This window comes from Balaenoptera musculus, chromosome 19 (assembly GCF_009873245.2).
Source record: "Balaenoptera musculus isolate JJ_BM4_2016_0621 chromosome 19, mBalMus1.pri.v3, whole genome shotgun sequence".
Lineage (NCBI taxonomy): Eukaryota > Metazoa > Chordata > Mammalia > Artiodactyla > Balaenopteridae > Balaenoptera > Balaenoptera musculus.
In genome coordinates, this window is record NC_045803.1 from 26596931 (window position 1) to 26709500 (window position 112570).

At 41.0% G+C, this 112570-nt stretch overlaps 1 protein-coding gene, 1 long non-coding RNA gene and 2 pseudogenes across 2 annotated transcripts; 1 reads left to right on the forward strand and 3 right to left on the reverse strand.

Annotated features, from left to right (window-relative positions):
- Positions 1–2082: 2082 nt before the first annotated feature.
- Positions 2083–4697, reverse strand: LOC118884610 (annotated as a pseudogene).
- Positions 4698–19782: 15085 nt separating this feature from the next.
- LOC118885595 lies at positions 19783–30728 on the reverse strand. The gene is made up of 3 exons (XR_005017517.1): positions 30638–30728; positions 23920–24106; positions 19783–20113 (listed from the first exon to the last, which is right to left on the reverse strand). It is a non-coding gene; the product is annotated as an uncharacterized LOC118885595 (long non-coding RNA).
- Positions 30729–31025: 297 nt separating this feature from the next.
- On the forward strand, positions 31026–94596 carry TENT4B (terminal nucleotidyltransferase 4B). The gene is given in 13 exon segments (XM_036833824.1): positions 31026–31833; positions 79762–79885; positions 81594–81640; positions 83068–83188; positions 84596–84703; positions 87325–87394; positions 87397–87452; positions 88204–88417; positions 89945–90071; positions 90173–90276; positions 90513–90559; positions 92260–92424; positions 93586–94596. Coding segments are annotated over 13 exon segments (1986 nt in total). The 5' UTR covers positions 31026–31207; the 3' UTR covers positions 93763–94596.
- Positions 62445–63162, reverse strand: LOC118885276 (annotated as a pseudogene).
- Positions 94597–112570: the final 17974 nt, after the last annotated feature.

Consider the following 112570-nt stretch of genomic DNA (forward strand, 5'->3'; position numbering starts at 1 on the left):
CCAGGTCTGTTGTCTGTCCATTTGCCTGATCAGAGGAGTTGTTGGAGATTTGAGAATTTACCCACTGTAGATCTCAGTTGACCTGTTAAAAGGCCCAATACCCAGCATAGGACTTAACTTTAGTTAACGTTCATCACCTCACATAGTTACATTTTTCTTCCTTGTGATAAGAAGCTTTTGCATCGACTCTCTCAGCAACTTTCAAATGTGCAATACGGTATTGTTAACTGTAGTCCCCGTGCTGTACATGACATGCCCAGTCACTTATAATTGGAAGTCTGTACCTTTTGACCACCTTCACCCATTTTGCTTACCCCCCACCACCCACCTCGGGCGACTAACAATCTATTCTATGAGTTCAGTTGTTTGGTTTTGGGGTGTTTTTTTAGATTCCACATATAAGTGAGATCATACAGTATTTGTTTTTCTCTGGTATATTTCACTTAGCATAATGTCCTCAAGGTCTACCCACGTTGTCACAAATGGCAGGATTTCCTTCGTATTTATAGCTGAATACTATCCCATTGTGTATATACACTACATTTTCTTTATCCATACATCCACTGATGGGCGTTTAGGTTGTTTCCATGTCTTGGCTACTGTGAATGATGCTGCAATGAACAAATGGTGCAGATATCTTTTTTTAAATAAATTTGTTTATTTATTTATTTATTTTTGGCTGCGTTGGGTCTTCGTTGATGCCTGGGGGCTTTCTCCAGTTGCGGCGAGCGGGGGCTACTCTTGGTTGCGGTGTGCAGGCTTCTCATTGTGGTGGCTTCTCTTGTTGTGGAGCACGGGCTGTAGGTGTGCGGGCTTCAGTAGTTGTGGCTCGCGGGCTCTAGAGCGCAGGCTCAGTAGTTGTGGTACAAGGGCTTAGTTGCTCCGCGGCATGTGGGATCTTCCTGGACCAGGGCTCGAACCTGTGTCCCCTGCATTGGCAGGCGGATTCTTAACCACTGCGCCACCACGGAAGTCCCGCAGATATCTTTTTGAGACAGTGATTTCATTTCCTTCAGATCTATACCCAGAGGTGGAATTGCTGTATCATATGGTGGTTCTGTTTTGAATTTTCTGAGGAATCTCCTTACTGTGTTCATAGTGGCTACACCAATTTACTTTCCCACCAATATTGCACAAGTGTTCCCTTTTCTCCACATCCTCACCAACACATATCTCTTGTCTTTTTGAAAATAGCCATTGTAGGAGGTGTGAAGTGATAGCTCATTGTGGTTTTGAGAGACAAATTCTTCCAATGAAGAAAAGTTTTAGAGTTCTCCCTGCTTCAAATGTTTATAGCATATATTCATTTTCAAGGAGGATAAAATTTCCAATTTTGTCATCTTTCCCACACTTTCCAACCTATAAACATTATGCAAAATATCTAGCACAGGGCCTAGTACATAGTAGGCTCTCGATAAATATTTGTCGAACAAATAAATGTTAGTGATTTTCTGTCTTATTAAGCAAGGTTGTTGCAGTTGTTGAATGCAGAATCACCCTATGGAACAGTAGAACATGAGTTATTACATTGGAAATGTGCCATCCCCCCAGTTTTTTAGGCTCTGAGGCATTAAGAGTCTGCACTGCTACCATTTAATTTTGCTACTCAGAACAACAATAAAGATAGGAAAAGATTAAATATACTCTACGGCTGTTTACCTAATAGCTCAGCAAGCATATGAATATTATTCATGGCACAATAAAATAGAAACTAGTTTTTTATGTAGGAAAAAAAAGTCTGCTTTAAAATAGTTATTTGCAAATTATCCAGAATAGTCCATTAAGAATATACACTGTTTTAAGAGTTGAAGTATAAGCTCATGTGAGAGCCTTTGTTCTAGAAAATGTTTTTAAGTGTCCAACCAGCCATGGCATGTTTATCCAAGGAAATAAAAATCACTGCTTTACTTCTCTCTTTTTCTTTTTGCCTTTAAGATGGAAACATTTTAAAATAGAATTGATTTTGAAATATTAGTCATTTAATTACATTTCTTTATCTGTAGTTTTATCTTTTGCCTTTATCTATCTAGTCTTTCAAAGAAATACCTTTGAGTAATCAAGATAGGGAAAGTTCTTATCTCTTCAGCGGTCCTGTTCAGCCAGTTCTGTTGTAGGCTTGCTTCCTGCCTTTTTGAAATTGCATGGACCAATACTTGATTGTACAGGCAGACCTCGGAGATATTGCCGATATGGGTCCAGACAACCGCGTCAAAGCAAATATTGTAATAAATTGAGTCACCAATTTTTTGATTTCCCAGTGCATAAGTGTGCAATAGCATTATGTTTAAAAAATAATGGGAGGCTTCCTTGGTGGCGCAGTGGTTGAGAATCTGCCTGCCAATGCAGGGGACACGGGTTCGAGCCCTGGTCTGTGAAGATCCCACATGCCGCGGAGCAACTAGGCCCGTGAGCCACAACTACTGAGCCTGCGCGTCTGGAGCCTGTGCTCCGCAACAAGAGAGGCCGCGATAGTGAGAGGCCCACACACTGCGAGGAAGAGTGGCCCCCACTTGCCGTAGCTAGAGAAAGCCCACACACAGAAACGAAGACCCAACGCAGCCAAAAATAAATAATTAATTTAAAACTTTTTAAAAAAATAAAAAATAAAAATAATAATGTACATACTTTTTCTTTTTCCTTTTTGGCTGCGTTGGGACTTCGTTGCTGCGCGCGGGCTTTCTCTAGTTGTGGCGAGCGGGGGCTACTCTCCGTTGGGGTGCGTGGGCTTCTCACTGCAGTGGCTTCTCTTGTTGTGGAGCACAGGCTCTCGGCGCACGGGCTTCAGTAGTTGCAGCACGCGGGCTCAGTAGGTGCGGCACGCGGGCCCTAGAGCACGCGGGCTTCAGTAGTTGTGGCGCGTGGGCTCAGTAGTTGTGGCTCGTGGGCTCTAGAGCACAGGCTCAGTAGTTGTGGCGCATGGGCTTAGTTGCTCCACGGCATGTGGGATCTTCCTGGACCAGGGATTGAACCCATTTCCCCTGCATTGGCAGGCGGATTCTTAACCACTGCGCCACTACATACCTTAATTTTAAAATACTTTGTTAAAAAATGCTACCCATCATCTGAGCCTTCAGTGAGCCTGCTGGTGGAGGCTCTTGCCTGGATGTTGATGCTGCTGACTGACCCGGGTGGTGGTTGCTGAAGGCTGGGGGCGCTGTGGCAATTTTTTAAGTCACCAATGAAGCATCTCTTGACGCCTCCTTTTGCAAACAAGTTCTTTGTAGCGTGCAAAACTTTTGATAGCATTTTATCCACTTCTTTCAAAATTAGAGTCAATCCTCTCAAACCCTACTGCTTCCTTATCAACTAAGTTTTTGCTCATCCATAAGAAGTAACTCCTCATCCATTAAAGTTTTATAATGAGATTGCAGCAATTCAGTCACATCTTCGGACTTCACTTCTGATTCTAGTTCTCATGCTGTTTCCACCACATCGGCACTAACTTCGTTCACTGAAATCCTGAACTCCTCAAAGTCATCCATTAGAGTTGGAGTCAACTTCTTCCAAACTCCTGTTAATATTGATATTTTTACCTCTTCCCATGAATCATGAACATTTTTAATGGCGTCTAGAATGGTGAGTCCTTTCCACAAGGTTTTCAGTTTATTTTGCCCAGGTCCATCAGAGGAATTGCTGACTATGGCAGCTATAGCCTTACAAAATGTATTTCTTAAATAAGACTTGAAAGTGGAAATTACTCCTTTATCCATGGGCTGCAGAATGGATGCTGAGTTAGCAGGCATGAAAACAACATTAATCTCATTGTACATCTCCATCAGAGCTCTTGGGTGACCAGGTACATTGTCAATGAGCATTAATATTCTGAAAGGCATCTTTTTTTTTTCCTGAGCAGTAGGTCCCAACAGTGAGTTTAAACTATTCAGTAAACCACGTTGTAAACAGATGTGCTGTCATCCAGACTTTACTGTTTCATTTATAGAGCACAGGTAGAGTATATTTAGCATAATTTTTAAGGGTCCTAGGATTTTTGGAATGGTAAAGGAGTATTGTGTTCAACTTAAAAAGTCACCAGCTGCATTAGCCCCTGACAAGAGAGTCAGCCTGTCCTTTGAAGCTTTGAAGCCAGGCACTGACATAACCTCTCTAGCTATAAGTCCTAGACGGCATCTCCTTCCAGTATAAGGCTGTTTCATCTACAATGAAAATCTGCTGTTTAGTGTAGCCACCTCGTTAACTATCTTAGCTAGATCTTCTGGATAACTTGCTGCAGATTCTACATCAGCACATGCTGCTTCACCTTGTCCTTTTATGTTATGGAGATGGCTTCTTTCCTTAAACCTCATGAACCAACCTCTGCTACCTTCAAACTTTCTTCTGCAGCTTCTCACCTCTCTCAGCCTTCATAGAATTAAAGAGAGTCAGGGCCTTGCTCTGGATTAGGTTTTGGTTTAAGGGAATGTTGTGGGTGGTTTGATCTTCTATCCAGACCACTAAAACCGTTTCAGCTAAAAGGCTGTTTCACTTTCTTATCATTCCTGTGTTCACTGGAGTAGAACTTTTAATTTCCTTCAAGCACTTTTCCTTGGCATTCACAACTTGGCTAACCGTTTGGTGCAAGAGACCGAGCTTTTGGCTGATCTAGGCTTTCACAAGCCTTCCTCACTGAGCTTAATTGTTTCTAGCTTTTGATTTAAAGTGAGAGACATGCGACTCTTCCTTTCGCTTGAACACTTACAGACCAGTTAGGCCTATTAATTGGCCTAATTTCAATATCTTTTTGTCTCAGGGAATAGGGAGGCCCAGTAGAGGGAGAGTAATGGAACAGCCCGTTGGTAGAGCAGTCAGAACACACACAAAATTTATTAAGTTCCTCATCTTATCTAGGTGCAGTTTGTGGTGCCCCAAAACAATTACAATAGTAAACATCAAAGATCTTTGATCACAGATCACTGTAACAAATATAACAATAATAAAAATTTTGAAATATTGTGAGAATTACCAAAATGTGACACAAACACAGAGCAAGCAAATTTGTAAAAAACACCGTTATCTGTGAATTGTAAGGTATGCCTAATTTAACTGATATATAGGACATGAGCAATTTTAGCACTCTCTTCTCCATATCCAAAAACACTTTGTTTTCAGCAACGGTAAACTTGTATTATACTAGTTTAAAACATCCGCTTTTAGGAGCAGAACACTTCCTTCCTTTCCTTGCCATTTTATTTTTATAAAATATGGATTTATAGTATATGGTTAGTCCATATATTCTGTCCCCTTCAAAATAAAATCTGTCATCGTCTCTGTCTTGTTACTGCTTAGATTTATTTCTTTTTTAAAACTTTATTTTATTGACGTGTAGTTGATTTACAATGTTGTGTTAATTTCTGCTATACAACAAAGTAATTTGGTTATACATAGATACATTCTTTTTCATATTCTTTTCCATTAGGGTTTATCACAGGATATTACAGTTCCCTGTGCTGTACAGTAGAACCTTGTTGTTTACTCATTCTATATATAATAGTTTGCGTCTGCTAATCCCAAACTCCCAGTCCTTCCCTCCCCTACCACTCCTCCCCCTTGGCAACCACAAATCTGTTCTCTATGTCTGTGAGTCTGTTTCTGTTTCATAGATAACTCCATTTGTGTCATATTTTAGAATTCCACATATAAGTGATATCATATGGTATTTGTCTTTCTCTTTCTGACATACCTCACTTAGTATGATAATCTCTAGGTCCATCCATGTTGCTGCAAATGGCATTATTTCAGTCCTTTTTATGGCTGAGTAATATTCCATTGTATATATGTACCACATTTTCTTTATCCATTCATCTTTCGATGGGCACTTAGGTTGTTTCATGTCTTGGCTATTGTGCTGCTATGAACATAGGGGTGTATGTATCTTTTTGAATTATAGTTTTTGAATTCTAGTTTTGTCTGGATATATATACCCAGGAGTGAGATTGCTGGATCATACGGCAACTCTATTTTTAGTTTTTGGAGGAACCTCCATACTGTTTTCCATGGTGGCTGCACCAATTTACATTCCCATCAACAGTGAGAAAAGGAGGGTTCCCTTTTCTCCACACCCTCGCCAGCATTTGTTATTTGTAGATTTTTTTAATGATGGCCATTCTGACCAGTGTGAGGTGGTACCTCATGGTATGCTTAGATTTATTTCTAAGTATTTATTTCTATTATAAGTGGACTGTGAAACTGATAGATTGTCTGCTGCCAAAGTAATTCTTGGTCCTTGGGATGATTCTGCCCCAGGACTTGGACTGCTGTGGAGCCAACACCAAGTCAAGTGTTTGTGAGATATTTGCGGCAGGAGCAAGAGGCCTGTGGTCACAGTGGTGTCCTCTTTTGGGCAGCAGTTTCTTACTAGGCTGTTCCTATGGCTGCACGAGGTCCCTCGTGCCCTGTGCCTGCATTTCCTGCCCATTTACAGAAACTGATTCTCCCTCCCTCTCATCAGTTTTGTGAGCTACCCTAGAACTTTATAATAAACTTTATTTTTTGATAGCCATGCTCAGTTTCTGCTGCGTGCAGCCTAAAAGCCCTGGTTGATAGGTATCCTTCTAGAACTTTCTGGGCACATCCATCTAGACATACATGAATATATTTTTTCTACAATAGGCACATAATGTTCTGCAGCTTGGCTTTTTTCTTTACCAGTAATTCAGGGATGTATTGTCATGTCAGAATCGTGATTAGGTCTTAGGGTAAACCTTTCTTCTTGAACGTGAAAAATCACTTCATTTCCACTGGAGAGTCTGTTAGATCTTAGCTTGATAGGTTGGGGTGAATTTGCTTTTCTAGGCCTGTTCTTTTTTTTTTTAATTGAAGTATAGTTGATTTACAATGTTGTGTTAATTGCTGCTGTACAGCAAAGTGATTCAGTTATACATATATATACATTCTTTTTCATATTCTTTTCCATTATGGTTTATCACAGGATACTGAATATAGTTCCCTGTGCTATACAGTAGGACCTTGTTGTTTATCCATTCAATATATAATGGTTTGCATCTCTAGGCCTGTTCTTGAGATAGCACTTTTAAACATTCTTTTGAACCTTCCAGTGGTTTGGAAAATTGAATCTCCTCATTTGTTGGACCTAATCCCAAACTTTTATTAAAAATAAACCCATAGAAACTATAAGATGGGGACCAAAGATTTTTAGAAATCTAGTACGTATTTTACAGTAGTAATTCCTAACCTTTTCTGGGTCATTAATTATGCTGAGAATCTAATGAAAATCATAGACCCTTCAAATAAATGCACTGCATTAGTTATCTCCTGTGTAACAAATTACCCCAAATTTAATAGCTTAAAATAAGAAACTTTATTATCTCACAATATCTGTGGATCAGGAATTCAGGAGCAGCTTAGCTGGGTGGTTCTGCCTCAGGGTCTCGCAAGGTTGCAGTAACGATGTTGTCCAGGGCTGCAGTCAGCTGAAGGCTTGACTGGGCTGGAGGGTTTCTTCCAAGGTGGCCCATTCATTTGGCTATTGGCAGGAAGCCTCAGTCCTCATGACTCAGCAACTGGCTTTCCCCAGAGTCAATATTCCAAGAGAGAGAGGAGAAAGCTGAGATGCCTTTTATAACCTATTTTCTTTTCTTTTTTTTTTTTTTAAACATCTTTATTGGAGTATAATTGCTTTACAGTGGTGTGTTAGTTTCTGCTTTATAACAAAGTGAATCAGCTATACATATACATATATCCCCAAATCTCTTCCCTCTTGCATCTCCCTCCCTCCCACCCTCCCTATCCCACCCCTCTAGGTGGTCACAAAGCACCGAGCTGATTATAACCTATTTTCAAGAATGTGAAAAAGAATATGTATATGTATAACTGAATTGCTTTGCTGTACAGCAGAAATTAACACATTGTCAATCAACTATACTTCAGTACAATTTAAAAATTAAATAAATATAACCTATTTTCAGAAGTAACACACCATCACTCCAGCCATGTTCTATTTGTTGTAAGTGAGCCAATAAGTCCAACCCATGCTCAGGAATAGGAGAATTAAGTTCCACATCTTGAAGAAAGGAATAGCAAAGAATTGGTGGACATATTTTTAAACATACATACCTTTATTCTGCATCAGAGTTCAGATTGTTTATGGATTTTTCAGTTCACACATGGACATCAGGTTGAGATTTGTGATTTTATACTGAGTTGGTTACTCTTCTAACTTTAAGTCAAAAAGTATTCTGTGCACTTCTAGATGCAATTGTCTATTGAATTAATTTTTAAAAATTTTATTGAAGTATAGTTGATCTACAATGTTGTGTTCATTTCCACTGTACAGCAAAGTGATTCAGTTATACATATACACATATTCTTTTTCATATTCTTTTCCATTATGGTTTATCACAGGATATTGAATATCGTTCCCTGTGCTATACAACAGGACCTTGTTGTTTATCCATCTTATACATAATAGTTTGCATCTGCTAATCCCAAACTCCCAATCCTTCCTTCCCCCATCCCTCCTCCCCCCCACAACCATAAGTCTGTTCTCTATGTCTGTGCGTCTATTTCTGTTTCATAGATAAGTTCACTTGTGTCATATTTCAGATTCCACATATAAGTGCTATCATATGGTATTTGTCTTTCTCTTTCTGACTTCACTTAGTATGATAATCTCTAGGTCCATCCATTTTGCTGCAAATAGCATTATTACATTCTTTTTTATGCTGAGTAGTATTCTGTTGTATATGTATACCACATCTTCTTTATCCATTCATCTGTCGATGGACATATAGGTTGTTTCCATGTCTTGACTGTTGTAAATAGTGCTGTTATGAACATAGGGGTGCATGCATCTTTTTGAATTATAGTTTTGTCTGGATATATGCCCAGGAGTGGGATTGCTGAATCATATGGTAACTCTATTTTTAGTTTTTTAAGGAACCTTCATACTGTTTTCTGTAGTGGCTACACCAGTTTACATTCCAACCAACAGCATAGGAGGGTTCCCTTTTCTCCACGTCCTCTCCAGCATTTGTTATTTGTAGACATTTTTAAATTTTTTATTTTATTGTATTTTTTTGGCTGTGCCTTGCGACATGTGGGATCTTAGTTCCCTGACCAGGGATCGAACCCGTGTCCCCTGCATTGGAAGGCGAATTCTTAACCACTGGACCACCAGGAAGGTGCCCCATGTAGACTTTTTAATGATGGCCATTCTGACTAGTGTGAGGTGGTACCTTATTGTGATTTGCATTTCTCTAATGATGAGCTAGATGTAATTGTCTATTAACAGATTTCTTTATTCGTTCAACATGTAGTGTTTTATTAAACAAATACTGCCCCCATTGTTATCTTTTCTCCACATTAGAGTGAGAGTAGTCTTTTTGAAACATGAAATAACTTACGTTGCTTCCTTGCTTTTTGCTCTAATACTTCAATGTTTCCCATCACCCATAAGATAAAGTTTAAAATCCTTGCCATCCCCTGCAAGTAGCATGATTACATGTCCAGGTTTGCCTGAGAGTCCAGCATAATTATTAACACCACTCTATTTGACTATCAGAAGTGCTCTGGATTAGGATTAAAGGAAACTAATGAGACAGTGTAACATCCAGGATTGGGTCGGGGACCAGGAGAGAAGCAGCTCTAATGGACATAACTGAGACAACTGACCAAGTTGAATTCGTAATGTGGACTAGATAGTAGTATTTTATCACTGTTAAATGTCCTGATTTGTGTTTATGAAAGGGAATGTCCTCATTCTTAGGAAATACACATTGACACATTTAGGAGTAAAGGAGCAGGATGTCTCTGACTTACTCTCAAATGATTCAGAAAAAAAAAATTCATCTATATATAAATGTAGAAAGAAAGAAAGCAAATGGGGCAAAATGTAAAGAACTAGGGAATTGGGTAAAGGGTACACAGGACTTCTCTGAACTATTCTTGTACTTTTCATTAAGTTTGAAATTATATCAAAATGAAAACTTAGAAAAGTAATGTTTTTAAATTAGGGGAAAAAAAGTTCTCCAGTTTAGACATTAAATTAAATGGTCATCCTAACTATAACCCCCTGCTTGACCCCTGGTTCCTCCTGCTCTGCTATCTGCCTCGCTAAGTTTCAGCCATTCTGTCCTTTATTCAGTTGTTTGAATGCACCATGCTCCTCCGTGTCACATGTGTATGCACCATCTGGCTTCTTTTCCCACTTAATTTAGTGAACTCCTATTCATCCCTCAAAACTCAGCTCAAATAGCAATTTCGCAGGGAAACTTTCTCTAATCCTCCAGACAAGGTCAGGAGTTAGTGTTCTAGCCACTCATAGCATCTTGTACTGTATACCCTTCCTTTGTAGCATTTCACTCTTCATCAGAATGTTAGCACTTGCCTGTGTGCCAAGCATGCAGCTTCTGAAGACACCAAGGTAAGGAAAATGTCTTTATAGAGCTTATGGACTCACAGGAGACACACATAGTCAACGTAAAATTACAAACATGAAAAGTGCTACAAACAGAGAGTACAGGCTGTTATGAGGCCATAAGAGAGACTTGCTCTAGTCAGCGAGGTCAGTGGAGGCTTACCTGGATACACAGGAGCAACCTGAGAGGTAGGAGAAAAACCAGAAGAGTGCAAAGACAGGGGCACTAGGGAGTGCTTTCAGGAGGAAGGGGCCAAGATTGTGGAATGTGATTCAGGTCGAGGAAGAGGAGAGCTGAAAAACGGCCACCAGTTTAGTGACTCGGATGTCACCAGTGTCAGTAGCAAGGACTCTTTCCATGGAGTGATCAGGTCAGACGTCAGCCTGGAGGGAGTTGGGGGAATGTGAGAGGGGAGGAAATGAAGCTGGTGCGGAGACCAGTCTTCAGAGAGGTTTGTGAAGGGAAAAAGGAGATAAGGCAGTAGCTGAAGAGAGGAGTCACATGTGTTCATTTACTATAAATGAATGAATTGGTGATGTATTGGATATGGACAATAGAGCAAAAGAAAATCCCAGGATGATCCTGGCTTCCAGCTTATGGAACTAATTGAATAGTGTTCTATTTGTCTATTTGAGATGGGAAGCAAGACCCAAGTTAGGAGGAATGTACCTGTAGTTTGAGTTGAGGAAGCATTTACCTAGGAAATTTTTTTTTTTAATTTATTTATTTTTCGCTGCGTTGGGTCTTCGTTGCTGCGTGCGAGCTTTCTCTAGTTGTGGCAAGCGGGGGCTACTCTTCGTTGTGGCGCATGTGCTTCTCATTGTGGTGGCTTCTCGTTGCAGAGCACGGGCTCTAGGCACATGGGATTCAGTAGTTGTGGCACAAGGGCTCAGTAGTTGTGGCTCGCGGGCTCCAGAACGCAGGCTCAGTAGTTGTGGCACACAGGCTTAGTTGCGCCACGGCATGTGGGATCTTCCTGGACCAGGGCTTGAACCCGTGTCCCCTGCATTGGCAGGCGGATTCTTAACCACTGCGCCACCAGGGAAGTCCCTACCTAGGAAATCTTAATTTACCTTTTAAAGAAGTTGTTTTTTTCCTCCCCAAACCTCAAAACCTGTTTACTGCTTCTGTTGGTAACAAACATTGAGAGTTTCAAAGTCTTAGTGCACACTCTTTTCATCTTATCCTGTCTTTGAGTTAAAAGTTCACCTTAGTCTTACTGTCTAACCAAAAAAATGTTATTTCTTCATATAGTGGAAGATTCCCAAACTTTGCCTTATTAGAGAAATTTATATCTTTAATTGAAACTATTTTGGTCCCCTTATTTTAATGAACAGAATTAACTTGAGTCATTTTTTTCTAGGCAGAGTGAGAAATTACAAGCAAGTGATTTCCAGTTTTGCTTAAATATATTTTTATCCTCCCTAATCTCATATAGGAATCCTAATTATGAGAACACAGTTACCCTAAACTTTTAACATTTTCAGCAATGTATGCCTGTCCATGAAAAGAACAAATTCTTTTTGAATAAAGAAGTTCTAGTCTTCAATTACTTCCATTTAGTATGAATGAAACCAGGAAAAATACTTTCCTACTCTCATTTGTAGGAACCAATTTCCTGAGTTTATTTAACATAAAGATAATTAAAGTTATTCAAGTAAAATAGGAAGAAATGAAGTTTTTTTTTTAGACTGAATGCTATTGAATTAAAGGAATAATGGATTTGTTTTTAGGGCCATGAGATTTTAAATTACAGATAGTGGAATAGGTACAGAACATGGAGGGGAAATGATTTCACAAAGGTGTTAGAAATAGTCGCCTCCTTTTCCTTTTTTATTTCAAAGATTAGTGTACAGAGTCAGAAAAGAAGTTTAAAATCATGGCCATTTTTTTTTTTTTTAATTTTTGGCTGTGTTGGGTCTTCGTTGCTGCGTGCGGGCTTTCTCTAGTTGTGGTGGGCACGGGCTACTCTTCGTTGCAGTGCGCGGGCTTCTCATTGCGGTGGCTTCTTTTTGTTGCAGAGCACGGGCTCTAGAGCGCAGGCTCAGTAGTTGTGGCGCACGGGCTTAGTTGCTCCACGACATGTGGGATTCTCCCGGACCAGGGCTCGAACCCGTGTCCCCTGCATTGGCAGGTGGATTCTTAACCACTGCACCACCAGGGAAGTCCCATGGCCATTTTTAAAACATTACACACTCAAAGGAAATAACTCTGTATCGTGCAATTATTTTCATTAAAATTTACACATGAATTTAATGTGTTTCACAATTTGATAAAAGTAAAACTGATAAGCTACCAAAAAATTTTTAAGCCATATGAAAGATAAGGAAGTTTTCACCTTTGGTCTTTCACTTTGACCTTAAAGTATAAAGTAAAATAAGTTCTGAAAAATTCAGAAGATGACATTTCCCATTGCTCTATTGAAAGAAGTTACATTTCTTTTCAATTATTTATTTACTTTAATTAAAAAAATTTTTTTATTTTTATTTTTTGGCCGTGCCACGTGGCTTGCAGGATCTTAGTTCTCTGACCAGGGATTGAACCTGGGCCACAGCAGTGAGAGCGCCGAGTCCTAACCACTAGACCGCCAGGGAATTTCCTCAATTTTTAAAAATTATATTCAAGAGGTATTACATGTGTATGATAAGCAATTAAACGATGCCAGAAAAGTCCTTGAAAAGTTTTTCTATTTCCCAGTTCCTCTCCCCAAAAAAACATACCCCTTCCGGTTTTACATGCATCCTTCTAGAAATGCTCTTTGCATGGTAAAGCTCATACATGTGTTCTGCCTCTGTTTTGTATAAAAATCGTAGTATACTCTTCATACTATTCAGTATCTTCATGTTGTTAGTTAATATCTTCAAGATATTTCCATATCAACTTTTATAGAACTGCCCCCCCCCCTTTTTTTTAGCAGCTCCATAGTATTCCATTAAAGGGCTGGAAGCATGATTTAATTAATCTCCCCTTAGAGAAGGTGGCAGCATTGCATCCAGGTCAAGAGATTAGACTCCGAAGCCAGATAGCCTGGGTTTGAATCCCGATTCTACCACTTCCTCATTTTGTTAAGTTGGACAAATGACTTAATTTGCATGCCTCAGTTTTCTCATCTGAAAAAGGGAATAATGACATTAGACCCTTAATAGGTTTGTTGTTGAGGGTTAAGTGAGTTAACATTTGTAAAACACAGAACAGTCCCTAACACGTATTAAAAGCTATACAAATGTTTCTTACCTAGATAGATACCTAGACTGTTTCCAGTCTTTTGCTGCTACAGACGATGCTGAAGTGAATATTCTAGTACTTATGTGAATATCTATGCACAAGATCCTAGGACTTGAATTACTAAAGGAAAAGAAGCATATATATATATATATACACACACACTTATATGTGTATATAATGTATTATATATATTATATATAACATATATTATGATGTCCCTTCCCACACCCCTCAACTAAAATAACACACCCTTCGGAATTCCCTGGCGGTCCAGTGGTTACGACTCGGCGCTTTCACTGCTGGGGCCCTGGTTCAATCCCTAGTTGGGGAACTAAGATCCTGCAAGCCACACAGCACAGCCAAAAAAATAAATAAAATAAAATAGGGGCTTCCCTGGTGATGCAGTGGTTAAGAATCTGCCTGCCAATGCAGGGGACATGGGTTCGAGCCCTGGTCTGGGAAGATCCCACATGCCGCGGAGCAACTAAGCCCGTGAGGCACAACTACTGAGCCTGCGCGTCTGGAGCCTGTGCTCTGCAACAAGAGAAGCCACGACAATGAGAAGCCCGCGCACCACGATGAAGAGTAGCCCCCGCTCGCTGCAACTAGAGAAAGCCCACGCACAGAAACGAAAACCCAACACAGCCAAAAATAAATAAATTTATAAAAAAATAAATAAATAAAATAGCACACCCTATGCACACTATACGCCCTTACTCTGCTGTATATTTCTTCTTTAGTACTCATCACCATTTGATATATACTTTTATTTAGAACATTATATATATATATATTTTTTTTAATTTATTTATTTATTTATTTTTGGCTGTGTTGGGTCTTTGTTTCTGTGCGAGGGCTTTCTCTCGTTGCGGCAAGCGGGGGCCACTCTTCATCGCGGTGCGCGGGCCTCTCACTCTCGCGGCCTCTCTTGTTGCCGAGCACAGGCTCCAGACGCGCAGCCTCAGTAATTGTGGCTCACGGGCCCAGTTGCTCCGCGGCATGTGGGATCTTCCCAGACCAGGGCTCGAACCCGTGTCCCCTGCATTAGCAGGCAGACTCTCAACCACTGCGCCACCAGGGAAGCCCTAGAACATTATATTTTTAATTCCATAAATCGGCCCAGATTTCTTCTCTTTACATTTGGAAAGAATAGCAACCAGAAACTGGAGAAACCTCCTGTGTTCTAGGTTTTTGCATTGCTTTAAAGAGGGCTTTAGAAAGAACAGGGATCTGGAAGCCGTGTGTTACCGAGCGCTCACCTTGCCCTTTCCTGCTAGTGCTGGAAGGCGAGGAAGTCGCTGTACCTGCCTTCCCGGGGCTTGCAGCGTCCCTGCAGAGAATGAGAGGCCTGTGAATCTCTGCGATTTGTAATGACATGGGCAGCCGAATAGATTCTGGAAGAAACAGGGGAAAAGAGGCAACTAATCTTGCTTAGAAGTTTTAGGAAGACAGATGTGTCAGATGCTATCCTACAGATCTGCCCTCATCCTTGCCCCCTTGGCACACACCTGCCTAATTTCCTGCTGCCAGCCCCTACACCTTGTCTGAGCACTTTCTTTGGCCCCCAGGTCTTTCTTTGCCCCAGCATGACAAGGAATGGATGAAACCTCCCCCTTCCCATTCCTTCCATCAACGACTGGCAGGAGGAGGTGTAATAACTACCCAGCACACTTGTCCCCTCGATGGGGTGGCTCTGAGGTTCCTGCATGCTCCAGCAGGATTAAGTCTGAGTTACTCACACTGGTAACTAAGACTAAAACAAACCCTTCATCGCTGCCTCCCTTCCCCATCTGGCTTTCCTTCTTCCCACTGGGGTCTTCTGGGATCACCTCCCACATAAACTGTTTGCACTTGAAACCTTGGCTCAGTGCCTGCTTCTCGGAGAACCCAAAGCAACACAAGACATATTTAAGTTGTGTTTTCGGGGGAAAAACTATGTGTGTGTAAAATTCGTAAGTTCATAAATTTACATTCTGGGTGTGCAAGAGTTTTGTGCGTTAGCCACACCCATGGAGTGGTTCTAGTCAATGTGCAGCGTGATTATCTTAGATTTCCTGCCTTAGGATAGAAGATAATTCTCATTTCCATTTATCAAACTAATTTCCTTCTGCAGATATCAAAAATTGCTTACGCCAGCCCACATCTCTATTTAACAGAAATGGATTTGATGATCGATTAAATTATATTTCGATCTACTGGGGATCAGAATAATATAGCTATTTGAAAAAAATGTGTTAAAAAATACTAGTGGGAAAATATGATGGCACTCCCCATATTTGTCACGTCATTGCCAATTACATGGGAAACAATTTCAAGAGGGAAATCTTTCATCCTAAAACTCAAAATTGCTGGTGGATTCTGAGATCCAAACAACTAACTTCAAAGCTGATTTTTGAGATCTAACCTATGAGTGTGTGGATGGAAATACTTGCTGAACTACACATGAAATTGCACTTGAAAAGCCAGTTGATAAGTTCTTGTCTAACAGGAGTGAGATGAAATGAGATACTGGAAAATCAGAGCAATACACCTAGTTTGAAAAACAATGTTTTAATCCAGGAGAGATGACAGGTATAAAAAATATAAGAACTTGCTTATCTAAACTGTGCCTCATTTCTGCATCTGTGAAGGGGGATCACCTTGATGATTACTTGGATAGGTCTGGGGATTAATTTAGAAAAATTAAAATAAAATCATTATTAAAAGACATGCATTTTAAGATGTAGAACTGCGTAGACTCCTATGAAGATCTTCCTTACAGCAGTGTTTATGATAGCAAAAGATTGCAGACTACCTAATGCCCATCTGTAGAGGTGGGCTAAATTCCGTATGGAGTTAAAAAAGGAGGAAAGTAGATCTACATGTATTAACACCGAGAGGTCTCTAAGATTGCTGAGTGAAAAGAAAGTTGCATTACAAAATGCACATCTATATTTTTAAGACAAATTATATGTTTTTATAAAGATACATATGTATGTGTCTAAGAGTATGAGTGTGTGTGTATTGAATTTTAAAATTTTTTATTGTTTGTCTCCCCTACTAGACAGTATGTTCTATCAAATCAAGGGCTATGTTTTATACGTTATGTTCACTGCTATATGTACCTTCAGTGTCCTTAGCAGGAGCTCAGTAGTTATTTTTATTTATGTGTATATGTGTGTGTATGTTCCTCTTCTTTTTTTGTGGCAAAATATACATAAATGTATTTTTTAAATATACTTAAATATGACGTAAATTTACCATTTTCACCCTTGTTAAGTGTACAGTTCAGTGGCATTAAGGACACTCACACTGTTGTGCAACCATCACCACCATCCATCTCCAGAAGTTTTTCATTTTCCTCAACCAAAACTCTGTACCATTAAACATTAACTCCCCTCACCCCACAGCCCCTGACAACCATCATTCTACTTTCTGTCTCTATGACTTTGACTACTCTAGGTACCTCCATATAAGTGGAACCATATGATATTTGTTGTTTTGTGACTGACTTATTTCACTTAACATTATGTATTGAAGGATCATCCATGTCTGAGCACGCATCACATTTTTTTAAATCCATTTATCTATTGATGGACACTTGGGTTGCTTCCACCTCTTGGCTATTGTGAATAATGCTACTATAAACATGACTGTATATATATCTGCTCAAGTCTCTGATTTCAATTCTTTTTTTCTTTTTTTAAAAAATATTTATTTATTTATTCAGCTGCACCGGGTCTTAGTTGCAGCACACAGAATCTTCGTTGCTGCGTGTGGGCTCTTTTGGTTGCTACATGCAGGCTCTTTTGGGTATATACCCAGAAGTGGAATTGCTGTGTGGTGTGGTAGTTCTGTTTTTAATTTTTTGAGGAACCACCATGATGTTTTCCCCGGCAGCTGCACCGTTTTACCTCCCCCCCAATAGCGTGAGGTTGCAATTTATCCACATCTTTGACAACACTTTATGTTTTGATAATAGCCCTCCAAATGGGAGTGAAGTAGGCAATAGTTATTTTTTTGAATAAACAAATAAACAAAAAATATTTCTAAAATTAGAATAATGACTGTTTATTGCATGGCATCTTGTCTAAAGATATTAATATTACAAAAGAGTACTTGTATCCTTTTGAGATGCACTGTTTCAGTTCAACTCAACAGCAAGAGCATTAGACTTTCCATTTTATACAGGATATCTAATAGACCCTAAGACAAAATATAATGCTAAACCCAAATTACTTCTTTAACTACAATAAATAATATCCGTTGTCAAAGAGAGACCAGACTAAAAGATCTTTCAAGATCCTGTCATATACATTCTCATTTATGGCATGTAACTAAATATTTAAATACAATGAAAAGTAATATTCATCCTCAGAAAGTTAAAACATAGAATTACCATATGACCCAGCAATTCCACTCCCAGGTATGTACCCAAAAGAACTGAAAAGAGGTATTCAAATAAAAACATGTAAACAAATGTTCATAGCAGCACTGTTCACAATAGCTAAAAGTTGGAAACAATACAAATGCCCACTGTGAATGAACAGAAAAACTACCTGTAGGATATTCATACAATGAAATATTGTTCAGCCATAAAAAGGAATGATACATGCTACGGTATGGATGCACCTTGAAAACACTATCCTAAGTGAAAGAAGCCAGGCAGAAAGGCCACACTATTATGATTCTGTTTATAAGAAATATACAAAGAAGGTAAATCCACAGAGATGCAAAGCAGATTAGTGGTTGCTGGGGGCTGGGTGGAGAAGGGAGAGTGATTGCTCATTTGGGGTGATGAAGATGTTTGGAACCAGAGAGAAGTGATGGTTGCATAACATCGTGAATGCACTAAGTGCAGTTGAATTGTACGCTTTTAGATGGTTAAAATGGTGAATGTTTTTCTACGTGAATTTTTTACCTTAAAAAAAAAGTAACATGCCTTCACCTAGCAGTGAGGGTGGGCAAAGCACAAACAGTATGGAAGGGCATAAGGAACAAATTCTTCCTCCTCATGCGCCAAGTCCACTCTTTAGTGGTAATGACTGCCAATAGTTTCTTGTAAATCCTTCCAGAAAATATTGGTGCTTAATTTTTTTTTCTTTTTACAGAAATTGGATCATATTCTATACACTGCTCTGCACCGTGCCTTTTCCACTTAATGATATAGTTTAGTGAGTTCTCCATGTCACCGTGTTTAGTGCTGGCTCATTCATTTTAACAGTTGCATAGCAGTATTTTATTGACTGAATGTACCTTAATTCGTTTGACTAGCCCTCTCCTGATGGATGCTTAGGTTATTTACAGTTTTTGGCTACAGCAGACAGTACAGTTTTTTAAAAAAATTTATTTAATTAATTTATTTTTGGCTGCATTGGGTCTTCGTTGCTGTGCTTGGGCTTTCTCCTCTTTCGGCGAGCGGGGGCTACTCTTCGTTGCGGTGCATGGGCTTCTGATTGCGGTGGCTTCTCGTGTTGCAGATCATGGGCTCTGGGCGTGCGGGCTTCAGTAGTTGTGGCACGCGGGCTCAGTAGTTGTGGCGCACGGGCTTAGTTGCTCCATGGCATGTGGGATCTTCCCAGACCAGGGCTCGAACCCATGTCCCCTGCAATGGCAGGCGGATTCTTAGCCACTGCGCCACCAGGGAAGTCCAACAATACAGTTTTAAATGTTGTTATTTAAAGATCTTTGTGCACAATGCAAACACATATGTAGGATAAATCTCCAAAACTGGATTTGCTGGGTGTTATGGACTATACTGTGCCCCTAACTCCTGCCCCCTGCCAAATTCACATCTTGAAATCCTAACCCTCAATGTGTATTTGGAGAGAGGGTCTTTAGGGAGGTAATTAAGGTTAAATGAAGTCATCAGTGTGGGGCCCTGATCCAACAGAACTTGTGTTCTTTTAAGGAGAGGAAGAGAGTCCAGAGATCGCTCTCTTCCTCTGTGTGCACATTTAGACACAGGGAAAAAATGTCACCTACGAGCTAAAAAGACAGTTCTCACCAGAATCCAACCCCATCAGCACCTTGATCTTGGACTTCCAGCCTCCAGAACTGAGAGGAAATAAATTTCTTTTGTTTCAGCCAGCCACCCAGTCTGTGATATTCTGTTATGGCAGCCCGAGTAGACTAAAACACTGGGACAAAGGACATACACATTTTTAATTTGATAGATGGACCAAAATAATCCTCTGAAGTTTTGCTCCCCTTTACCCTTCCACACACAGTAAACAAGGCTTGTTTCTCCTGTATCCTCACCGGCACTGGGTATAATCACACTATTTAATCTTTGTCAATCGGAGAGACACAAAAAATGTATGTATGTAACTTACTGTATGCTTGAAATTGAGATTTTTTTTCCAAATGAGTGTGTGACTTTTCGAGTGAATCCTTTATCCTCCCTCTCCATCCCTGGAAGCCCATTATGTGGTATTACGTGAAAGCTCGTCCAACTCCACAGGGACGTTTCAAGTAATTTTCTTATTCACTTTCCATTTCCTCTTGCTTCTTTAATAATTCATGAGTTGAAATGGCTATAAAAGAAATAAAGGTAAGAGAACATTATTGGGAGGGTCTCTCATATTTGGTAGTAAGATATTTAATTCACTGTGATTTGGAAAAATGAGCTATAGGTCATATAATATTATAGATGAACATAAGTTTCCACTAGAGTCAGATTTTCTCAACTGCCTGATTGCCATGTGAAATGTATTTGAACAGTTTTAGAACAGAAGTTGTTATTACATGTGTCCACAGACTGATAGAAGTAGGAACGAGGGAGACGTGCAATTTTTGTTCTTTGAGATATGTTGAGCTAGCTTCTTCCTGATCATTCTTCTTTCTTCTTGGGAGCACAAGGATGTGTCACCAGGACAGTCTGCTCCAGGGGCTCCCCGGTGCCCCATTTGAATTATACATCCCCTATGCCTGTCCTCCAGGTGCTTGCATTCCAGCCAAATGAAAAAGGTTGGGCTACAATGACATATATTGATTAGAAAACACACCCACACACCCATGGACCACTGGATTATGAGTGATGCCCCTGACTTATGCCTCTTTGTACCCCAGTGTTAAATGTTGGTGGAACGAGTAAATGTATGTATGTATGAATGAATGGCAAAAATACCAATTAGTTAAGTATCCAAATGTTTCTTGGGAAGGATGTTACTTTGGCCAAGAGGCTGAGCACAGCTTTTGATCTTCATAGCATTCAAAGTCATGACCTTGTAGCCACGTTGGCAAATTTCGTGGCTTGAACAGATGGAACAATCAAGCCAACCTATGAAAAACTGAAATATTTTACACATATATACCCTCACACGAAATGAATTACGATTTGAGAAGCTGGATAGCGATGATATCTTATTACTCACTGTTTTTTAGCCGTTAATTCACAGATGTTGATTAATCATTGACCACTCATGATTGTGTGTTTTCAGATTCAGTTTTAGAACTTTGAACAAGGTCAGTAACCTTGTGTTGCTGTGGTCATAGTACCTTGCTAATTACTGAGAGTGAATAATTATGTCAAATATTTTCTAGAGCACTAAGAGAAATGGCTTTCAGTATATCTTAAATTTGTTATATAGGCTAGTTTCAAAACAGATCGGGGCTACAAATTTGAAACTATTCCACTGGCATGATGTCTACGGGGGGGTGGGGGTGTGTGTGTGTGGTGTGTGTGTTTGTTTTTTGTTTGTTTGTTTTGGTAAGTGGTAACCTTGGCAACTTCTATTTGTGGCACAGGGTGTGTGGCCTCAGAGCTCTATGCTATACTCTCTGACTCAGTTTTCCTTGCTATGCAATGAGTCCATTTGTCCTCAGCCTGCAAATTTCAGTTGGCTTTTTTTCCCTTCTGCCAAACCAATATGGAAATTGCCCCCCCCTATTATTTTGGCCACATTTTTCAAAGCTTATCAGACCAGCCCCAAACTCCAGCGTAACTCTATAACTTAAATTATTCAAAATTTTCTTGAATGAGATGCCTTTTAGACTGGATACATGATAACAATAAGGGAAAAACTTGGCACATTTTGTCTCACATTTTACTGTAGAAAAGGCCCTGGTGGCTTGGCTTACACATGTCTGGAAACAAAATTTGCCTTTCTGCTTCTTTGTAAGGCAGTCAAAGCATGATGTGCAAGTCCAAAATATATTTAGTTCTGTCTGTAGCAATTCTTTTTTAAAAATACTTATTTATTTATTTGGCTGCGACGGGTCTTAGTTGCGGCATGTTGCCACGTGCGGGATCTTCATTGCAGCATGCAGGATCTTTGGTTGCGGCATGTGGGATCTTTGATTGCAGCATGCGGGATCTTTAATTGCAGCATGCGATCTCTTAGTTGTGGCATGTGGGATCTTAGTTCCCTGACAAGGGATCGAACCCCGGCCCCCTGCATTGGGAGCATGGAGTTTTAGCCACTGGACCACCAGGGAAGTCCCCGTAGCAATTCTTTTGTTGAAGATGCTTGCCACGAAACATCCTGGAGGGGGACTGGGTGGAAGAATAATAGACTAGGGTGTTGCTTGGATGGGGCAGGCAGAGCACTGCCTAAAGGAGTAAGTGCTGAAGAAGTGATTTTACTTTAGAAAACATTCAAATCTGAAGTCACGGGGGCTATTTTGCTCTGTTGTGTATGTGTTTAAGGAATACATTTATAGCATGAAACTATTTTTCAAACAGTTCAAAAGGGTATAAAATGAAATGAAAGTCTCCCTCCTTCATGGATTTCTAATACTTTTGTTTTCCTCCCCAGACTTTTGTCAGTTTCTTGTAGACCCCTCTAGAGAAATTCTACATTTATGCAGGTACACACATACACACACAAGTGGTAGCATATTATAACACTATTGTCCACTTTGTTTTCTCTGTTTTGCTTTTTCATAATAATATAGTAATTCAACAGACATTTATTGGGCACCTAATATATGCTGGATCCTTTTCTAAGTACTCAGGATAGAACAATGAAGAAAAAAAACTATGTTGGTTTTCTATTGCTGAATAACAAATTACCACAAATTTAGTAGCTAAGAACAACAGACATTTATTACCTCTCAGTTTCAATGCGTCAGGAGTCTGGGCACTACTTAGTTTTCTGCTTCAGGCTCTGGCCAGGCTGCAATCAACATGTCTGCAGGGCTGTGTTCTCATCTGAAGGCTCAGTTGGATTCTTCATCTGCTTCCAAGCTCGCTCCAGTTGTTGGTAGAATCATTTCCTTGTGGTGCCTGGACTGAGAGCTTCAGGTTTTCAACTGGCTATTGATCAGAGGTGCTAAGTTCCCAGTTGCCACCCTCAAACAGTTCACAAATGGCAGCTTGCTTCTTCAAGGCCAGCAGGAGAGTGAGAGTGGATCCACTAGCTAGACAAAGTCTTATATTATGTAACATAATCATGGGAATGACAGCCCATCAGTTTTTCACATTCTGTTGGTTAGAAATAAGTCACATGGGACTTTCCTGGTTGTCCAGTGGGTAAGAAGCCGTGCTCCCAATGCAGGGGGCCCAGGTTCGAGCCCTGGTTGGGGAACTAGATCCCACACGCATGCTGCAACAACGAGTTCACATGCGGCAACTAACACTCCACGTGCCGCAACTAAGAAGCCTGCATACCGCAACTAAGAGTCAGCATGCTGCAACTAAAAATCCCACATGCCTCAACTGAAAAACATGCCACAACAAAGATCCTGCGTGTTGCAACTAAGACCCGGCGCAGCCTAAATAAATAAATAAATAAATAAATAAATAAATAAATAAATGTATACACACATATATATATAAAAGAAATAAGTCACAGGTCCCACCCGCATGGAAGAGGAAGGAATTAAACACCAGTAAGTGGGGATCGTGGGTGGGGGCATGCGTCTTAGAGTCCGTCACCTCACAAATCAAGCCCCTGCGGTCATGGAGCTTACATTATAGTGGGGGGAGACAGACAACAAAGGAATAGACAGATAAAGGTTGCAAATAAATGCTAAATCAGAACAATAAATCTGGCTAAATGGAACAGAAGTGAAGGGTGCAGTCAGGGCAGGCCACTCAGGGGGGCAGCAACGTGGGAGCAGAGACCTGAAGGAAGTGAGAAAGCTGCACAGAGAGCTAAGAGAAGTGGGCTCCAGCCTAAGACAGCAAGTGCACAGGCCCTACCTTGTGGGCTTGCTGGAGAGTTCTGTAACAGTCGGCAGACTGGTGTTGCTGCAAGCCATCGCTCAGGTGGTAGGACACAAGGTCAGAGAGGAGATGGGGTCAGATGGGATAGGACCTTGTGGGTGTAAGGATCTCTGAGCAAGATGCAGAGCTATTGGAAAATTGGGGGCAGAGGAGAAACATTGTTTGGCTTACCTTTGCAAAAGATCACATGGTTCCTGGGGTGAGAACAGACTGAAGGGAGGCGTCGGTGGAAGCAGGGAGACCAGTTTGTAAGCTGTTTTAACCATCTCGGCAGGAAACAATGATGGTTTGGATCGAAGTGTCACTGGTGTGTTTCCTGGAAAGTAGGCGGATCTAGTCTGAGGTGGAGCCTGCAGCACTGAGGGTGGAATTGATGGGCGGTGGGAAGGAAAGAGAAAGGTTAAGGGTGATGGCAAGGATTTGGGCCTGAGCTACTTGAAGAATGGTGTCACCATTTACTGAGATGCAGAAGACAGTGGGAGGAATGGGTTTGGGCAGAAAAAATCTAGAGTTTGATTTTATTATACACTTGAAGGCGAAGGATATAGTCAACTTCATATTTTTAAAAGTTCACTCTGGTTGCTGTGACATGTTGGATTGAGAAGTTAAAGTGTGGATGCTCTGAGACAACAATTGGAATGGTATTGTGGCAGCCCAGGCATGGAGTGTTGGTGGCCCGGGCTCAGCAGAATACGGTGGGAGGAGACGGAAGTGAATGGACTTTCAATGTGTCCTGGAGGTAAAATAGGGCAGGTCTGGAGGTTGTCTGAAGTTTGTAGGAGTGGTTTTGTTGCAGGGAAGACCACACTTGTTTGATGGGCATAAAGCAGAAGGTGACTATCAAAACAGAACAAGAGCAATAGTAAAACTGGATTCTCCACAGGGGCTTTGGAAACTTCTTTCATGAACAAGTGTCTTAGTCCAGGCTGCTATAACAGAATGGCACAGAAAACCACAAGGTGGCTTATAAGCAACAGAAATTTATTTCCTGCAGTTCTGGAGACTGAAAGCCTAAGGTTGGGTTCCAGCATGGTCAGATTCTGGTGAGAACCCTCTTCCAGGTTGCAGACTGCCAATTTCTCGATGTGTCTTCATATGGTGGAGAACAGAGAGAGGAAGCTAGTTCTCTCATGACTCTTTAAGGGCACCAATCCCATTCGTGAGGGTTCCACCCTCATGACCTCATCTATTCCTAATCCTATACCCAGCTCCCCCCCACCCCCCAACCCAAGACTCCTATGCCATCACATCAGGGAGTAGGGTTTGGGAGAACATAAACATTCAATCCATAATATTCTGCCCCTGGATCCCCCACATTCATGTCCTTCTCACACACAAAATACATTTGCTCAAAAGTCTTAAACTCATTCCAGCATCAACTCTAAAGTCCAAAGTCTCATGTAAATATTATCCAAATCAGGTATGGATGGGACTTGAGGTATGATTCATCCTGAGGCTGATTCCTTTCTAGCTGTGAACTTGTGAAACCAAACCAATTATGTGTTTCTAAAATACAATGATGGGACAAGCATAGGACAGACATTCCCATTCTAAAAGGGAGAAACAGGGAAGAAGGCAGGGGTGATGGGTTCCAAGCAAGTCCAGAACCCAGCAAGCCAAACTCCATGAGATCTTAAAGCTCCAGAATAACCCTCTTTGGTTCCATGCTCTCCCCTCCAGGCCCACTGGGGCAGAAATCCCACCTTTCTGACCCACTGGGGCAGTGGTCCCACCTCCAATGGGGTGGAGGTGCTGCCTCCAGAGCCCTACTAGGCAAGAGTCGGCCCCCAGGACTCTGCCAGGAAGCCCCATCCCCACAGCTCTGGGCAGCCCTGCCCCTCCGGCTCTGGGCAGAGGCTGTCTGGCCTGGTAGAAGCAAGGCAATGGTCTTCTTTTCTGAAACCAAGGAGGCAGCCCTGATGATCTCTGAATCGCCTTTGGGGTCACTCTTCTCTCGTCTTGAAGAACAGCACATGATCTCACCAAATAGCTCGACGGTCTCATCCTGTAAAATCCACGAAGTTTGACAGCCTTCCTTCATTCCTTCCTATTTCCTTCTCCTTCAGTTCAAATTGGCAGTTTTCCTCCTGGGGTGTCAGCCATATCCTTACTCATTTCCTGATGCCCCAAATGGTCACTTGGCCATATCCTTAGTGTTCTCATTTTCTGCAATATGGATAGGCTGAGAATTTTCCAAATCATTAAGTTCTACTTCCTTTTTGCTTAACAGTCTGTCTTTAAGTCATTTCTCTCTTCTTGAATTTTACTATAAGCAGCCAGGAAGAGCCAAGCCACACCTTCGACACTTTTTTTTAGCAATCGCTTCAGTTAAATACCCAGTTTCATTGCTTGCAAGTTCTACCTTCCACAAAACACGGGAACACAAACACAATTCAGCCAAGTTCTTTACCACTTTATAACAAGGATCGCCTTCCCACCAGTTTCCAACAACGTGTTCCTCATTTCCCTCTGAGACCTCACCAGAACGGCCTTTACCATTCATATTTCTACCAACATACTGTTCATGACTACTTAGGTATCCCCAAAGAAAACTGAGACTTTCTCTACAGGTCTCTTTTCTTTGACCTCTCATCAGAATGACCTTTAAAGGGGGAATTCCCTGGAAGTCCAGTGGTTAGGACACTGCGCTCTCATTGCCAAGGGCCTGGGTTCAATCCCTGGTCAGGGAACTAAGATCCTGCAAGTCATGCGGCCAAAAAAAAAAAAAAAAAAAAAAAAAAATTACCTTTAAAGGGCCGTTCATGGCAGTATAAGCTTTTCTACAATGCGCCTCCAAACTTCCCCAGTCTCTACCCATTTCCCAGATCCAAAGCTGCTTCCACATTTTTAGGTATTTGTTAGAGCAGCACCTCCACTTCCTAGCACCAATGACCTATATTAGTCAGGGTTCTCCAGGGAAACAACCGGGAGGATATATATTTTATCTATTATTTGGATTTGTTATATATGTAATATATATCCATATATAGAGATTTATATGGAGATTTATTATGAGGAATTGGCTTATGCAGTTGTGAAGGCTGAGAAGTCTCATGATCTCCTGTCTGCAAGCTGGAGACCCAGGAAAACCAGTGGTGTAATTCAGTCCAAGTCTGAATGCCTGAGAACCAGGGACGCTAATGATATAAATCCCAGTCCAGGCTGGAAAAGATGAGATGAGATGAGATGTCTCAGCTGAATCAGCAAGGCGTGAAAAACGGGGTGAATTCCTACTTCCTCTGCCTTTTGTCCTATTCAGGCCCTGAACCCATAGGACTCCAAACCTGGATTGTGGTGATGGCTGCACAACTCTGTAAATTTAGTAAAAGTTATTAAATTGTACACTTAAAATGAGTGAATTTTATGGTATAGAAATTATAGTATAAAGACTTTAAACACACACGTGTGTAGACACAGACACACATGCATACACACACAGATACTCTCATTCCAAAGATCCCAGAATGCACACAATTTGAGCAATATTTTTTCTAAAAGTTAGGAATGGGAGAAATTTTCATTGTACAGAACAAGATACAGGCTTCCACACTGCATGTTATTCTGAAGTCTCATTGAAATGTAATTCCCTACTTGGAATCCTCTTTGTACTCACAAAGGAGGAAACAAACGTGGTACAATGGTGTATATTCTGTGTAAAAAAGGGAAAGTTGTAAATGGTACCTAAGCCCAAGATTATTAATAATACCTGGGCAAATACTTCACTTGCTAAACACAGAAGATACTAATAACTATAACTATGTGACCATTATTCATGGTTTTGTGAACTCTGGAGTGGAGTAATATAATCACACACTGTCTAAGATTTAATTATAATGACAATTATTAATAACACCATGTAGTAGTATGTATGTGCAATTCCCCTTCTGTTTTATTCAAGTTAATAAATCAACAAAATTGTACCTAAATTTGCCTGATTCTTGGGCAACTTGCTTCTCATTTATCTACTCAATTTTTACTCTGCAGAATCTTGGTGTTTCTGTAAATCTTGCAAGTTGAGACCATCAACTCAATATTTTCCCCCCTAAGAACAAGAACGCTGAGAATGAACAGGACGTTATATTATGCAGGATAATGTCTGGTGTTTTTTTTTTTTAATTAATTAATTTATTTGGTTGCACAGGGTCTTAGTTGCAGCAGGTGGGCTCCTTAGTTGTGGCTCGCCTGCTCCTTAGTTGCACACGGGCTCCTTAGTTGTGGCATGTGAACTCTTAGTTGTGGCATGCATGTGGGATCTAGTTCCCTGGCTGGGGATCAAACCCGGGGCCCCTGCATTGGGAGCGTGGAGTCCCAACCACTGCGCCACTGGGGAAGTCCCCAATGTCTGGGTTTGTTTTTTTTTTTTTAATGTCTGGGTTTTTGATAGCTGTGTTTTCTGGCTCATCAGTTTAATGAAGGTGGTTTTAAAGAATGTAGTGTTCTAAATAGCAAAATGAAAAGGTTGAGTAATCAAAATTTATTATTGAAATTAATGTAGTCTTTCTCTTTGGTCGCAGTAGTAGATTACTTTGAGACAAAACATTGAGATTTGTTGTGGAAAGTGAATATATTTTTGTGTATTTAAAATTCCCTATTGTTTTAGACTGGATGGTTTTTGAGGAAACTTCCAGAAGAGATACTTTATGATTCTATACACATTCAATACTCATTTACATTGCCTTATCATCCTGCACACAAAGTAAATTCCTGCCTCAGGGCCTTTGCGCTTGCTAGTTTGCACTTGCTATTCCCTCTGTCTGATGTGTCATTCCCTAGATGGTCATGGTCCACTCCCTCACTTAAGTCCCTGATCAAATATCACTTCCTCAGAGCAGCCTTCCCTGATTAGCCCATCTAAAAATAGCACACTGTCACTATCCTTTTAGCTTGCTTTCTTTCTCTTCACAGCGCTTAGCCACTGTCTGACCTTATATGCTTGGCAGGGACATCGTCAGTATTGTTCATTGCTATATCCCCAGACTTTGGCACATAATAATTGCTCAAGACATGTTTGTTGAATTAACTGAATGAATTTTAATTTGACTTTAAATATTTACCTTTTTTTGCCTCCCTAACCAGACAGTAAATTCATGGAAGGCAGCCAAAGGCCCTGGTTGCTTATTTATCTTCTCTAAAACAATTAGCTCAGCTCTGCAAGGATGCTAAACATTCAACCAAGATTTACTGAATGAATGCCTTGAAACATGGACATGTGACACGGCTAACCAGTCAGCGTTACCCGCAGGTGAACAAGAACAGTAATGTCTTGCCTTACAGCCCACATTTTACGAACTACTTTTATGTATATTAACTCATATGATCATTTTGGTAATACTTTAGTAGTTCTGAAGGTTTGCCTGAAGAAACAAGCATTCAAAAATAACAAATGTTAATTTCCGGCGTGTACTATTGCTAATTCTGAATACTTTATTTTTTTGGTTTAAATATCATTTAATGTGTTCTTGGACATCTGAAAAACTATTTTAAAAGACTGAATAAGATTTAAAGTAAATAAGGAAATAAGTAAAAATAAGAAAGACTGTCTTGAAACATATATGCATGGAGAGATTTTTCGAAGAGTGTTTATCAAAGTCTTCATGCTAGTTATTTCTACACGGTGGGATCTTGGTAATGTTTACTTTTTTTTGGCTTTGCATTTTTCTCACTTGAATGTTTAAAACAAATTTGAAGTCATGAAAAGAAACTTTTTTCTATACAATGCTTTATTTTTAATTTGCCAGTGTGAATAGCATAAAAATATCACTACTCATTTTCCTGGCTATGTAATTCTCAGGACATAGCAAATTTCATTCTGAGAAAACTTTTAATACTGATTTATAGTAAAGCAACAACAAACAAATAGAACGAACCAAAATTCTTTAGGGTTTTCGGTGTGTTTTCCATATTTATGCCCATGTTATTCTCTGAGCAAGAAAAAACGTAGAGCAATGCTTCGTAATTTGTTAATTTTTCACCTTTGCCAAAAAAACCTTTCCAGGAAATTGAGCTCCCAAAATAGGCCAAAATCGGGCGTTAGGGGCTCATTCTGGACTTTGGACCAAGCTTAGAGGGCACACATGAAACGTACTAACTTATTTTCCGTTTTTCTCTTGATGATTTAAAACACTTAAAATCCCTGTCTTTTCCCCACAGGAATTGGGAAGACATGCAAATAACCACTTTGTGGAAAATCTCTGCTGATGCCAACAATATGGTCCTCAAATTAGGCTTAAAAGGTTTTGGGTTTTCTTTCATTCTGAACTAAGAAGGGTTCTTCATGGTTGCTGGTGCACTTTAGGGCAACTGAAGTTTCTTCACACGCTGAACACCTTGTGTCTGTCTCCCTGCCGGTGCGCCTGTGCGTGTTTCTGTGTGCAAGTCTGCATAAAGTCGGTTTGGGGTGTGTGACGGTGGTTTTGAGCCCATGGCTTACGCACTCTACGAAGAAGCGCGTCCAGCCCTGTAGGTGGGCACAGGTTTCTCCAGTCTCGGGGTCGTGTGGGGGGACCCTCCGCCAAGGCCTGCGGCTCCCAACCCCAGCCAGGGCGCGGCAGAGCGGGCGCAGGGAGTAGTGGGATGGCCCGGCAGCCTGCGTCCAGGCAGGGTCCGGGACACACGCTCGGGTGGAGAGGGGGCGCATTTTCTCCCCTCTGGAACAGTGCTTAGAGCGGAGATCTCGGGAGGGGTCGGAGAAGCCCAGGGGGGTCCCGGCGCTGCAGACTGGGGGAGGGGACAGTGGGCGGGGCGGCACCTCCCACAATCCATTCCCTGCGGAGGGGGCGGCGACCTCCGTCCGGCCCCACCCAGCCTCAGGGACCGGGAAACTGAGACCGGAGGCGGCACGCGCGTCAGGGGCGCCTGGACGCCCAGGTACGTGCTACCCTCTACCAACCCGGCGCCGGGACGGTTGAGCCGGGCGGTTTCGGCCCCAGACGCACCTTCCCGCGGCCTCTGTGACGCACCGCGCGGCCTCTGGGGCTGGACCGGCGGCGCGGCGCGCGCTGTGGGGGCGGGGCGGGGGCGGGGCGTGAGGGGCGGAGCCGGCAGAGGCCCCGCCCCGGGGCCGGAGGAGCAAGGACGCTACGGAGCAGGCGCGTCCCGCCGCCGCCGCTGTCGCTGCCGCCGCCGACGATCGCCCTTCTCCAGAGCCGCCGCTGCAGCCGCCATTTGCACGGGGACCCCGGTGACAGGGGCTCGGCAGAGGGGCGGAGGGAGGGGGGGAGGGCCCGCGGAGCCCCCGAGGGCGGGAGCGACGCCGCCGGCGCCGGCCGGGCTCACAGCGCGACCGCGCCGCCCGCGGCGGGCCGGGAGCAGCAGCAGCAGCAGCAGCAACAGCAGCAGCAGCAGCAGCAGCAGCAACAGCAGCAGCCGCCGAGGCCGGGCGTGCGCCTGAGGCGCGGCGGCGGCGGCGGCGGCCCTGCGGGCAGCCAGGAGGGGCGGGGGCAGCGGCCGCCGCCGTTTGATGGATCCGAGGATCGCCTGGTTCCAGCCAGAGCAGCTCGGACCGTCCAACAGTCTGTGGATGCAGATCTGGGAGACGACCCAGGGACTGAGGAACCTCTACTTCAACCACCACTGTCACAGCAGCGGCGGCGCGAGCGGCGGCGGCGGCAGCAGCACGGCCACCGGCGGGAGCGGCAGTAGCACCGGCAGCCCGGGCGGCGCGGCCCCGGCCCCGGCCCCGGCCGGCATGTACCGTTCCGGGGAGCGCCTGCTGGGCGGCCACGCGCTGCCGGCAGAGCAGCGGGACTTCCTGCCCCTGGAGACGACCAACAACAACAACCACCACCACCAGCCCGCGGCCTGGGCCCGCCGGGCTGCCGCGGGCCCCTCGGCGTCCCCGGCCCCCTCGGCGTCCTCGTCCCCGCACTCCTCGGCCGCCGTCCCCGCCGCGGAACCCGCCGACCCAGCTTCGGGCAGCAGCAACAAGAGGAAGCGCGACAATAAGGCCAGCACCTACGGACTCAACTACAGCCTGCTGCAGCCCAGCGGAGGGCGGGCCGCGGGGGGCGGCCGGGCCGACGGCAGCGGGGGCTTGTACAGCGGGACCCCGTGGAAGCGGAGGAACTACAACCAGGGAGTCGTGGGGTGAGTGGTGGCCCTGCGGCCTGGCGGCCTGGCCCTTGCACACGCGCAGCCGGGCACACGCCCACAGAAGGGGGATTGGGGGGGGAGCCTGGGTGAGGCCACCCCCCTCTGCTTGCCTTCGTTACTGGTCCTCAGGGGGCTGATGGCTATCCCTCCATCCCTCCGCCATCCATACCTTCTCCCAACCTTCGTTAGCGGTCCACAGCCTTCCCCCCTCCCCCTCAGCTCCACGCCTTTTCTGGACATCCCCTCAGCCATCCACACCCTCTCCTCACCTCCCTTAGTCATCCACATCCTCCTTACCTTCCCTGGACCACCCGTTATCCATCCACTCTTTCCTCCCATCCTCCCTAGTCAAACACACCTTCCCTCTATTCCCTCTCCAGCCCTCTAGCCCTCCCCACCTTGCTCCCCATCATCACACCCCAAAATGAAGTCGCTTACCACAGGCAAATCATTCATTCCCTGAGAACGTTCCTGTGTTAGTGCCTTTTGATGGTACAGGACTTGGAGGTGCTTTCCTTGCCAAGAATAGAAACATCCAGAAAGCTCCTCCCCCTCCCCCAATCCCAAACAGGAATCGTGTCAGCCCTGAAAGGCTTTGCCTGCTATTGACCCTTTGGCCCATCTCTTTATTTTTTATTTTTAAAACTTTCCTATATTAGCGATGCTTTGCTCTGTGGGGAGTGAGGAATGGGGTGACAGTTAAGTTTAGGCTGATGGAGATGGTGAGCTCTTCTTCTCAGTCGGATAGAACTTTCTAGGAGTTCATGGTCCTTGGCCCCAGTTTCTCCCTGTAAAGTTGTCATCCTGGCAGAGACAGCCAGTGCTTTTCATTCTAGGGGGTAACTTTATGCTAATGAATGAATGTTGCACCACTAATGATTTTCTGTTTAAAGTTCAGCTGTTACAAAATGGAATCTTACCTGACCCCTAGTGAATTATGTACATAAACAGGGACTGTTTCCAGCTAGATTTCCCTTCTGGAAGAGCCCCTGAGCTGGAATAGATTATAGAGTCTTTTTAAAAAATTTTTGTAAAATAAAGCTTTTGGGCCGTGTGTGTGTGTGTGTGTGTGTGTGTGTGTGTGTGTGTGTGTGTGTGTTTAGCTTGAGTATGGAGAATGAGCTTTAAAATTGCTTTTCATTTTTCAGATCCTATTTTACATTGTGGGCTACAGTAGGCAAATGAAATTACCACTAGTAGTCCCTTGTGAAACCTTTTCTTAGATTCATCCATTCAGATCTGCCCTGCTTTGGCAAGCAGAGAGAGTTCTGTGTACCTTTTTGAAGGTCTGGGTAAAATGAGTTGGTGGGTTCCATCTGCTTCTAGTGGGCTGGTGTCTGCTGTATGCTACTATTACAACTCCCACCTTTTATGGAAAATGCAGTCAAGCATTTTAGGACTGGCATTGGGGTACATATAAGCCTGTCCTCACTTTCCAGAGGGGACCCTTTTTGGGTTTAGTCCTCTGTTGCTAAGCTTCAAGGGCGCTCTCCATGGTCATCTCGTTTTAATAAAAGGCTCATGGTTCCATCCTGTTAGCATTTCCAAGATGAAGCATAAACCTGTGGTTTAGTGACAAGCAAATTGATATTGAGGGATTCTGGTAGTTTCATTTCACAGGAATAAGCTCCAGTTAAGTAATCACTGTCAGCTAAAATCTTGAAGTTCCCTAATTTCATTTTACTGAAGCTTCTGCATATGTATGTAGCAATGATACATTATAAATCCAAAATGCTGGCTGCCTCTCTTTTTGATAGATTAGAAATTCTCCTCTCTTTTACTTGCTATTTAATGTTGAGGATACTGTAAAAGGCTCACATTTGAACTTAGGTAGAAGCAAGATGTTCTTGTTCCTGATTCAAATATTATATTGTCCTCAAAGGGATTAAGGAGAGGAATTTCCATTTCCCAGAGGGATTACTGTTTAAAAACTGATTATAAACCTGTCTTAAAACTGCTTATCACTTCATCAGACTTTCCATTCTTTTGCCTCCTTCTTTAGAGGATGTCAGCAGTTAAATTTTTAAAATTTTATTAAGCGGTTCCTAAGAGTGTTTTTGTAAAAGTGTCTGGGTGCTTAAAAATTCTTGTTGTGATTTATGGATCCCTATTTCTTGATTTTTACAAAAGTTTTGCTTTTTTTAATACAGGTATTTTAAAAAATCTGAATTCAGAGTGCACCTCAATGTTAACGCTATTCTGAGATTAAATACAGTAAAACTATTCCGAGTTCTTGGGATGACTGACATTTAGCTAACAGATTAACAAATCGTGGTGGTCCCTGGCCTCTGAACTGACATGACTGTCCAGATAGGGAGAGGAAGAAAAAGCACATGAACAGTGGTCTGGAACTGTGGGACAGCTGTATACACACTCTGTCTCACATGTTTGATCTCTCTGTGTTCTTTGTTTTGGCCAGACTGGTTGACTTTTTCCCTGAACACTCCAAGATCCAGTTCAAAATCCTGACTTTGTTGCCCAGGTTCATGATTTTTTTGGTTCTTCCTCTGAAATCTTGTAGTACTTGTTTCATGCTCTTGGTATAGCTTGCTTATGTTTAATTTTCCTTTTATGTATATGTTTTCTCTTACCCACTAGATCACTAGTTAAGATGAAATTTCTTTCTTTCTTTCTTTTTTAAATTGAGGTAAGATGGAAATTTCTTAAATGTAGAGTAAGATGTTTGGATTTCATCCTGAAGTCTCCATAGTCCTCTTTCAAAATTAAAACTCACCTGGGCTTACCATCTCAGCCTTCTCTGTGTACCCCAGATCCAGGGAGTATGTTTGCTTTTCTTTTTTTCTTTATAAAGTTGCTTTCACTTATTCTGTTTCTTGGAATTCATTCCCTTTCAGTGCTGGCTATGGTGCTCCTCCTGGTTGTCCATGAAAATGAGCTTTAAGCCCTTTTCTTTTCAGAGATTTAATTGTTGATCAAAATGGAGAAAGAGGAGATGCCAAAAGGTAGCAAACATGGGAAACTTTTGGAGATTCAGAGTCCTTGGTCCTGAGCCCAGGTGTCCAGAAACTTCTTGTGGAAGGTGCTTGGTGCTTGTCCAAGCTCATGAGGATAGGCTTGTGTTGACGGCACTGCCAAATCTGTAGATATTTTTTCAAGGCTTGGATGACTTGTTCAAAACAACGTTTTAGAGTATGAATTTGACGGTGGGACATCAAGAAGTCCCTGGTGGGAAACTTGGGTTTAAGGAATAATTTCTTGAACTGGGATGATGGGTATGGGAATGGGAAGGAGTGAATGTGAGAGGTACCACAGGGTAAGAATGGAAAAGATTCTGACTCCCTTCATGGATTTAATAACAGCTTTGAATTTGAGTGACTAGGGTAATGTTAGTGTTATTGTTGAAAATAAGGGTTATGACTGTTGGTTTGGAGCAAAAGGTATGGTGATGTTTAGATAGAACTGTCTAGCAGGGAGATGAAATTTTGGGGCTGAGATACAGTCATCTTTACTGCAGTGGGGCAGTGTCCTTTCTTATGTGTGTTGTACACTGTATCACAGTAAGTCCGAGATGTTGACGCTATTCTTCGGCACTGGTCTTATGGCCTCTTTCTGACTGTTTCTACACAATATGATCAGTGGGATTGGTGTTAGTGCTGGGCTCCAAAGCGATCAGGCAGATTAACATGAAAGAATTTAGAGGCCTTATTCCAAGGGTTTGCTCTAAGTATAATTTCTGTGCATTTGCAAATGTAGCCCACAGTAATTCTTCAGTGAACTAGGACCTTCAGGTTATTGAATTTTACTGCATTTGGGTGCTTAAATGTGCTTTCAAGAAGACATTAGGTTTTCTGCAATGTAGATTCTACACTAACAACGTAATTCATATTTGAGAATTTCAAATCTAGTATACTGTGTTCAACTAAGCTGCTTCCATGCCACAACTCATCTTCTGTCTAAAATCTGTGACAATGAACACTGTCACACCGTCAGAAGCATTGGCATTTTAGCGTGTGGAATTTTCTTCGACACCCATTAAGTTTTAAAAATATATATATATATATTTATTTATTTATTTATTTTTGGCTGTGTTGGGTCTTCGTTTCTGTGCGAGGGCTTTCTCTAGTTGTGGCAAGCGGGGGCCACTCTTCATCGCGGTGCGCGGGCCTCTCACTATCGCGGCCTCTCTTATTGTGGAGCACAGGCTCCAGATGCACAGGCTCAGTAGTTGTGGCTCACGGGCCTAGTTGCTCCGCGGCATGTGGGATCTTCCCAGACCAGGGCTCAAACCCGTGTCCCCTGCATTGGCAGGCAGAGAATCATTGGCATTTTAGCATGTGGAATTTTCTTCGACACCCATTAAGTTTTTAGGTGCCGAAAGGCAGAAAGAAACAATGACTAGAGCTTTTTGGAATCTACCGTGGGGTCACACAGAAGGTTTAGTTTTTTTCTGGAAAGGAACCATGGGAAAGGGATACTAGGAAAGTCTAAGGTAGGGAGGAGGAGAGAGTGTGGGGTACAGCAGTTCTGGTCCTGGTGTAGTAGATGGCCTTACATCCCAACTTCTTCCATGAAACCGCTACCAGTAAATCCTAGTGTTAGGAGTCCAGAAGGGTCCATGGGGAGAAAATTTCAAGGGCTCCCTTGCTGGTATTGGACTGGTCAGACAGTTGCAATTAGGTATTCTTATACCTGAGAAAAATTTAAGCCACTTTTCTATGGAAAGTAGAAAAGCAAGATGTTGTATGATTTTACTCAGCTTTCTTTTTGTCCTTTAGAGTAAAATTTAGTGGAGGAAACTATTTCAGGATCACACCCACTTGCACTGGAGACTGTATGTATTAATCATTTATACACACATAGGTATGGAGTAGTCTTGAAGGGGCTGGAGGCCAAAGAGGATGCTCATTTGAAGAATTAGGGTCCAGTTCCCAGCAGCTGGTCTGAGACTCCTATTTTGACTCTTTCCTACAGAGCTGGCTGGACAGCTCAGCCTACTTCAGGGATTCAGAGGATGGCCAGTAGAGTGTTCTTCCTAACCCTCTGAATATTTGTTAGGGACTCAGCTGCTACAGAACACCAAAAAGACTTTAAATTCATTTTTACCATTTTAACATGACAGGAAATTATTTTTTTCTAAGAGAATATTTATCGAAGTTGAGGATGCCCTTGAACTAGGCTTTTCATTAATTTGAACCCAAACAGCAGGTGTTAATTTATTTCCATCTTATAAGTTACTTGATGATATTAGAGACTTTTTTTATACTAAGGGCTTTGGGTTATGTGGAAATTTGAGTTAAAGATTTTGGGAAAAAGCTGAATGTGGAGCTGGTTTTGTTGTGCACTGGCTCCTTAATCACTTGAACGGTTTCAGAGTATGGAAAAAAATCTTGCCGTGTACATAAGAGATTTCATGTAGTATCTGGTAACTGAACTCTGGAATTCTAGCTCAAGTCATGCTTTCTGCTGAAATAGTTTGAATAGTATACAGAAACCTGTGTTTTCAACTTAGTTGCTTTATTAAAAGTGCTCTATAAAATAAAAGTGCTCATGGAGCCTTTTACCATGTTCCATATGCTCTGTTAAACCTTTTGTATTTCTTGTATTAACCTTCTCATGCATAGCCCATCTGATTTTTTAAAACTTTTTATTTTGAAATATAGATTCACAGAAAGTTGCAAAAAATAGTACAGAAAGATCCCATGTTCCCTTCACCTAGTTTCGTGCCGTGGTAACATCTTACATAACTATAGTTTAATATCAAAACCAGGCAATCAACATTGTTATAATCCATAGCCTTATTCAGATTTCACCAGTCTTATGTGCACTCATTTGAGGTGATGGTATAGTTTAGTTCTGTGCAATTTTACATGTGTAGGTTTGTGTAACCACCACCCCAACCGTCTTTAAGATGCAGAACTATACCATCACCTCAAAGATCCCTCATGCCGTCCCTTTATTTTCATGCCACACACCCCCTCATCTCTAACCTCGAACAACCACTGATCTGCTCTCCATGTTTATAATTTTTTCATTTCGAAAATGTTATATAAATGGAATCATATAGTACTTTACTTTGACTTTTTTCCATTTACCATAATTCCTTTGAGTTCTTTCCAAATTGTTGCATGTTTAATAGTTCCTTCCATTTTAATGCTGAGTAGTGTTCCAAAATTTGGGTGTACCACAGTTTGTTTAACAGTTTACCTGGTGAAGGACATTCCGGAAGAGTTTATATGGTTTTTGGCTATTGCAAATAAGGCTGCTGTAAGCATTCATGTAGTACACATTTTTATGTGAATGTAAGTTTTCACTTTGGGGGGAATAAATGCCCAAAAATGCTGAGTCATTTGGTAAGCACATGAAACTGCTAAACTCTCTTCTAGAGTCGCTGTATCACATTACAATTCCTACCAGCAACGTATGTGAGATCTGGTTTCTCTCTGCATCCTCGCCAGCATTTGGTATTATTACTGTTTTTTATTTTAGCTGTTCTCATATGAATAGCAATAGTTTATTATGCTTTTATCATATTAACCTTCTCATAAATAACTCCACCTAATTTTAACTTTAATTTTTATTTAAAACTTCTTGACAGTATTGAGAACGTCTGCAATTAAAAATCTCTAATAAAATTGACTTAAAAGGGCCTACTTTTCGATTTGCTTTGAGTTTATGCTTAGCAATATCACTTTAACTCTTTTATCGTTGAATTACTTTACAGTGTTTCCTTACGTGTTGCTTTTTCTTAGAAACTAGTATGAAGTAGAGCTTAATTTTCATTTTCTAAAAACATATAAAAGGATAACTGCAGAGTTGATTTCAAAATTTAGAGTCCTTCCTTTCATATGTTATGAATAAACTTTATTTTCTGTTGGCTTGGCTATATTTTGGGGAGTAACCCTGTGGTTAGGGGTGATTTTTTTTTTTTAATTAATTTATTTTTTGGCTGTGTTGGTCTTTGTTGCTGCACGCGGGCTTTCTCTAGCGGCGAGAGGGGCTACTCTGTTGCAGTGCGCAGTCTTCTCACTGCAGTGGCTTCTCTTTGTTGCATGACATGGGCTCTAGGCGCGAGGGCTTCAGTAGTTGTGGTGCGCGAGCTCAGTAGTTGTGGCGCACGGGCTTAGCTGCTCTGTGGCGTGTGGGATCTTCCTGGATCAGGGCTCGAACCCATGTCCCCTGCATTGGCAGGTGGATTCTTAACTACTGCGCCACCAGGGAAGTCCCTAGTGGTGATTTTTTTTGTTGGTGGTGGTAGTAAGGTTTTTTTTTTTTTTACGGTATTTTTACATCTGAACAGTGCCTTCAGACTGTGTAGAATAAATATATTATCTTCATATCTATGCTAGAATAAACCATGTTTCATTGGAACCATTTTCTGGGCTGAGAATTAGGACCTGGTCTCTTATATTTCCCTTACCAGCCCCTTGAAGTCACTGTTTTGATTTTGTCCAAATAGCATAACTTTTAGCACTGTCAAGTTTGTATTATAAATTGTAAATTTATTGTATTGTAAATTTCTGCCAAAGCAAGAGTAAGGATGCATTAGGATTGTGGTTGTGGAGTTTTAAAAGTTGTCTTCTAGTAATTTGGATTTAATAAAGTGTTAGGTCTGTGATGAGGTTTTAAATTTGATGTCTTTATTCTTTTTTTTTTTAATAACAAGATGCTTATTTATTTATTTATTTATTTTAAATATTTATTTATTTATTTTTGGCTGTGTTGGGTCCTCGTTTCTATGCGAGGGCTTTCTCTAGTTGTGGCAAGCGGGGGCCACTCTTCATCGCAGTGCGCGGGCCTCTCAGTATCGCGGCCTCTCTTGTTGCGGAGCACAGGCTCCAGACGCGCAGGCTCAGTAGTTGTGGCTCACGGGCCTAGTTGCTCCGCGGCATGTGGGATCTTCCCAGACCAGGGCTCGAACCCGTGTCCCCTGCATTGGCAGGCAGATTCTCAACCACTGCGCCGCCAGGGAAGCCTGATGTCTTTATTCTTAAATTTAGTTATTCACCCTTGGTTTTCTTTGTTTGAGGTGTTAATACCACTGTTCCTTAGAATACTTGTTTTTGGCCCGTGTTGGGTCTTTGTTGCTGCGCGCGGGCTTTCTCTAGTTGCAGGGAGCGGGGGCTACTCTTCGTTGCGGTGCGAGGGCTTCTCATTGCGGTGGCTTCTCTTGTTGCGGAGCTTGGGCTCTAGGTGCACGGGCTTCACTAGTTGCAGCACGTGGGCTCAGTAGTTGTGGTACGTGGGCTCAGTTGCTCTGCGGCATGTGGGATCTTCCCCGACCAGGGATTGAACCCGTGTCCCCTGCATTGGCAGGAGGATTCTTAACCACTGCGCCACCAGGGAAGTCCCAGAATACTTGTTTTTAAAATCAACATATGTTTTATATACTACTAATAAGTGCTAATTGTCAAAAAATTAGAAAATACAGCTAAACCAAAGGAAGAAAAAATAGCCCCTATAATACTACTACCAGGACATAACTATTGTTAGCATATTTGGTATAGATATTTTTATAATTTTATAATTATTAAATATATATATATATATATATATATTTTAAATTATTATTTATTTATTTATTTATTTATTTGGCTGTGTTGGGTCTTCGTTTCTGTGCGAGGGCTTTCTCTAGCTGCGGCAAGCGGGGGCCACTCTTCATCGCGGTGCGCGGGCCTCTCACTATCGTGGCCTCTCTTGTTGCGGAGCACAGGCTCCAGACGCGCAGGCTCAGTAGTTGTGGCTCACGGGCCTAGTTGCTCCGCGGCATGTGGGATCTTCCCAGACCAGGGCTCGAACCCGTGTCCCCTGCATTAGCAGGCAGATTCTCAACCACTGCGCCACCAGGGAAGCCCTAAATATATTTAATATACTTACTATGTTTCCTTTTTTCTGTCTATCAATATGGACTCCACTATGGGTATACTTAAAATTTTTTTCCAATTTAAAGAAAAAATTTTTGGAATAATAGATATTTATTCTCTCACAATCTGGAGGCCAGAACTTAGAACTGGTTTTTTTCTTAAGATTATTTTCTACTTTGGGAGAAGGGTATCAGACTATTGTGGGCATACTTTTTTGACTTAAAAAAATGTATTAATATGACAAATATCTTGCATATGAAATACATTTCTACAGCATTTAAAAATACCCCATTACGTTTAGTATGACTCTGTGTACCTACTCTGTGTGGACTTGGTATTCCAGTGATTGAATGCACCTTAATTTATTTCACTAATCCCTAGTTGAACATTTAGTTTGTTTCCAATCTTTGTTTTTAAAAGACATGTTTTTAGCTGAGCCTGTGCCACAGTGAGGATTATTTCTTCTGTTTTTCTACTTATTTTTACTGAGATAAAATTCATATGCTATCAGATTCACCCTTTTAAAGTGTACAATTCAATGGTTTTAGAACATTACAAGATTGTGCAACCATCACAGCTATCTAATTCCAGAACGTTTTCATCACCACAGAAAGAAACCCTGTACCCATTATCACTCCACTATCCCCTTACCCTTCAGATCCTGGAAGCCTCATACAGACTTTCTGTCTCTGTGGATTTATGATTCTGGACATTTCATAAGAATGGAATCATATAATATGTGGCCTTTTGTGTCGGGCTTCTTTCACTTAGCATGTTTTCAGAGTTCATTCGTGTTGTAGCATGTATCAGTACTTCATTCCTTTTTATGCCTAAATATTCCAGTGTATGAATATACCACATTTTGTTTATCCATTTATTAGTTGATGGACATTTGGGTTGTTTCCACTTTTTGGCTATTATAAATAATGAACATTCATGTACAGATTTTTTTTGTGGACATGTGTTTTCACTTTTCTTGGGTAAATAACTTGGAGTAGAATTGCTGGGTCATATAAAGTGGCTATAATATTTTTCATTCCCACCAGCAATGTCTGAGGTTTCCAGTTTATCCATGTTCTTGTCAATACTTTTCATTATCTGTCTTTTTGATTATAGCCATCCTAGGGAGTGTGAAGTAGTATCTCATTGTGGTTTTGATTGCATTTCCCTAACGACTAAGGATGTTGAGCATCTTTTCATGTGCTTGTAGGCTGCGTGTATATCTTCTTTGGAGAAATGTCTATTCAAGTTGCTTGCCCATTTTTTTCTAGTGGACTTTTTATTGTTAATGGTAAGAGTTCTTTATATATTCTGGATTGTAGACCCTTATCAGATAGATGATTTGCAGATATTTTCTCCCATTTTGTGGATTGTCTTTATATTATCTTGATATTGTCCTTTGAGGCACAAAGTTTTGTTTGTTTGTTCTATTTTATAAATTCCAATTTGTCTATTATTTTTTTTTCTGTTTCTTGTGCTTTAGGTGTCATATCTAAGAAACCATTGCCAAGATCACAAAAATTGACCCCTATTTTGCCTTTTAAGAGTCTTACAGTTTTAGCTCTTAAATTTAGGTCTTTGACCCATTTTGAATTCACTTTTGCATATGGTGTGAGGTAGAGGTCCAAGTTCATTCTTTTGCCTGTGGATATGAGGTTGTCCCAGCACCATTTGTTAAAGACCATTCTTTCTCCATAAATTGTCTTGCCACATGGTTATTTCTTTTCTTTTTTTTTTAAAGGTTTGCTTTTTTTTAAAAAATTTATTTATTTATGGCTGTGTTGGGCCTTCGTTTCTGTGCGAGGGCTTTCTCTAGTTGTGGCAAGCGGGGGCCACTCTTCATCGCGGTGCACGGGCCTCTCACTATCGCGGCCTCTCTTGTTGAGGAGCACAGGCTCCAGACACGCAGGCTCAGTAATTATGGCTCACGGGCCCAGTTGCTCCGCGGCATGTGGGATCTTCCCAGACTAGGGCTCGAACCCGTGTCCCCTGCATTGGCAGGCAGACTCTCAACCACTGCGCCACCAGGGAAACCCCCACATGGTTATTTCTTGAGGATAAAGTTTTAGATTGGAGAATGTTTATATCTTTTAAGGCTTTTGCCAAATTTTCCTGTGGAAAGATTGGATCAGTTTACCCTTATGTTAGCAGTGTGCAGGAGTCCGAATTTTCCCTAAACCATCACCAATGCTACATGTTACAAATAAAAGCAAATACCAATACAAAAGAAAACATTTTTTTGCCAATTTTATAGTTAAAAAATAGTATTTTACTGATTTCATTTGCACATGCCTTCACATTAATTGGCTATTTATTTTTCTTTTCAATTTCTTATTTCCCTTGCCTATCTTTTTTTTATTGGAGTATAATTGCTTTACAATGTTGTGTTAGTTTCTGCTGTACAATGAAGTGAATCAGCTATATGTATACCTATATCCTCTCCCTCTTGGACCTCCCCCCCCCCCCCCCCCCCCCCCCCCACATCCCACCCATCTAGGTTGTCACGGAGCACCGAGCTGAGCTCCCTGTGGTATACAGCAGGTTCCCACTAGCTATCTGTTTTACATGTGGTAGTGTTTTTATGTCAAACCTAATCTCCCAATTCATTCCATCCACCCCTTTTCCCCTCTGTCCACATGTCCATTCTCTATGTCTATGTCTCTATTCCTGCCCTACAAATTGGGCGTTTGTACCATTTTTCTAGATTCCACATATATGTGTTAATATACGATATTTGTTTTTCTCTTTCTGGCTTACTTCACTCTGTATGACAGACTCTAGGTCCATCCACATCTCTACAAATGACCCAGTTTCGTTCCTTTTTCTTGGAGATGTTTGTCTTATTTATAAGAGCCCTTGTTCTGTCCTATTACAAATACATGTAATTTTTAATTCTAATTTTATGATTTATAAATAGTTTTTATTAGGATATAATTTATATATAATAAATTCACCCATTTAAATTGTACAGATAGGTGACTTTTGGAAATATATACAGTTGTGTGACCACAACAACCAAAATGTAGGAAGAAGATATAGAGCATTTCCATCACTCAGAAAGTACCCTCATGCCCGTTACAGTCAGCTGCTTCACCCCATCGCTTCCCCTGAGCAACCACTTTTGCCTTTTCTAGGATTTTGATTAAATGGAATTATATATGCTGGGTAGTCTTTTGTGCCTGACTTCTTTCTCTTAGCATGATGTTTTGGAGATTCATCCATATTGTGTGTAATATAGTTGTTTGTTACTTTTTAATGCCGAGTAGCATTTTTATTGTATGGATCTATCACAATATGTTCATCCATTCTTTATGACATATAGATTTTGTAAACATGTCCTCTGCTTTTGGTTCTTTATTACTTGTTGATTTTGTGACTCATCTCCAAACAGGCCAGAATGATCCACACGGTTTTTTGGTTGGATAATCTGCTGTATGCAAGCCACTGCGCTAGGCTTTTTGTGGGAAGTAAAGACAGTAAAACATTCTCTGCCTTCGAAGAAATTATGGTCTGGTTGGATAAACTGGATAAGGTGGAGAGGTTGCTTCTGACTAGTGAGGTAAGGGCAAACTTTAAGAAGAGTAGAGATGTTTTGCTAATGTTTTGAAAGATTGGTTAGGTTGTGGAGGGTTGGAAAGGAAAAATTGGTTGTATTGGTTTCATATGATAAGCCCTAAAGGGATAGGTTGGATATACAGTGGTCCCTGGGTATCCATAGGGGATTGGTTCCAGGATGGATACCAAAACACGGGTATGCTCAAATCCCTTACATAAAATGATGTAGTGCAATGAATACAGTTGGCCCTCTGTATCTGTGGGGTTTGCATCTGCGGAATCAACCAACCTCGGATTGAGATTTTGATCTGTGGTTGGTTGATTGGATGTGAAACCCATGGATACGGAGGGCTGACTGTGTAGTATGTAGCATAATTGAGATAGATGGGGAGCAGGATCTACTATGGTGGACTATAATGGTTGACCTTTCTTAGAGGAATTTGAGATCTGAAACTACTCTACTTCATTTTTTAAAACATTTTTATTATGGAGAATCACAAACAGTATGAAAGTAGACAGAATAGATAATGAACTTCCATGTACTCATCACACAACTTCAACAGTCATCAACCCATGGCCAAGCTCATTTCACTTGCATGCAGTCCATTTCCACCCCACATTATTTTGAAGCAAATTCCAGATGTCGCATCATTTTATATAAATGTTTCTGTATGCATGCGTCTCTAGATAAGGACTTAAAAAGAAACCATAATCATGATACTATTATTACACCTGAATAAATGAACATAATTCCTTAGTTACCTCAAATACCCAATGTTTATATTTCCCCAATTGTGCCATAATTATTTTTTTAACAGTTTGTTCAAACCAGAATCCAAATGAGTTTCTTGCATTGCTGTTGGTTGAAATGCCTTTTTAATCTTTTAATCAACAGCTTTCTCTGCTGTCTGTTTTCCCCCCATTAATATATTTGTTGAAGAAGCTGGGTTGTTTTTCCTATAGACTTTTCTACTTTCTGAGTTTTGCTAATTGCATTCCTGTGGTGTCAATTTAATACGTTCTGTGTCCCCCTGTATTTTCTATAAATTTGTAATTAGATCTAGAGGCTTGTTTAGATTTGTTGTTGTTTTTTGCAAGAATACTTCATAGATGGTGGTGTGTACTTTTCCCAGGAGACATATAGTATCTGAATGTCTTTATTTTTGTGATATTAGTAGCCATTAATGATCATTGCCTATAAATATTAGTTCATTATTAGAGTTTGTAAACTTGGGATCTTCTTATTCTCTTGATCCTTTATCATTTATTAGTTGAAACACTCCTAAAAGGAGAAACTTTTCCTCCTCAACCATTTGGTTGTCCTGAGGGTACAGTTCTCGTAGGGAAAACAGGATAAGAGTGAGAAAGGGGATGTAACTTTTAACTAGCTCTGTTAATGAGCTGTCATCCCTCAGGAAAGAGAAGCAAGGTGGGCTGCAGGAAGCTGAAGTGGGCTTTGGGCCGACTAGTGCCTGGTTTGTGGAAGAGGCAGTAGTGAACTGTACGTGGCCTTTGGCCGGTAGCTGGGACTGTCAGGGGAGCCCTTGGCCCACAGGCACACCTGACCTTTGCTTTCAGCTTGTGGTAGCTGAAGAAAACCATGATGGATGTAGTGGCCTGTGAGCCTCTGCTCAGGAGACAGAATTCTCACAGCCTTAAATTGACAACCAGAGTAATACATTTATTTTTCCTTTAAATTAAACTTGGATTATGTTTCTTCATTTTGTGCTAGTATTCTTTAACCTTAGGCTAAAGAATGCTGTAACCCTTACAGCATTATAGGAAGGATTCCTACCAGGTGTAAATGTTTAGCACTTTACCTCCAATCAAATACTTATTTTAAAGGTTACTATTTACGTATAAAAACCATGTAGCAAGGTGTGTAAAGGAAGGGCAGTATGACCTCTGTAAAGGAAGGCTCCAAGAAGATGACCTGAATCGAGCCTCTAGATCATGGTTTGGCTTCAGCTTCCTTAGGAGTTTGTGGTTGCCCCTTCTGGGGAGTCAGTAGGCAGGGAAAACTGTGAGACCTGGGCAAAGTGGAGATATTCATGGACATTTCTGTTCTGAAGTAGCTGGTTCCTCTTTCCTTCCCCAAGAGCCGTGTGTGTGTGTGTGTGTGTGTGTGTGTGTGTGTGTTATGTATATATGTGTGTGTATATGATTTTTTCTTGAGCAGTTTTACATTTACAGAAAAATTGGACAGAAAGTACAGAGTTCTCATATACTCCCTCACTTCCCCACTCCCACCCCAGTTCCTCTATAATTAATATATTGTACTTGTTGTATTTGTTACAATTGATGGGCCATATATTGATACATTACGACTAATTAAAGTTCGTAGTTTACATTAGGTTTCACTCTTTGTGTTGTACATTCTGTGGATTTGGCAAATGTATATAATGACTTGTATCCATCATTATACAGAATGATATCACACAGAATAGTTTCACTGCCCTAAAAATCCCGTGTTCTACCTGTTCATCTCTCTCTCCCCCTGAGCCCCTGGCAACCACTGATCTTTTTATTGTCTCTGTTGTTTGTGTTTTCCAGAATGTAATATAGTTGGAATCATACAGTATGTGACCATTTCAGATTGTCTACTTTCACTTAGCAGTATGCATTTAAGGTTCCTCTGTATCTTTTCCTGGCTTGATAGCTCATTTTATTGCTGAATAGTACTCCATTGTATGGATGTACCACAGCTTATTTATCCAGTTACCTGTTGAAGGACATCTTGGTTATTCCAAGTTTGGGCAGTTATGAATAAAGCTGTTATAAACATCTGTATGCAGGTTTTTGTGTGAACAGAAGTTTTCAGCTCTTTGGGTTAATACCAAGGAGTGTGAGATTCCTGGATGGATGGTAAGAGTATATTTAGTTCTGTAAGAAACTGCCAAACTGTCTTCCAAAGTGGCTGTACTATTTTGCAATTCCTACCAGCAATGAATGAGAATTCTTGTTGCTCCACATCCTCTCCAGCATTTGGTGTGTCAGTGTTTTGGATTTTGGCTATTCTAATAGGTGTATAGTGGTATCTCATTGTTTTAATTTGCAGTTCCCTAATGACATATGATGTCAGGTATCTTTTCTTATACTTGTCATCTGTATTTTCTTTGGTGAGGTGTCTCCTCAGATATTTTGCCTTTTTTTTTGTTTTTTTAAATTGAAGTATAGTTGACTTACAGTATTGTATTAATTTCAGGTGTACCACATAGAATTTGATATTTTTATAGATGATACTCCATGTTTTGCTCATTTTTAAGTTGGGTTATTTTCTTATTGTTGAGTTTTAAATATTTTGGATACCAGTCCTTTATTAAATATGTATTTAAAAATTTTATTTATTTATTTAATTTATTTTTGGCTGCGTCGGGTCTTATTGCAGCATGCGGAATCTTCATTGAAGCATACGGGATCTTTCGTTGTGGTGCGTGGGCTATTCGTTGCGGCACTCGGGCTTCTCTCTAGTTGTGGTGTATGGGTTTCCTCTTCTCTAGTTGTGGTGTGCAGGCAGGCTCCAGGACACGTGGGCTCTGTAGTTGCAGCCCACAGGCTCTCTAGTTGTGGCGCGTGGTCTTAGTTGCCCTGCAGCATGTGGGATCTTAGCTCCCTGACCAGGGATTGAACCCGCATCCCCTGCATTGCAAGATAGATTCTTTAACACTGGACCACCAGGGAAGTCCCTTAAATATGTGTTTTGTAAAAATTTTTTTCCCACTCTACGGCTTGCCTTTTCCTTCTCTTGACAGTGTCTTTGCAGAGCAGAAGTTTTTTACTTTTAGTGAAGTCCAATTTAGCAATTTTCTTTTATGGATTGTGCTTTTGGTATTGTGTCTGAAAAAGTCGTGGCCAAACTCAAGGTCACCTAAATTTTTTCTTAGGTTATCTTCTAGGAATTTTATAGTTTTGTGTTTTACATTTAGGTATATGATCCATGTTTTAGTTAATATTTATGAAAGATGGACGATCTGTGTCTAGATTCATTTTTTTGCATGTGAGTGTCCAGTGTTCTAGCACCGTTTTCTAAAAGACTGTCCTTGCTCCATTGAATTGCCTTTGTTTCTTTTTCAGAGATCAGTGGACCATATTTTGTGTAGGTATATTTCTGGGCTTTCTATTCTGTTCCATGTCTAGTCTTTCGCCAGTACCACACTGTCTTGATTACTGTAGCATCATAGTAAGTCTTGAAGTCAGGTATTGTCATTCCTCTGACTTTATCTTCTTCTGTATTATTTTGGCTATTCTGGATCTTTTGCCCTTTCCATATAAATTTTAGAATCAGTTTGTTGATATGTACAAAATGTCTTGCTGAATTTTGATTGGGATTTCATCGAATCTGAGATCAAGTTGCAAGAAATGGAATAGATCTTTGATTTCTTCACCAGAGTTTTGTAGTTTTCTTCATATAGATCTTGATCATATGTTGTTACATTTATACCTAAGTATTTCTGTTTGGGTTTTTTTAAATGGTATACATTTAAATTTCATATTTCATTTGTTTATTGCTGGTATATAAGGAAGCAATTGACTTTTTTTTTTAACATCTTTATTGGAGTATAATTGCTTTACAATGGTGTGTTAGTTTCTGCTTTATAACAAAGTAAATCAGTTATACATATACATATGTCCCATATCTCTCTCCCTTTTGCATCTCCCTCCCTCCCACCCTCCCTATCCCACCCCTCTAGGTGTCACAAGCACAGAGCTGATCTCCCTGTGCTATGCGGTTGCTTCCCACTAGCTATCTATTTTACAATTGGTAGTGTATATATGTCCATGCCACTCTCTCACTTTGTCACAGCTTACCCTTCCCCCTCCCCATATCCTCATGTCCATTCTCTAGTAGGTCTGTGTCTTTATTCCTGTCTTACCACTAGGTTCTTCATGACCTTTTTTTTTTTTTTCCTTAGATTCCATATATATGTGTTAGCATACTGTATTTGTTTTTCTCTTTCTGACTTACTTCACTCTGTATGACAGACTCTAACTCCATCCACCTCACTACAAATAATTCATTCATTTTTTAACAGCTGAGTAATAGTCCATTGTATATATGTGCCACATCTTCTTTATCCATTCATCCGATGATGGACACTTAGGTTGCTTCCATGTCCTGGCTATTGTAAATAGAGCTGCAATGAACATTTTGGTACATGACTCTTTTTGAATTATGGTTTTCTCAGGGTATATGCCCAGTAGTGGGATTGCTGGGTCGTATGGTAGTTCTATTTTTAGTTTTTTAAGGACTCCATACTGTTCTCCATAGTGGCTGTATCAATTTACATTCCCACCAACAGTGCAAGAGTGTTCCCTTTTCTCCACACCTCTCTAGCATTTATTGTTCTAGATTTTTTGATGATGGCCATTCTGACCGGTGTGAGATGATATCTCATTGTAGTTTTGATTTGCATTTCTCTAATGATTAATGATGTTGAGCATTCTTTCATGTGTTTGTTGCAATCTGTGTATCTTCTTTGGAGAAATGTCTATTGAGGTCTTCTGCCCATTTTGGATTGGATTGTTTGTTTTTTGTTATTGAGCTGCATGAGCTGCTTGTAAATTTTGGAGATTATCCTTTGTCAGTTGCTTCATTTGCAAATATTTTCTCCATTCTGAGGGTGTCTTTTGGTCTGTTATGGTTTCCTTTGCTGTGCAAAAGCTTTCAGTTCATTAGGTCCCATTTGTTTATTTGTGTTTATTTCCATTTCTCTAGGAGGTGGGTCAAAAAGGATCTTGCTGTGATGTATGTCCATAGAGTGTTCTGCCTATGTTTTCCTCTAAGAGTTTGATAGTGTGACCTTACATTAGGTCTTTAATCCATTTTGAGTTTATTTTTTGCATATGGTGTTAGGGAGTGTTCTAATTCTCATACTTTTACATGTACCTGTCCAGTTTTCCCAGCACCACTTATTGAAGAGGCTGTCTTTTCTCCACTGTATATGCTTGCCTCCTTTATCACAAGATAAGGGTAACCATATGTGCGTGGGTTTATCTCTGGGTGTTCTATCCTGTTCCATTGATCTATATTTCTGTTTTTGTGCCGTACCATACTGTCTTGATTACTGTAGCTTGTAGTATAGTCTGAAGTCAGGGAGCCTGATTCCTCCAGCTCCATTTTTCGTTTTCAAGATTGCTTGGCTGTTCGGGGTCTTTGTGTTTCCGTACACATTGTGAAATTTTTGTTCTAGTTCTGTGAAAAATGCCAGTGGTAGTTTGATAGGGATTGCATTGAATCTATAGATTGCTTTGGGTAGTAGAGTCATTTTCACAGTGTTCATTCTTCCAATCAAGAACATGGTATATCTCTCCATCTATTTGTATCATCTTTATTTCTTTCATCAGTGTCTTATAATTTTCTGCATACAGGTCTTTTGTCTCCTTAGGTAGGTTTATTCCTAGATATTTTATTCTTTGTTGCAATGGTAAATGGGAGTGTTTTCTTAATTTCACTTTCAGATTTTTCATCATAGTGTATAGGAATGCAAGAGATTTCTGTGCATTAATTTTGTATCCTGCTACTTTACCAAATTCATTGATTAGCTCTAGGAGTTTTCTGGTAGGATCTTTAGGATTTCTTATGTATAGTATCACGTCATCTGCAACAGTGACAGCTTTACTTCTGCTTTTCCGATTTGGATTCCTTTTATTTCTTTTTCTTCTCTGATTGCTGTGGCTAAAACTTCCAAAACTATGTTAATAATAGTGGTGAGGGTGGGCACCTTGTCTTGTTCCTGATCTTAGTGGAAGTGGTTTCAGTTTTTCACCATTGAGGACTATGTTGGCTGTGGTGTTTGTCATATATGGCATTTATTATGTTTGAGGGAAAGTTCCCTCTATGCCTACTTTCTGCAGGGCTTTATCATAAATGGGGTGTTGAAATTTTGTCGAAAGCTTTCTCTGCATCTGTTGAGATGATCATATGTTTTTTCTCCTTCAATTTGTTAATATGGTGTATCATGTTGATTGATTTGCGTATATTGAAGAATCCTGCATTCCTGGAATAAACCCCACTTGATCATGGTGTTATACTCTTTTAATGTGCTGTTGGATTCTGTTTGCTAGTACTTTGTTGAGGATTTTTGCATCTATGTTCATCAGTGATATTGGCCTGTAGTTTTCTTTCTTTGTGACATCTTTGTCTGGTTTGGTATCAGGGTGATGGTGGCCTTGTAGAATGAGTTGGGGAGTGTTCCTCCCTCTGCAATATTTGGAAGAGTTTGAGAAGGATAGGTGTTAGCTTTCTCTAAATGTTTGATTAGAATTCGCCCGTGAAGCCATCTGTTCCTGGGCTTTTGTTTTGGAAGATTTTTAATCACAGTGTCAGTTTCAGTGCTTGTGATTTGTCTGTTCATATTTTCTATTTCTTCCTGGTTCAGTCTCGGCAGGTGTGCATTTCTAAGAATTTGTCCATTTCTTCCAGGTTGTCTATTTATTGGCATAGGAGTTGCTTGTAGTAATCTCTCATGATCGTTTGTATTTCTGCAGTGTCAGTGGTTACTTTTCCTTTTTCATTTCTCATTCTATTGATTTGAGTCTTCTCCCTTTTTTTCTTGATGAGTCTGGCTAATGGTTGATCAATTTTGTTTATCTTCTCAAAGAACCAGCTCTTAGTTTTATTGATCTTTGCTATTGTTTCCTTCATTTCTTTTTCATTTATTTCTGATCTGATCTTTATGATTTCTTTCCTTCTGCTAACTTTGGGGTGTTTTTGTTCTTCTTTTTCTAATTGCTTTAGGTGCAAGGTTAGGTTGTTTATTTGAGATGTTTCCTGTTTCTTGAGGTAGGCTTGTATTGCTATAAACTTCCCTCTTAGAACTGCTTTTACTGCATCCCATAGGTTTTGGGTTGTCGTGTCTCCATTGTCATTTGTTTCTAGGTATTTTTTGATTTCCCCTTTGATTTCTTCAGTGATCACTTCGTGTGTATGTTTAGCCTCCATGTGTTTGTATTTTTTACAGATCTTTTCCTGTAATTGATATCTAGTCTCATAGCGTTGTGGTCAGAAAAGATACTTGATACGATTTCAATATTCTTAAATTTACCAAGGCTTGATTTGTGACCAAGATATGATCTATCCTGGAGAATGTTCCATGAGCACTTGAGAAAAATGTGTATTCTGTTGTTTTTGGGTGGAATGTCCTATAAATATCAATTAAGTCCATCTTGTTTAATGTATCATTTAAAGCTTGTGTTTCCTTATTTATTTTCATTTTGGATGATCTGTCCATTGGTGAAAGTGGGGTGTTAAAGTCCCCTACTATGATTGTGTTACTGTCGGTTTCCCCTTTTATGGCTGTTAGCGTTTGCCTTATGCATGAGGTGCTCCTATGTTGGGTGCATAAATATTTACAATTGTTATATCTTCTTCTTGGATCGATCCCTTGATCATTATGTAGTGTCCTCCTTGTCTCTTGTAATAGTCTTTATTTTAAGTCTATTTGTCTGATATGAGAATTGCTACTCCAGCTTTCTTTTGATTTCCATTTGCATGGAATATCTTTTTCCATCCCCTCATTTTCAGTCTGTATGTGTCCCTAGGTCTGAAGTGGGTCTCTTGTAGACAGCATATATACGGGTCTTGTTTTTGTATCCATTCAGCCAGTCTGTGTCTTTTGGTGAGAGCATTTAATCCATTTATATTTAAGGTAATTATTGATATGTATGTTCCTATTCCCATTTTCTTAAATGTTTTGGGTTTGTTATTGTAGGTGTTTCCCTTCTCTTGTGTTTCTTGCTTGCCTAGAGAAGTTCCTTTAGCATTTGTTGTAAAGCTGGTTTGGTGGTGCTGAACTCTCTCAGCTTTTGCTTGTCTGTAAAGGTTTTAATTTCTCCATCAAATCTGAATGAGATCCTTGCTGGGTTAGAGTAATCTTGGTTGTAGGTTTTTCTCCTTTCAGATCAGCTGTTAACCTTATGGGGATTCCCTTGTGTGTTATTGTTGTTTTTCCCTTGCTGCTTTTAATATGTTTTCTTTATATTTAATTTTTGATAGTTTGATTAATATGTGTCTTGGCGTGTTTCTCCTGGATTATCCTGTATGGGACTCTCTGTGCTTCCAGGACTTGATTAACTATTTCCTTTCCCGTATTAGGGAAGTTTTCAACTATAATCTCTTCAAATATTTTCTCAGTCCCTTTCTTTTTCTCTTCTTCTCTGGGACCCCTATAATTCGAATGTTGGTGCATTTAATGTTGTCCCAGAGGTCTCTGAGACTGTCCTCAGTTGTTTTCATTCTTTTTTCTTTCTTCTGCTCTTCAGTAGTTATTTCCACTATTTCATTTTCCAGGTCAGTTATCCGTTCTTCTGCCTCAGTTATTCTGCTATTGATCCCTTCTAGAGTATTTTTAATTTCATTTATTGTGTTTTTCATCATTGCTTGGTTCCTCTTTAGTTCTTCTACATCCTTGTTAAATGTTTCTTGCATTTTGTCTATTCTTTTCCAAGATTTGGTTCATCTTTACTATCATTACTCCGAATTCTTTTCAGTCAGGTAGACTGCCTATTTCCTCTTCATTTGTTAGGTCTGGTGTGTTTTTACCTTGCTCCTTCATCTGCTGTATGTTTTTCTGTCTTCTCATTTTGCTTATCTTACTGTGTTTGGGGTCTCCTTTTTGCAGGCTGCAGGTTCGTAGTTCCTTGTTTTTGGTGTCTGTTCCCAGTGGCTAAGGTTGGTTCAGTGGGTTGTATAGGCTTCCTGGTGGAGGGGACTGGTGCCTGTGTTCTGGTGGATGAGGCTTGATCTTCTCTTTCTGGTGGGCAGGACCATGTCCGGTGGTGTGTTTGGGGTGTCTGTGAACTTATTATGATTTTAGGCAGCCTCTCAGCTAATGGATGGGTCTGTGTTCCTGTCTTGCTAGTTGTTTGGCGTAGGGTGTCCAGCACTGTAGTTTGCTTGTTGTTGAGTGGGGCTTGGTCTTAGCCTTGAGATGGAGATCTCTGGGAGATTTTTGCCGTTTGATATTTCATGGAGCTGGGAGGTCTCTTGTGGACCAGTGTCCTGAAGTTGGCTCTCCCACCTCAGAGGCACAGCCCTGATGCCTGGCTGGAGCACCAAGAGCCTTTCATCCACACGGCTGTTCGGCAGCTCCAGACCTTTTCCCGGACTCCCTCCCGGCTAGCTGTGGTGCACTAACCCCTTCAGGCTGTGTTCACGCCGCAACCTCAGTCCTCTCCCTTTTGGGAGGTCTGACGTCTTCTGTCAGATTCAGTGGGTGTTTTTATAGGAGCAGTTCCACGTTTGTGATGTATTTCTGATGTATCTGTGGGGAGGAAGGTGATCTCTGCATCTTACTTTTCCGCCATCATTCTCCTCTCCTCAGCAATTGACTTTTGTTTATTAACTTTGTATCCTGTAACCTTGCTATAATGGCTTATTAGTTCCAGGAATTTTTTTGTTACTTCTTTGGGATTTTCTATGTAGATAATCATGTCAGTAGCAAAACAAAGGCAATTTTATTCTTCCTTTCCATATGTACACTTTTATTACCTTGTTTTGTTTTATTGCATTAGGACTTCCAATATGATGTTGATTAGGAGTGGTGAGAGTGGACATCTTGCCTTGTCCCTAATCTTAGTGGGAAAGCATCTAATTTCTCACCATTAAGTAGCTGTAAGAGATTTGTAATATGTTCTTTCAAGTTGAGTACTTCCCCTCTATTTCTGGTTTGCTGAGTTGTTTTTCTTTTTTTTTGGCGGGGGGAGCCGCACGTGAGGCATGGGGAATATTAGTTCTCCAACTAGGATTGAAACCCGTGCCCCCTGCAGTCATAACCATTGGACCATCATGGAATTCCCTTGCTGAGTGTTTTTGATTGGTGTTAGATTTTTTCAAATGCTTTTTCTGTCTACTGATGATTATAGGATTTTTTCTTCTTTAGCCTGTTGATGTGATGGATTACATAAATTTATTTTTGAATGTTGACTCAGTCTTGCATACCTGGAAAAATCCACTTGGTCATGGTGCATAATTCTTTTTGTACATTGTTGTATTTGGTTTGCTAATATTTTGTTCAAGATTTTACTCTGTGTTCAGAGATACATCAGAGATACTGGTCTGTAGTTTTTCTTTCTTATAATGTCTTTGGTTGGGGATTAGGGTAATCGTCTCAGAGAATGCATTAGAAACGATTTCCTCTGCTTCATTTTCTGGAAGAGATTGTAGAAATTAAGATAATGTTTTCTTAGGCTTGGTAAATTTCCCTAGTGAACCATCTGGGGTTGTTGCTTTTATTTTAAGAGGGTTATTAGTTATTGATTCAGTTTCTTTAATAGACATAGGCCTATTCAGATTGTTCTTTTTTTCTTGTATAAATTCTGTAGATTGTCTCTTTCAAGGAATGGTCTATTTTATCTAGGTTATCAGTTTGTGGGTTCATAATATTCCTTATCGTTCCTGTTAATATCCATAGGTCAGTAGTGATGGCCCTTCTTTCATTTCTGAGTTAGTAATTAGTGTCTCCTCTCTTTTTTCTCAATTGGCTAGAGGTTATCCATTTCATTGATCTTTCCAAGAGGCAGCTTTTGTTTCACTGATTTTTCTCTATAGATTTCTTTTTTTCACTGATTTGCTCAAATTTTAATTATTTTTCTTGTCCTTACTTTGAACATAATTTGTTCATCTTTTTCTGGTTTCCTAAGGTAGAAACTTAGATAATTGATTTTTATTTATTTTTTTTTTTATTTTTTTTTAACTCGAGATGTCTGGTTTTCTTTAATTAACAGGAATCTTCGATGTTCCGATTACCTGGTCTTTGTTTCAAAAACTCCTATAGTTGTTGGTTCCTCCCTCTCCTTTTTGGATCAGTCCCTCAGAGAGAGCTGAGAGGCTGTGTCCCAGGCTTAAGTCCTCAGTTTTGCCCACCCAATAAAAACATATTTCTCAACTTTGAGGTTGTGCATTTTTTTCAGTCAACATCATAGATATGTTAAAATACATATATATAGAATATATATACACAAATATATATTTGTGTAGGGGGTAAAAACATGGACTTTTCCTTGTTATTTAACCACTCTGAACCTCAGTTTCCATTTCAGCAAAATAGACGTATTAACAGGTCCTAAATCACAGTGTTGTCAGAAGGGCTAAACACACATAAAGCATGTACCCGCTGTCTGGCAAACAGTAGGAGCTCAACAAATGTTGTCCAATGGCAAGGCAGCCCTCAAGAGACCAGCGGTCAGTACGTGGTGGGTATTATGATTATTGTTCATTTCTTTCAGGGGCAATCTGGAAGCGCAGAGGCAGAGGTTTGGAGGAATTTTAGGGGTCCACACAATACACCCAGGTGGGAACAACACAGATCCCCTGAGTGGGTTTCAGGGAGCACCTCAGCAGCCCTGGCCCTTCCTGCTCTCTCAGTTGGGAGGGTCTCAATGCTGGACTTTGTATTTTCAAAAGATGGCCCGGGCCTTCTTCAGAGAAGAGGAGGTGACAGACAGCATGATGATGGCTGATGAAGGTGTGGGATGACGAGCGGAGAGTCAGCTTGTACCAGAAACATCAACACTCAACCAATGCCTGGCTCTACTTGCTCACCTGTTGATTGATGACTAGGCTTTATCTAGTTTCAGGCGAGAGTAAAACCAAGGATTCGAAATAGAGTCACAGGTGTAGAAAACAAACTTATGGTTACCAGGGGGGAAAGTGGGGAGGGGAGAGCGATAAATTGGGAGATTGGGATTGACATATACACAACACTACCTATAAACTAGATTACTAATCAGGACCTACTGTATAGCACAGGGAACTCTACTCAGTACTCTGTAATGACCTGTATGGGAAAAGAGTCTAAAAAAGTGGATTATATGTATATGTATAACTGCTTCACTTTGCTGTACACCCGGAACTAACACAACATTGTAAATCAACTACACTCCAACAAAAATTCAAAAACACACGCAAGGATTCTCCAAAGATCTTATGTTTGGACCTGATTCCTAGATCTTCTTCTGGGAATTGGGGGTGGGAGGAGAGAGAGTAAAGGAAACAGTGGGGTGGGGCGGGGGGACGTGCATAGGGAAATGAGCGCTTCATGGTGGAAGCACTGAAGCACCACAAAAGGAGTTCCATCGATCCTGGAGAAATCCCCTCACGTCCCCTCCAGGAAAACTTGAAAACTCAGGACTGTCGATTCAGCGCACCTGGCCTCCTGTCTGTATGTTCCCTGTTGCAGCTCACGGTGCTTGACTAACTGAGCCCGAAGCATTCAGAGCCTCTTCTGCTGGGTGCTCAGAGCACTGATCCCAAGAGCTGCACCACCAAAACAGGATTCTTCCGCGTTGCCCCAGACCACCATGCCCGGGCACAGCCGCCTCCTCCGGCCTCGCTGGCCCGCCGCCGCCACACGGTGCCCTCGCCTGGGGCGGGGAGAAGGGCCGGGAAAGGAGTCGCACCGCCGCGCCGCGGTCCACGCTCGCCCCACGCTCGCAGCGGCCACCCTCGATAATTGATTTTTAGATCTCTCTTCTTTTCTTTCTTTTTTTTAAAAATAAATTTATTTATTTTATTTATTTATTTTTGGCTGCACTGGGTCTTCATTGGTGCTCGCGGGCTTTCTCTAGTTGCAGCAAGCAGGGGCTACTCTTCGTTGTGGTGCACAGGCTTCTCATTGCAGTGGCTTCTCTTGTTGCGGAGCACAGGCTCTAGGCACGCAGGCTTCCGCAGCTGTGGCACGTGGGCTCAGTAGTTGTGGCTTGCAGGCTCCAGAGCGCAGGCTCAGCAGCTGTGGCGCACGGGCCCAGCTGCTCCGCGGCATGTAGGATCTTTGCTCGAACCCACATCCCCTGCATTGGCAGGCGGGCTCTCACACTGTGCCACCAGGGAATCCCTCTATTTTTTTTTAATATTTGCATTCAGTGATATAAATTTTACTCTATGTACTGCTTTCCCTGCATGTCACAAGTTTTGATAAGTTATATTTTCACTTTCATTTAGTTAGGACTATCTCTTGAGACAACTTCTTGACCCAAGTTTTATTTAATTTCCCAATTATTTAGTCTCCAAGTATTGCATATTTAATCTTCAAATATTATATTGGGATTTTCCAGCTATTTTTAAATTACTGATTTCTAGTTTAATTCCATTGAGGTCTGAGAGTATACTTTGTATGATTTAAAATTTTTTAAGGTGTGTTTTATGGCCCAGAATGTGATCTGCTTACAGGTCTTTTTTTATCCCCCCAAGAAATGTGCTGATGTAAAGTTCTCTCATTTTTATGTATGTGACTTCAAAGTAACATACAGTTAAAAAAATCAGAATGAAACAACCCAAGTGTTCACTGATGGATGGATGGGTAAACAAAATGTTGTAATATACACACAATGCAATATCATTCAGCTTTATAAAGGAAGGAAATTGACCCATGCTATGACATGGATGAAACTTAAGGATGTGCTAAGTGAAAAAAAAGCCAGTCACAAAGGACAGAATTGAATGAGATTCTACTTCTATGAGATATCTAGGGAGTAGTTAAATTCATAGAGACAGAAAGTAGAACAGTGATACAGTGATTGCTGGGCGTTTGGGGGCGGGGGAGAAGAGAATGGGGAGTTAGTGTTTAATGGGTACAGAGTTTCATTTGGGGAAGATTAAAATGTTCTGGAGCACACACTGCAACTACGGAAGCCCGTGCGCTTTAGGGCCTGCATGCTGCAACTACTGAGCCCGCGAACCACAGCTACTGAAACCCGTGTGCCTAGAGTCTGTGCTCTGCAACAAGAGAAGCCACTGCAATGAGAAGCCTGCGCACCGCAACAAAGAGTAGCCCCCTCACCGCAACTAGAGAAAGCCCGCACACAGCAACGAAGACCGAACGCAGCCAAAAAAAGAAAAAAAACAAGTTCTGGAGCAAAGTTTCAGTTATGCAGTATAAACAAGTTTTGAAGATCTATACAGCATGGTGCCTATAACTAATAGTACTGTATTGTATACTATAATATGCTAAGAGGGTATGTCTTTTGTTACGTATTCTTACCACACACATTAAAAAATTAAATAAAGGGGGCAGGAGGAAACTTTGGGAGGTGCTGGATATGTTTTTGGCCTTGATGGTTGGTGATAGTTTTACAAGTATGGTTATATACATTAAATATTTATGTGTCAGTCATACTTCAGTAAAGTGGTTTAAAAAAAAAAAGTTCTATCGATGGATAGTAGTGATAGTTTCACAAGATGTGTATGTCTTTTTTGTTTTTTTAGCGTCTTTATTGGAGTATAATTGCTTTACAGTGGTGTGTTAGTTTCTGCTTTATAACAAAGTGAATCAGCTATACACATACATATATCCCCATAACTCTTCCCTCTTGCATCTCCCCCCTCCCACCCTCCCTATCCCACCCCTCTAGGTGGTCACAAAGCACCGAGCTGATCTCCCTGTGCTATGCCGATGCTTCCCACTAGCTATTGGTTTTACATTTGGTAGTGTATATATGTCCATGCCACTCTCTCACTTTGTCACAGCTTACCCTTCCCCCTCCCCGTGTCCTCAAATCCATCCTCTAGTAGGTCTGCGTCTTTATTCCCGTCCTGCCTCTAGGTTCTTCATGACCTTTTTTTTTTTTTTAGATTCCATATGTATGTGTTAGCGTAACAGTATTTGTTTTTCTCTTTCTGACTTACTTCACTCTTTATAACAGTCTCTCAGTCCATCCACCTCACTACAAATAACTCAATTTCGTTTCTTTTTATGGCTGAGTAGATGTGTATGTCTTAATACCATAGAACTGCACACTTAAAAATGGTTAAAATGGTAAATTTTATGTATATTTTACCACAGTTTTTAAAAATGGGAAAAAAATTCTTTAAATCAGAACATTGACAAAGAAAAGGTTGAATTATTTTTAAAATTTCTTTATTCCAAATGTTTGTATTTATTTTTATAGTTTTACTTATTTATTTATATCTTTTTATTATTTTTTAAAATAGATCTTTATTGGATTATAATTGCTTCACAATACTGTATCAGTTTCTGTTGTACAACAAAATGAATCAGCCATATGCATACATAAATCCCCACATCCCCTCCCTCTTGAGGCTCCTCCCCACCCTCCCTATCCCACCCCTCTAGGTTGTTGCAAAGCACCGAGCTGATCTCCCTGTGCTATGCGGCTGCTTCCCACTAGCTAACTATTTTACATTCGGTAGTGTATATATGTCATGCTACTCTCACTTCACCCCAGCTTCCCCCCACACCCCGCCCCGTGTGCTCAAGTCCATTCTCTATGTCTGTGTCTTTATTCCTGCCCTGCCACTAGGTTCATCAGTACCATTTTTTTTTCTTTAGATTCCATATATATGCATTAGCATATGGTATTTGTTTTTTGTTTTCTGACTTACTTCACTCTCTATGACAGATATTGAGCTCCATGAGCTGTTTGTATATTTTGGAGATTAATCCTTTGTCTGTTTCCTTTGCAAAATTTTCTCCCATTTGGTGTGTTGTCTTTTTATGTTGTTTATGGTTTCTTTTGCTCTTCAAAAGCTTTTGAGCTTAATTAGGTCCCATTTGTTTTATTTCCATTACTTTAGGAGGTGGGTCAAAAAAGATATTGCTGTGATTTATGTCAAACAGTGTTCTGCCTGTGTTTTCCTCGAAGAGTTTTATAGTGTCTGGTCTTACATTTATGTCTTTAATCCATTTGGAGTTTATTTTTGTGTATGGTGTTAGGTAGTGTTCTAATTTCATTCTTTTACAAGTAGCTGTCCAGTTTTCCCAGCACCACATATTGAAGAGGCTGTCTTTTCTCCATTGTGTGTTCTTGCCTTCTTTGTCATAAAGTAGGTGACCATATGTGCGTGGGTTTATCTCTGGGCTTTCTATCCTATTCCATTGAGCTATATTTCTGTTTTTGTGCCAGTACCATACTGTCTTGATTACTATAGCTTTGTAGTATAGTTTGAAGTCGGGGAGCCTGATTCCTCCAGCTTCGTTTTTCTTTCTCAAGATTGCTTTGGATATTCGGGGTCTTTTGTGTTTCCATACGAATTGTAAAATTTTTTGTTCTAATTCTGTGAAGAATGTGATTGGTAGTTTGGTAGGGATTGCATTGACTCTGTAAATTTCTTTGGGTAGTATAGTCATTTTCACAATACTGATTCTTCCAATCCAAGAACATGGATATTTCTCCATCTGTTTATGTCATTTGATTTCTTTTATCAGTGTTTTAGTTTTCTGAGTACAAGTCTTTTGCCTCCTTAGATAGGTTTATTCCTAGGTATTTTATTCTTTTTGTTGCGATGGTAAATGGGATTGTTTCCTTAATTTCACTTTCTGATTTTGTGTTGTTAGTATATAGGAATGCCAGAGATTTCTGTGCATTAATTTTGTATCCTGCAACTTTACCAAATTCACTGATTAGCTCTAGTAGTTTTCTGGTGACATCTTTAGGATTCTCTATGTATAGTATCATGTCATCTGCAAACAGTGACAGTTTTACTTCTTCTTTTCCAATTTGTATTCCTTTTATTTCTTTTTCTTCTCTGATTGCCGTGGCTAGCACTTCCAAAACTATGTTGAATAATAGTGGTGAGAGTGGACATCCTTGTCTTGTTCCTGATCTTAGAGGAAATGCTTTCAGTTTTTCACCATTGAGAATGATGTTTGCTGTGGGTTTGTTGTATATGGCCTTTATTATGTTGAGGTAGGTTCCCTCTATGCCCATTTTCTGGAGAGTTTTTAATCATAAATGGGTGTTGAATTTTGTCGAAAGCTTTTTCTGTGTCTATTGAGATGATCATATGGTTTTTATTCCTTAATTTGTTAATACGGTGTATCACATTGATTGATTTGTGTATATTGAAGAATCTTTGCATCCCTGGGGTAAATCCCACTTGATCATGGTATATGATCCTTTTAATGCTGTTGGATTCTGTTTGCTAGTATTTTGTTGAGGATTTTTGCATCTATGTTCATCAGTGATATTGGCCTGTAGTTTTCTTTTTTTGTGATATCTTTTTCTGGTTTCGGTATCAGGGTGATGGTGTTTTCGTAGAATGAATTTGGGAGTGTTCCCCCTCTGCAATCTTTTGGAAGAGTTTGAGAAGGAGTGGTGTTAGCTGTTCTCTAAATGTTTGATAAAATTCACCTGTGAAGCCATCTGGTCCTGGACTTTTGTTTGTTGGAAGGTTTTTTTTTTTTTAACCTTTCATTCATTTATTTTAAATCCTTTGTTCATAGGAATTTAGAGACTATTTTCAAACTAGTACAAATATTTTATAAGTAATATCTAGCAGTTTATTAACCAGTGGAGTATACTGCACAACAAACTACCTTACATCTTTCAGGAAGAAAAATCACTAAATTTGAAAAGTAAAAAGATGTCACCCACTGAATTCGGATACAATTAAAATGTGCTTTAAATATTTGTTTGGGGGAGGGGGGTCACACACTTCTACTCAATTAAGAGAAACATTTATATAGTCCAGGTATTCTATTTTCTTTACACCCATCATGCCATGAATTCATAGGGAATGGGCTCCAACAGTTCAGGATCCTTTCCACTGGTTCTCACAAAGTGTGCTTCTCTGGTTGGAGCAGGCTGGCGCTTCAGTTGAACCCAAGTACCTTTCTCTTTGTCTTTCTTCTTTTTCTGATCATTTTCCTTCACCCGTTTCAGGAAGCTGTCTCAGCTGTTAGAGTGCTTAATGTGCTCGATACGCACATTAATTCTCTTGGCAAGAATCTTGCCCTTAACTTGTTTGTTTACAGTGATGCCAAGAGCATGCTGGGTAACATTGTAGACTCTCCCAGTTTTGCCATGGTAACATTTCTGGGGTATTCCTTTTTGAACAGTGTCCAGATATCTACAGTATCACCTTTCTTGTAGATTCGCATGTATGTGGCCAAAGGAACAACTCCATGTTTTCAAAAAGGCCTAGAGAACATGTAGCGGGTGCCCCTCCTCTTTCCCTTTGTGTTGGTCATTTTGGCGAATTACTGGAAGATGGTGGTTCCGGCGGAAAAGCTGTTGGAAGATTTTTAATTACGGTTTCAATTTCATTGTTTGTGATAGGTCTGTTTATATTTTCTAATTCTTCCTGGTTCAGTCTTGGAAATTTGTACCTCTCCAAGAATTTGTCCATTTCTTCATGGTTGTCCATTTTATTGGCATATAGTTGTTTGTAGTAGTCTCTTATAATTCTTTGTAATTCTGCTCTGTCAGTTGTGATTTCTCCTTTTTCATTTCTAATTTTACTGATTTGCGTCCTCTCCCTTTTTTCTTGATGAGTCTGTCTAAGGGTTTATCAATTTTGTTTATCTTCTCAAAGAACCAGCTTTTAGTTTTATTGATCTTTGCTATTGTTTTCTTCACTTCTATTTCATATATTTCTGCTCTGATCTTTATGATTTCTTTCCTTCTACTGACTTTGGGGTTTTTTTGTTCTTCTTTCTCTAGTTGCTTTAGGTGTATGATTAGATTGTTTATTTTGATAGTCTATTTATTTATTTATTTATTTAATTTTAAAGAAATATTTATTTGGTTGCGTTGGGTCTTAGTTGCGGCTCGCGGGCTCCTTAGTTGCAGCTCCAGGGCTCCTTAGTTGCGGCTCACGGGCTCCTTAGTTGTGGCATGCAAACTCTTAGTTGCAGCATGCATGTGGGATCTAGTTCCCCAACCAGGGATTGAACCTGGGCCCCCTGCATTGGGAGCATGGAGTCTTATCCACTGTGCCACCAGGGAAGTCGCTATATTTATTTTGAGACTTACGTGACTAGTTTAATTTTCATTTGTGATTGATCTGATAGACTCTAATTGTGTTCAGTTAGAATTTTTTTGGTGTGATGATGAATAGAATTTTTATGTAGATTAGCACAAAATTATGTATGATGAATCTGATACTCGCAGAAGATATTCATGCATTTATTTAAGGACACTCTGCTTATGGACTTGATTGATTTGTGGCCACGTGGTAGAATCATCATGGGGTTTGAGATCAGAGGATCTTCGGAGGTCATTTATTCCAGTCCTTTAAAAAATTGATAATTTGAACCTCAGAGAGGTTAAATGACTTTACCAAGTTTCAAGTTAGTGGAGTGACTTTATCTTTAGTTGAAACCAGGGCTTCTTACTAGCCCTAGTCTATAATTGATCTTAGTTATAGAGAATCTGGTCCTGTTAGCCTAACTCTGTGATTTCAAATAAAACTGGGGGTTGTTGTTCCACTTCCTCTGCTGGCTGCCACTGTGTTTCCTATGGCCCATGCAGATAATGGTGTTCTGCTTAATGAGCTTGATAAGAGCAATGCCTAAACCAGTTACTTCAACACAGGGTTCTCAATCTGAGGAAGTTAAAAAAGAGAATTCTGATGACTGGAACCCACTCCGCAGAGATTCTGATTTAATAGGTCTGCAGTGGGTGGTGGCTCTCATGTCATATTTAAAAAATAATAATCATATGCAGCATGGATTGAGAAGTACTGCTTAAAACCCACTTTTAGAGCGTGGGTTCCCAAATCCGGTTAATTATCAGAATCCCTTGGACCCCCTTGCTATAAGAGGGATTCCTTGTTGAGGTGGGAGATGAGATGCTGGAAGTCCTCCGAAGTTATGCTCAAAATGGAATAGCTTTGCCTTCCCACTAACTTTTCTGTATTGACTAAAACCAGACCAAGTGAATGAAACAACTTCAAAATAGTTATGTGGGCAACAGACATCATCTTAATGAGGTGAAGTTTGGCTAAGGCTTTGTAACACTATCGTTTTGGGGATGAAAAGTAAAAATGCTTATTAAGGAGTTTGAGATTATGTGTAAGATTTTTTAAAAATGTGGTCTTGTACTAAAAGTGCTTTTTTCCTTTTTTTTTTGGCGAGGAGGGCGTCTGGGGTTGTTTTTAAGGAAAGAGACATGTTTACATTGTTGGAGAGGTGCAGAGGGAAGTGTGTTTTTGTATTTAAATGTGAAGACAGGGCACCTTCAATGCCCTTTATCAGTTAGATTCAAACCACCTGTGTTCATATAGATTTGAATTCCCTTAATGGAATATTAGATAAATCACATGCAATTTATGATCCAGAGATTTTTCTTAAATTATAATTATGGAAATAAGGCATGAATTTATTCTCTTTGTAAAAACTCAGAACATTACAGAAAAGTCAAGAGTCTCCTTTGACCACCATTCTTATTCTTAGCCCCAGCCTCTTCTTCAGAGGTAGTGATTGTTTCCAGTGTCCTGTGGCTCCTCCCAGAACTTTTCCTACTGGGTGGACTTTATTTTGTAAATTTTGTTTTTTCCAAATAATGTATCTTGGAAATTTTTTCGTGTTGGTTCACGTGCTGTGTAGAATTCAACTGTATAGCTGTACCATAATTTTTAAAGCCATTTTCCTACTGGTGAACACAAATGTTGTTTCCACTGTTTCCTATTCCAGTGCTGCAGTGAACATTCTTGTGGATGCCCCTGTGTGCACATGTGCTGTGATTGCTGGGGCAAAATGCTAAATTGTCCTCCAGCCAGGTCATGCTGCAGAAGTGTTGAGGAGGGGAACTCAGGAGAATTTTCTGGACTTCATTGAATTTGCAAATATTTCAGTGAAGACACAAGAGTAGCAGAGCAATTTTTTTGTTTATAGTTGTCAAAAATTTGAGGAGTGTTTTGGGTTTGCTATGCAGACCCTGAATGTCTTCATGCCCAGTGCCATTGTGCTGGCTGCTGACTTGGAAATAGTTTATAAAAAAACGCTGAATTAGGTTAGTGATGTGAAGATGATTAACAGATAATGGTAGCCAGAATAATTGTGTCAAAACAGCAAGAAATATCAAGAGAATTTGATGAGTTCTGCATTTTCTTTGGTGCTTGCCTTTCATAATAGTGTTAGAAACTTTACGTTGTATATTCAATAATTTTTATTGTATATTTGATCAACTTGACTGTAAAATAACAACAAATATACCATTTCAAAGAAGCTCTTCATTAAAAATTATCGACTAATATTAGTCTCCATAAACTCTTATTTGTGTCATTGTAAAAGATCCATTTAAAAAAATACAATTTTCTTCTACTTGAAAGATCTTACTGCTTCTCCTAGTTTACATTTTGCATGGTCTTTTCCATGTATTTACATAGTCTACGATGCAGTGTTTTTTGGAGAGGGTAGAACATATTTTCCTACATGACTCTACCAGGGTTTACTAAAGCACGCCCCTGTTGTTGGACATCTAAGTTGCTTTTTATTTTCTGTGGTGAATAAAGCATGAGAAACATACTTATAAGTGTTGTTTACTTTTGAGCCAGTTTCTCCATCTGTGTTCCTCAAAGTAAAATTGCTGGTCTCATGTGTTAGAAAGACTGTGAAGGTTAACGGTGAATGAGGGAAACTGTTACCACTTTTCTGAAAGCTCCCAGGCTCCTACCCCCAAGTAGATTAGGGCTTTATCCGTTCACTTATTTTTGTCATGGAATAGTGGTTGTGAGATTTTTGCCCCATGGGTTTGTTGGTGTGTGTGTTTGTTTGTTGAGGTATGTGTAAATGTGTTGGCTGTATTATTATTCTACTTTGAAGTTTCTAGTGTGTTAATGTTCTGATTTTTCTCACGCGTATCACTTTCTTATCTGAAAGTGAGGTAATAGTGAACTTGGCACCACTGAATTAGAACATTGGCAGTTTGTCCTTGACCAGAAGATCATATGCCCAGGAAAGAGGTAATTACATGAGGGATTCAGCAGTTCCAGAAATGGGTGGTTGTGTCTTCCAATGGAGAATGTCAAAGAGTTATTCAGATTTATATAACTTTCCATAAAATGAGACAAGACTCCCTAAGTAATGGTAAATTTAAGGACATATAATATATGCTCATTGTTAGGGAAGTTAATGGTGAAAAGAGTTTTTGTTTTTTGTTTTTTTGTTTTTGACTTTCTGTGGATGCTTGAGGATTATCCTGTGAAACCAGCTGTGCCCAGGAGGGAGCTGAGGTGGGCAGGCGCAGATTCATGGACCCTCTAATGACATGTGGAGGAGCTGTTGGGACTCTCGGATTAGACTGATGTTGCGTTAAAAGTTCTGAATGCCTTAGATACATGTTGACCCTGGGATCCCTAGGTCCTTTTTGGGTCTTTCAGTATTTCAAAAAGCATAACAATTTGCCTGTTACCGTGGTCCATGTGCTAAGTAAAATGTCAAGTTGTTTTGTTTTGGGTTTGTGTTAAGTCATTTACTACCCGGATATACAAGTCTTCTTTCTATTGACTTATAGACTCTCCTATTCCTCTTATTTTGCTTTGTGGTAACATACAAGTTAAGGCAGAATCTTTTGGGGTCTGTAATAGCAGCTTGTCCTTTCTTTTTCTTTTTTCCCAATAATAGCCTCATTGAGATATGTACAGTTCAGATGTTTTTTAGTATATTCACAGAGTTGTACAGCTATCATCAGAATAAGTTTTAGAATATTTTCATCACCCCCAAAACAAACCTCATATCCACTAGCAGTTACTTTCTGTCTCTACGGATTTGCTTATTTTGGACATTTCATATAAATGGAATTATATAGCATAGGTGTCCTTTTGTGTGTGCCTTCTTTCACTTAGCATGTTTTTAAGGTTCATCCATGTTGTAGTATGTATCATTCCTTTATGTGGCTGAATAACATTTCAATGTGTCCACATTCTGTTTATCCATTCATCAATTGATGGACACTTGGATTGTTTCCACTTTTTTTTGCTATTGTGAATAATGCTGTTACGAACAGCTTTTGCGTGGGTATACGTTTTCATTTCCCTTGGATAGATACCTAGGAGTGTTCCCTCTTTTGGTTCTTAGTGTCATTTTGAGCCTGGTGTACTTTTACATATCCCATACTTACACGGAAATAGTGTTTTGGCTAAAAGAAAAAAAAAGATCTAATTGTGTTGTGTGTGTGTGTGGTGTGTGTGAGAGAGAGAGAGAGAGGGAGAGGGAGAGGGAGAGAGAAAAAGAATGACTATGAATGGCTCTAGGGTTATTTCTACCCTGATCTTATTTGTACAGTTTTGATATAACTGGCAAAGTAGCAAAGCTCCAAGTTGCAGTTGCTTCCAAGTTCTGGCTTATTTGGGAATTTTTGCCTTTTATTGACAATTTTCAGTTACCTGCAGTAAGTAATTATGAACCAATCGTAACTGTATTACTAGCCTGGTATGAATTTAATTGTATGTAGAAATGCTGCAGTTTTTACATTAATTCTAATGGGAATTAGTGTTTTTTTAACTTGCAATTTTGGAGGCAAGCAAAAACTGTAAGACCAATTATGGTCTCAGAGTGAGAGGTAGAAAAGTCTGGCTAGTGAATGTGATTGACAACCCTGACTGCTTGTTGATGGCAGCTTAGATCTATGCGGAGAGGGGAAGATGGGAAGTAGAAGGTGCTCTTGATGGTAAACTGGGAACATGGCCTGTGTCTGGGCTGTCTGCTGTCATTCATGTGTAGAATGGCTAAAGGAAGTTTTAATTCCTTATTATGTAAACTTTTGATTCTTAGTCATTTCAGATTTTTTTATTAACTATTTCAAACATGTGGAGAGGATACAGAATAACAACGAACCCCTGAGTACCCACCATCTGGATTTAACAAATTTGACTTTTTCCCTTTTTTTCCCTCCCTCCCTCCCTTCTTTCTTCCATTTTTTTTTCTTTTTTTCCTTTACATAAGGAATATCACTTTTCAGATACACTTGAACACTGTTTGGCATACCTCCCATTTACCTCCCTCCTTTCCCAGAGGTAACCAGCCTTGCAAGGCTGATGTTTTTATGCTTCTATGTTTACACCCATAGCAATATATACCATTGGTGTCTATATTTTTAAACATTACATAAATGGTTTAATTTTTAATTCTAACTCTGTAGCAGTGTTTCTCAAATTAAGATCTTTTTTTTTTTTTTTTTTTAAATAAATTTATTTATTTATTTATTTATTTATTTTTAGCTGTGTTGGGTCTTCGTTTCTGTGTGAGGGCTTTCTCTAGTTGTGGCGAGTGGGGGCCACTCTTCATCGCGGTGCGCGGGCCTCTCACTATCGCGGCCCCTCTTGTTGCGGAGCACAGGCTCCAGACGTGCAGGCTCAGTAATTGTGGCTCACGGGCCCAGTTGCTCCGTGGCATGTGGGATCTTCCCAGACCAGGGCTCGAACCTGTGTCCCCTGCATTGGCAGACAGATTCTCAACCACTGCGCCACCAGGGAAGCCCTCAAATTAAGATCTTCATAAAATATTTTTGGCAGATATCCAGTGTTAGCTTAAGTTTTTCTTATTGTGACAAAATATACATAACATAAAATTTACCATTGTTAAGTATACAATTCAGTGGCATTAAGTACATTCACATCGTTGTCCAACCGTCACCACTATCAGTTTCCAGAACTTTTCGTCATTCCAAGAAGAAACTATCTACCCATTAAACTGTCACTCCCCATTCCCCCCTCCCCTCCAGCCCCTGGTAACTAACCTCTGTTCTGCTTCCCCTCTGAATTTGCCTATTCTAGGTACTTCATATAAATGGAATCATGCAATATTTGTCCTTTTGTGTCTGGCTTATTGTTTCACTTAGCATAATGTTCTTAACATGCATGTTATAACATATATCAAAATATCCTTCGTTTTTAATGCCAACTAATATTCCACATTTTGTTTATCCATTCATCTGTTGATGGACATTTGGTTTGTTTCCACCTTTTGGCTATTGTGAATAATGCTATGAACATTGGTGTATAAGTATCTTGAGTTTCTGCTTTCAATTCTTCTGGGTTTATACCTAGGAGTGGAATTGCTGGATCATATGGTAATTCTACTTTTTAAGGAACTGCCACAGTTTTTCCACCTGAGCTAGTCATTTATATTCCCACCAGCAATGCAGGAGGGTTCTGATTTTTCCACATCTCACCAACACTTGTTAATTTCTTTTATTTGCTAATAGCCATCCTAATGGTTGAAATAATCTGATGGTACTGATTTGCATTTCTCTAATGACTATTGATGTTGAGTATCTTTTCATGTGCTTATTGGTCATCCGTAGATCTTCTTTGGAGAAATGTCCATTCAAGTCCTTTGTCCATTTTTGAATTGGGATTTGATTTTGTTGTTGAATTGTAGGAGTTCTTTGTATATTTTGGATATTAATCCCTTATCAGATATGTGATTTGAAAATATTTTCTCCCATTCTGTTGGTTGTCTTTTCACTCTCTTAATAGTGTCCTTGATGTACATAAGTTTTCAATTTGATGAAGTCTGATTTATCTATTTTTTCTTTTGTTGCCTGTGCTTTTGGTTTTATAGCCAAGAAGTCATTGCCAAATTTCACTGTCATGACTCTCCAGCGTTTCTTCTAAGAATTTTTATAGTTTTAGCTCTGAAGTTTAGGTCTTTGATCCATTCTGAGTTAATTTTTGTATATGGTGTAAGGAAAGAGTACAATTTCATTCTTTTGTGTGTGGATATCCAATTTCCCCAGCACCATTTGTTGAAAGACTGTCCTTTCCCCATCGACTGCTCTTGGCACCCTAGCTGAGTTATTTTTATTATATGTAAGAATGCACACAAGGATAAATTTCTTATGCTTAAAAAAGGTTACAAAAACAAAACAACAGTTAAATACAGATAAAATGACAGAATCAATAAAATTAAAATTAATTTATGGACAGATGATGTTTTACGCAAATCAAATTGCTACTCTCAATGTAAATATGATATTGCCTGCTGTGGTGTTGGGAATGCACTGAAATGCCTTTAGTACCTTGCCATGTGACAGCTCGGTTCTCTCATCATTTTTCTCTATTCTGAAAACTGTAGAAATGTTCAGGGGTGCCATTTGACCTTTACTTGGCATATATGTGTGATACATGTATCAGGTCTTACCCTGTTCTTGACTGTTAGTACAGACCAATTAAAATCCTATTGTTTGGCCTTAGCTTGATGGTAAACACAACAGCACATGTGGGCTGGGGGAATCCCTGGGCGGCTCTCTGTTTCCAGAGAAGCTTCTGGATGATCCAGAACAAGCTCATGCTAATGTTATTAGAGTAATATTGAAGTGAAAACACACAATTTAAAAATTCTCATAGAGAACGTATGGACTTGGAAGAAGTATCTACAGGGCCAGTTTGAGACACATTTCTTTCTTCCTTTCTTCCTTTCTTTCTCTCTTTCTCTCTCTCTCCCTCTCTCCCTCCCTCCCTCCCTTTCTTTCCTTTCTTTCCTTTCTTTCCTTTCCACGCCACACGCATGGCATGTGGCATCTTAGTTCCCCGACCAGGGATCAAACCTGCGCCCCCTGCATTGGAAGCAGGGGAGTCTTAACCACTGGACCACCAGGGAAGCCCCAGGTTCAGTTATTTTTATTATAACTTAAGGGTTTTTTAAATTGCTTATCTTTAGTGCTTTTATATATTATTGTTTTTCTCTTGATTACAAACCAAAATAGAAGCCTGGTATTCTTAATCTCAGATCCTGATGTATGTGTTTTAATATATAATTTTACTCCAAAAATCTGTCAAATTTGGCTTTTATTGCGTTAGTTTTGTTTTTTGTGGATAACATGACCCTCGAATACCATGTCTTCTCACTGTTAAATTCTCAACTGAGTTGTCCCTATTTGAAGTGTAAGACTGCCAATTTGATTTTAAAATATTGGAAGTGAATTATGGGTGAGATAGAGCTGTGAAGAAAGAAGCTTCATGTTCCTCTGGTTATAAATGCCTTTGGCAATTTGTTTCTACTTGAAGGCAACTTTTTCCCTAATGCTTTTTTGAGGGAAGAACGTCTCACCTCTTCAGATAGGTCTGGGGGCAAATGGCTAAGAGACATGAACCAAAGCCCTGCGCTGTCTCCTGACAGGAAATCCCTTTCACACTCTCTCTCAAGTGTTTTAGTATGTAAGTGTGTTTCCTGTTTGTGTGAACTCCTATATTTAGCGCCCAAAATCAAACTCTTATCTTCTATGCCTGACATGAAGTTTTATGACATGTGGACATGGGTGTGGGTAGATGTACATATGTCAGCTGAGGGTCCCTTCCTCAAGAAGTGCTTTTCTGTACTGTGTCCTGGGTCTGGGGACACAGAGCTGAATCGGAGAGTCGAGTCGGAGCAGGAGGCCTGCGAGCAGGGCATTTGCTCTGAACTCGCTTGGATTGACTGCTGGGCAGGAGCACTGAGGAGGAGCTAAAGTAATACTGCGTCTGGGGACTTGACTGAGGAGGTGCTAGCTGAGCTCTCAAAGGCTGCGTAAGAAGGTGTTCCAGGCACAGGGCCTGCCTGTGCAAGGGCCGGGCTCTTGAAGAGGCCTGGCGTGTTCCAGCACAGTTCTTTGTGGCTGTACTGGGGGGAAGAGGCATCAGGAAATGACACAGATAGCTTGAGGAAGGGTGATCACGTGGAAGATGGCCCAGAGAAGGGAAAAGCTAGGGGCAGGGAGACCAGTTTGGTTTCCATTTTGGGGAAACAATAACTCAGGGAAGAAAATGCAAGCAGGAAGGCTAGGTTTTGGAAAAAGACAAGGAATTTCATTTTGAACTGAATTTGAGGTGACATCTAGGTAGAGAAGTCTAGCCGGCAGCTGGAAATATAGGACGTGTGTGTGTGTGTGTGTGTGTGTGTGTGTGTGTGACAATTTCTTTGTAAAAATCAAATTCTAGAGCCTCCTGAAAATGTCACTCAGACTGCGCTAGGGACTGCCCCAGGGCTTGCTGTTATTCACTTCTCTTGGTGCCTACTTGCATTTGAAAAAAATCAAACCGTACAAAAGGCTATATAAATCCCTATACCTCAGACCTCAGTCCCACCCCCTCCCCCCAGAGAAAACCACTTCGAGCAGCTTTTATGTATTCTTCCAGAAATTTGTCTTGCATATACCCACACATTTAAGTCCCTAGAAGGGGTGAGTCAGACAGCAGCAGAAACTTACTACTACACTCACTGCATCATGCATGCAGTAACTTCCCAACTGTGTCATGTGTCAGTTGCTGCGTGCCCGGGTTTGGGGGTCCCTCTCTGTTCAAGTCTTCAGCTGCCTGGTGCGTAGCCTTTTGGTCTGCAAAGCTCGATTATTAGAGTAAGTTGAATCTTTTTCCTTTAAGTGTTAATTTTCTTTAATATTTTCCTTGTTATAAAGATCTTGTTATAAAAATATACAATGGTAATTAACATGTATGCATTTTAAATGATATGGCGATATATATCAGTGTATACTTTAAAAAAAGTGAGTCTCTTCCCACCCCCAAAAATCACTCACCAGGTTAATTACCATAAACAGTATGGTATATAGACCATGTTCTGTGGATGAAGCTTTGGGGAAATACACACACACGTGTATTTTTCACATGGAAAAATATAAAGAAGATGACAAGTGACCTGTAATCTCTCCAAACAGATAATGATGATTCCTGTTAGAAAGCAGACAAACAATAAACACTAGTGGTTTAAAAAAAATTATAGATTATACAGAGTGATATGAAATAAAAAACTAAAGTGTCCCCACCTCTCCTGCCATGCCCTGTCCCTACAGTCATCACTGTTAACTGTTCTCCTTCCAGAAAACTTGTAATACAAATAGAAACATATTGTGACTCTCTCTCTTTGTGTGTGTGTTTTAGTTTTTTATTTTATTTTTTAAAATTATTTATTTATTTATTTGGTTGTGCCGGGTCTTAGCTGCGGCGCGCGGGATCTTCGTTGCGGCATGAGGGATCTCGTTCCCTGACCAGGATCAAACCTGGGCCCCCTGCATTGGGAGCGTGGAGTCTTACCCACTGGACCACCGGGGAAGTCCCTGTGTGTGTCTTTTTTTTTTTTTTATATAAATTATTTATTTATTTTTGGCTGGTGTGGGTCTTTGTTGCTGCTTGCGGGCTTTCTCTAGTTGCGGTGAGCGGGGGCTACTCTTGGTTGTGGTGTGCGGGCTTCTCATTGCAGTGGCTTCTCTTGCAGAGCACGAGCTCTAGGCATGCGGGCTTCAGTAGTTGTGGCACACGGGCTCAGTAGTTGTGGCTCACAAGCTCTAGAGTGCAGGCTCAGTAGTTGTGGCGCACGGGCTTAGTTGCTCCGCGGCATGTGGGATCTTCCCGGACCAGGGCTCGAACCTGTGTCCCCTGCATTGGCAGGCGGATTCTTAACCACTGCGCCACCAGGGAAGCCCCCTGTGTGTGTCTTTTTAACGTACATGAAAGGGATCCTTTCTTTTAAACATAACAAATCTTAGATCTTTCTCTCTCAGCTCATATAGCTCTTCATCATTCTTTTTAATGGGTTATTGGCTATAGTTCAAGGGAAGGTCAATGAGTACTCCTATGATTATTTAATTGGATCCCATTGATGGACATTGAGGCTGTTTCTCAATTATTTAGTATCCTAAATCATGCTGTGGTGAATATCCTTGTTCCCTCATCGAAATATTTCTGAAGGGTGAAAAGAAGGGGATTTGTTTTTAAACAGCTTTACAAAAAACTGCACATATTTCATGCAGATATTCAACTTGATGAGTTTGGACATATGCATACTCCCATGAAACCATCACTACAATCAAGGTAATAGATATATCCAGCACCTGCAAAAGTTTCCTTGTGTCCCCTCCCTTGTTTTGTAGTAAGAATACAACATGAAATCTACCCTCTTAACAAATTTTAAGTGCATAACACAGTATGTTAACTGTAGACGCTGTGTTGTACAGCATATCTATAGAACTTATTCATCTTGTTTAACTGAAACTTTATACCCATTGAACAACTCCCCACCCACACCCCCATGCCAGCCCCTGGCATCCACCCCATTCTGTTCTCTGCTTCTATGAGTTTGTTTTAAATATTGCATAAAAGTGGAATCATGCAGTATGTGTCTTTCTCCGATTGGCTTATTTTTCTTAGCATAATGTCCTTCAGGTTTGTCTATGTTGCAAATGGCAAGATTTCCTTTTTTAAACCTGAATATGAATAATATGTCATTATAGGTGTAGACCATGTTTTCTTTATCTGTTCATCTGTCAATGTACATTTGGGTTGTTTCCATATCTTGGCTATTGTGAATAATGCTGCAGTAAACATGGGATTGCAGATAAGACACTCTTCCAGATCCTGATTTTAATGAAATAATGGGATTTTAAAAATTATTTATATAAACATTATTTATCACTAATTAATACTACAACCTCTCCAGAGGTTGTAGTAATTTATATTTTTACACACAGCATGTGAGTGCCTTTTCCATATGTCCTTGTCAAAACTGGTTATTATTAATCTTAAAATTTGGGGGGGAGAAGTAATTGACAGTAATTGAATAGAACTTTGTCAATGCCTTCACGTAAGTCTGAAGTTATAATTAATGAGGACTTCAGTTATGGAAACTGGAAAGCTTGACCTTGATGTGGCAGTATTCTCAGGCACATTGCAAGCTGGGCAGGTGTCCCTCAGGAAGCAGGGTTACCCCTGAACAGATTTTGGCTGAACTGCAGGGGGCAGTGTTGAGCAGAGGGGCCAGCAGTGGGTGATCTGCCTGCCTTGGCCTGGAGGCATCAGGGAGACTGCCATGTTGCCTCTGGTTTTGAGGGTACAGAAGTTCCTAAGAGACTCACACCGCCACCCTGGGCAACTGGGCAGCCGAAAGGGTGTGAAGCAGTTCTTCCCTTTGATAGCCAGAGAAACTGAGCCTTTGAGGGCCATTTTGAAAGGCTAACATTTCTCCCTGGTGGAACTTTTCTCAGAGCAGAAGCAATTTTTTTTTTCCATGTCTCTGTTTTGACCTAAATTATCTGTGGGGTTGTACTTTTTAAAATACAGAAGCTATTTTTTGTTGATATTTCTTCCTTGTCACTTTAAATTTTTGTATTATCGTTAATTTTGAGATTAACGTAAATTTTACCCCAGCAAATTAATTTTGATTCTGTTTTTTTGTGTTTTTGGGGGGGGTGGTATCCTCTCCAGTAGTATAGTAGCACCTACTTTATCATATTGCTTTTATATTATGTACTTTTCCTTTAAAAACAGGGAGTGGGTGTGCTTTCTTGCTCACTTTATCTTTTAAAAAGAAAACATTGATATCCTGATAGAGGGCACTGTATTTTGATCACTCAGGAATTTTGATCACAAGAGAGTTGTATTTTATAATTTAAGATGAGAAACCGTAAGGCTGCATATGTAGCATACAGCAATATTTACTAATTAATCATATTGAGTTTTGACCCAAATGTGGGAGAAACTAAAGTTTTCTCTGAGTCGTTGATTTCAGAGGCATAAAGTTGCATTAATATGTGAAAGCAAACTTGCAAAGTTTCTCTAGTTTCCAGCCTCTATTAGGTCATCATGTTACTCAGAAGTGTGCCAGGCATGTAGTAGTTACTCCAAAAATGGGATTCAGTTCCTTCAGGATTTTTGAAGCCCCTAGATATACATGGCACCATGCCAGTAAAATTATGCAGTCCACAGGGATAGAGCCCCTCAGAATTATTTAAAAATCTTTACTGGAAATTTATTTCCTAAATATACCAACATTTCTCACTTAGTTCTTTAAGCATTTTACAAGTAGCTAGTTAAATATAGACGAGATATAGGTAGTGATGCTTGTGTTTGGGGTGGGTAAGGAGATGACCCTGGCAGGCTTGAGATGGGTTCCCTTGTTCTTACTGTTCCAGTACGTTTTTGTTTTAATAGCCCTCCCTTTTTCTTTTATTCCTCTTTCCCCCTTCCAATATGGCAAATGCAAATCTACAGATAAGCTGTAGAACCATATTTTCCTAAATGGGAAGATGGTTCCATGGATTTTTAAAGTTTAGGGTAGTCTTGATTTAAGGATTTGTCATGTAAAACTGTAATGCCTTGTCTCCAAATTAATGTGCTAATTAGAAACCTAAAAGCCTAGTGATAAACAGGAATTTTAGAATCTTCTCCACTTTTTACCAAGTTCAGAAATCTCTTATAAGACCTTTGTTTGCTTCATGGTCATCTAGTTTTTTAATTTATACTTGTAGTGACGGGGACCTTACTACCTTGCAAGGCAACCCCTTTCCATTTCCCGAAGCTATCATCATTGGAAGGCACTCCTGTTTATCTGCAACCTGCCTGTGGTGGAACAGTGCAGAATATATATATATATATTACACATCACAAAACTACTTCAAATGAGTATTTCTTTTCATCATTAGATGGAAACTACCCAGGGCAAGGATCATGGGTGACTAGCCTTTTTCCTTGTAATGCCCTGAACATAGGCACTCGGTAGTGTTTAGAGGATGAATTCTTACTTAGTTTCATATGACTTGAAGATTAACTGGAAGACAGGCTAAATATTTTTTGCCTGTATTTGAATTAGAAAATGTGTAAGTGGGCCTTTGTAGAATAGATAACAATCAAATTTAGGAGGTTTTTTCCATTGGTTAAAATGGAAGTATTCTACAGTGATGTGCTTTCGAACCACAAATAAACTCTGATACATAGCGAATGATCCAGTTAGATAAGAAGTCCATTTATTTTGTTGTTTGTGGTCCTCATCCCTGCCAAAAGTGCAGAAGAGTAAAGCAAGCTGTAAACTCTGTAATGACTAGTCATTTTAGCTGTTGTCTTTAAGAAGCCAAAGGGGATGACCTTAGAGAATATATTAAAACCTGGGAAGCTTAAAAAAAAAATCAGAAGATCCTAGGGTACCTAGAAGCATACCAAGGAAGACTTGATTCCACCTGCAGAACTCCCTGGAGTTTTAAAATTCAGTTTTTCTGTGGTATTGCACAGTGACCAGGCAGAACGCTGCTATAAATCATTCCTTCCCAAATGGCCCAGGGTTTGAAACTAAGGGGCTGAAAAGGCTCCCTGTTGCCAACCCCTTGGTTGTGCCTGAGGACACCGAGGCCAGAAAGTGCCAGTCGCTTTTCAGAAAGAACATAGCTGCCCTCAGGCAGAGCCCGAGTCTGGAACTCAGGTTTTTTTGACTCTGTCTAAAAATAAAACATCAGAAGAGGCAGAAACTGTTGATTGCTTACTCAGCCACATTTTAAATGTTATAGCCAGTGGAGGTTGGGACTTAGACATTTTTCTTTCCTTTCTTTATAAACCATTTTGGATCTCCTGGTGTTTCTAGCTTCCTGTGACTCCTGTACCCCGCTCTGGACCTGAATGGGCTTACCGCTGCGGGCACACCCCGCCTTCCAGATTCTGTTACTTCGAGGCTGCACTGCCTACCACTGCCCCCCAGCATGCCTCCCCTCTGGCACTTGGCACCCATTGCTATTTAACGAGTGCCCTTCTCCTGGCTTCCTGGTCCATCACAGCTGTGCTAGACTGAGACACCACGAATACAACCTCACGCCGGCTTACCTCCAGCTACCTGGAGCCGGGCCTCCCACCTTGTCTGCGTCCAACACAAGTTTAGCAGATTTCCTCCCATTTTATATTCAGTTTTCCCTCCTAAAGGTAGCTCTTCACAGTTGCACCAGCTTGTTAAGGAATGCTATTTTCGTTTTCTTCTATTCTGCAGTAGTAATTGACTACACCCAGCCCCTTAGCCCGCCTAGTTTTTCCTTTCATCTTGTTCATTGATGCCCCCAGCCCCTCAGGCCTCAGCCCTTGCAGGTGTCCTCACTCCTGTCTTTCCATTGCTGGTCGTGCCCTGCGGCCCAGCCGTTGTGTCTGTGTGTGTGGCATTCCTGGAGCCCATTTCTTTCCTTCCACCATCCTCCTAGGCCTTCAGCTAGTTCTTCTACAGTTGCAGTAATTTATGAGCCATTCCTCCGCCTCCAGTCTCGTCTCTTTCCCAATCCATTGTTTGCACCACTGCCAGCTGAATCTTCTTAAAATGCTCCATTTTTTAAGTCAGTCTTTCCCTGGTCCCTCTCAGGAACATTGAAATAGTTCCGTTACCACCGGGGAAGGTCTGAACTTCTTAGCTTTTTGTTCAAAGCCTGCTGTCATCAGGTGCTGCTCCTCCCTTTACTCCCCCCTCTGCCACAGGCTGTGCCCTTTGCTCGGGGCTCCCTGAGCGTGCCTCGTGCCTCTCGGTCTCGGGAAGTCTTCTTAGCTCCTTCGTGGAGCCTTGCCTGCCAGCCATTCTTTTCAGGTCTTTGCTGATATTCACTGGCTGACGTATTCATTTGACACGTAATTCACTAAGCAAACGTTATGGAAGACACGCTGTTTTGCTCCTGTGAGGAATGGATTACAGAGGGGTTAGAGGGTCATCCCCACTGCCAGGAAGCTTGTCTTCATCACCTAGATTCTGTATCTTCTTGTGTTTATATCTACTGGATCAGAAGAGTAAAGGCAGAGGCCAGGCCTTACACTTGAAATTTAAGAAATTTAAAAATCACCAGCATCCAGCAAATATTCTGCCCAGGCAGGTAATACGTGCTGTGAGAGCTGCTAGTACACTTCTATTAAGGCTTCTTGGCATTTGGAATTTCTTGTTTTATTTATTTTGGCATTTTGATTAAATTTTGTACGTTCCCATTTTAGCATGAATTGTAACTTTAAAATTAAGGGGAGAAATCTATGAATGTAAAATCATCAGCTGAGTTATCTTATAGACTTAATTAGGTAAGATTATTTAAGCTAGTGATTTCTCATTAGTTTGGCCCTGCTCATATTAACTTTTCTGCTTTTTTTCTTCAGTCTGCATGAAGAAATAAGTGATTTTTATGAATACATGTCTCCAAGACCAGAGGAGGAGAAGATGCGGATGGAGGTGGTGAACAGGATCGAGAGTGTGATTAAGGAGCTCTGGCCCAGTGCTGACGTGAGTACCTGTCTGGGTAGAAGGGTGCTTAGGTGGTAATATCCCTGTGTATGTGCATGTGTAGAGTTGTGATCTAGTGAAATTTTAAAAGCAAAGAATTTTCTTCAGCCTTTAGAATTTTGGGCTTCCTAATTATTTGCATTGAATTGGATGACTTACTTAAAACTATTTCTTTGCAGTACTGAATAGCAGCTACTAACTGCAAACTATTTTTAGGAATCATTACTATAAAGAGAAGAAAGACAAATAAAGCCTCCTTGTAGTAGTGGGTTATTTGGATGTGCTGTATCAAAACGCTGTTACTATTTTGTTCCAGCTTGTCAGTATGAACATTACATAATTGTGTATAGCTGAATGAAGATGTCAAGTAGGAATTTCTTATGTCATTTGAAATTCGTTTTCATAGGCTAATGCAGGCGTGTGTTCTACTTTCCTGGAACTGTTGTTTTCTTCTCTTTTTCTAATCACTCCTTGTCTCCCAGTATAGCTCCCACCCAGTGAACAAAACTTTTGCCCAAGATTTCCTCTGCTTATTTGTGGTTCTTATTGTTGACGCTCACTTTTTAGGGCTCCTTTGAGAGTCTGTTGTACAATTTTGTGCATTCGAAGAAGTAACTTATTAGAATCCATTACATTGTACATCGTGTTATATAGCTTTTCTTTAGACTCCGTCATGGGCTGGTAAAGGTGAAGCCAGGGAAGTTTTTCTGGTCCAGTTGGCAAAACAAAGAAGCTTCAGATAAGATACTGTAGGTACAGGGAAGAGGGGAGGCCACTAATAATATTTTATTGAGCAGCCACTGTATGCCACGTTGTTTCTCCTATGTGATCTAGATTGGCAGCTTTCAACTGGGAACACGTTTCTCCCCCAGGAGGCATCTGGCAATGCCAGAGACATTTTTTATTATCGTGACTGGTGAGGTGCTCCTGGCTGGCATATAATGAGTAGAGGCCAGGGAGGTTGCTAAACATCACACGATGCACAGGGCAACTCCTCAACACGAAGAATTATCTGCCCCGGATGCCAGTAGTGCTGAAGTTGAGAAACCCTGATCTAAATCAGTCCTCCTCCTTCTGAGGTGGGGGATTTTATCCACAATTTTTTTTGCAGATGAAGGAGCACGAGGCTGTGATGAGGTTCCTGGGTCCATCTCGCCTCAAAAGTTGAACTTTTTTCATTGTTCATCCTTTATTGCAATTACTTGCAGACACGTATTTGCCTGAGTCTTCCACTGTTCTCTGTGGTTTGAGATAGGATGTGTCCTGATTTTATGCCACGGCATGGTGTTATAATGACAGTGCCTGGCGTTCTCTGTGGAGATGGCCTGCTGGCTGGCACTTGTCCTGGAACTGAAGTAGTCTGACCCTAATTCAGTAATCTATGAGAAGATTCCTTTCCAGAGAACAAAAGTTAAGGATTTGTGATTCTATCTCTAGATTATCAGGGAACATTAGTGACCTGAACATTACTTTCGAAAGGTTTCTATTTAAGTCTACGTATTTGATATTTGAACCTAATAAGTTTAAGCTGTATTCCGAATGTCTGTCTATAAGCCACGGGATCCCGCTTCATGAAAGCATGGTGTTAGAAAAAAATGCTCTTGTAGTACTAAAAATTACCAGTAGAGGGTGGCAAAACCCTGCATTTCTCCATAGCTTGGTGGCTTTTCATCTGATATTTTAATATAACAATTTTTTTCTATTTTAGGTCCAGATATTTGGAAGTTTTAAAACGGGCTTGTATTTACCTACGAGGTTAGTACATTTATGGCACTTTTAAGGGATTGTACATTTTTTTAGAGTGTATGCGCTTTGACTGTTGAATGTGTAAGAGTTGAAACAAAAACAGATTTATGAAACAAAAATTCACTTACCTGTATTTTATTTGAATTATCTTGAGGTAGAATATCACTACAGAGAACTGTTCAACCCCATAACTTAACCCACTATCACAGATGTTAATGTAATATTACGGTAAAACACCTGATTATGCTCTAGAACTTTGTATTCTCTGGAATGCCAGGTCTCTCATTTTTTATTAAGAACTCATACTATTAGCTCCTGTTCCAGTGTTCTGATTCAGAAAATCAGGGTACAAACTCTTCTCTGAGGGAAGTCTTGGTCTTTTCAGGCCTCTTGTTTGTTTCGGTCTTCTCAAATGAGGGCTGTCTTGGCCCATAGCTGGGGGTGGGGGCGTGTGTGTTGGGGGTGATTTTGGGGGTTAGTAAGACTTCCTTGAGGAGTGAGTACCTGCTCTCTAAGAATTGAAATGTTGTGGTCTTTACGAAGCAAAAACATTTCATGATGTTTTTGTCATTATTGTGGTAAGAGCGCTCAACCTGAGACTTACCCTTCTAACACATGTTCAAGTGCACTATAGGTGTCCATCGTGTTTTTCATTTGAGTTTGATTCAGTCTACTTTACCCAAACTTAAAATGTGTTAAAGTGGATGGATCCTAGCAATTTCCATTCTTCCCATTGCTGTCTTAGGCCTACAAAAGCCATAAAATATTCAACTTTGAGTCCGTTAATATTTTTCCTTATTTAGGTTCTGAGCCTCAGCAAAACCTGAGTCACTCTTTCTAATAATTTAATTAAATTTTATGAACAGTACTACATTCACCTAGCTCAGATTAGAAAAGAGCACACACATAATTACAATGAAAAGTCTGGATCCCACCTCTCTCCCCCAGTTTCTCTCCTTGGAGGAAGTGCTATTACCAGTTCTTTGCATATCTTTCCAGAGATATTCTATGCATATAAAAGGAAATGTGTGTTTCTTCCTTTTGTACACAAATGGTAGCATACTAGATACACTGCCTGCATCTTGCTTTTTATACTTAATAATGTAAGTCACAATCAGTTAACCTCATTCACTTGGAAGGTCTTAAGTTTTTTAGTAGCAGAAGCCTTTATGAACAGGAAACGTTAACTGGTGTTTTTGAGGTGTTACTTCTTTTAAAATCACCCCGGGAAATGACCAGGAGAAGGAGAAGGTTGTTAAAATCACCAGTTTCCACTTCCTCTCTAAGAACAGTCCTCACCAACACATTTAGTCTTCACTGGGCAGGGTGAGAAATAGAGTTCCATTGTACTGACCTGCTGTTTGTAGCTTGAATGAGTTAAAGTAAGTACAGTTTCTCACTTCTTGAAACAACTCTTGTGTGTGCTCTGTGTTCAGTGACATCGATCTTGTGGTGTTTGGGAAGTGGGAGAACCTACCCCTCTGGACCCTGGAAGAAGCTCTTCGGAAGCATAAGGTTGCAGATGAGGATTCAGTGAAAGTTCTAGACAAAGCAACTGTAAGTTCTTCAGCATTTCATCTTAAACTCTCTAGTTACTTATGCATGAAACTTGTAAAATTAAGACTTAATTTTGGTGAGCACCGTCGGACTGTGAGTGAATTATTCCTTCCTTTTGTTAATGATCACGGTGCTTGTACATAAAAAGTTGTGTTTGTGAGACAAATGAATTATTCTGGTTGTACATTTCTTTAAAAAATATTATTCAATTTATCATACATAATACTGTAGAGATTTTTTAATATAAAAAACGTAAGTACAAATGTGAATAGCTGATAAAGTTTATAGTTGCATAGCTGTTGCTTTTCTATCATATTTTGTATCCTTGAAGAATTGTATTAAGTGAAATTTTGTAAATCAAGTCATGTTTTAACTAATGGAATGGACATTAAAGAATTTTCACAGAAGCTCATTAGAAATAAATATGTCTATTTTAGAAGTTTGGATTTTTGCATATTAGGTTTTATTAGAGCAAAACAACATGTATTGTTTTTTAGTAAAAGCTGTTAATTTGGAAATCCAATTCTGTACACAAAGTTTGCTGGCCTGAGTTTCCTAATGCATGGTAGAAATAGAGCTTTTTTTTTTAAAGAATTCCTGATATCGCATATAAATCATCCTATCATTTTTCATTTGAGAATAATTCTTACATTTTAAGTTCTCTTGTTAGGTTGTTTTTTGGGCTGTTTGCAAAACTGACCAAAAAGGCCAGCGACTAACTGTGTGTGACTTAAGAATCTAGCAGTTTTCGGGCTTCCCTGGTGGCGCAGTGGTTGAGAATCTGCCTGCCAATGCAGGGGACACGGGTTCGAGCCCTGGTCTGGGAAGATCCCACATGCCGCGGAGCAACTAGGCCCGTGAGCCACAATTACTGAGCCTGCGCGTCTGGAGCCTGTGCTCCGCAACAAGAGAGGCTGCGATAATGAGAGGCCCGCGCACCGCGATGAAGAGTGGCCCCCACTTGCCACAACTAGAGAAAGCCCTCACACAGAAATGAAGACCCAACACAGCCAAAAATAAATAAATTAAAAAAAAAAAAAAAAAGAATCTAGCAGTTTTCTTATTGGAAATAGTTTGGTGCTGTGGGCTGACATTCATAATTCTTGATTTTCTTGAGTTGGAAACTGTTCTCCAAAGTATATTAATGTTGAGAAAGTTTTTGTTACCTGATTTCAAAACTCTCAGTTAGTAGAAATTACAAAATATATTGCATGAGGTTAAATGCTAAATATGTAATGTAAAATATCTAGAAGGCCAAGTCAACTATGGTACGGAGTGTTCAGAATACTCAGTGTTTTTATGTCCTCATGAGGAGGTCAAGACCTCAGGTCTGATAACCTTCCATCCCCTGATTTTGTCATTTAATTTGGTTAAAGTATTTAAATTTTACCTGTCTTCTCTTTCTAGGTACCTATTATTAAATTAACAGATTCTTTTACCGAAGTGAAAGTTGATATCAGCTTTAATGTACAGAATGGTGTGAGAGCAGCTGACCTCATCAAAGATTTTACCAAGGTCAGAGAAGTTATAGTGTTTATTCAGTGAAAATACTAGAAATGGAGTTGTGTTTTGAGATTCTGTTGTGGTGGTGTTCTGATATACTTGGCTAAACTATTTTTATATGTGTATCGCTGACAAATGCTTCTTTTCTGTGCAGTGGTTTTACTTTCCTTGAACCTGCTTGTAATAATCAGTAATTTATAATGTGACCTCAAGTAAGAATTAAGGGTTGAGGAAGCTTTTGAAGAACTTCTCTCCAAGAGTTCAGATTAAGACCCTCTCTAGGGAGCCTTTTCTAGATTTTAATTCCCAAGTCACCTGTAAGATAGGTCCTGCAGGTGTCCTTAGCTTATCTTGAAGTGGTTTAAGTCTGTTTCTGCTTATTCTGTTTTCTTCCCAGATAGGGCAGAATTTGTCTACATCATCTTCAGAACATTTCACATGCTTAAACCCATCAGCTTTTTTCTCCCCAGACTAAAAACTGTGAACTGCTTTGGCTTATGTAGAATATCATTTCTCTCCATTCACAACGTTGTTTTTTTTTTTAAATAAATGTATTTATTTTATTCATTTATTTAATTTTTGGCTGCATTGGGTCTTTGCTGCTGCACGCGGTTTTCTCTAGCTGCTGAGAGCGGAGCCTACTCTTCGTTGCAGTACGCGGGCTTCTCACTGCTGTGGCTTCTCTTGTTGCGGAGCATGGGCCCTAGAGCACGCGGGCTTCAGTAGTTGTGTTGCATGGGCTCAGTAGTTGCAGCACGTGGGCTCTAGAGCGCAGGCTCAGTAGTTGTGGCACACGGGCTTAGTTGCTCTGTGGCATGTGGGATCTTCCCGGACCAGGGCTCGAACCCATGTCCCCCGCATTGGCAGGCGGATTCTTAACCGCTGCGCCACCAGGGAAGCCCCCACGATGTTTTGTTTTTTTAGCAGCTCTTCAGGTTCACCTTTTTCTTTTTATGTCAGAAAAAATTTTAACTCTCCTGTGGTAAACATTATATTCTTGTATAAGTGAGCAGAGTATAGAAAAGCAGAAAAAGAAAAGAAATATTATCTGTAATCCCACTCTTTCGGAGGTATTGGGTGTGTATAAAGTTTCTTTTTACCAGAAAGAAACTTTTTTAAAAATTGAGAATAACACGTATGATAAAAAATCTTACCAGTATAAAAGGGTAGTAAAAAGTGAGTCACCCTTATACCTTATATGCTTAGATCAGCTTCATAGGATGTGCCTTCATCAGCTTTTTTTCTTTGCTTGTTTATCCTCTTCTTGAAATTTTTAACAAAAGGAATATAGCACACTATGTACAAGATGTCTAATACTTTTTTTTTAACTTAATATTTTGGTGGGTTTTTCTGTATCAGCACAGTCAGGGTTCCTTCATTCTTTTCACTGACTACATGGTTGTCCCATGTCAGGATTATTGTGCTTTGTGTAGCACTTCCCTGGTGTTGCTTCCAGTGGTTTTTTCTGTTACAAAAAGTGCTTGGTGAACATCCTTCCATGCCTACATCTTTCTTTACACTAATAAATTGTAGGAAGATTCCCAGAAGTGGAATTTCTGGGTCAGAGGATATATGCAGAAAAAATTCTGTTGGAAATTTGCCTAGTTGTTCTTTAAAGAGACTATATTTCTGAGTTCAACTGTAGTGTTTAAAAATGATTATTTCTCCATATTTTTGTTGTTTCTCATGCTTGCTTACTTTGCCATGATTTGCAAACGTATCAACTTTTTTCTTATGGAAGCAGTTTGTTTTCACTGTAAGCATCAAGAAAAGAGTGGAAATCACTAGTAATTCTACCACCCCTAGGTAATGGCTGTTGACTTCTTTCTCGACATTTGTGCCTGCTTTGTTCCCCTCAGCGTCCCTAGCCTAGGGCCTGGCTTGTGGAGAGTGCTTAACGAGTGTGTGCCTGAGTGAAAGACAGACTCACACTGTCCGTATTTGCCAGCATGGATGCTCTCGCCCTTCTTTGTAAAGCATGGAAGGTGGGTCTGTGTGTTCACCTGCCCACATGGAGAGCAGCAGGCAGGATGGCTCCTGCTCCCGGGCCCTGCAGAATCATCTGAAGGACCCTGGTCTGCCTGTGGAGTGCCACCTGCAAGAAGCGATCCTTTAAAATCCCACTGACTTAGTGCTTTAAGAGATGGGAATTCCCTGGTGGTCCAGTGGTTAGGACTCTGCGCTTTCACTACATGGGGCCTGGATTCGATCCCTGGTCGGGGAACTAAGATCCTGCAAGCTGGGAGGTGTGGCCAAAAAAAAAAAAAAAAGAATTGAGACGTTGTCCTGTACTGTTTCTGTTACCTATTTACCGAATTGAATATTATTCGGTAATGGTCATAAATGAGTGTCACAAAATAGGTATTGCTAGCGTTTCTGTCCTGTAGTGAGTGCTTGGGTGCTGTCATTTACGTCTACATGTTTTAGATCTTAGATGTGAGGAGACAATCCTTAATTACTTATAGCTTACTTTTTTATAGCTTGTTTTTAAAATAGAAAATTAAGTATATTACATATGTCCACCAAAGTTTGTAATGTAAGGACAAGTTTATACTTAGAGACCATATATGCTGTTAATGCTTAGAGCTATTATTGATGTAGGAATTCATTGAAAATACAATTTTCTTTTCCAGAAATATCCTGTATTACCATACTTGGTATTAGTATTGAAACAGTTCTTATTACAGAGGGACCTTAATGAAGTATTACAGGTGGAATTGGTTCTTATAGTCTCTTTTTAATGGCAGTAAGTTTCCTTCAGGTAAGTTGTACCATACTAGTATACACTAAACATTTTTTAAATAAATCAGTTGGGAATCATTTTGGAAAAAATTTAAATCAAGCTCTAATTAGAGTGTTTCCCTTGATTACTTATGACTTTTCCCTTTGAACTAGGTACCTTTTTATAATTTAGCAAATAAGTACTTTAAAATCCCTAGGGAAGAATATTTTTTTTTAATTTTTAATCCCATGTGCTCTAGTATTTTTGAGACTTTTCACTGCAAATTTTAGCATGCAGAAGTATGGTGTGGTTTCCATAGGTGTAAACAGTAATACAAATGCCAAAATTAAGAATGTCTTCTAAGCAACTACTCTTGTAAGTTTAGCTGGAATTGAGATTTGCTGTCTGGTTAAGATGAGTTAGAAGTCTTAATCTCGTCAGTGAGCGTATTTATGTGGCGCAGTGTTGCCAACTGCGTGACTCTGCTGGTGAGTCAGAATGACTTCCCTGATGTTGGGCCAAGCCCGCGCTCTCAGCATCCTGGGGCAGCTGTAAAATTCAGCCTTATAAATTGTCCCCCACCAGGTCCCCCCACACCCATGGGGCTTTAATTTAGGTTGTCTATAGCAGAAGTACTATTACGATTAGCCTGCTGTAACTCCATGACCTATTGGCTGCTATGCTAAACCAAAATTATAATAATACTGTTTATAGAAGTTAGGATGTCATTTATTATCCTCACCTTGAATTTAGAGAAAGTCCAATATAATTTTTTTTCTTCTCATTTTAGTTACATCCCAGGGAAGATGCTTGCATCCCCAATACAAACTACGGTGTTCTCTTAATAGAATTTTTTGAATTATATGGACGACACTTCAATTATTTAAAGACTGGCATCCGGATAAAGGATGGTGGTTCCTATGTGGCCAAAGATGAAGTACAGAAAAATATGCTAGATGGCTACAGGCCATCCATGCTTTACATTGAAGATCCTTTACAACCAGGTATTGAATTTAGGTAAATCTATGGACATGCAAAGAAAAAGGCCTTGGGAATTCCCTGGCAGTCCAGTGGTTAGGACTCCGCGCTTTCACTGCTGAGGGCCTGGGTTCAATCCCTGGTCGGGGGAACTGAGATCCCGCAAGCCTCGCGGTGCGGCCAAAAAAAGAAAAAGAAAGAAAAGGGCGTTGTCAGTCATCATATTGTACTTTAAACTCTCTTCAGATGAAAAATTAAGGATTAACTTGTAATTGTAGTCATTTTTTTTCCTCAAAATATTTTATAAGCAAACACATGAACATAAACACACACACACAGCAGAAAAACACATTGCAGACTTCCAAATGAGTTGAGTTGGGAGTAGAATCCATTCGACTCTTAAAGGCAAAGGAGAATGGGTATTAACTATTTGGGTGGGTTTGCGCATCTCCAGTTTGGTGCCATTTTTCTTCTTTCTCGAGTCCTCACTGCTCCTGATTCTAACCAGTTGTCAGCTGGCGCTTTAAGTGAGGATTTTGAGGTCCTTAGAGGGAGTGAGCACACTCATATGTCTCAGAATTCCTGAGAAAAAGGGTACCAAGAGATAGTTTAGTTTCCCTTTGGACCCCTTCTTACCTCTTTAATTTTGCATAGTCTCCCTGTGCTTTTTCCAGCTTTATGTTGGCTTAAAAGTGAGCAGAAAATGAATTCCTCCTGTGCTTTCATGATGCTGTGTTTGCTTGCTTGTATCCTAGTTTTTCTGGGCAATGTTTTTTCCTGATATAATTGTAAAATATTTAGAGTCCGTGTTATCGGACTTCAATGGAAATGCTTTTAGTCATTTGCTTTAATGTATTGGCCTTGAAAATGAGTAAGGAAAGAGAGTTGAGAGAGTAGTTGCCTAGGAGCCCTTTTCTGGCTTGATGAGCCATCTTATAAACATTAATAGTTCTGTGTGGTGACTTCCCTGGCGGTCCAGTGGTTAAGACTCCACGCTTCCAATGTAGGGGGCTCAGGTTCGATCCCTGGTTGGGGAACTAGGATTCCATATGCCGCACAGTGCGGCAAAAAAAAAAAAAAAAAAGTTCTGTGTTTATTCATTGAGGAAATAAATGTTCACTGGGAGCCTACCCTACATAAAGGACACAAAGGTTTTTTCAGCAAGATGGTCCTTGCTTTTTAGGAGCTTATAATTTAGTGCAGGAGATGTCTGTATACCTACCAAGCAAAAAATAAGTATTTATAATTTAGCTTGGTTTCCCTCTTAGGGAAAAACAGGCAGTTACTTCTTTTATTTGCATGACTGTGTATGGGATAGTCCTGTTGGGCCAGAAGACATTTAGGCAATTTATATGCCATAAGAACATATTTATGCGTGATGCACACGTTTATAGAGTCTGGGGAGCTGTGGGACCGACTGACAGCTCAGATTCTGAGTGCAGCTCTAGCAGGATAGTGAGTGCCCTTGCTCTCCCAGAAGAGGGCTCACAAACATTTAGTTCATATTAAGCCACGGTAGGTTTTAATATCTTATGTATATATTTCTTTTAAAGGTAATGATGTTGGAAGGAGTTCATATGGGGCCATGCAAGTGAAACAGGCCTTTGATTATGCCTACGTTGTTCTGAGTCACGCTGTATCGCCAATAGCAAAGTACTATCCCAACAACGAAACGGAGAGGTAAAAGTTTAACTAAAATCAGCCCATTGGGTCAAAATTGGTTGTGGCTTCTTATCTTCAAATTAATGTACCTCCCCTCTTTTTTTTTTAAACACTTGCAGCATATTAGGTAGAATAATTAGAGTAACAGATGAAGTTGCCACATATAGAGATTGGATATCAAAGCTGTGGGGCTTGCAGAATAGGCCTGAGCCTTCATGCAACGGTAAGAGTTTTTCATCGATTGAGTATTAGAGGCTTTTCTGTGTTGTGTGTGCTTAATGGGAAGAAACGTTTTCCAATCTTTTGCCACTCTTTCAGGAAATGGTGTTACCTTGATAGTAGATACTCAGCAGTTAGATAAATGTAATAATAATCTATCTGAAGAAAATGAAGCCCTTGGAAAATGTAGAAGTAAAACTTCGGAATCTGTTAGTAAACACTCTTCAAACTCTTCATCAGGTCCAGTGTCTTCCTCTTCTGCTACACAGTCCAGCTCTAGTGACGTCGTAAGTATGAAGACCTCGTTTTCTAAACCTAGACCCTTAGGAGTTCTGCTGGGGGTAACTCTATCTAGAGAGCCAAGGCTAGCTCATTTTCTTATTTGTCCCTGGGAAATTTTAATAACTTTATGATTGTACTTTTTCTCAACATGGTGTTCAAATTTTCAAGCATACAGCCAAAAGTGAAAGGATTTTAGTGAACATCTATATACACCACCACTAGATTCTACCATTAACATTTTACTGGCTTATCACAGAGCTGTCCCTTCATTCACCAGTTCGTCTTATTCTTTGATACATTTCAAAGTATTGCAGACATTAGCACACTTCCCACCAAGTACTGTTGTGTGCTCATCATTAACCACAGTTCAGTGTTTGTCTGGTTTTTTCTTTTGATATAAAATTAACGTATAAGGAAATCTTAATTATACATTTACTAAATTTTAACAAATGCATACACATGTGTAACCCCAAATCCTAACAAGATATAGACTATTACCATCATCCCAAAGAGTTCCCTCATGATGTTTTCAAGTAAATTCCCAATCTTACCCTCAGAGGTAACCACCGTTACGATTTTCTAATACCATAGATTAGTTTTGTCTGTTTCAAAATTTTATATAAATGGGATATATACTCTCTTGTTCACCATTAAGAAATGTACAACTTCAGCGTTTTTTTTTTAGCATATTTATAATATTGTGCAGCTATACCACTATCTAATTCCAGGACATTTCCATCACCCCAAAAACAAACCTATTAGCAGTCCCTAATTTCTTCTCTCCCCCTGTGCCCTGGAAATCCCTAATCTACTTTCTGTCTTATCCTGAGTTTACTTAAAATCAAGATCTATTAATAAAATGGGCTTTATTGGCTTCATTAAGTGTATAACATAAAATAATCTAAATATGGAAGAGGGGTAGTTTTTTGTTGTCGACGATGACCATTTATCGTAATGGAGTCATAAATGCTCACATGCAGGATCTACCGGTGTGCAGTTCTGGTTCCTAGAGCAGAGCTGTGGAGGACAGAATGCTGAGCTAGATGTCACAGACACAGAGGGGCGAAAGCAGACACGGCCTCGAGAAGGGAGCCTTAGGGACTGAGAGTATGTGTCTCTGAAATGCTGGGCAGAGTGTGAGGGCCAAGGGTAGAGCTGAGGAAAGAGGAGCAGTCATGGCCCGAGCAGCCCAGAAACAGGTGGGCTCAGACCAGTGTGTCTGGGAAGTCTGATCCACTCGCTGTGTTTGGTTGGAGGGAGCACTGATCTGTCATCGCAGACTCTGAGAGATTGAGCTTTGTAAAGTGACTGTTTTGTATTTGGTTGAAGACATTGAATCAGGGACTGGGACCTAGGTCCTCACTCTTTACCGTGCTCGTTCCACTATACCATGGTTCATTTTCTGTAAATAAAAATGCAAATAAACTTGGACCTCTATGAGCTCCGTCAAGGCCGATTAACAAGGTCAGGCGTGGGCAGTGGATTTAACAATGAACAGAAACCCTCTGATAGAATAAGCCACTTTAAATGTTTGGAAGAAAACTTAAGCAGTTAATTTTATAAATTCCTCAGTGTGCTTCCTTTAACTCCCAAATATTTATTAGACTTAGTCCAGAGAGTGCTTAGCTGAAGTTGTTTTCCTTTCTTAATATTGAATGTCTAAATTATTACTGTGTCACATTATAATTCATGTGACTTGTGTTAGGATTCCGATGCGACACCGTGCAAAACCCCGAAACAGCTGCTCTGCCGCCCGTCCACTGGGAACCGGGTAGGGTCGCAGGATGTGTCCTTGGAGTCCTCTCAGGCAGGCGGGAAAATGCAGAGCACCCAGACCACTAACATATCCAACAGCACCAACAAATCCCAGGTGTGTGGAATTTGTGTTTTTGATTGTTTAGTGTTCAGTATAGAATATTTAGAGTTTTGTACATGCATATACATACATACATATGTATTCATACACATTATGCGTTTAAAGAAAGCTTCTAGGTTAAAAAACAAACATATTTTGTTCTAAGAGGTGCCAAAGCATGACAGTGCTTCTAGTAACAGGATGTCCTGAGGATCTTTGTGAGACACCATTGTAACATAAACCTTTGTGGGAATCTAGCACCTGGTCCTTATAAGATGTCCCGGCCAACCCACCTTATTACAGATTCAGCATAAAAAAATATTGCTTCAAGTTGTAAAAAGTTTCAGCTCTACTTGAAGTAAACTCACGTGAAGTTTTTTGCATGACCTCATTGCAGTGTTGTGCACATCTGGGAATAACATATCCTTTTTTATTTTAAAATTCAATACCTAGTTGCCTGTGTTGAACTGATCAGACAGCAGTCAGCCATGGTCCGCTGATTAGCTTTAGCTTTGACTTAAAAAGGCCACAGAGACACTCTATTGTAAGTTTTTCAGTTGCCTGAAATTTTATTCATCATGAGTAATGAATCAAAATGAGGAGAAGAAGTCATTTCGTACTAGACTCTGGCCTAAGGCCATCACACCCTCTCCCAGTACATCAGGGACCCTGGGGAAGGCCCCTTGGCAGTACAGATTGACTGTTATGTCAGTCACCTCATGTGTGACTTGACTCGCAGAATCCACTTTACCTATAGTCATGTGCACCAGACACAGACTCGTTTAGAAATGGCAGTTAAAGTGACACGTGATAGCAGGAAAGGAGTGGCCAGCTGTGGTGACCCCTGACCTGGCAACACACCTGCGTGTCTGACAGCTTCTTCCAGTAATGCCATTTGTTATGTGGTGTACTGGTTGATAGGTTCCTTAAGAAAAGCCTTACATTCCATATACTCTGTTAAGAAGACAGGGCTTCTTCTTAACAGAAGAAGTGGTCTATGTTTTTTGATATTTAAAAGTTTTAGAGCCCGAGAGAGTTAACCCCTGTAGCATCGTTTTCTGCCTGCTAGATAAGTCAGCATATTCCTAGTTATGAAAGCTCCCCGAGGCAGGTCTTAGCAAGTGCTCTGTTGAATCTGCAATACTGATGTCTTTTTGACCGTTTCCTTCTCTGCAGCCTGGATCAACAAGGCTCTTTCGTTCTTCCAGCAAAGGCTTCCAAGGTACAACCCAAACAAGCCATGGTTCCTTGATGACAAACAAACAACATCAAGGCAAATCAAATAATCAGTATTACCATGGCAAAAAGAGGAAACACAAGAGGGACGCCCCCCTCTCAGACCTTTGTAGATAGTCGGCGTTGTACGATGGACTGTCTTCTGTGTGCAATGATCTCATGCTCAGGACAGTTGGATAGGGACTCCTGGGAAACGTTCGGGAGCCTTACACTGTTCAGACGTTGATTTAGCAACTGCGTTTTTTCCCAGCTCGCCACGGAATGGATCATGAAGACTGACAACTGCAAAAACAAAAAGCAAGCAAAAAAGGGGAAAAAAAAGGCTGCTCATTTGATAAGTCATATGCTATAACAGGGTCATTTTAAGATTTAAAGCTTGAATGTAAAATAAGTCTATTTCTCATTGGCTTTATGCAGAGTTATAGGGAATAGTATTCAGTGGGTAGGGTGATAGAAACAAGAAACAATTTCAGAGGATGGGGTGGGGAAGGAAAACACAGGTATCTTATAGGAAGTCCAGATTTCAAAGGGGAAAGTGATCTGTGCATGTTTTTTTTTTTTTTTAATATTTTTGCATATATTTACCATTTTATTGTGTGTATATATAGATGACCATATAGGAAATTGATATTTGTAATAGTGGATTTGTTAATACTTTTTACATAACATTACTGTTTAAATTGTAAACAGATTTTTCTCAGGATTAGTTTGAAAAATAATCTGAATTGTCATCTTAACATCCATCTATAGGGAAGTGATTAGTTCTATTACTCAATTTGTTTCCTCAACATTGAAATGACTTAATAGAACCCTTGTGACCTGCTGCAAAAATTTTCCTCTCTAAAGAAAAGGTTATGGTGGCAAATGACGTTTACTTTATTTTGTAAAAAAAAAAAAAAAAAAAAAATGTACTATGTACTTTTGTGTAAACACTGAAAAATCTCTAGTCATCTCTAAGAATTAACTTGCAACTGTTTTCTATAGTGCTGTCGTCTTGGGCAATGGGCAATTACATGACTTTGTGTTTGTTTCCTTTGCAGTCTTTTTTTTTTTTTTTTTTTTTTTCTTCCTAATAGGAAAAAAAAAAAAAAGGCCACCCACGTCTGGTCCCATTCCTGTTGCAGTGAAACCTCGAGTTCCACAGATGTTGCATGCTGGCTCCTCTAACCCTGTGTGCTGCGTGTGCTTGTTTTTCTCATCTCTTATTCTTTTTTAAATTCATGCTAAACTACTGTGGGAGAGAATAACTGTAAACAGCTTTAATTAAATCATACTTATAAAAAACTATTTTCTTATACTCCACTTTATGCTTTTGGTATTGTTGATCTTTAAAAATTAAATGGTCTTTGATAATGGATCTATTTTGTATTGCCTTATTAAGACCAAATAACTTCTTGTCATCCCATTCTTTATCCTCTCCTTTCATGGAATTGTTATCTTTAATTAAAACTTTTTTAAACATTGGCTTGTTTCAATCATACTGTAAATTTTGGTTGTGGTCAGTTTTGAGTGCAAATGAGATGTATAATTCTGTTATTCATCACATGTTGAGTATGAAACTCGGTTGGGAATATTTAATAGAATGTAAGTGATGTTTCTGAAAATGCTTCCTTTCAAGGTGAACACTCATGTTTAGCATCAGTATGTCTGGCTCTGTTAATTACAGCCATTTCTGAGATGAGATTCTTTTATAAATATATACATATAAAGTACTATTGGCTTTTAGGAATTTCTTTTATATACATTTATGAAATACTGAAGACCAATCAGACCATTAATGGACACTTAGTGCAACTTTTTATAAAGAAAATAATGCTAAAATAAGACCAAAACTGATGTCATCACTGAAATTAACAGTTTTCAATAAGTTCGTATTTTAATTCACAGCAAAAAAAATGTGTTCCAGAACTGGAAGTTCATAATACTTGTGTAAACCGTGGAAGATTTTAAATGTGATGTTATTTTGACAATGTTTTAAATTTTAGAGTCACATTTTATTCTGATCAGAATTTTTATCAAGATGTTGAGCTTCTGTTTTTTTGAAACTAGTTTGTCATAACATATTGTGCATAATCACAGTATTTATTTTCTAGGACTATTGTGAATGTGTAGACCTATGTTTACTGCTAAGGGAACAATTATTTATAAAATAATATTAAATCCAGTATTAGCTGCCTATTTCAGACACTTAATACTTGCAGAGATCCATGTTACATTTACCACACTGAAGTTTTTTTTTAAAGAATCACCCTCATTGTTGAAAGTAAATGTACTCTTAGGGTGCAGATATTAGTGTTTCAATAAGCATGTGATTATATTAAGGTGGTGGTAGCGGGAAGATAATCTTGATTCCATTGGGAATCTTAGGTTTTCGTAAATTTATTGGGAAAATAGTTTTTCCTGTACTGCTGACGTTTCTTTTTGGTAAACAGTATCTTTCTAAAAGAAAAGCATGAAGGAGAAATTGAGGTGTGTACATTTCCTCAAATGACCAGCATTGTATTCGTGAATACTGTGTATCTTGCAATGAACGGTGTGGAAGCTGTTCATTTTTCAACCTGAAGTAAAATACTTTCAAGAACTTTTAGTTTGCCTGCTCATTTGTTTTGTACATTTCATCTCTGTATTTGACTCCCGTCTTTTTTCTTTTCTGAGTTTAAATACTTTCTATAAAGATTTTGTGAATATGTCAGAAACGTGCCATTTAAATATTATAGTCCATCCATATCCATGAGTCATAACCTTCCTTTGCTAGTACTTGTAGAATGGGGTTTTACAAATCCTGCCTCACTGTGGTGACATTTCTCTGGCAGTGGCGTGCGTGTACCTGGTTGGTGTGGAAGCTCCTTAAAAAGTCATAATAAACTTTTCAAAATACTGGTTTTTAGAGGTGCTGATGGGTCAAAGAGGTGTCAGCACAAAACCTGAGTGGTTATGCTTTGATGATAAAGGTAAATGCATTTTTTCTTCCATTTTTAAGGTGTCCGTGAAGGTGCCCAGTTTTTAGTGTCTTTGATTTGTAAGGAGATGTTGCACGTGGCTTGCAAATCGAGCTTTGATCTGTGGGATCCACTGGTTTTACGTGTGGTCGCCCTCCAGTCTTCACCAGTTGACCATATTATATTTTTGTCCTGTTTTGAGTGTTTCATCTTTCCTTGCATTTTGAGCCTCTCATTAATATTTAGGTTTAATATTTAGGTCATTTGCTTTGGCTCCAGATATTCCTGGATAAAGTCTTCACAGAGCAAAACACGTGAGGTAGGGAGAGCATTTTTTTTTTTTTTTTTTTTTTGTTTTTGTTTTTGTTTTTGTTTTTTTTTTTTTTGAGAGCATTTTTTATAGCCTTTTTTCCTCTGGAGTCTTAAATCTCCTTGTGTTTTCTTTTCATTGCCTTAACCTGTGGCCTGGTGTTTGGGGGTTCTGAACTGTAGGTGGGTCACAAGAGAGTATGGCTGCTCTGAGCCGCAGGACCCTATCGCTGTGACGTGTATTCATTGCGAAGACCTCCCCGATGACTAGGACGTAGTTTTTTAAGTTGCTCTGTAGAAATCCCTAGGAATCACCATGGGTATTATTGATAAGTTTTGCTGATATTTTTATTGTTCATGACACATCTTCTCAACTTTAATATCGACCTAAAGTTAGAAACCACATCAGTTCCCTCAATTATCACACGCTGTTGATTTCTTAGTGTTTCAGTCACTAACTTGGAATGTTGATAGGAAATTGGTTGCTTCTCAATTAACTTTTCAAGCATTAAATGGTAAAGTATAAAAAATATTCCCAATTTTGCTGAGATAAATATTAAAATGTCAAAATTAATAATCAGAAGAGTTTATGCTTATCCATCGGTTCTTACTCTCATTAAAGTGTTTGAATTAGTGGAAAGCAACATTCTCGTAAAGTATTTTGTGAGCAGAGTATTCAATAAATGACTCTATTAAACCTGAGTAGGAAAGTTATAGTTAATAGTTACTCTTTATCCTAATTTGCATCAGTGACATCTAGTGAAATGTGTAGAGAGAGGATGATGTAGCATTGAAGTGGGATCAAAGATACGTGTAAGTAATTCTTTGCAAGTGGTGTCTTTACCTTGTCTCAGTTTCTAAACCTCAAGACTCTTAACTGCCTGCAATTTTGTCAGAACATTTATGGGTGGGATAATGTTAAAGAACGAATTTTAATATGCTACTTGATAGTTACCATAACTAAGAAACAAGCCAGATTTTACTCCAGAGAGTATTTGCATGACTTGAAAACCCTACATCACCCAGACGCCTTTTTCTCGACCATCTTCTTGTGAGCTGTCTTGACTTTACACCTTAAGCAACACTTTTTCTTCAAAGAGAATGAACTAAATGTCTGTATACGTTGAATGCTGACAAAATTATTAACCAAAGGAATTGCTTATAAAGTCTGCTGATCTGTTTTATATCCAGAGTTAAATATTTACTTAAGGACAGCTTTTAGCTCATAAACTGCTAATGTGCTAATGTTTGTTCTACTCATGTCAGGTTGGGTTTTTGTTTTTGTTTTTTTCTGAGTATTTGGCCTTTATATTTTCTGCTTGAGTATGTGCTTTATTAAGTTTAAGTTTAACCTAGTCCATAGTCTACTAGCCTGAAGGAGGTAACACTTTAGAAAGAGGCTGAACCAGAGAGATGGAGATAGTGCATCCCCTTTGATGACTAAACCACTTGAGGTATCTCCTGGATTTACTGAGAGACATGTTAGCCATGTCAATAAGAACAGATGCTAACAGAGAAGTCAGGTGTTCTCTTATTTTGTGTATTTCAGCGAACGTGTTGATTGGTATTTGCGCATCATCTTAATTTTGCATTTTAATTTAAGTTCTTTTGGTTCCACACAGCCATGGCTTCTTTTCATTGCAGCAGCTTCTACGTGTCCTGATTACAGGGAAGGTCTCCCCTAAGGAAACAGTCTGGATGAATTTGTTAGGAGTGTTGTTTTATCTTAAAGATGCTGCGGTAACGAAAGATTATGAAGTAAAACAAGCTGGTCGTTACCCACTGGTGGGGTGGGTGGGGAGGGGAGAAGAAAGAGGCCCGGGAGAGGCATACTATAAAGCCAGTAACTTGGTGAAATTTAGTCCTTGTCTCTTACGGATTAGTCAGCCGTACTTTTTGAAGAGAATGAGATTTTTGGTTATCAGCCACTTTCTTTGAGTTTAAATTTATCTTCAGCTTTCCGCTTGGGTTCTGTGCAATTCATAGCTGTTCCCTAAATCATTTCATATTACCTTTTATATTTGGTTGCGGCTTATCACAGCATGTCTCTTTGTCCCTAAACATAATCTCTGAAATTTAAGATCCCCTCCCTCTGATTTTTACATAACTGAAACTTCCAGTCACTTTTTTTTTAAAAACTCTTTTGAAAGTCCTGTAATCCTAAAATAATTCAAAGACTTGTTACAAGTATCAGGGTCTTCACACTGTACTCACTACTAAAAAGCACCGTCTTATCGCATGGTGTTAAAGATGAGAAGATAGGTGGCAGCCAGTGTAGCTTCTGGATATGAAATGTGAAGGACTATTGAGATAAACATTTTTTTTTTTAGTGGAATATACGTAGATACATGTATTTAGCAGTTTGACGAACCTGTGTTTGTTTTTAATAACCTTTTATTTATTTCCTTCTTTGATTAGCATTGCCTTCTGTGCTAAGAAATGCGGACTCCTGTGAGGTGCTGGAGGCTTGAATCATCTTGAAAGCTTTGCAATCTTGTCTAGTTACCACTGCAGAGGCAGTAAGGAATTTACCAGAAAAAGAGATTTGATACAAATGATTTATGAAATTTCGACATTTCCTGAGGTCATATCACTGGGCACCAGTTACCCTGAATGCTCTGAATGAGTTGCACATCTGGAAGCTTTATTTTTTTTTAAGCTAACAATGATTTCTTCAAAGATATCAATTGTTTGCCTTAAAAATTTTATAAATTGCATTTCTGCACACATCTGCCCCCAGTGCTTACCATTGGGTTTATTATTCATAATTTGCAATTCAATAAAGGCTTTGTGCTTTGATTTATCTTCATAACCTCTGGTATGAGCCTTTATGTAAGACTGGAATAGCTACTTTAAAAAGAAATTATCTTGTAATTCTAAGGACGGCCCAATTTAGACTGGTAAGAGGTTTTCTTCTATCTGTACAGATAGCATTTCTGTGGGTTTTCATTTTTTTAAATGCCAGCAGTGGAGAGGAAGATGCTTGAAGATGCTTTTTTTTTCTTCTTTTGCCCATGTCCTAGCCAAAGATAGCCTTTTGGCTTCCCCATAGCCATTGCAAGACTGTGGGGACAGACTCCCTCAAATCTGGATATTTGCAAGTACCAACCCAGTTTTACTCTTTGCTTTAATGTAAGGGGTTTTGCTTGCTGTACTAAGAAATTGAGATACCATTTGTTCAGTGGAGCAGATTACACAGACTCTTAACAATAGAGTAATGAAAATGTTAGGTTCTCCAAGGAACAGAGAGAAGCAGGGTTAATAATCAAGTGCAACTAAAGCATGTGTTCAGAATTATGCTCACCCAGGGAGAGAACTGGCAGTCCTATGGCATGGACCAGTGGTGCTTGCCTGGAACGCAACTGAGTGGTGGTGGGGAAAATCCTGAGTAGTTTGCTTCAGGATAACTACAAAGCTTGGTTCTGGGTGAAGAGTAGCTCAGCAGTCTGTAGGCAACTGGCCGGTAAATCCAGACTGCCCACTCCAGTTACTGGAAATGTTCTCTTTTAAAAAGCAATAAAGTATAATCCTGTTAAATAGCATCCCAGAAATTTCTCAAAGTAAATTAGAAAATAAATTGAATATACAGGATGATTTTGTCCATACACCCAGACACAGTGAATTTACTTAATTTCTCAACAAATACGTGAATGTATGTTCCATTGTGAAGAAACGTAATTTGTAAATAGCTACATAAAAGGAGTTAGTTACCCTTCACCCTCTTAATCCCTTAATGTTAGAGCCAGCTTCTTTAATATTTTGGGATGTATACTTTAAGATTTAAAAAGAAATGCATTTTCACACATAAACATATCTGCACAAATTTAATTTCAGAGGGGTCATTTCCCCTTTTACATAAGTGGTATCATTCTATAGTATTCTGCAAATCCCCTACCATATAGAGAGATCTTTCCATGTCAGTGCACATACAGATCTACTCCGTTCCTTTTTGTATGCTGACGTTAGCTTGCAAGTAGCTTTGGTAAATTCACATGTCAGATACCCCAAGGCTCTTATAAGCTAATAAGCGCTTATGAAATGTCCAGTACTTTTCAGCTCGACTTGAATAGGGGTTTTATAAAGTGTTGCTGTTTGATGGCTTTTTTCTTCTGAACTTTTACTGAGAAGAAAAAAAAAAAAAAAGATTCCCCCAGTTTTATCTTTTAGGTGAATTTTCATGAGTTGCTTTTGGATATTTTTACTAGGATTTAAATGTTATAAATGCAACATGGTCATCTGAAACTACACCCTGCTCCTTTTTTTCTGTACTTCCACGTAAAAAATTGCCCTTGGCAAAACTGATAAAAAACATTAGTTTTATTGATCATTTTCCCCCCACCTGTCCCCTAACTTAATCTTTTAAGACCATTCAGTGACTGTAGCAGCAACAACCGCAAAATTCTCTCCAGAAATAAGTTATCTGTCTTAGAGTAGAATGAATCATACAGTGAGCCAAGAGAGGGAACTCTGGCAAGAAAAGGGATCCAGCTATTTGGGTCAAGAGTAGGCAGAAAACTGCCTTGGATTTTATTGGGAAAATCTGCTGGAAAAATTTGTTGGAGAAAGGATGAACAGTAGCTGTCGGAAATTCCAGATGGTGATCTCCCTACTCTTTAGAAGCTTTCATTTTCTAAGGAGATGCTTTGCTTGAAATCACTTTCTTAGGCTGCCATTGTAGAATTTTTGCTGCAATCTGTGTTCATTAGCATTCAGTAAAGTCTGGGCTGCAATGTTCTGTATTTACCGGGTTAGCTTAGGAACGCAACAACTTTGACTTTTAAATTGGGACCATTTTTCACTTTATAGGAAAAATGCTTTATACTTCTTGCTTGTCTAAGAAAACCATTTAAAAACGCCGATGAGGCTTCCCTGGTGGCGCAGTGGTTGAGAATCCGCCTGCCAATGCAGGGGACACGGGTTCGAGCCCTGGTCTGGGAAGATCCCACATGCCGCGGAGCAACTGGGCCCGTGAGCCACAATTACTGAGCATGCGCGTCTGGAGCCTGTGCTCCGCAACAAGAGAGGCCGCGATAGTGAGAGGCCCGCGCACCGCGATGAAGAGTGGCCCCCGCTTGCCGCAACTAGAGAAAGCCCTCGCACAGAAACGAAGACCCAACGCAGCCAAAAATTAATTAATTAATTAATTTAAAAAAAAATGCCGATGAAATAAAAATTCATATTTTATGGCAAGACAATTTAAAAATAAAAATTTTCTCTGCCTGTTTGGGCCTCCTCCCTCCCCTCTGGTGTGCATTGTGCATCTGCATTATGCATTAATGAGACCTCCCCAAGGGCAGAAATACCTGCTCAACCATAAAGATCAATTTTTCTCCTTCTGGTACCAGCCATGTAACTCCTTAGAAGATAACATTCCTTTCTCTATCCTGTAAGGGGTCATAATAACCTTGTACACGCAGACATCTTTGGTGAACTTTCTGTACAATGCCAATATATCATTTCCCTTAAAGATAGCAATTGGTGCAGAACAGACTGGTCAGATGACCTGGGGATATACTGGGCTGCACCTAATAGAAGTTCTTAAATACTTACTTATGACCTTATTAATGTTACTAGCTATGTTACTTGTATTCTGCCTGTTTTACAAGATTACTGTTTCTTGCATTGGCAATGTGTGACTAGCCTCAGATAAAATTAATGATGATTAGGCAACTTGAAACAATTGATCAAATATGTAAGATAATGATTGTAAGAGTGTAACTCTAAATGTGGGAAGAGGGAACTTTCCTGGACCATAACAGACTAGTAAGACAGGTGGTCCAGAGGCTTTTGGCTACTGTTAAGAGGGCCTAGTCCAGCAATAGCAAATTGAGTGGCCTATCAACGAAATCCTTGCCTGACCGGGGAACGAACATTCTTGGCATCATGGGACAAATTGGTGACGAAACGCCTCCCAAAACTTGGTCAAAATTAAGACCAAAAGGCAAGGGATTGTACAATGAAGAATGTTGCCCACCATCCAGTCCTTAGCCACCGCAGCTGCTGACCCCCAGTACACCCTGAAAGGAGTTCAACGTGAAGATCAGGTGAGTCACTTTGTGCTCTGAGAAGACTGAGAGACTGGCCCTCAGAGAGTTAGATATTTTCAGGAGAAAGTTTTACGAACCCAGTTTCTTGCGTCTTCCCATACTTAGAAAACCATTAGCTAAGATGTTTGTTCCTTGTGGCTAGCGGCGACCGTCTACCAAGATGTGTGCTTGGTTGCACATACGCCCTTTGCCAAAATCACATCTCTACTGGACTCTGCCACTTACCTCTTCAGAACAGTTCTCAGAGCTCTCTGAGAGCCTGTCTCCTGGGTTATAATCCTGTTTGGCCCGAGTAAAATTTACCATTTCTTTCTTAGATTGACTATTAAATTTTTTCGTCAACAACCCAAATTAATATGTGAAATAATCTATTTTGGGAAATAGCATAAATTTGTGTTATACGTGTGTTTCTAAAGCGAGTAACTAACTCCAACTTGAAAACACAGGATTAAAACATTTAAGAGAAACCCATCAGAGATAAAAATGTCAGTGTTTAATGCCAACATGAAAATGAAGGGAAAGGAGAGGGTTAAAAGTATCAAGTGGCCTAATCAAATGGTGTGTCAATCAATATTCAAAAGAGCTATTGCTCAATGTGGGTTGCAAACCACTTTTGTACTTAAATCACTCAGCAGGTATCTTTAGGAATGTGGTTTTGTGCAAGCACTCAAAATAGTTGAAAGGTGATTACATCATGCATCTTTGTTTTTTAAAATCCAATTCAGGAAAACAGTGCTTTCACGTAAGTAGGCAAGACATCTCCACAGGAAGACCCAAGTGAAGGGGAAAAGGCGACACAGAACAGCCTATGGAGATAGGGGTGCGTAAGGCACCAAGGCTGGCACGAGGGGGCCCTGCCAAGGAAGTGAAAAGCAGGTGGATAGGGACAGAACAGGAGTTGTGTTATAGTTTAAAACCAATAGTTCTAAAAGTTTGTCTCCCATTCCCTCCCTCTGCTTTCTCCCTCCCCACTTTTTTGGGGGGTGGAGTGTTTACCTCCTTGTCTCTAAATAATATACCTCTAATACACTTCTTGATTTTTTTTGTTCTTGAAATAGTGTGTTGACTTCCCACCAACCCCAAACTTCTGTGCCCCAACCTCCCAACACAGTTATATTGAATTTTGCTTGGCAGAATATACAGTGGTTGCATTATCGTGACTGTGTAGATGCTGTTCTTATCCATTGAGCTGGATGATAATATGACTCCCTTTTCTGCACAAGTTTTTTTGTTTTTCCTGGAGTTTTTTGCTTTTAGTTTTCCACATTAATTCACCTTAAACTGTGCCAATTTTCTAAGCCTCTCTAAATGCTCAGGTGCATCAGAGGCATCTCTCCTGGAGCTTCTGGCCTGCTGTGCCTGTGCACACGTCACCCTGGTCTGTCCAGCCTCCACCTGGACATTCCTATCACGTATCCTGTGTTGCAGGTGCTGTTCTCTGTATCCCCTGTTTCCCTCTTTTTGATAAACTCTCTCCTTTCCTTAGCACACATTCCAGTACCCTGGAAAAGGGTGCACAGACAGTAAACACCTGAAAATGTCTTTGTTCTTCATTTATGCTCAACTGATAGTTTGGCTGGGTATGGAATTCTAGGTTGGAAAACATATTTCCTCCAGGATTTGAAAGCATTCCTTCATCACTCCCACTGTTGTTGTGAGAAAAGCTAGTTGTAACCTTTTGTTTGTTTGTTTTCTTTTTTTTTCTCTTGAAACGTTTAAGAACTTCTCTTTGGTTCCCAGTGGTCTGAAATTTCACTACTATGGAAATTTGGTGGTTCTATTTCTGTCACTTGTACTGGGGCATTAGTTAGTACAGGCCCTTCTGATCTGACACCGCATGACCTTTAGTACTGGGAAATCTTGAATTCTTATCTTCCTTTCCTCTGTTTTCTCAGGAACTCCACAATTATTCTGATATTGTGTCTCCTGGACCGATCTCTCATTTTCTTATCTCTTCTTCCCTATTTTCCATCTCTGACTTTTTATTCAACCTTATCTTCCAAAGCTTCTGTTGGCTTTTCATTTCTGCTGTCATGTTTTCATTTGAGGATTCTTTTTTTTTTTCTCAGATGTTCCTTGTCAAAAAATAGTACCCTATTCGTTTTCATGGTTACAATGTATTTTTTGAATCTCTGAAGATATTAATGATACAGTTACTGTCTGCCTGTATAGTCTCTGTGAACTTTTTTCCCCCTCTTGCTGTCTTGGACTCTGTTTTCTTGGGTTAGAGGCTTTCCTCGGATTCCTGATGTCTTCTGGTTGCCTGCACATCTGTAAGAACGGGGCATAACAAGCTCGTGGGAAGCTCTGGACTCAGTGTGGCAGCCAGCTGTGTGCTTCTCTCAGGGTGATCAGGCTTGATGGGGGTGAGGAGAGGATCTTCAGGGGTTCCCCAGAGAATCCCTCCAGCCTGGGGGTAATGGTCTGGCTGCCAACACCCTGGGACTAGCTGAGTGGAGAAGAGGGCTGGCTTGGGGCGGGGTATGTCTCAGCTTCCTGTATAAATTTGCCCTTTAAATTTCTCTTTTCCCACAGCTGGGCTTGGTGTGGTCCAATCCAGAGACTATTTTAGCTTTTCTAGAGAAAAACCCTGCAGATTTCTGCTTGCCTGGGGAGGGGTACTCAGCTGGGTGGTGGTAGTCGGGGGTGGGGGAGAGACTGGCCCTCTTAATTGCTTCTTAGGTTTTCAACCTACCTTCTTTACTTGAGCTCTACCTTGCTTCCTGAGGTACCCAGCACTTCCACTTTCTGAGACTTTGGAGCTTACCCCAGTATAACTGGGATTGAGTCTTACTTCCCAACTGCCAGTGGATGATTCAGTTTCTTGTGTCTGCCAAGTCAGTACCACTGGTCCATCTGCTTTCTACCTTCCAAATTTGTACTCTTTACTTATCCTCTCATTCTCTTCATTTTTATGGGCCTTAAAAAATCCTTTCGTTGTTGTTTTAGTAGGTGTAAGGAGGCAGCAGGAGTAGATAGCGGGTTTAGTCCACCATCTTTCCTGACCATTGTTCCCCCCCAATTTTATTGAGATACAACTGACCTACAGCACTGTATAACTTTAAGGTGTACAGCCTAATGATTTAATCTGGTGAGTTTTCTAACGTAAAATTGGGTTGCCAAGGAGAAGGGTGTAGAAAGAATATATCCCAAGCCTTGAGAGTCAATTCTCTCAGGGAGTGGCATGAAGGAGAGGATAGATTTTCAATCCTTCATATCTTTGGATTGTTTCATTTCTCTACTGTGAAGTACATATCCCCTTTCTAATTAAAAATCGATAGCTGCATGGCCCATCCACAGGTACTCAAAGAACACCTGTCCATGACAAGTGCTACTCGGGGGAGTGAGGGGGCAAGAAGAAAGCTCCTTCTTCCTTAGCGGTAAGTGACAAGGACCATCTGGCTGGGAAGGCTAACGCGGCTCCACGTGGTGATGAGTGAAGAAGTTGTACCAGGACCGCAATGACAAGCACCAACTTGGCATGCTGTCCTGCTTGGCCTGATAAAGAGAAGGGTTGAGTTTGCTGAGATAAGCAAATCATAGCTTCCATTGTAGTGATTTATTTTAGGTTTTTGAATCTTCTCCCTACCCAAGAGAATCAAGGCCCCTGAACTGTTGCCTACCACAGAAATTCATTCAGGCAACAAATGCTGATGGTTTTCTGGCGGCAGATGCTGGCCCTCCACGGGGGACTCTGTCCCTGGGGCAGTTAATGAGGGACTCTTCAGACAAACGTGCTCTGGAGGTTTTCAACACAGTGGATAATTAAAATCACAAACATACTCGATGTGGACATTTGGAGACCCCTCACCTGGAGAGAGACGTTCAGCTTTTAACTGCAGCCCTTCAGTGTGGATTTGATTTCCTATGCAGGCTTGTCCACTCCAAAATTACTAAAATATCTTCTTTTATAAGGTTTGTTTGCATACACAAAGATCTGATTCTATTGGTTGACTGTTGTTGTTACTGCTGTTTTAGTATGGTGTGAGGTGCTTTCTAATAGTTTTGCCTCAGTGGTAGCTAATTCAACACTATGGATTGAAGGAGCTATTCCTTCCCTTTCTGATTTCAAGTGCCATCCTCGTCATGAACTAAACTCACTATGGGCTTTTTAATAATGCATATTCGCAGACCTACCCCAGGATCAGAATCTCTGGGAATAGGATCCAACCATATTTGGAGACCAGTGCCTTAGAGCCTTGCTACACAGGCTGGCCTGAGGACCAACAGCATTGGCGTCACCTGGGAGCTGGGTAGAAGGTAAAACTCCTGGTGGCCATGCCAGACCTGCTGCATCAGGTACTCGAAGTGGGGCCCGTCAGGGTGTGTTTTCACCAGGCCTCTGGGCGATTCTCATGCTGGCTATAGTTTGAGAATCACTGACTGAGGACTGAGTATGCAAGGAGGTGACTGCCACTGAGGTGACCACAGCACTGATGGGGTGATGGAGCTATTCTGGCAGTTCATGGTGAGTACTTTTGCAAGCATCATGTTTAACTCACTTTCTCTGGCTCTGCTTTCCTGTTCGCTGTCAAAAGAGTTGGTCACAGAGCTGCATAAAGATGACACACACAACAGGGTGGGAAATCATAGCGTTGCTCCCCGCCCCCCACACATCACGAAGGACATAAGGCTTCTAGCGCCCTGCATGGAGAGGCCAATGGAGGGAGATAGCTGAGAGCAAGCCCCAACTGGGCCATCCCATGCCCAGGGCTCCACCTCACTCTCCAGGGCTGACCTCACGGAGCAGAACACACTGCTGCGGGGCTGAGACACTCACTGTTCTTGAGGCCTTGGGGCAAACAGGTGGGTTCCCTGACTTCCTGGGTGGTTGAGGGGGAAGGGCTGCAGGAGGTAGGCAGGCACAGCTCCCAAGTCAGCTCTGCTGAGCATTAGGTGTGCCCACCATCTTGCGCACTGCAGGGCTTCCCATTTCCTGCGGAGGGAAGTCCCAGCAGCTGGGAAGACCTTCCCCTGTGAGCCCTCGGGAAGCAGCAGTGACCGCACCAGGGCTCCAGCCTAGAGGGCCAAGGGCCACTGTCTGGACACCCAGAGGCTGTGGGAGCCCAAGGAGGTGCCTGACCAGTCTCCAGGGAACCAGGGAGGGCTTGCTGCTGAGGACAGACGTTTCAGCTGGGATCTTCCCACCTGCCATCTGGAATGGAAATCAGATGTTCACCTTCCAGCGTCCCATCATCTGATTCCTCATAATAGTTCCAAAGTAGGTGGCCTCTGGGCTGGGTTCTAGGCCCACTGTAGGGTCAAGGCTGTGACACATCCAGGGTCTCTTCCCCCTGGAGTAAGCTCTGGTACCTGGCTCCAGGATTCCACCGCAGGGTCCCAAGTAGACCAGAGTTCATCAACCTGCTTCTCATAGGATCACCTGGGGGCTCGTTAAACTGCAGATTCCCAGGAATCTTTCCTGTGGGGCTCTGGCCTCTGAGGTTGGACCAGAGAAATGGGTATAACAGATGCTCACGTGATTCCTCTCAGCAAAGTGGGAGCCTCGGGATTCCACGGTGGGCATAAGGGTGCTTTGGACAAGTGGGAAGGGAGAATCTCATGCAGGACTATGAGTTAAACGCCTCCTGGTCTTGATTACCCCTTCAGTCAGCCTCCTTTGTCCCTCCCAGTGGTGACTCAGAGGAGGGCTTTCTTGTTCTCCCAGCCTGGGTTCCTCGGAAACAGGACAAGATTTTTTTGCTGCCAGCTCTGGGGCCTCAGCCGGGTTGTAGGCAGCGGTGAGTGGGGTCACGACGAGGTTACGGCACCTACTTTCTGAGGACAACTACTTTCTGAAGCGGTCTTGGTCTTCCTGGTGCCAGAGAAGAAGGTCAATAAAGGGCTGACTCTCGCGGGTGCTGCGGCAGCTCCCGCCTCGGACCCCTAGGGAGTTTAAGGCCTGAGTGAGACAGTAGGTTTCGACTAGTTTCCCTCATCGTGGCAGGAGGGCACACTAGACCACAGTCCATGGGTCCTTCTAGAAACGGCGTTACTGGTGGGGGTGGGATGGGAATCTGGGGCAGAAACAGCTGAAAGAATTTGCTAGAAAGTGTTTTCCTCTGGGGGTGGGGCCGCACCTGGCGCGTCCAAACACGTGCGTGGCTTTGAGGAAGAGAATGTGTTTTGAAAAGGTTTTGTTTCCTGCTCACGTTCCGAGGGTGCCTGGCCGCTCGCTCCCACACCCGCGTGGGAAGGCGGGCGGCGGCTGTGGGATGCTTGTGCGTTTTCAGCGTTTCTGGTGAAAACCGAGCAGGGTGGCGGCACGCGGCGCCCGAATGGGGGTCGGGGCGTCGGGGCCTCCCTCCCTCCCGGCCGCGGGGCCCGGGGCCCGGAGCTCCGGGCTGGGTCGGGCGGCCAGCGGGGGGCGCCTGCGGCCGCTCCGCCGCCCCCGCCCGCACAGCCCGATCCCGCCCGCGGCGGCGCGCCCACTCGGGCGGCGGCGGCGGCGGTGACGGCGGCGGCGACGGCCGGCGCAGGAGCGGGGCGGCGGCGGCGGCGGCGGCGGCGGCGGCAGGTGAGCGCGGTCCGGACGGCCCTGGCGGGGAAAGGCGCGGCGGGCGGGCCGGGCCGAGGGGGCGCGCGCCGCGGCTCGGGGCCTGGGGACGCGCCCGCCGGCCGGGTCCTTGGACCCCCGCGTGGCAGGGCGGCGGCGTGGGGGGCGTCTGCGGCTTCCTCGTTGCTCGCCCGCCGGGCAGCACCCGGGCGGAGGGGTGGGTGTGGGCGGGGGCGGCTGCAGCCGGGCCCCTCGCTCGGCCTGCCTTCCCGGGCCTCGGGAGCCGGGGAGAGGCGCGGGGCCGGCCGTCTCCCCCCTTCCCCCGCCCCGCGGGGCCGCCCCCGCCCCGTTCCCCGGTCTTGCTCTTTCTCTGGCCCAAGCTTGGGGTGGGTCTTCTCAGATGCCCCCTCGCTCAGGCACTGCGGGGAGACGTGTCCCACATAGGACCTCAGCGCAGGAACTGGGGCCCAACCCCACTTTCCAGATGACAAGACTGAGACCTTACTGAGGGACATGGCTCTGCGTCCCCCCTGGGTCTGGCACGCTCCGACCACTCTGTTGGAACGCCCATTGGCTTATGATGGTAAAAAGAGGGGCTGGTTTTGTCAGGTTTCTCAGACTCAGGCAAGGCAGGGGCCCCAGGAGGGTCAACATGGTCTGTTTAAAGTAAAAAATAACTCAAAGGGAGAAGGCTCAGGTGAGGGCAAGGCAACGGTTTGGGGTTGGAAGCAGTCCAGTCACAGCCACAGTGAGCAGGACACCTCACCAGTTAAAGGGGGCGGTGTGTGGATGGGAGAGCCGGTGAGGCATTTGCTCTGGCTTGCGTCCCCACTGGGACACTCCCGAAACCTACCCTTTTACGCGAACGGCATGGTAACCATCCCTGGTTGGGGGTGAGACGATGGAGCCTTTCTCAGTGTGGGCTGGAGTTGTTCTCTCTCCTGGTGTATATCTTGGGTCCCCTTCCTCAAAGGCAAAGAATTCATGTTCTTTCTGAGTCCCAGAGCCAGAGCTGGAAAATGAGAGTTTGGGCCCTTTCACTAGAAGTAGAGCCTTTAAGGTGAGGACCACAGGTGCCCTTGGTGGTTAGGCTGTGCCTGGAATGGCCAGATCTGGACTGGCCTTAGGTTCAGGGCCCTCATTGCTTGCTGAAGCCTTCTCAGACCTGGTCCAGGATGATGGTCAACGGAAGCATGAATGAATGAATGAACGAATGAATGACCAGCAGGACTGCAATGGTCTCAGGGCGTGAGGCTGAGGGGACTTGGCAGGCTGGGGCTTTGGGCTCAGAGATGGGGGCCTCTGGCATTCAATCAATCACCGCTTTCACACGTGGGCAGGTGCCCTCCTAGGAGAGGTGAGCGTGTCCCGCTGTGGACCTGGAGCTATGGGGGCAGACCCCCAGTGTAGTGAGGAAGCCCCCCAGGAGTGGCCAGCTGGGTCTGGGGCGTGGAGTTGGGTCCACAGGGTGACTTGGAGCTGCCTCCCCCAGTGCTGAATGTTTGGGATCCTCAGAGGCTGGGTCTCCTTCCTCAGCCCTTGATGCCCTTGGGCTTTTGAGAGCGGTTTCTCTTGGGCCTTTTATGGAGGAAGGCAGGAAGAGGTGGGAGAGTTCCAGTTTCTGAGGCCCGATGGCTTACAAAGCCATGGCATGTCCCTTGTACCGTTTGATCCTGTGAGTTAGGGCCAGAATGATGAACACCATTTATGGGTGGGAAAGCTGAAGTCCTTGAAGGTCTTGTAGCAAGTTAGGCCTGGAGAGGGGGCTAGGGCCTGGCCTTCTGGTCTTCCCATCCTGTTCTGGCCTGGTTCTGGTGGAGTCTGACTAAGTACCCATTGGGAGCCTGATCCCACCCCAGCAGGCAGTCTTAAGTGAGCCCATTAAATCCCCCTCAAGGGTAAAACACATTGCCTGCCCACCTACCTGCCCACCTCTCTCTTCCTCCTGTTCCTACTCCTTACCAGGAGATGCTCTGGACTTTGCTGCTGACTTCACCTCTTGGATTCCCTTCCTCTGCAGCTGGGCTCAAAGGGACTGCTAATGGAGGGATAATGGCTTATGTTGCCTCCGTGGCTAACTCCAGCAAGGGAGCCTCGACTGGCCTGCCCTGGTAGGAGGCAGAAAAGCGAGTTAGGCGTGGTCCCTGCACCCTGCCAATAGGGGCGACAGAGTGGTTGCACCTTGACCCCAAACACCTCTGTAGAGAGAGGCTCACAGAGCAGGCAGGCCAGTCTGTGCACTAGAAGGATGGACGGAGGGGTCTTCATTGTGATATCTTTGGGGGAGTTTGTCGATCGGTCATTTTCTTATTTCTTCATGCTTTCTGTATTTTCAAAATTGTCTACAATGAAGAAGAAAAGCAAAACTATTCCATTTTTGTTTGTTCTGGAAAATTTTCAAGAGCTGTTCTGCTTCTGAAACTTGGAATTGGGTTTGCAGGTGAGGTCGGTAAACTTCCGAATTTAATAGGGCATCCAAAGGGAAGGTCCCAGGACTTTGAGGTATTTCAGCACAAATTAGTCTCCAGAATGGCCTGGAACTCAGGCAGAAGTTGCAAACTTCTTGTTGACAGTGTTGCCTCTCCCACTGCGAGTCTGCTGGTATTTGTGGCTCACTGCCAACTGTTGGAGAGCTATCTGATGGGGCCTAGCTGGTGGGTGGGCAAGAGCTCGAGGTGATGGAGGCAAGGTTGGTGGCAGCTTCCAGGCCCTGAGCCACACCCATCTGGGAACCAAAGAGAGTGGTTTTCTAAGCTGATGCTGCCCGGCCTAGGTTGGAATTGGGGGGTAGGGACTTTGGCCAGAGAAGAGTGGACAAGTCCACATCCATGTGGGTCCTCCCTGAGGAAGCTGAGTTTGCGGGATCAGCCCACAGCCTCCTGGTCTTCTTTGCATGTAACACAGGCTGCGTGACGCCCTGGAGTCCTGAGTCCTTGCTGCGAGAGCTCCACTCCCATCTCCAGCCCTTCCTTCTTCCTATAATCCCTTCTCTCCAGTGCAACTCTGTCATGTGTCTTAGGATGTGCTCAGCCCCCTCTTGGACAACTGACCTCAGGGGTCCCCTTCAGTCTGGTTGTCTGTGGGTCAGGGACATGGCCTGAGGGCCCTTTTGACTTCAGGCTCTGTCCCTGGGG